Source organism: Hypomesus nipponensis, chromosome 1 (genome assembly GCF_054491055.1).
Source record: "Hypomesus nipponensis isolate SF chromosome 1, ASM5449105v1, whole genome shotgun sequence".
Classification (NCBI taxonomy): domain Eukaryota; kingdom Metazoa; phylum Chordata; class Actinopteri; order Osmeriformes; family Osmeridae; genus Hypomesus; species Hypomesus nipponensis.
Window position 1 is genome coordinate 16,326,962 of NC_140361.1, and position 130,376 is coordinate 16,457,337.

Genomic DNA, 130,376 nt, shown 5'->3' on the forward strand with positions numbered 1-130,376 from the left:
TTTACCCCAGTCAGGGTTTATCTCTAGTTTCCCATGGTGTGTCAGAGGTACTCTCAGAAAATCAAAAACAGATATCTTATGTTTGATCTTTAGTCAGCATTGCTGCCATGCATCATTTGAGAATACATCTCATCAGGGAAAAGCCTAGAGTGTGACAATGTCACACGTCAGTAATATAGGAACGCTGCACGTTTTGTATAAAAATTATTTGATTGACTTACTTATGTACAGTTGAGGCATATTGACAGTGACACATTTTGTCTTTTGCAAAGTTTGCTAGTTCAGTATTTGTGCATAGATTTTTCATGTGTTTCTGTGGAATACTGGAAAACAATAATACAAATTTTAAAGGTTTTAAAAGCTTTTATTGGCAAAAACGTTCAAGATCTGCTGTTGAAATCCAATCAGAATTATAGAATGCTTTCACCTGAATATAACTAGTTCACACTTTCCCATGTGCTGATGACATGACTTTGTGAAATTATGTTAGTCATGTTATGCCATTTTATGCCCAAAAACAGTTAAATATTTTTGTGATATTTTATTTATCTGATCACTCTGCACAATAATTGAAAACAATTTGAATCAACACCACAACAACTGAAGCAGCAAACTTTACCAACACAAATGTATATGTCACTGCCAATACCTTTGCCCAAGACTGTATTTGCCCTTTTGATATTAATAAAAAGACAATTCTATAGTGTGTTTATGTGTGGCACCATGTGTGCAAATTATACAATGACAATCGGGGTGGTCAACTTCTTCTCCAGGGCGTAAAGGGAACCCAGCACAGAACCCAGCACAGAACCCAGCACAGAACCCAGCACAGGCGTGTGCTTCTATCATTAACATTCTTGTGAATATTCTATAACTAATTGCCATTACAAATACAATCGTGACAAAAATATTATTTATCTGAATTATGTTAGAATATTTGTTTGGTATTAGCTAAGCTAGCTTACCTTTCTTGCATATTCTCACTACATGGTGAGGCAGGGGTCATCAACCTTTTTGAAATTGAGAGCTACTTCATAGGTAGGCTACTAAGTCATACGAGGGGCTACCAGTTTGATAAACTCTTCTAAAATAACTAATTTGCTCAGTTTAACTTTAGTTATATATTATTATTAATGATTAATGATACTCATCTGTTAAGACACTGATCATGTTAATGATTTCTCACAATAACTATCAACAAGGACTTAACAAGGTGGGAAACAGATGATATATTCAACACTTTATTTATATTAATCTCCGCAATTGTTTACATTTTCAGCTGATCACTTCTACAATCTGCAAAGCAGTGCGAACGAAAATATTTGCAGCACAAACGATTGAGACTATTTTGACGATGTTTTGCGTTGGGTGTGTAAGTCTATGGTTGGGTGGAGGGCCAACTTCAATCAGGTATTTTACTGCCCATACCACGCTACCCGATGGGTAGTTAGGATGGTAGCTCACATGCACCGCATAGTCATGGCTCCACAAATCGACAAGAGCAAATAAGATTTTTGAATAAAATCTAATAATGACTAAATGTTCCTAGTGGTTGATTATTTAGCCGGGCCTATGCGAAGATGTGTAAGGAAATGCTTTTGAAATGGAATGAGATAAGATTTATCTGATATGTTATGAGGTGCCAGGCACTCAAGCAGAGTCAAAAAGTTAACCTGCGTAAGGAGCCCTGCTGTGGAAAATGTAGTTATCTGACTATGAAAACCGACAATAGGAATTCCCCAAAATTCACAGAATTCAACATTGGAAATTCAGAAAAGGGTCTTTAAAAATGCCAACAGAACCAGAGGTAAACCATTCCACACAACCAGTTGGTTTCAGTAGCAGAGATTTATTTCTACTCTAACACATCCAGGTCATGTCCTTACAACAGAGAACCCTGCTTCTTGTCGCTCTGGGGATCCTGCTAGGCCTGACCCATAAAATGTCAGCCAGACCCATTGTGTTCTTAGAGTTCTTTAGGGATTGGGATCCAGTTAGTGAGGAAGTTCAGGTAAGATAACAGTCTTCCACTGATTTGACATTGTTATGATTTTTGATGTGTTGTTTGAGATGCTGATGTTTAAGATGTGTCTTTGTTTTGGATGGCAGACCTGCCCGGAAAACTGCTCTGCCAGTACGGTAAGTCTACACTCTTTCTCTCCTAAATCCACACACATTTGTCCATCCATTCATTCTGCTCTTCGTTTCCTTCTTTTTCTGCATCCATCCTTATTCATAATTTATTCTGTCCATCCATCTTCCTTTTCATCCTTCTCTTCACTTATCCTTGTTCTATCAGAGGCCAGCACGTGTGTTAGTCTGATAGTACAGTCCTTTGCCAAATGACACCTTCTGTAGTCTGTTCTGCAAAGCCTTGGTTACTAAGTTATCTCTCATCCGTTGTGTACAACATATCTGATCTACTTTTTCTGACTGCAGTCTGAACAGTATTACAGCTTACCATAACATGCAACGACAACTTCCCTTTTTTCTCCATTGCTCTATGCTAGACTGGTTAACTGTAATGATTTGAATCTAATTGTTCAACTTCTATTTCTGACTGGGTCTAGATTAAGATTTCTCATTGAATTACTAGACAACAAACATATGATCTAAGTGCGTCAATGTATGCTGAAACATTGGTTTATTTTCTCCCCCAGGAGGCCAAATGCAGTTGTCTTAAGTTGCCGTGTGGGGTAAGAGAGAAACGGAAATAGATCACAAAGAACATCATATCAAATCAGTTTGGTCATTGTCATAAATAAAGGGTTTTGATGTAACAGGTATCTTGCAAGCTCACACCTGTTTTGTCTTTGCCATTAAACAGGACACTTCCACACCTGAATACTTTATAGAAGGAATGGACATACTGACATCTGTGCTTCCAGAAAACTCCAAAGCAAATGTTTTGCTGGAAACATTCAAGGACTTATGTAAAAATGTAGGTGAAACAAAATGAGACTTGTCTTATCCAGCACTCCATCCATCATCCAATCATCCATTTTCACTATGACCTCCACCACATCATCTACTGTGACATGCTTGATGAAAACTTCATCCTTCTCACCATCTCTCTCCTTCTCTTTCTCTCCCTCCCTCGTCTAAGGAAAAACAATGGGATGTTGAGGTTCAGTGTGAGTCCTCAGTTTCTCCCAAAAAGTTCCTGGAGAAATTAAAAAATGTGGCCCGCGAACTCAACAGCAGACTGGTTGTCTAACTTACTTCTGTGTGTAATGTTATGTTATGTGTAAATCCTGAAAGCATAGCCTATTTATATTGCTTATTATGACTGTAATTTATAATTGACGTATTTCATTAGATTTAAACAAATAAAAAATTGTAAAGAATGGATTCAAAGATATACCTTTGTTTCTTATTTGACGCAGTGGCGCCGTCAGGCTAACAGTGTCAGAATGCTGTTTCTCTAGCATGTCAGTGAACGTCTTGAAAAACGTATGGTGTGATACACACAAAATGTCTATACAAAATGTGTACAAACGCTATATGCGTTGAACGTTTGTGGCTCTATCGAGGTTATTGAATGATATTTTTTTTTTTTTTACATATACAAGGCCTACTTGAGTTTTCCTTTGGTTTACAGTGATCAGGGACATGCATAGGAATTTTGAAGGGCAGTTGCTCTGGTCTGAACAGGACACCCGCCCCCCCCCCCCCCCCCAAAAAATAAATAAATAAAAATAATTGCCTGCCTACTAATGATAATAATTCATGTCATGCATTACTTCCATCATTTATTCTTCTTGTTAAAACAAAATGTTATAAACTAATCATCAGCAGACATGGAGCTTAGTTTTCCTACCAAAAAATTAGCATGTGATAACGGGCTGGTTGTCTGGTAGGCAAGCTAGCCGTCTGATTATTTAGGCTAAACGTGGCAAACTGAGCCTGGATTTATGAAGATTTTAATTGATTTCATGAAACTTGATGATGATTGTTAGTTTGTTATACATTTCTACAACATAAAACTCACCTTTTTGGACCACGTCAAAGCAGTTTTTTATCGACACAGAATAAAACAACTGTGACCGTCTCTTAAGTGCAAGAAAATGCAGGCTCAGGTGGCGGTCGCTAGCCTGACGTTGTCATACTCATAATTCTTGTCAGAATATGAGTCTGAAAACTCTCCGTTGGGCTGTGACTAAGGGGCGTGTTTCAACCGAACTCGTAAAACAAATGCCTCTTCGCTCAATTGGATAGACCTACAACCAATCAGAGCAACGTAATATGTTGTTTGTTGAAAACGAATTCAACCCAAGGGCTCTTTTGTGACGTTGTTGATTACGTTACTGTTGATCATCTGTCCATCATCGTAGAAAGCCCGCCCTGGCAATTTCATTGGTCCGTCCATATCCTGGTTTTATGTAGTTGTTCCCAATATGAGACCCTCCAGACCCAACTTCCCGACCAAATTTTTTTGTGGGCGGGGAGAAGTTGGGCTGGCAGCCAGGCTAGTCGCGTACAGTACCCCAGAGTAAACAGAGGGGGCATACCCCCTCCCCCTTGTGACTTCCACCCTCGTAGCCCATAGGCTTATCGATTGGAAGTGAATAACGCTACTTTATGAAATGTTTCGGGTGGTGATTTTTAAAATCTAGGTCTACATGAAATTCTGCAGCTGTTTAAATTCACTATTAGGCTATTTATTTATTTTCCTCGGAGGGGCACTTTGACTCGAGAAGGGCAAAAGGGGAGTTGCCCGGGCAATCTTAGCCATAGCCTGTGCACGGCCCTGACAGTGATATCCGTTTTTGCGATCGGTGATTATAAGGGATATAAATGTCTTAATTTATTATAGGCTAACAAGTTAATAACCTATAGTCTATTTGATGAACAATATATTTCATTCTAAAACTGGTTGTTCCCATCCTTGATTGTGATTGGCTATATCGCGTTGCCGTTGTAAAATCCAGCATAACCTCACAGATTGTCCTCATAACATTCTTTAACATTCCATATTACTGCGCATCGAATATTTCAAATTGAAAAAGACGGCAAAGATGTCCATCTGGCTGTTGCGTGGCAACGATTTATGTAAGAACTATACTTTGTAGTAGCGGAAGAATGACGGTTTATTATTAAACTGTTTTGTTTCTAATTGTTTTTATTGATGAAACCATATCAAATAGCCTATTTGTAGTAACAGTTTTAGAAAAGCAATAAGAACTAACAACTCCCCTTACCTGTTCTAAAATCTGGGTAAACCACGGCCTCTTGGGGCTTATTGCTTAATTAATTATGTTCAATAAGTTATGGCTCCCTCTAATCGCGTGATGTTAAACAAGTTAACGGAACATTGGCTGTTGTAACACGTCTGTTGAAAATAAGGAATGTGAGAGCATATTTTGTTGCTATTGATTAAAATGAACTGTGTTGAAACAGATTAATTGATTGGCAAAAAATGTTTGAACGTAACCAGGAAGAAAATAGCAGTAGAAGGAAATTGCAAATTAGGTTTTATTTGAAACTATGGAATTCAAATTTAGAAATAGGCTACATTTTCACAAATAAACGGGACAATTCATCTCACGTTTTACGTGACAAAAACGTAAAATGAGAACAGAAAAGAGAATAATCCCGGGAAAACCTAGCCTGGCTGCCAGCCCAAATTCTCCCCGCCCACAAAAAAATTTGGTCGGGAAGTTGGGTCTGGAGGGTCTCGTATTGGGAACAACTACATAAAACCAGGATCTGGGCGGACCAATGAAATTGCCAGGGCGGGCTTTCTACGATGATGGACAGATGATCAACAGTAACGTAATCAACAACGTCACGAAAGAGCCCTTGGGTTGAATTCGTTTTCAACAAACAACATATTACATTGCTCCGATTGGTTGTAGTTCTATCCAATTGAGCGTAGACGCATTTGTTTTACGAGTTCGGTTGAAACACACCCCGTAGTCACAGCCCAACGGAGAGTTTTCAGACTCGTATTCTGCCTAAATTTATGAGTATGACAACGTCAGGCTAGGGAAAACTTGGACGGATGGCAACCTTACTTCTCAGTCTTTTTATTTTCTCCTGTAATCTGCCAGCCGGGGTTCCTGAGCTGGGGCCTGCCACACTCGCTTTCTTTGTTGATGTCCCTCGCTGACGTCAAATAAAGCCTTCTCGAGGTCCTGATAGTTACGCTTTTGAATTTGGTGTTCCACCCCAATATTTTCAGTGGCCCCATTTGGCCACCCCTATGAAAATGTCTGGGGGTGCCACTGATTGAGTAATCAATCTTACCTATGTGCTGGTCTTTCTAAGCAACATTGAATTGGAACACCCTGATCCATTTACAAACTTTTGTAGAAAAGATTACCAAATTTGGATTTTCAGAGTTATAAATGGGACTACATATAACAATGTAGGCTAGCTACGTAAAAAACAGTGCAGTAGCCAGCATGGGGTTACCTTCATGTGTTTTGATTTGAAGAGACAGCAAAATTCCAAATTCAACAATCCAAACTATCAGAGCCATCATCTGACCCACAAACATTTACATTTACACATTTAGCAGACGCTCTTATCCAGAGTCACTTACAGTATACAGGAACGTTCCCCCGAGGCAAGTAGGGTGAAGTGTCTTGCCCAAGACATATTGAAGGTTTGATCCAGATCAAAACCAAGACTGGAATTACGTGATCTAATCCAATTTCAGAATCGTTTATTTTTATTTTGATCAACCCATTTTTAAGATTTGATCCAATCGAATTGTCCAAATCCGATCAGATAACTTTTGAACAACTAGCCCCAAACATTCAATGTGTTGTTCAAAGCATTTTAGTAGGACTGGGATACCTTTGATCCAGATCATTCTGATCCCAGCAGAATGGTGGATTGTCTGAAAAGTTAAGAATGTAACCTTTTATTCTGTATAAAATTATACTGAATTTAGCCTTGTGTGTAGAGAAAGGTCACCCACAAATGAACTAGGAAATGGCCAGGCTTAGGTAAACAGGATGATCCTTATCTCGAGCATGTCCTTCAGTAAAGCTTGGCCACATCAAGACGCACACACGCAGACACGCACGCACTCACACACACACCCGCGCAAGATCTATGCAAAAGAGCCAATGAAAGAAGAGCCATGGGACAGTTGCATGAAACAATGACTGTGGCGAGCGGTTTCCTTTAATGGTTAGCTAGCACAACATGCTAACAGACAAACTTTGTGACCAGAATGTTTTTGTCTCCAGCCGGCCGCAAGCAATAAAGCTTTCTTAAATTCTTCCCCGACTGAATACTTGATAAAGATTAATATTTCTAAAATGGATTCAGGGTGGATTTCCGGAGCAAAATATAATAAAACTTGAAATTGGTCATGCAGTACATATTTATGAATTTATATGAAAAAGTAGAAGTTCAAACTTTTTTCAAACTTCAGCAAACAAAAGCAAGACTTGAAATCCGCTTCCTAAAAGAACAGTTTCAAAAAGGTGGTCTCTCCACAACCGAAGACAAAATCTGAAAGTTCTTCAATTTAGTTAACTACTGGATATTTAGCCTTTATCTGATTTTGAAACACAGTTCAAAATATTCACATTTTAGGTTATTTGTGAAGAATGTATATGTGTTTGTTTTTATATGTTTGTGGGTCAGATGATGGCTCTGACTGACTGGCCTATTGTTATAGTCCTATTTATGACACTGGGAATCCAAATTTTGTGATCTTGAAAAGTTTGCATCTGGGTCAGGGTGATCCAATCCAATGAAAACCAGTGCAAACGTAAGATTGATTACTTGATCCCATATAGCAAAACAAGGGATTTAAAAATCCAGATAATTATTGATTAAACTTTTTTGAACAACTGGGCCCGGGGGTCCATTGGCGGATCTAAGGGGTGGCAAGGGGTGGCAGCTGCCACCCCAATAAAAAATACTGCCATCCCAATTATTATTATTATTATTTTATTGGAGTGACTTCCAAGAGAGAGCTTTACAAAAGTGCATAGGTCTCTGATCATAACAACAAGATAGCCCCAAATATTGCGGGTAGCCAAAACATGAAGCATCCATTGTGAAAAAACAGTCCCAAAGGGAAGAACCATGAGAGCATGTAGTGAAAACAAGTTATAATTAAACAACATGAACATCAATCTTCCCATGGAAAAATATAATTTTTACATTACAGAACATTTCAATAAATAATATTAATGTTACTGTTTAATTTAAACTACAATGTTCTAGCCTAATCATTTACCATAGGGAGTACTGTACCCCCCTACTTTGGGTTTGATTCGCCTCCAGAAGGCCACCCAACAACTTCCTTCTGCCACCCCATTGCCACCCCGAATGAAAATCTCTAGATCCGCCCCTGCGGGGGTCATATTTTCACCCTTTCTAACAAGGTATGAAAACCGGCATAACACCGGGAATAGTGAAGCCAATTACGCGGTTGTCAGTGGCATGGCATGTCCGCTGGGTAGCGCCAGTGCGTTGAATGTAGAAGGAGTCAGAGATGCTCTTGTACCGCCCGCTGTCAGAAACACACGGGAAGTTGCACTGTTTCCTTGCTGCTGCAAACGTTAATCGCGGCATGAAGGACAAGAATAAGTTGGTTGGTTAGCTTGGTGAAGTAGAATGCAACCACCTCCGAGAAAGGTAAGAACACATCATAATCTAAATCTATAGGCTAATCCAATCGAAAGCGAGGTGAACAGCAAAGAGTAGCCAGAGGTTCCGAGGTCCGACTCCTGTCCAATCTTAATGTGGAACTGTAACAATAATCAGATGTAAAATGTCGATTAAAAAAATAATTACGTTGTGTAAGACGAATCATGATGTGAATAAAATAAAAACAACTGCAGTCGATCATGCCTCAATGTGTGTAGTGCTCAACGGAACAGAAGTCAGATTTATGCTAAATGGCAGTGCATTTAAATGTTGAGAGTAATGCAAATATTTTTGTATATATATAAATGTATTTTTGATGATATGTATGGTATTTGTCTGTCTATTTTTGTGTTGTGTGGGTGTACAGGTGAAGGAGACCCAGCAGGCAAAGCTAGTGTTTGCAGAGCAGCTGGGTCGTCTGCACACCAAGCAGCAGCAGGAAGGAGAGCTCCTGGAGGACATAAGGTCTGACTTCTTAGCCTGCCTTCACCCCTTATCTCCCCCTGTCTCCCCTTTGTCAGTACCCCTTTGACAACAGGCTTGGACCCAGACCCCCTTGTGGCCCCCCTAAATGTAGAGTCTAAATAATTGTAAACGTGGTCTTTTGCCCATTGTGAAGAAAACTATGACTACAATGTTTAATGTAACTGGCCTCAACTTGGCCCCCCTAGTGGGAATGGTCTAGAAACTCCCCTTACCCCTGTTCTACCAGTCCCTCAACCCTTACCTGACCCTCTCGCAATTTTACCCTCTGCTTCCCCATCACCCTATACCTCACTCATCTTCACCCACCCTTTCTCATGCTTGCTCCTCCCCAACCCTCCCTGCTCTGTACCAAATCTCCCCACTTCCCTTATCACCATCTAGAAACTTAGAAGAGAGCGGAAGATCAGTACTGAATGTGTGCTAATATATATTTTTTGTTCCCCATAAAGGTCCTTCAGTAAACAACGGGCTGCCATAGAGAAAGAGTATGCTCAGGTGGGAGATCTGTAATGTGTGTGTGTCAACCATAACATCACATCTGCCCCCCCCCCCCCTCCTCGAGTAATGACATAGTGAAAAATGTGTGTTTGTGTCTCCTCTTACTGGGCTATTTGGAGCAGCTCTCTTCCCCGACTCCAGAACCTTTCCTGGAAGCCCTCACTTTACTGTAATGTCTCCTTACGCTTTCCAAAATATTGACCCTCTGGTGACTATTTCAGTTCCTGAGTGGTGTGTTGGTGTCCAGAGGTGAGGAAGTGGAGGGATGATGGAGATGGCTGTCCTTGAAGAGAAAGCCCCCTCCCACACACTTTCACCCAGGAAAAAATAGACCAGAGACAGAGACAGAGATTGGCTGTGGAGATGAGAGATTGTGAGATACTGAAGGAGAGAGACAAACAGAGAGTGCAAGAGAGATTGAGAGAGGAATAATTCATACGGAGAGAGAGGGGGGAAAAGAGGGGAAGAGAGAGGGAAAGACGATGGAATTTAGCAAGCAGGTGATGGGGAGCAAAGACCTTGTGAACCAGGAGCTTCAGGGACTAGAGAGTTTTGTGTGTGTGTGTGGTCAGTTACACAGCTAGCTCTTTGGTACTTTGAAAAGGAAGTAAACAGTAGGCGTGTGTTTGTTTGCGCTTGTGGGTATGTGTTGACACTTAGGTGCTGGTGTTCATGCTGATGGTATGCTGATGATGATGTCTCTACTGCTTTTACTCAAAACAGCTACCAGTCTTCTGCTGGTCTAGCCATAAATATATATGCAAGTTCTTCTGAAAACAAGACTTACCTGCCTTTTTTTGTTGAGGTGTATGTATGTCGAGAGATGAGTGTGTGTTGGTAAAGTGAGTGTGTGGTGAATTGTGTGTAAAGTACATGTTGGTTAAGGTATGTTGTGTGTTCTACAGGTAAGTTCATTGTACTGATGCGTATGTTGAAGTTGGGCTGTTTCTATTGTTGGTAAAGACTATCTGTGTCTTCATTGGAGTTGGCCATGCATGTATATATATTGACGGATATGTTTGAGGTGTGTATTCTGTGTTGTGTGTCTCTTCCAGGCTCTTCAGAGGCTGGCACTGCAGTACCAGAAGAGAGACTGGCAGAGAGGCAAGGGAGACTCACTCAGTTCCGGGTGGGTTAGCAGCAGAGTCCACTGAATCATTTACGTATTACATGTAGACAGTGCTCTCCCATCTCAGAAGGACAATGGCCGGGTTTCCCAGATTCGTTAAGAAGCTCTTAATGCTAAGATCTTCTTAAGAACGTTCTAAGAGCGTTCTAGAGCGCTCTTAGAACGTTCTTAAGACGCTCTTAGCGTTAAGAGTTTCCTTAACGAATCTGGGAAACCCGGCCAATATGTGTGTGTCCCAGGAGTGTGTTCTCAGTGTGGAGGTCACTGGTGGACTCTACAGCTCAGACCGCAGTGTCTCGGCTGACTGCGGCTGAGAGGTACCGCTCCCTGTCAGCCGACGCCTTGAAGAGCGTTCGCAACGCCAAAGAGCCTCGCGCCAAGAGGGTGAGACACCCAGAGACACTGGCACGCACGGACGTATACTGACACGCATAGACAAACACTCACACACTCTCTCTCCCAAAGACACTGGCACACACACAAATACACACAATGGCACACACACTAACCATTATTTTCTCACTTTATTCTGACACGCATTGGGGAAATACTCAAGGGAGTCTGTAGGAATGTAGAGATAAAAGACATTCGTTGAAATGAACTCAAACGCGATTTGCAGAATTGATTCACTGATTACCTTCGTAGGTAAATCTGTTTGACACCCACATAGAGATTCCCTACATCAAACCACAAAGATGCTAACCAGAGATTAACTTTCTTTATTTGGTCTTTCTCTCTCTCTCAGTTGTGCTGTAAATTGTTCTCAATGGAAACACTTTATTTATTTGTCACATGTTTACCACCCATCACTTTCACAAAGACAGACAAGGATTATGTTGTGTCAGGTGCTGCTGTGTGGTGCTGTGTGCTGGGTTAGCACAGACTGCACTGTGATATCACTATGACTACTTGTAAACTGTCAGTCCAAATTAAAACATGAATGGACCATTCGCTGGACCTACCTTATGTCATTTTTGATGTGTAAAATCACATTTTTGAATGAATGTGATTTTATTTGTTTGCTTGTATGTGGGCGGTGTGTGCCTGCATGTACTGTGTGTGGTGGTTATGTGGTTCTGCCTGTGTTGTGTGTATGTTGTACGTGCCTGCATATGTTATGTGTGTATTTTGTGTCCTTGCATATGTCGTGTGTGCGTGTGTGCTTGCGTGTGCTTACATATGCTGTGTGTGTTACGTGTGTTGGGTGTGAGTGTTGCAAGTGTGTTTGTTGTGTGTGTACTTGCATGTGTGTTGAGTGTGTGTTTGTATGTGTGCAGGGTCTGGAACAGCTCCAGAGGGTCCAGGGGGAGGTGGTGGGAGCTCTAAGGGAGCTCCACAAACTGAAGAAGAGCTATTTCCAGTTGAGCCACATCGCTAACACAGCCAGGGAGAAGGCTGCTGATGCCCAGGCCAGGTGGGGAGGCTGCTCTTGGCCTGTTAGCCTGCTAACTGGCGAACCTGTTAACCAGTTAACCACCTCTTATTATAGTCTGCTAAGTACCTTAAATTAACTGTATAGCTAACTATGCCCTAGTAGGGCAGCTGTTCGCCGGGATACATGTTGATGTATGAAACATGTCTGACAGCTATTCATGTTACGTATTGTCTGTGTGTATGACATTCTCCAGGTCTCGGAGGAATGAGCATGGGATCTTCCACTTCAGAACAGGCCTGCAGAAGTTAAGCACCAAGGTAGACTAGAAGGCTAGTAGGCTGGCTTCATACAGGCCAAAGGTAAACTGACCTAGGCTGAAAGTAAGAATAGGCCAGCACTTCTAACACAGCTTCCATCCTCCCTTACACCCCCCTCCCCTCCTTCTCTCTATCCCTACTTCACCATAACCCCACTCCCCCAATTTCCCTCTTCTACCTTTCCTTCCCTCCTTACTTCCTTCCTTCCCTCTGTCCCCCCAGCTGAGTGTCAGACTGGGGGAGTGTGACCAGAAGCTGATGGAGGTACGGAATGAGTACCTTCTCTCTCTGGCAGCCACCAACTCTCATCACCAATACTTCTACACCGCAGAGCTTCCTAGCATCATGCAGGTAACACACACACATACACACACATACATTGAAAAAAAACACAGAACCCTACCTTGACCAGACCTTGTGCACATATACTTGTGTGTATTTCGCTGTGTATATACACATTTGGACAAACTTTTGACTGGTACTGTATATTGGCATGTGTGTGTATGTGTGATGTTTGTGTGTCTTCCAGAGGCTGGATGGGGAGCTGTACGAGCAGTTGAGAGGCCTCTTCAGTCTGCTGTGTTCTACGGAGGTAGAGGCGTGTCTCTCCTCTCAGGCAGCCTTCAGCAGGGTGTGGGAGCACGCCGCCCAGGTATTAGACCCCGGAAATCACCTTGTGATTATTAGTTACTGCGTTATGCAGAGCTTGTACCCAAAAGGATGGTTTAGTGAGATGCAAATGTTTTTTTTAAATAATCGTGCAGTGTAAACATGTTTGACTTTGTGTCTTTCTAGTTTTTCTTGTGTGAACTTAAAACATTCTGGAATAGTCCATATAAGGCCCTCTGTGATCCCCAGACATTCTAGAAAAATCCATGAAAGACCTTGGCTCTGTTCGAAAACTTAAACAGCTGTCTTAATCCTTGATGTCTTACTAGACAGGTGTCTAACGAGACAGCTTTCTTCGGGGTAAGGTATCTTAAAAACCGTTGTTTTCGAACAGCCTAGGATTTACGTCATCGCGCTGCGTGTACTTATGTGCTCGCACTAGTGCGCTTTGTCAGACGGCAGTCAATTGCATTGAGTTTATTGTCATACTAAGTCAAGTTAAGCTGTATTTAAACTTGTGTTAGATATAGACTCAATAGCTCATAACATTTGTGTTTGTATTTCACTCATTTGATAGGATTATGATACAACGCAGCAACTAGCTAGTGTCTGCACTGCGATGCTAGCTACTGTACGTTATCGAAAAGTCGGAGCAAATTTACAAATTAGGAGTGTCATCAGTAAAATAAGTACATTTTCAGCAACTACACTGCCCACTTCCTGATACATTTTTATTCAGATGCTGATTTACGAGTACCGTTTAGCTGAAATATGAATTGTAAAAACTTAGAGCAATGGCGGTCAAAGGATTCTGTTTAACTTGTTGCTCACGGTAACTCCGCGCACAGAGTTATGGGTAATACGTGCCACCATTAAGACAGCAAGGCAGCTCATATGCTCTCTTAAAATATGACCGTTATGTGACGTATTTCAAGGTATCTTATTAGACAGGAAGAGAAGATTTAAGACATTTCGAACAGAGCCCTTCTGTGACCCCCCCAGACATTCTAGAATATTCCATAAAAGGCCCTCTGTGATACATTCTGGAATATTTCAATACAGGCCTTCTGTGATCCCCAGACCTGACATATTCCTCACCTTAGTGCTAGTGAAAACCCGGATAAGTGATGGATGTCAGAGACAGACTGGTGTTTTTGTTTTTTTTACCACATTTGAACTTCAGTGAGTGCTTCTTTTGTCTACCAGGTAAGCAGAGAAAGGAGCCTGCAGCTCTTTCTACAGGAGGCTCCTGCTTTTACCAAGATCACAGACTTCATATTCCAGCTCTCCCCGCATGATAAGGTTAGACAAAACAAATACACCTCATAGCTGTACAGATATGAATATACATAACACACTGTCCTGGCATAAGACCCTGACTGTAACCAAAAATATAAATTCAGCCTGTATTAATGATATCTCCCTCCACATCGAAGGTGTGTGTCCTACAGCAGAGCACCAACCCAGAGGGAAAGAGTTGTCTGGAGAAAGAGGCAAGGAAGTGGTCCTCCAAGGCTGCGAAAGACTACAAGGTCATCACCCAAGGAGAGAAGGTAGGCACAGAGGTCATGGGACGGTCACAGCAAGGTCAACCAGTGAAATGAGTCTTCATAGTTTTGATTTTCAGGGTGTTGTGTGTGTGTTTTAGGCGGTACAGACTCTGGAGCAGCGTGTTAAGTTGCTGTCTGGAGACACAGGGGCCAGTGTGGAGCAGAAGCTTCTGGAAGTCCAAGAAACCGTCCGAAAGGCCAAGGTCAGTTGGAATCAAATATGCAACCCGTGGTTCACCAAACCCGTTTCTCACTGTATTAGATGCATTTATTCTAAAGTGAAGCCTCCTACACCTTCCTCCTCTTCACAAGGACCTGATGATGAACCAGGCTTCAATGGAATGTATGAGTCGGTGTGTGTGTGTGTATGGGGGGGTTTCTTTGAAGAGAAGTCCTGCGCGTGAGAGAAAGAGAGAGCATGGTGGGAGGGATAGGGAAAGAGAGACTCATGCAAATGTTGCTGGCAGGGTGAGTCATAGCTCACCCTCTGCAGCTCAGAACAGTGATATCGTCTCAGTTTTCTGCAGCAACAAAAAAAAAGTCGGTTGAATAACTGATCATCTATTACAATTTTTTTCTAATATATACAGTATATTTGAATAAACATGTATGGCAATTTCAGAAAGCTTTTTAAAGATGGACAGTATTTATCTTAAATTAAATATTTAAAAAAAATGTCCCTAGGTGAGCCGTGTGAAGGCGGAGTCCTGTCTGGCATTGCTGGAGGGAGCGGGGGTGGATGTGGAGCCCTGGCTGACCAGTGCCATGAGCCAGGCAGAGGAGCAGCTGGAGAGAGAGAGGAGGCTGAGTGAGGCTCGCATGTCCAACGGTGACATTTCCAACCTGGTATGTAACCTGTGTGCAAGTCTTCAAATTTGCTGCTAGGGTGGATCTCAATTTTAGCAGAGAGGCCTCTTTCTCCTGTCCTTCACCATAGAAAAGGACACACTGTCATGACAGCCTATGACAGTATGCCCCTCATGTGGAATTGCCTCAGAGCCTCAGAGTTGTCTCTATTCCTACTTCCTCAGGAGGAGGAGTTTGAGTTCACAGACTTTGAGGATTATGATGACAACGGTGACACCTTTGTAGACTCACCATCTGGTTCAGGACCATGTGGATACCCTCTCCCCTGCATTGTCCTCTACAGCTATCAGGTGAAGACAACACCTGCACACATACACCTCCCATTCTGTCTGACCCGCCACCTGACTACCTCTGCAGAGAGGCAGGCATGTGGTGTTGAAGGGATTGAAGTGTAATTGCCTGGTCTCCCATTACATCCTGCAGGCCAGCCAATCCGATGAGCTGTCAATCACCGAAGGGGAGGAGCTTCAGGTGATCGAGGATGGGGATGTGGAGGACTGGCTGAAGGTGAGAGGAAAAGGAGCGCAAACCTGGAGGAGGGGAGGATGGCTGAAGATAGAGAATGATAAGTGGTGGTGGAAAGAGCTGCCCCCGATGTTTGTTTAGCTGTCCCCCCTTCCATCTACAATTTTAAGGAAGGTAATTTTTTTTTTATGGCAGCAACACGTCTCAAAAAGGTTAGGACAAGGCCATGTTCACCACTGTGTAGCATTCCCTCTTCTTTGAAACGACAGTCTGTATATGTCTGGGAACTGAGGAGACCAGTTGCTGGAGTTGGAAAGGAATGTTGTCACTTTTCTGTCTGATACAGAATTCTTGCTACTTAACGGTCCTGGGTCTTCTTTGTCATATTTTGTTTCATGATCCACCAAATGTTTTTTACTGGTGAAAGGTCTGGGCTACAGGCAGGCCAGTTCAGCAACCGGACTCTTCTATTATGAACCCATGCTGTTGTAACAGATGCAGGATGTGGTTTAACATCGTCTTCCTGAAATATACAAGGCCTTCCCTGAAAAAGATGTTGCCTGGATGCAAGCAAATAAAACCTGTATATACCTTTCAGCATTGATGGTGTCTTTCCAGATGTGCAAGCTGACCTTTCTATAGGCACTAATGCACCCCCATACCATCAGAAATTAAGGCTTTTGACCTGAGCGCTGATAACATGCCGGATAGTCCCTCTCCTCTTTAGTCCAGAGGACGCAACATCCATGGTTTCCAAAAAGAATTGTAAATTTCAATTTGTGTGACCACAGAACAGTTTTCCCACTTTGCTTCAGTCCATTTTAAATGAGCTTAGCCCAGAGAAGATGGTAGTGTTTCTGGATCATGTTCACATATGGCTTACACTTACATTTAGTCATTTAGCAGATGCTCTTATCCAGAGCGACTTACAATAAGTACAGGGACATTCTCCCAAAGCAAGTAGGATGAAGTGCCTTGCACAAGGACATATCATCTTTGCACTGCGTAGAATCGAACCGGCAACCTTCTGATTAATAGCCAGAATCCCTAACCGCTCAGGCTTCTTCTTTGCATGATAAAGCTTTAACCTGTATTTGTGGATGGCAGGGCAAACTATGTTCACAGACAATGAGTTCTGGATGTGTTCCTGATCCCATGCAATGATTTCCATTTGTGAATCAGTTTTTATGCAGTGCCTGAAGATCACAGGAATGCAGTATTTATTTTCTCTCTTGTCCCTTACATAGAGATTTCTCAAGATTCTCAGAGTTATTTTAACTCTTGTGTTATCTTTGGGTCATTCTGACCCATTAGTCATTGTGACCCACTGTTGTATTGCAACAACTTTACCGCATACAAAAACAAAGTGAAACATTTTCTTTGAACCTAAATTGCTGTCTCAGCAATTTACCTAGTTAGTTGCAAATATTCCTCCAGTTGTTTTAATTTTAGTAATACTTACTTTTTCCAGCATTTTATTGCCCGTCCCAACTTTTTAGAGACGTGTGGCAGCCATCAAATTCCAAATTACCTTATTTTTTCCTTTAAGTTGTACAGTTCCTAAGTTTAAACATTTGATATGTTTTCAATTATCTATTGTGAATAACAAATGAGTTTGAGATCAATCAAATCATTGCATTCTGTTTATATTTTCATTTTACACAGCGTCCCAACTTTTTGGGAATGTGGTTTGTAGACCAGATCATGTTGTTAATATTGATGCACTCAGATGTTCCATCTCCACTACATCAGCCCTCCTCTCAGTAACTGATGTGGTCTCCCCACTTCCTGTCTCTGTGTAGCATGAACTGTGTTTCCTGTTTTGTCACAGCTAAATATGGTGTTCCATCTCGCACATACTGATTAAGAGACAATAATAAACACATGTTTGCTAATCAACTCACTTCCCCTCCTCCTTGTGCTATGCATGTGTGTGTGTGTGTGTGTGTGTGTGTGTATGTGTGTTCATGTGTAGGTGTGTAACTCGTCTGGACAAGTGGGCTATGTGCCTGAGAGGTACCTGCAGTTCCATTGGTCTCCAGGTGAGGGCGCTGTCGGACACTCATTGGATTGGTCATTTGACAGTTCTGGTTCCTCCTCTGAACACTCCCATAAAGGCCCACAGTACCTCTCACAGACAGCAGGTCAGTACTACCACAACATCTTTGTATTTGCTATTAGAAACTGTAGATGTGTGTGTGTGTGTGTCATATTGGGTGGGTATGTGTTTCCAGGTCTAGTGCGGGCCCTGTATGACTACCAGGCCCAGAGTGGGGAGGAGCTGTCGTTCCCAGAGGGGGCAGTGATCAGGCTGAGGAGGCGTGCCCAGGGCTGGGGCCAGGGGGAGGTGGATGATGGTTTTTTGGAGGGCGAGCTGGATGGACGGGTGGGGGTGTTCCCGTCCCTGGTAGTGGAGATGCTTGGGGAGAGGGAGGAAGAGGAGGAAGAAGGAGAGAAGGAGGAAGTAAGAATTTAGTAAAGTACTTTGCAGGGAAGTCTACTTTTTGATGTCCATATATAATCATAATATATCTTTGTAATCTGTTTTTCTTTCTCTGTTTCATTCCATCTAGAGCTTTTCCACTCCCACTCTTGCGCCCTTTTCTCCCCCCATCCCCATCGCTATCCCCCCAGCCTCGCCCCTGTCCTCCTCCCCTAGCCTCAGCCCCAAACCCAGGTCAGGGTCCTGGTCCGTCCACAGCACGACCCCTAGAGATGTGGAGGAGCATCTTCAGGCCATGCCCTTGGAGTTCCAGAGAGTGGCAGACAGTAGAACAGGTGAGAAGAATCACTCGGAAACCTAACACAGACATGCCACGGTTTGACTATCTGGACTGAAGTTTAAGATTCCATTCCATGACGTCCATCCTCAAATTTTCCTCCATCTCTGTCTCTCCATCTCTCCCGTCCTGTCAGAGAGGGGAGGAGGCAGCAGCCACAGCTCACCAGACCTTTCTGTCCGGAGAATTCGACCGGTTTGTACACAAAACATCCACGCCAAGGAGCTTACATTCTAAAATGTAGTAGACCTCTTTTCAAATTCTGGAATGCTGTGAATCTGTCTGATGTCAGACAGTTGTGTAAGCATTTAATCTGATGTATGTCGCATGCCTATTTGTTTATGTCTTAGACCCGAGCTCCGCCTCCTCCCCCCACCCAGCGACACTTCCCTCTGCCGTGAGAATACGCCTGCCGTCGACCATGTGGAATCGAGGAAGGCTTTCCTGCAATTCAAGCTTTGTATGTGCAAAATACTTTAGAAAGGAGACATTTGCTTGAGGACACCATTGACGCTAACTCTAACCAGCTGCGGTTACAAAACAAACTTTTTTTACTGTCTATGGGCGTTTATCAATCTGAAGAACGCTAAGAACTTACATGAGTTCTTGAGAAGAATGTTCTTGACGAGAATGGAATTAATTCAGAATTCATCAGAATTCATTGTGTTTTTCGGTATTGGAACTATACTTGACCTTGAAACATTACATCAAACATGATTTTTTTATCAGCACAAGAACGGACAAGAAATGCTGATTGATAAACAGCCTATAATTGGCTTACCTGCCCGGTTCCTTAAAAGCTATCTTCCTATACGTTTTGCTCCAACCCTCCTCCAGCATACCCCATTATCTTAATTTGCTGGTTGTAGCGTTTGAACCAGGTTAGTTACAACTTGGGTGATTGAAGCAAACATTTGTAGCTGTCCAGGAAAAATCCTGTAGGCTTATTTATACAACTGTGCGTAGAATTCACATGAAAATGTTGCGTTCGAATGAAACACAAAAAGTGCGTGCGCACAAAATATTCAGATTCATAAAACGGAGCATGCACATTCTGCTCCGGTTTTCCTTTATAAATCACAACTTACTAGAAAATTAAGTGCACGTGTGCAAGCGTCTTGTCCCACCCAAGTAACTCCCATAATTGGCCTATAAATGGTTATTAACATGCACCAAATAAATATAAATAGGGTTGGGGTTAGTAACACTTTTAAGTGTGGTAGGCTAATTGCACTGATTGTTATTGACATTGACGTTATCACATTGACAGTAATGTGCAACAAACACGTGAAAACAGTGGAAACACTAATGGCCCACATACGCCCATAGGTGGTGCTATAAGCCATGCCCAAAGTCTACGTGATTTGCCCTGCGCCCCATTTCTCCAAAATGCCTGAAAATGTATACATGCCTTATTTCTCATGGGGAACAAAAAAAGCCCAAGGACCCATGAGGTCCGCCATGATTTTGCTGTACAGTGAACATTTGTAGGTAAACCTACAAAACTGACCCGTAAATCCATTAATCTTCAGACTTGGTATACATGTGTAGAATGCATGTCACCCTATAGGGTCAAAAGGAATAAGGCTGAAAGAAGTGAAAATGGCTGAAAGAAGTGTTTTTATGTAAATGTACACATTGCTCAATATCTTTGTGTCAATAAATCAAATATAATTTTGACTGATGTTTTTTGAAACCTAATAAGGGTCAAGATGACATCACTCTAAAGTACCATAAATGATTTCACCCTGGTATGTCAAAATATGATTGAATTACAGCAGTTTAAACTATGGCCGAATCTAAAAATGCTTGCCACAGGAAAATATTGCATACTTTTTTACACAGTAACTGACCGCAGTGTTTCCCAACACTGAGAATAGCTCAATGAGCTGAGACAGTATACTGCAAGGTCATAGGTTCAAATACAGCCACATTTGTAAGGATAGGCGCTCTACTTCCAAAATAAAGGTGATTTAGGGTGCGAGTGAAAATGACTATTAACTTAAAGTAGAAAAAAACGCTTTCGGCTTAGGCCAAAACATGTCTGTGAATAAACTGGTCAAAATAAGCAATGAGACAAGGTTGAGGGTGCGTTTTTTTCTACTTTAAGTCAAATACAGCAACAGCTATTGGCATTATTGACATAATTCTGAAGTACAATGCATAATTTCACCTTGATATGTCAAAAGTAGTGCTGTCAAACTATTAAAATATTTAATTGCGATTAATCGCATTAATGGCATAGTTAACTCGCGATTAATCGCAATTAATCTCACATTTTTATCTATTCTAAATGTCCCTTTGAAGTGGAAGAATATGTTTTTGATAAATTTCTCAAGGTTTGAAGCAGCACTGAAAATCAGCAAAGTTTGAAGCAAAGTGTTTTAATGGAAGTCAGAGTGACAAAGATTCCCAATACAAAGTGAGCATGATTCCGGAATCAGACTGGAATGCATCTCCGGACATTCGTCTTATATATTTTCCCAATTATTTTATGAGGTTCTACCAATGGTACAATACATGTTGGTCACAGAATACCTTATGATTGTAGGTGCCTTTTTTTACATAGAAAATTCTCCCAGTTTTGTGCCTACTCTGGCATTGAAGACCAGCTGCTAGGTTCTGGGCATAGGGCCATAACTATGCCTGCTGATAGCTGGGCCTTGTAGTTTTTTATGAAAGAAGAATATACACTTCTCTTGCAGTCAGACCCTAATTATCCAGATTTTCACATTTTGGGCTTAATATCTTCTACATATTAGTGGTAGTACTCATCAGTCAACAGCTTTGTATCTGGCTTTCAGTAATATAGCATATACAAGTAAAGTGATTAAGAGTTTCATTTTCAATCATATAAGTCCATAATCATTACCCATATTCATAATTACAACAGTGTGATGTTTTTCCACAACATTCCACCCTGTGGGACTTACAAAGTCCCATCAAAACTAATACTGGACACACTACTGTAATTATTCAACAGAAACAAAACTGGAGGAACATAAATGCTGATAGAATTACAAAACCTTTCAAAAACACTTTAGCCAACAAAATCATACACTTCCAAAGTATGCATTGTGACAGTAAAACCCTCAAAAATACAGAACATGGTATTATTAATTTCAATGTTACACATAAATGTCATCATGGGCCCTATCTTGCACCCAGTGCAATTGACTTAGTCAACGACGCAAGTGTCATTCCTAGTTTGCACTCGAAGCAAAGCCGACTTTTCCCTCCACAGACGCACGTTGAAATGACTTTGTGCTCCCGTGGGCGGTTCAGCGAAAAAGGAGGCGTGTTCCGGCGCAAACTTTCCCTGGTGCTATTTTGCAGTTTCCAAAAAAACAATTCCGTCACTGACCAGGAAAAACGTGGTCTAAAGTCAATGGCGTATTATTTAGATGCTATTTTAAGGGCACAAGCTTGGCCATAATGTAGCATGTGCAGAACGCACATATCTACACTTTGATTCACAGGCGCAGCAGTTCCCATTTTTGCAAACCATTCATTATTAATATGATATAAAAATAACATAACATATTAAATCGTGTGGTTATAAAAATATTAACACACGAGCGAAATCATTGTCTTTCTCCATAAAGATGTGAAAAAAGGCAAATGTAGCGTTGGCTTACTCAAATTATTAAGGTTAATTGCAGGAATGACGGATCAAACCTGTTTGACCAATTAGTGCCAAGACATACAGGTATATAAGGACACCTGACAAAGTGGGTTGTCCGTCAACAACCAAACAAAAGTCTGAAGACAGCGAAATCACCATCATGTAGGTTCAATAAAACCCTTACTCATCAACTTACCAGTTAAGTTGCGCTTGCTCATAATTTTTTCTATTGCACAGTGAGATGGAGTACGTCTTGGGACAGAGAATTAGACGTGGGAGGGAGAGGGTCTACCGGCCCAGACACACCTGTCTCTCCCTCAGTCAGGAAGAATGTAGGCGTAAGCTACGCCTGACCCGTCAGGCTGTGACAGATGTCTGCCATCTCCTGGCAGATAAGCTGGGGACTGATGCACCCTGTCCTTATACCTTGCCCGTCGCAGTGAAGGTTACATCTGCCCTGCATTTCTATGTGTCTGGGTCGTTCCAGCACCCCTAAGGCATTTCACAATCTGCCTTAAGTCTGGCTATACATGCAGTGACATCGGGTCTAGTCCGGCATGCTGGGGAAAACATCAAATTCCCCGTCACACCTGACAGCTAGGAAAGAGAGAAGCAGACGTTTTGGGCCAAGTATGGGTTCCCTGGTGTCCTTGGTGCTGTAGACTACACCCATGTGCAGCTACGTGCCCAATCAGAAAACACACTGATATACATCAACCGCAAGGGAACCCATTCAATCAACGTGCAAGTAATTTGCGATGCGAATAGTATAATCACCCATGCGTTTGCTAATTACCCTGGCTCGACGACTCGTTCATACTGGCAAACTTTGCCATTCCTGCCATCTTCGAGGGGAATCCCCCATTGGATGGGTGGCTGTTAGGGGACAACGGCTATCCGTTAAAGACATGGCTGATAACACCATTTATCATGCCAGCAACTGTAGATGAAATGCTGTTTAATAGAAAACGCACACAAACACACAGTGTAATGGAACAGACATTTGGCATACTGAAAATGTGCTTCAGGTGTTTGGACAGGTCAGGAGGTACTTTACAGTACAGTCCTCAGAAGGTCGCAGCATTTTTTGTGGCTTGTATTTCTACACAACACTTCCATGAATCATGGATGGGTTGATGGCATAAATGAGGAAATATTAGAGGACTTAAGGAAACGTGAAGTGGAACTGCATGTGCCAATGCCACTTAACTCAAATGCCCCAGCAGCAGCACGGGAGAGGAGAGCTCATTTGACAGAAGAGCTGCATCGTCTAAATTGAGGTAAGCAAAGTCATCTCGGTTTAATGTTTGACTACATTGCAAAAATAACACCATGCATTCATAACCTTGTGATTCAGTGACAGTGAGGCCAAAACATTAGAAAGCGTCTGTGTGATTTCTTTATTCACATTGTCAAAACAAGTCAATAGCAAACTGAACAAAAGAATACAAACGGAAATAAGTTCAAAAAGATTTTAACAGAAACTAATTCTACTTCCGTCCTCTGACAGGCATGCGGCACCTGACACTTCCCAGAGTGGCAATGCGCGATGTTCTCCTGGTGGAGCGGATGGATGGAGTAGGGGGAGGATGAGAAAGGGGCACAACAGGAGGAGGGAGGGGCACAACTGGAGGGGAAAGGGGCACAACTGGAGGAGGGAGGGGCACAACAGGAGGAGGGAGGGGCACAACAGGAGGAGGGAGGGGCACAACAGGGGCAGGTGTTGGATCAGGAAACCCACGCTCTATGGCTGCAGCAATCCTCTCCAAGCTTGCGGCGATGCACCCGAGAGGCTCCAGCAACATCGCCACCCAGTCAAGACGGGCATTCGTACTTTGCCGCATCTCGGACAGCTCCCGCTCCGGCGTGTCAAACCCGGTTTGCTGGAGCTGCAGGAACGGGTGGTCCTCGTGGGTTTCTCCCGTCCCCACACAATTTAATTTTGTTGTCTTTTATGGCCCTGACGAGAACGTCGGGTCTCCTCTGCTGTGAATCGCTCCTGGCGTGCGCCTGGCAAATCCGCCGTCATAATAGCAATCCGCCATGGAACAACTGCTCTTAAAGGGAATGCGAGATGATGCTCTAATTGGTTATCCACACAGTGAGGAATCAGCTTTCCTGTTAAAATATAAAAACTGATTCTTTATTGACACACGCATGCTGCATGCACGGGTTGCATGTCAATCTCATCTGCGGATCTCTTTGGTTATCACATTATAGTTGAGAGCGCATTACTGTTACTCTATTTGGCACGACCACCAGACCCTAGAATGTTCAGCCCCTCTGCTGCTATTGGTGGAGGACAACCAAAAGTCCCTCCTACACAGCCCTGGATCAATCATTGTCCACTGCAGGTAAGTTCCAGTTTAGGTTGTGTGTGTGTATGCAAGTTAACCAGTTGTGGTCTCCTGCCCCTCCCCAGTGCCAGGCATTGGTAGAACTGGTTGCTTCATCACCAGTTGTATCAGTTGTCAACAACTTAGACACTTGGTGGACATACTAAGATTTGTATGCTGTCTACATTTGAACAGATGCTCGAGCACCCTGCACCCATTCCAAACCCCACCACCACCACCACCACCACCGCCACCACCACCACCACCACCACCACCACCACCGCTACCAATTGTTCTCCCTTCGTTAGCAAATGCTTCTCCGTCCCTCTGTCTCCATTTTACTGTCTCTCTTATCCCATCCTCTCTGTCCCCCCTCTTCCTCACATTTCACTTCCTACTTGACAACTCTCCTCTCCCTACTGGGGTGGTATGGTCCAGACTAGTTCCTGTCTGCCATCCTGGCCCAGTTCAGCACAGAGCTGGAGATGCAACCCACCAGACCGCAGGAAGACCAAGGGAACCCAGAGAGACAGGGGAACATGGAGAGCACAGAGAAGAGAGAGAGAGAGCAGAGGCAACGTAGAGACAGAGATGACCTGGTCATCAGGTCCAGTGCTGACAGCACAGCTTCAGAAACAATATGACATCATCACACTACGCCGACATCTGGAGCACTACTCAGTGTGTGGCACAGTGATCAACTATTCTACTTACCTAGTCCCAGTTCTCATAAGGTTATCTGTTATCAATGTTATTTTCTGAAGCATAAATGAGGACATTGAGACAAATGTATATGTATCTTCATGGATATGTTAATTAAATTGTAATATGTGACATTGTTTAAAATATTTCTTCACCTTCAGTTTTATACAGAAGTAAAGTGTCTGTGTGCTATTATTGTGACACACAATAATTAGCCTCTGTGTGGCTGCAGTCCTGATATGGAGATGTCACAAGCCTAAACACAAACAGCTTAGCAATTACGAGGGAAATATTTATTATTACTCAAATTAAATTATGAATAGCTCTGTTATGCATTTCAGAGTGGGAAAAGGCTACGGTGGTTGCTGAAGTGACAGATCCTCTCTGTCTCCAAAGTCAGGTCAGGAAGCAAGCGGCTGCCTCTACTGGTGAGTCTCGCAGCTAAAACAGAACGCCTTGGAAAGAGCTGCAGAGATCCTGCAGAAGAATCCTTTAATGGACTTCTTCTTCTTCTTCTGTTTCTCTACGCTGGAGGACTCAGCAGGATCTGGGCCTGGACAGGCAACACCATCACACAACAGGAGATGATGTCACACATAACCAGCACTGTCCATTTACTTGAAAAGAGTATGAGTGTGTGTGTGCGTGTATGTGTGTGTATGTGTGTAATGGTGGGAGAGCCAACTAAAGTGGGAAAGCCTAAATGAACAAAAATGATCTGACAATATATCATGACAATATATCATGATCTCACTTCCACAGTTGAGGGGAGTAACTGAGGTAGTCTTCTTCTGTCCTTTGGCAGCAGCACTCTGTGTGACCTTGCTGACAGCATTGGTCTTCTTTTTCATCTGGGATGGAAGTGAGACCAAAGACAAACATAATTCCTTAAAATGATTAAGTGTTTTACATTATGTTGACAGGAAATAAATGAGCAAAGTCTAGTTCAGGCATGGCACTCTGGCAGCGCGCGTCATCCGCTCATTAACTACACCTGTTTTAGCCTGCTCAAGCCCATTGAGCTACGTCCGATTAGGCGGCATTCAAAGGCTGCGCAGATACACACACACACACACACACACTCACCCCCGGTTGCTGTATGATCTGTGCTGCAGCCAACCTCCACCCTCCCCTTCTCCCCCTTGTTGTCTGTATGTTCTATCCATCAGGGGGATTATATCTCTATTTGCTCCCTCCCTCATATTCTATGTATGTGTGTTGCTCGCTAATGCTGCTCGCTAAGGTAGGGACTGGGTCTCCTAGATACATACACTGCCAAAGTCAAACCTATTTCCATGTCTATGGTTATCAATAAATGCTCAAATCTAATACGTGAGTGTCTTGACTGAACTACATGAACTGAAACTATCTAATGTGGTGGGATGAGTGTAGCTACAGTATGTGGTAGAGCATTTGGCTGTGGATCAAGATGTCAGAGGTTCAAATCCTCCGTGTGTATGGCTTTGAATAAAGAAATCTGCTAAATAACTACATCTACTGTTTACTACTCATACATAATGTATTCTACAAATGCATACTTTGAACCCTTTCTTGTCCTGGACTGCGTTCAGGTCAGGTCTACCCAGTGCCAGTGTGTGTGGAGTTGTTTTCAGCTTACCAAGGTGAACCATCTTTGGAGGCCGGAGGGTTTGGTCTTTCTCAGATGTTCCAGATTGTCTCCATCTGGGCAGGGGTCCAGAGCCATGGAGCTCCTGGAGATGGAGGAGCTGTTGGAGGTTTGGGAGTGCGAAGAGGAGGATAAATCAAAGTTGGAGGAAGAGGAGGAATGGCAGAACCGGGAGGTGGAGGAGGATAAATCAAAGTTGGAGGAAGAGGAGGAATGGCAGAACCGGGAGGTGGAGGAGGATAAATCAGAGGTAGAGGAAGAGGAGGAATGGCAGAACCGGGAGTCTGAGGCGGATGAGGAGCTATCGTCAAAGAGCTCAGATCCGTCATCTATCCTCACATTTGTTCTGAAGCTGGAGCTTCCATAGGCCTTTTCCAAGCCAGCAGAGTCCTGAGCATTGTCCTTCTCCTCACAACCTGTTTCAAAACGGACGGTAACATCCGACACAGCACACAGGGCACTGGGCCCGGAGGTTGTCCAAACCTCCTTGATCAGAACCTCCCCGGGCTGGATGGAGGGGGTCTCAGAGGGCCTTGGGGGCAACCAGGAAAGCACCTGGACCTGCTTAGAGAAACCTGAAGCTCCATCATCCTTCCCATCTTCCTCGATATTCATTTCCGTGGCAACGTTGATGGCTTTGGTCAGGCAAGCTGACATTTCTTCGTTGTTGGGGACAATGATATCAACCTTCTCCGACTGGCAAACTTCCTGGTTGGTGAAATCTAAACTCGACTCTGGGTTGGGACTTCCTGTTGTCAATTCCTGGTCAGTGGCTTCAGAAGAGGAGCTGCTAAGGAGATCCGCCAGCCTGGCCATGGCCTCAGCATCAAGGCCTAGCACAACAAAACACACTCACACTTTTAAGAATCCTATTATTATTATAGCTATTACCAATACTTTTCTTTAAACAGTGATTGACTTTGATCGCTAACATTAATATTATGGTTATTAACTATACCTACACTGTCATTCAGCAGTACTGTAACACTTACAACTCTAGTTAGACAATGTTACTAGTTGCCCGAACGCCTGAATTCCCTTCGGGATCAATATAGTGATTGAGTAAAAAATGTCTCTACCTTTGTTGACCATGGCCATGGCTTTTTCTGGGTCACTGCAGGTACAGTGAAGGACATCTCCCACCTTAACGGTTAACACCTCAGATATGGCCTCTAGTGCCCCCCTCTGGTCCTGGCTGGCAGAGGAAGATGGCCGCAGCCTGCTCTGTGAGCTGTTTCTACCAACAATCCCTTGGCTGGGGCCCGGCGGAAACTTGATGGACCAGTCCAGAGACGAGTCGCTGCTGTCAATGTCGTCTAAGGATGCATTGCTGTCGGAGTCGGCCCTGTCCTCCTTCCACATCCATTTGAGGTGATCGTTCATCAGGACACGTTCGTCCGGAAGAAAGACGACCAGGCCAAGGAAGTTCTCCATCAGTTGATTGAAGGCCAAGTGGAGGAAGTTGTACGTCAGAGGACTGAAGAGCTCCCAATCCAAGCACTGCTTTGCCTCCAGGCTCTGGACGTTGGGCTGGGAGGGACAGCGGCATGCCGAGGGAAATCGTCCCATCTGTGTCTCCAGGAGCAGATGATATATGTGAATAATCAGCTCCTCGGAGAAGCAGTCGATCCTCGCCTGCAACACCCTCGTACCCGTGCTTTGGGACACCAGCAGGCGGTCCAGGTCGTACTCGGCCTGGTCGAAGGACGAGACGGAGGAGCCATCGTCACTTTCGCAGTCTTCGTCATCAGTGACTGATCTGGAGGCCGAGTGTGCCATCTGCACAATAGTGTCCAGCATTTTTTGAGCAGTGAGGTTAAGGTCGTGGCAACTAGCAACACTGTTTGCCTCACTCCTGGGACTAGGGCTCCTGGTGGCTGACTTAGAGAAGAAAGGAGTGGTCTCCTCCTTCTGCAGGTTCTTTTCCTCCTGCTCCTCCTTCCTGGCAGAGCTGCACTCCTCTTGCTGGGTGTAGAGAGGGAGGCTTTCCTGACACGAGGGTGTGCAAGCCTCCTTCTCCTCCCTTCCCTGGACCGTGTTTCCCAGCAGCTCTCCCTGGCTACTGCTGCTGCTCCTCCTGCTTCTTACAACACCCTGGAGGATGTCAGGTTGGTCTGAGCCCTGAGAAGAGGCCCGGACCTGGGACTGACAAGAGCATGAACTCTCCCTCCTGAGGTCTGGAGAAGCCACAGGGATGAAACATATCTTCTCACTCAACACCCCAGATTGGTCTGCCAAAGAAGATCTGCTGCTCACGGAGACACAGTTGCTGTGGGAGGAAGCGGCAGACAGCTGGTCTTGGCTGAGGTGATGGACCTGGTAAAGGGCCATGGCGGGCAGCACTCCCTCATTGACCACATGGAGAACCCACTCCATCATCTCCTCTAAATGCTTCTCCAGCTCAGCTATGTTCTTGTTCTGAGAGAGAGAGACAGACAGAGAGAGTGAGAGAGAGAAAGAGAGAGAGAGAGAGAGAGAGAGAGAGAGAGAGAGAGAGAGAGAGAGAGAGAGAGGAAAAGAAACAGAGAAAAGGGTGTGGAGAGAGAGGAGAGAAAGGCAACGTAAAAAAAGGGGGAGGAAGTTAAATCGCAGTACAGATACACATAGTTATTGTCAAGCTGAGTAAAAAAGTAATGTGTTAGAAAATAAACATCTTATTTACCTTTCTCAACAGGACCGTTTTGATGAGTCTCCACTGACTGTAACAAGAACAAGAACGCATTTGTCACACTCCCCTCTACAGTACAATGACAACTAATGACATATTGTAACATTGTGTTCATCAGGGCAGTAGCCTAAAGAGGACGTTAACAGGGACACTTACGAATGGAACATAATAGCTTCAAACAGAGGCTGGGGCGTGGGCTCCCGGGTCACTGGGTCATCCAGGGTGGGAGGTGAAGACGGTGGAGACTGAGCTGGAGGTCGGCGTGTAGTCAGAGGTGGAGACGGAGGTGATGTGGGTGGAGATGAAGGTGGAGGTAGAGAGAAGTTTGTTCTCTCCCCACCATCTGGTGTGGACCTGCACTTTAGGGTCTTGGGTTCCTCTGGGCTGAATGGCACAGAGGCTGATGGTCTTATTGGTGGAAGAACGCCTACATGTAGAGGAGAGTCACAGTGTGATTGGTGGATCCCTCTCTTGATAGAAAGTGATCATTCAATCGTGAATGTTGTACTTTTGATACATTCATAAACCAAAACTCACAGTAGCTGGTCTGGGACATGGAAGGCATCTTCACACATGCACCACCAATCACCTGCAGGCAAGACAAACGCTTAACAAGGCATCGTAACAGAGAAGTTATCAGAGTTGTTGGAGACGTGGAGGTAGATTGAGTTGAGGGGAGTCGGTGGTGTCTGTAGTACCCAGTGAGGGGATGAGGGCCTTTTACTCACCATCCTGCCTGGTCCTGCCAGTTTCCGGGCCAGGTGTGAACCTTGTTCAGCAGCTGGCGTACGGCCTCCAGTGCCCACATCAACCCTCCAGGACTCTGCCTGGGGCCCCTTGTTAGCCCCTCCAGTTTGGTCCGATCCTGCAGCCTTCCTGCCAGCCTCGGTCTTGCGGCCAGCCTTAGTGCATTGAGGAGGCAACGACTTTATTAATGGCAAAGGCGGATGTTACATGACCATAACGACATACTTGTATTGTTGCTTCCTCAACTTCCTCTCCCAACCTACTGGTCCATAGAATGAAACTGCTCACAATCAGAAGAAGCTCTGATAAGTCCCACAGGCATAGATTAAACTCTCAAATTGGTCATTCTGTGCCACATGGGTGAGGCATGTTTTTCCAAAGCACTTTTATCAGAATTATATTGTATTGATGTTAATGTTACACTATCTGGTCAAAATCAGATGCCATTCCCTGGCTGTAACCACTGGAAAACTGTTCAACTACACTACACTTCTGATTCTTGATTATCTGCTGCACTTACTTTATGCAAATACCATAATTAATGTGTCATTTTGGATCAAATGAGTGTGCTAAATGAATATAATATCAAATGTGTTGAGGTTCTACAGGCAGCTGTTCTTACCTGGAGGAGGTCATGCTGTTGTGGGGACTTCCTGTCATGGGGCTGCAGGGGAGGAAACTTCAGTCCAAGCTCTGACCAACAAGGTGGCAGGGGCAACCGGGATGCAGTTGTGTCACGGAGACACGCAGGCTGGACACACACACACCATGTAAACACACATGCACACAAACAAAAAAGGTGCGGTAGGTGGAATTGAGGTTACAATTAGCAGTGAAACACGACAAGAGAGAGAGAGGTGCCTTGAACATAACTTTTGTTATCTTTTGATGAAGAAATATAACTTGGAATTAGGAAATATGACTAGGTTAGGTCGTGTCAAACACAACTTTCAGACTCACAATAAGTAATGAAATTATTCTCAATAATCTAGAGAACCACATATTTTCGTGTTTGAATCGTTGTAGCTACTTCAAGATGACCAGCCTTACCTTCTGTTTACTCCTCAATTCTAGTATTTTATGTTTTGAGATGTCATCCATGTTTTTACACTTGGTAAGGATGACAAATGAAGAAATCACTTCTGTAAAATGAAAAGTTTCTTGACTCTTTGCCTACGAAGCATTTTTTTTCATCACTGACATATCTTACTTCTTTGGATGAGTTATAATCATTTGGTAAAGTGCGTCACAATCGCTGTATGCGTCATAATGTCCAGACTGTGCGGGGCCTGTTTTTCAAATAAATTGGTAGGGAAATTGTTAACAGTGTGAGTTGTACAGCGATTCTACGTCCTTTACCGAGAGCTATATAACTACCATACTGTAAGTCGCTCTAAGCGACTGTAAATCGCTCTCGTCTGCTAAATGCTAAATTAATAAATTTAAATGCTACTTTCACGTTAACCACACAGTGGAATCAGCTTTGCTGTTAAAATATATAAAGACTGAAGCGTTATTGACACACGCACGCTACATGCACGGGTGGCATGTCAATCTCATCAGCGGATCGCATTGGTTATCATATTATAATTGAGAGCGCATTATTGTTCCTCTATTTGGCATGACCACCAGACCCTAAAAATGTTCAGCTCCTCTGCTGCGATTGGTGGAGGACAACCAAAAGTCCCTCCCACACAGCCCTGGATCAATCATTGTCCACTGCAGGTAAGTTCCAGTTTAGGTTGAGTGTGTGTGTGTGTGTATGATAACCAGTTGTGGTCTCCTGCCCTTCTCCAGTGCCAGGCATTGGTAGAACTGGTTGCTTCATCACCAGTTTTATCAGTTGTCAACAACTTAGACACTTGGTGGACATACTAAGATTTGTATGCTGTCTACATTTGAACAGATGCTCGAGCACCCTGCACCCATTCCAAACCCCACCACCACCGCCACCACCACCGCCACCGCCACCACCACCACCACCGCTACCAATTGTTCTCCCTTCGTTAGCAAATGCTTCTCCATCCCTCTGTCTCCATTTTACCGTCTCTCTTATCCCATCCTCTCTGTCCCCCCTCTTCCTCACATTTCACTTCCTACTTGACACCCCTCCTCTCCCTACTAGGGTGGTATGGTCCAGACTAGTTCCTGTTTGCCATCCTGGCCCAGTTCAGCACAGAGCTGGAGATGCAACCCACCAGACCACAGGAAGACCAAGGGAACCCAGAGAGACAGGGGAACATGGAGAGCACAGAGAAGAGAGAGAGCAGAGGCAACGTAGAGACAGAGATGACCTGGTCATCAGGTCCAGTGCTGACAGCACAGCTTCAGAAACAATATGACATCATCACACTACGCCGACATCTGGAGCACTACTCAGTGTGTGGCACAGTGATCAGCTATTCTACTTACTAAGTCCCAGTTCTCATAAGGTTATCTGTTATCAATGTTATTTTCTGAAGCATACATGAGGACATTGAGACAAATGTATATGTATCTTCATGGATATGTTAATTAAATTGTAATATGTGACATTGTTTAAAATATTTCTTCACCTTCAGTTTTATACAGAAGTAAAGTGTCTGTGTGCTATTATTGTGACACACAATAATTAGCCTCTGTGTGGCTGCAGTCCTGATATGGAGATGTCACAAGCCTAAACACAAACAGCTTAGCAATTACGAGGGAAATATTTATTATTACTCAAATTAAATTATGAATAGCTCTGTTATGCATTTCAGAGTGGGAAAAGGCTACGGTGGTTGCTGAAGTGACAGATCCTCTCTGTCTCCAAAGTCAGGTCAGGAAGCAAGCGGCTGCCTCTACTGGTGAGTCTCGCAGCTAAAACAGAACGCCTTGGAAAGAGCTGCAGAGATCCTGCAGAAGAATCCTTTAATGGACTTCTTCTTCTTCTTCTGTTTCTCTACGCTGGAGGACTCAGCAGGATCTGGGCCTGGACAGGCAACACCATCACACAACAGGAGATGATGTCACACATAACCAGCACTGTCCATTTACTTGAAAAGAGTATGAGTGTGTGTGTGCGTGTATGTGTGTGTATGTGTGTAATGGTGGGAGAGCCAACTAAAGTGGGAAAGCCTAAATGAACAAAAATGATCTGACAATATATCATGACAATATATCATGATCTCACTTCCACAGTTGAGGGGAGTAACTGAGGTAGTCTTCTTCTGTCCTTTGGCAGCAGCACTCTGTGTGACCTTGCTGACAGCATTGGTCTTCTTTTTCATCTGGGATGGAAGTGAGACCAAAGACAAACATAATTCCTTAAAATGATTAAGTGTTTTACATTTTGTTGACAGGAAATAAATGAGCAAAGTCTAGTTCAGGCATGGCACTCTGGCAGCGCGCGTCATCCGCTCATTAACTACACCTGTGTTAGCCTGCTCAAGCCCATTGAGCTACGTCCGATTAGGCGGCATTCAAAGGCTGCGCAGATACACACACACACACACACACACTCACCCCCGGTTGCTGTATGATCTGTGCTGCAGCCAACCTCCACCCTCCCCTTCTCCCCCTTGTTGTCTGTATGTTCTATCCATCAGGGGGATTATATCTCTATTTGCTCCCTCCCTCATATTCTATGTATGTGTGTTGCTCGCTAATGCTGCTCGCTAAGGTAGGGACTGGGTCTCCTAGATACATACACTGCCAAAGTCAAACCTATTTCCATGTCTATGGTTATCAATAAATGCTCAAATCTAATACGTGAGTGTCTTGACTGAACTACATGAACTGAAACTATCTAATGTGGTGTATGAGTGTAGCTACAGTATGTGGTAGAGCATTTGGCTGTGGATCAAGATGTCAGAGGTTCAAATCCTCCGTGTGTATGGCTTTGAATAAAGAAATCTGCTAAATAACTACATCTACTGTTTACTACTCATACATAATGTATTCTACAAATGCATACTTTGAACCCTTTCTTGTCCTGGACTGCGTTCAGGTCAGGTCTACCCAGTGCCAGTGTGTGTGGAGTTGTTTTCAGCTTACCAAGGTGAACCATCTTTGGAGGCCGGAGGGTTTGGTCTTTCTCAGATGTTCCAGATTGTCTCCATCTGGGCAGGGGTCCAGAGCCATGGAGCTCCTGGAGATGGAGGAGCTGTTGGAGGTTTGGGAGTGCGAAGAGGAGGATAAATCAAAGTTGGAGGAAGAGGAGGAATGGCAGAACCGGGAGGTGGAGGAGGATAAATCAAAGTTGGAGGAAGAGGAGGAATGGCAGAACCGGGAGGTGGAGGAGGATAAATCAGAGGTAGAGGAAGAGGAGGAATGGCAGAACCGGGAGTCTGAGGCGGATGAGGAGCTATCGTCAAAGAGCTCAGATCCGTCATCTATCCTCACATTTGTTCTGAAGCTGGAGCTTCCATAGGCCTTTTCCAAGCCAGCAGAGTCCTGAGCATTGTCCTTCTCCTCACAACCTGTTTCAAAACGGACGGTAACATCCGACACAGCACACAGGGCACTGGGCCCGGAGGTTGTCCAAACCTCCTTGATCAGAACCTCCCCGGGCTGGATGGAGGGGGTCTCAGAGGGCCTTGGGGGCAACCAGGAAAGCACCTGGACCTGCTTAGAGAAACCTGAAGCTCCATCATCCTTCCCATCTTCCTCGATATTCATTTCCGTGGCAACGTTGATGGCTTTGGTCAGGCAAGCTGACATTTCTTCGTTGTTGGGGACAATGATATCAACCTTCTCCGACTGGCAAACTTCCTGGTTGGTGAAATCTAAACTCGACTCTGGGTTGGGACTTCCTGTTGTCAATTCCTGGTCAGTGGCTTCAGAAGAGGAGCTGCTAAGGAGATCCGCCAGCCTGGCCATGGCCTCAGCATCAAGGCCTAGCACAACAAAACACACTCACACTTTTAAGAATCCTATTATTATTATAGCTATTACCAATACTTTTCTTTAAACAGTGATTGACTTTGATCGCTAACATTAATATTATGGTTATTAACTATACCTACACTGTCATTCAGCAGTACTGTAACACTTACAACTCTAGTTAGACAATGTTACTAGTTGCCCGAACGCCTGAATTCCCTTCGGGATCAATATAGTGATTGAGTAAAAAATGTCTCTACCTTTGTTGACCATGGCCATGGCTTTTTCTGGGTCACTGCAGGTACAGTGAAGGACATCTCCCACCTTAACGGTTAACACCTCAGATATGGCCTCTAGTGCCCCCCTCTGGTCCTGGCTGGCAGAGGAAGATGGCCGCAGCCTGCTCTGTGAGCTGTTTCTACCAACAATCCCTTGGCTGGGGCCCGGCGGAAACTTGATGGACCAGTCCAGAGACGAGTCGCTGCTGTCACTGTCGTCTAAGGATGCATTGCTGTCGGAGTCGGCCCTGTCCTCCTTCCACATCCATTTGAGGTGATCGTTCATCAGGACACGTTCGTCCGGAAGAAAGACGACCAGGCCAAGGAAGTTCTCCATCAGTTGATTGAAGGCCAAGTGGAGGAAGTTGTACGTCAGAGGACTGAAGAGCTCCCAATCCAAGCACTGCTTTGCCTCCAGGCTCTGGACGTTGGGCTGGGAGGGACAGCGGCATGCCGAGGGAAATCGTCCCATCTGTGTCTCCAGGAGCAGATGATATATGTGAATAATCAGCTCCTCGGAGAAGCAGTCGATCCTCGCCTGCAACACCCTCGTACCCGTGCTTTGGGACACCAGCAGGCGGTCCAGGTCGTACTCGGCCTGGTCGAAGGACGAGACGGAGGAGCCATCGTCACTTTCGCAGTCTTCGTCATCAGTGACTGATCTGGAGGCCGAGTGTGCCATCTGCACAATAGTGTCCAGCATTTTTTGAGCAGTGAGGTTAAGGTCGTGGCAACTAGCAACACTGTTTGCCTCACTCCTGGGACTAGGGCTCCTGGTGGCTGACTTAGAGAAGAAAGGAGTGGTCTCCTCCTTCTGAAGGTTCTTTTCCTCCTGCTCCTCCTTCCTGGCAGAGCTGCACTCCTCTTGCTGGGTGTAGAGAGGGAGGCTTTCCTGACACGAGGGTGTGCAAGCCTCCTTCTCCTCCCTTCCCTGGACCGTGTTTCCCAGCAGCTCTCCCTGGCTACTGCTGCTGCTCCTCCTGCTTCTTACAACACCCTGGAGGATGTCAGGTTGGTCTGAGCCCTGAGAAGAGGCCCGGACCTGGGACTGACAAGAGCATGGACTCTCCCTCCTGAGGTCTGGAGAAGCCACAGGGATGAAACATATCTTCTCACTCAACACCCCAGATTGGTCTGCCAAAGAAGATCTGCTGCTCACGGAGACACAGTTGCTGTGGGAGGAAGCGGCAGACAGCTGGTCTTGGCTGAGGTGATGGACCTGGTAAAGGGCCATGGCGGGCAGCACTCCCTCATTGACCACATGGAGAACCCACTCCATCATCTCCTCTAAATGCTTCTCCAGCTCAGCTATGTTCTTGTTCTGAGAGAGAGAGACAGACAGAGAGAGTGAGAGAGAGAAGAGAGAGAGAGAGAGAGAGAGAGAGAGAGAGAGAGAGAGAGAGAGAGAGAGAGAGAGAGAGAGAAAAGAAACAGAGAAAAGGGTGTGGAGAGAGAGGAGAGAAAGGCAACGTAAAAAAAGGGGGAGGAAGTTAAATCGCAGTACAGATACACATAGTTATTGTCAAGCTGAGTAAAAAAGTAATGTGTTAGAAAATAAACATCTTATTTACCTTTCTCAACAGGACCGTTTTGATGAGTCTCCACTGACTGTAACAAGAACAAGAACGCATTTGTCACACTCCCCTCTACAGTACAATGACAACTAATGACATATTGTAACATTGTGTTCATCAGGGCAGTAGCCTAAAGAGGACGTTAACAGGGACACTTACGAATGGAACATAATAGCTTCAAACAGAGGCTGGGGCGTGGGCTCCCGGGTCACTGGGTCATCCAGGGTGGGAGGTGAAGACGGTGGAGACTGAGCTGGAGGTCGGCGTGTAGTCAGAGGTGGAGACGGAGGTGATGTGGGTGGAGATGAAGGTGGAGGTAGAGAGAAGTTTGTTCTCTCCCCACCATCTGGTGTGGACCTGCACTTTAGGGTCTTGGGTTCCTCTGGGCTGAATGGCACAGAGGCTGATGGTCTTATTGGTGGAAGAACGCCTACATGTAGAGGAGAGTCACAGTGTGATTGGTGGATCCCTCTCTTGATAGAAAGTGATCATTCAATCGTGAATGTTGTACTTTTGATACATTCATAAACCAAAACTCACAGTAGCTGGTCTGGGACATGGAAGGCATCTTCACACATGCACCACCAATCACCTGCAGGCAAGACAAACGCTTAACAAGGCATCGTAACAGAGAAGTTATCAGAGTTGTTGGAGACGTGGAGGTAGATTGAGTTGAGGGGAGTCGGTGGTGTCTGTAGTACCCAGTGAGGGGATGAGGGCCTTTTACTCACCATCCTGCCTGGTCCTGCCAGTTTCCGGGCCAGGTGTGAACCTTGTTCAGCAGCTGGCGTACGGCCTCCAGTGCCCACATCAACCCTCCAGGACTCTGCCTGGGGCCCCTTGTTAGCCCCTCCAGTTTGGTCCGATCCTGCAGCCTTCCTGCCAGCCTCGGTCTTGCGGCCAGCCTTAGTGCATTGAGGAGGCAACGACTTTATTAATGGCAAAGGCGGATGTTACATGACCATAACGACATACTTGTATTGTTGCTTCCTCAACTTCCTCTCCCAACCTACTGGTCCATAGAATGAAACTGCTCACAATCAGAAGAAGCTCTGATAAGTCCCACAGGCATAGATTAAACTCTCAAATTGGTCATTCTGTGCCACATGGGTGAGGCATGTTTTTCCAAAGCACTTTTATCAGAATTATATTGTATTGATGTTAATGTTACACTATCTGGTCAAAATCAGATGCCATTCCCTGGCTGTAACCACTGGAAAACTGTTCAACTACACTACACTTCTGATTCTTGATTATCTGCTGCACTTACTTTATGCAAATACCATAATTAATGTGTCATTTTGGATCAAATGAGTGTGCTAAATGAATATAATATCAAATGTGTTGAGTTTCTACAGGCAGCTGTTCTTACCTGGAGGAGGTCATGCTGTTGTGGGGACTTCCTGTCATGGGGCTGCAGGGGAGGAAACTTCAGTCCAAGCTCTGACCAACAAGGTGGCAGGGGCAACCGGGATGCAGTTGTGTCACGGAGACACGCAGGCTGGACACACACACACCATGTAAACACACATGCACACAAACAAAAAAGGTGCGGTAGGTGGAATTGAGGTTACAATTAGCAGTGAAACACGACAAGAGAGAGAGAGGTGCCTTGAACATAACTTTTGTTATCTTTTGATGAAGAAATATAACTTGGAATTAGGAAATATGACTAGGTTAGGTCGTGTCAAACACAACTTTCAGACTCACAATAAGTAATGAAATTATTCTCAATAATCTAGAGAACCACATATTTTCGTGTTTGAATCGTTGTAGCTACTTCAAGATGACCAGCCTTACCTTCTGTTTACTCCTCAATTCTAGTATTTTATGTTTTGAGATGTCATCCATGTTTTTACACTTGGTAAGGATGACAAATGAAGAAATCACTTCTGTAAAATGAAAAGTTTCTTGACTCTTTGCCTACGAAGCATTTTCTTTCATCACTGACATATCTTACTTCTTTGGATGAGTTATAATCATTTGGTAAAGTGCGTCACAATCGCTGTATGCGTCATAATGTCCAGACTGTGCGGGGCCTGTTTTTCAAATAAATTGGTAGGGAAATTGTTAACAGTGTGAGTTGTACAGCGATTCTACGTCCTTTACCGAGAGCTATATAACTACCATACTGTAAGTCGCTCTAAGCGACTGTAAATCGCTCTCGTCTGCTAAATGCTAAATTAATAAATTTAAATGCTACTTTCACGTTAACCACACAGTGGAATCAGCTTTGCTGTTAAAATATATAAAGACTGAAGCGTTATTGACACACGCACGCTACATGCACGGGTGGCATGTCAATCTCATCAGCGGATCGCATTGGTTATCATATTATAATTGAGAGCGCATTATTGTTCCTCTATTTGGCATGACCACCAGACCCTAAAATGTTCAGCTCCTCTGCTGCGATTGGTGGAGGACAACCAAAAGTCCCTCCCACACAGCCCTGGATCAATCATTGTCCACTGCAGGTAAGTTCCAGTTTAGGTTGAGTGTGTGTGTGTGTGTATGATAACCAGTTGTGGTCTCCTGCCCTTCTCCAGTGCCAGGCATTGGTAGAACTGGTTGCTTCATCACCAGTTTTATCAGTTGTCAACAACTTAGACACTTGGTGGACATACTAAGATTTGTATGCTGTCTACATTTGAACAGATGCTCGAGCACCCTGCACCCATTCCAAACCCCACCACCACCGCCACCACCACCGCCACCGCCACCACCACCACCACCGCTACCAATTGTTCTCCCTTCGTTAGCAAATGCTTCTCCATCCCTCTGTCTCCATTTTACCGTCTCTCTTATCCCATCCTCTCTGTCCCCCCTCTTCCTCACATTTCACTTCCTACTTGACACCCCTCCTCTTCCTACTAGGGTGGTATGGTCCAGACTAGTTCCTGTTTGCCATCCTGGCCCAGTTCAGCACAGAGCTGGAGATGCAACCCACCAGACCACAGGAAGACCAAGGGAACCCAGAGAGACAGGGGAACGTGGAGAGCACAGAGAAGAGAGAGAGCAGAGGCAACGTAGAGACAGAGATGACCTGGTCATCAGGTCCAGTGCTGACAGCACAGCTTCAGAAACAATATGACATCATCACACTACGCCGACATCTGGAGCACTACTCAGTGTGTGGCACAGTGATCAGCTATTCTACTTACTAAGTCCCAGTTCTCATAAGGTTATCTGTTATCAATGTTATTTTCTGAAGCATACATGAGGACATTGAGACAAATGTATATGTATCTTCATGGATATGTTAATTAAATTGTAATATGTGACATTGTTTAAAATATTTCTTCACCTTCAGTTTTATACAGAAGTAAAGTGTCTGTGTGCTATTATTGTGACACACAATAATTAGCCTCTGTGTGGCTGCAGTCCTGATATGGAGATGTCACAAGCCTAAACACAAACAGCTTAGCAATTACGAGGGAAATATTTATTATTACTCAAATTAAATTATGAATAGCTCTGTTATGCATTTCAGAGTGGGAAAAGGCTACGGTGGTTGCTGAAGTGACAGATCCTCTCTGTCTCCAAAGTCAGGTCAGGAAGCAAGCGGCTGCCTCTACTGGTGAGTCTCGCAGCTAAAACAGAACGCCTTGGAAAGAGCTGCAGAGATCCTGCAGAAGAATCCTTTAATGGACTTCTTCTTCTTCTTCTGTTTCTCTACGCTGGAGGACTCAGCAGGATCTGGGCCTGGACAGGCAACACCATCACACAACAGGAGATGATGTCACACATAACCAGCACTGTCCATTTACTTGAAAAGAGTATGAGTGTGTGTGTGCGTGTATGTGTGTGTATGTGTGTAATGGTGGGAGAGCCAACTAAAGTGGGAAAGCCTAAATGAACAAAAATGATCTGACAATATATCATGACAATATATCATGATCTCACTTCCACAGTTGAGGGGAGTAACTGAGGTAGTCTTCTTCTGTCCTTTGGCAGCAGCACTCTGTGTGACCTTGCTGACAGCATTGGTCTTCTTTTTCATCTGGGATGGAAGTGAGACCAAAGACAAACATAATTCCTTAAAATGATTAAGTGTTTTACATTTTGTTGACAGGAAATAAATGAGCAAAGTCTAGTTCAGGCATGGCACTCTGGCAGCGCGCGTCATCCGCTCATTAACTACACCTGTGTTAGCCTGCTCAAGCCCATTGAGCTACGTCCGATTAGGCGGCATTCAAAGGCTGCGCAGATACACACACACACACACACACACTCACCCCCGGTTGCTGTATGATCTGTGCTGCAGCCAACCTCCACCCTCCCCTTCTCCCCCTTGTTGTCTGTATGTTCTATCCATCAGGGGGATTATATCTCTATTTGCTCCCTCCCTCATATTCTATGTATGTGTGTTGCTCGCTAATGCTGCTCGCTAAGGTAGGGACTGGGTCTCCTAGATACATACACTGCCAAAGTCAAACCTATTTCCATGTCTATGGTTATCAATAAATGCTCAAATCTAATACGTGAGTGTCTTGACTGAACTACATGAACTGAAACTATCTAATGTGGTGGGATGAGTGTAGCTACAGTATGTGGTAGAGCATTTGGCTGTGGATCAAGATGTCAGAGGTTCAAATCCTCCGTGTGTATGGCTTTGAATAAAGAAATCTGCTAAATAACTACATCTACTGTTTACTACTCATACATAATGTATTCTACAAATGCATACTTTGAACCCTTTCTTGTCCTGGACTGCGTTCAGGTCAGGTCTACCCAGTGCCAGTGTGTGTGGAGTTGTTTTCAGCTTACCAAGGTGAACCATCTTTGGAGGCCGGAGGGTTTGGTCTTTCTCAGATGTTCCAGATTGTCTCCATCTGGGCAGGGGTCCAGAACCATGGAGCTCCTGGAGATGGAGGAGCTGTTGGAGGTTTGGGAGTGCGAAGAGGAAGATAAATCAAAGTTGGAGGAAGAGGAGGAATGGCAGAACCGGGAGGTGGAGGAGGATAAATCAAAGTTGGAGGAAGAGGAGGAATAGCAGAACCGGGAGGTGGAGGAGGATAAATCAGAGGTAGAGGAAGAGGAGGAATGGCAGAACCGGGAGTCTGAGGCGGATGAGGAGCTATCGTCAAAGAGCTCAGATCCGTCATCTATCCTCACATTTGTTCTGAAGCTGGAGCTTCCATTGGCCTTTTCCAAGCCAGCAGAGTCCTGAGCATTGTCCTTCTCCTCACAACCTGTTTCAAAACGGACGGTAACATCAGACACAGCACACAGGGCACTGGGCCCGGAGGTTGTCCAAACCTCCTTGATCAGAACCTCCCCGGGCTGGATGGAGGGGGTCTCAGAGGGCCTTGGGGGCAACCAGGAAAGCACCTGGACCTGCTTAGAGAAACCTGAAGCTCCATCATCCTTCCCATCTTCCTCGATATTCATTTCCCTGGCAACGTTGATGGCTTTGGTCAGGCAAGCTGACATTTCTTCGTTGTTGGGGACAATGATATCAACCTTCTCCGACTGGCAAACTTCCTGGTTGGTGAAACCTAAACTCGACTCTGGGTTGGGACTTCCTGTTGTCAATTCCTGGTCAGTGGCTTCAGAAGAGGAGCTGCTAAGGAGATCCGCCAGCCTGGCCATGGCCTCAGCATCAAGGCCTAGCACAACAAAACACACTCACACTTTTAAGAATCCTATTATTATTATTATTATTATAGCTATTACCAATACTTTTCTTTAAACAGTGATTGACTTTGATCGCTAACATTCATATTATGGTTATTAACTATACCTACACTGTCATTCAGCAGTACTGTAACACTTACAACTCTAGTTAGACAATGTTACTAGTTGCCCGAACGCCTGAATTCCCTTCGGGATCAATATAGTGATTGAGTAAAAAATGTCTCTACCTTTGTTGACCATGGCCATGGCTTTTTCTGGGTCACTGCAGGTACAGTGAAGGACATCTCCCACCTTAACGGTTAACACCTCAGATATGGCCTCTAGTGCCCCCCTCTGGTCCTGGCTGGCAGAGGAAGATGGCCGCAGCCTGCTCTGTGAGCTGTTTCTACCAACAATCCCTTGGCTGGGGCCCGGCGGAAACTTGATGGACCAGTCCAGAGACGAGTCGCTGCTGTCACTGTCGTCTAAGGATGCATTGCTGTCGGAGTCGGCCCTGTCCTCCTTCCACATCCATTTGAGGTGATCGTTCATCAGGACACGTTCGTCCGGAAGAAAGATGACCAGGCCAAGGAAGTTCTCCATCAGTTGATTGAAGGCCAAGTGGAGGAAGTTGTACGTCAGAGGACTGAAGAGCTCCCAATCCAAGCACTGCTTTGCCTCCAGGCTCTGGACGTTGGGCTGGGAGGGACAGCGGCATGCCGAGGGAAATCGTCCCATCTGTGTCTCCAGGAGCAGATGATATATGTGAATAATCAGCTCCTCGGAGAAGCAGTCGATCCTCGCCTGCAACACCCTCGTACCCGTGCTTTGGGACACCAGCAGGCGGTCCAGGTCGTACTCGGCCTGGTCGAAGGACGAGACGGAGGAGCCATCGTCACTTTCGCAGTCTTCGTCATCAGTGACTGATCTGGAGGCCGAGTGTGCCATCTGCACAATAGTGTCCAGCATTTTTTGAGCAGTGAGGTTAAGGTCGTGGCAACTAGCAACACTGTTTGCCTCACTCCTGGGACTAGGGCTCCTGGTGGCTGACTTAGAGAAGAAAGGAGTGGTCTCCTCCTTCTGCAGGTTCTTTTCCTCCTGCTCCTCCTTCCTGGCAGAGCTGCACTCCTCTTGCTGGGTGTAGAGAGGGAGGCTTTCCTGACACGAGGGTGTGCAAGCCTCCTTCTCCTCCCTTCCCTGGACCGTGTTTCCCAGCAGCTCTCCCTGGCTACTGCTGCTGCTCCTCCTGCTTCTTACAACACCCTGGAGGATGTCAGGTTGGTCTGAGCCCTGAGAAGAGGCCCAGACCTGGGACTGACAAGAGCATGAACTCTCCCTCCTGAGGTCTGGAGAAGCCACAGGGATGAAACATATCTTCTCACTCAACACCCCAGATTGGTCTGCCAAAGAAGATCTGCTGCTCACGGAGACACAGTTGCTGTGGGAGGAAGCGGCAGACAGCTGGTCTTGGCTGAGGTGATGGACCTGGTAAAGGGCCATGGCGGGCAGCACTCCCTCATTGACCACATGGAGAACCCACTCCATCATCTCCTCTAAATGCTTCTCCAGCTCAGCTATGTTCTTGTTCTGAGAGAGAGAGACAGACAGAGAGAGTGAGAGAGAGAAAGAGAGAGAGAGAGAGAGAGAGAGAGAGAGAGAGAGAGAGAGAGAGAGAGAGAGAGAGAGAGAGAGAGAGAGAGAGGAAAAGAAACAGAGAAAAGGGTGTGGAGAGAGAGGAGAGAAAGACAACGTAAAAAAAGGGGGAGGAAGTTAAATCGCAGTACAGATACACATAGTTATTGTCAAGCTGAGTAAAAAAGTAATGTGTTAGAAAATAAACATCTTATTTACCTTTCTCAACAGGACCGTTTTGATGAGTCTCCACTGACTGTAACAAGAACAAGAACGCATTTGTCACACTCCCCTCTACAGTACAATGACAACTAATGACATATTGTAACATTGTGTTCATCAGGGCAGTAGCCTAAAGAGGACGTTAACAGGGACACTTACGAATGGAACATAATAGCTTCAAACAGAGGCTGGGGCGTGGGCTCCCGGGTCACTGGGTCATCCAGGGTGGGAGGTGAAGACGGTGGAGACTGAGCTGGAGGTCGGCGTGTAGTCAGAGGTGGAGACGGAGGTGATGTGGGTGGAGATGAAGGTGGAGGTAGAGAGAAGTTTGTTCTCTCCCCACCATCTGGTGTGGACCTGCACTTTAGGGTCTTGGGTTCCTCTGGGCTGAATGGCACAGAGGCTGATGGTCTTATTGGTGGAAGAACGCCTACATGTAGAGGAGAGTCACAGTGTGATTGGTGGATCCCTCTCTTGATAGAAAGTGATCATTCAATCGTGAATGTTGTACTTTTGATACATTCATAAACCAAAACTCACAGTAGCTGGTCTGGGACATGGAAGGCATCTTCACACATGCACCACCAATCACCTGCAGGCAAGACAAACGCTTAACAAGGCATCGTAACAGAGAAGTTATCAGAGTTGTTGGAGACGTGGAGGTAGATTGAGTTGAGGGGAGTCGGTGGTGTCTGTAGTACCCAGTGAGGGGATGAGGGCCTTTTACTCACCATCCTGCCTGGTCCTGCCAGTTTCCGGGCCAGGTGTGAACCTTGTTCAGCAGCTGGCGTACGGCCTCCAGTGCCCACATCAACCCTCCAGGACTCTGCCTGGGGCCCCTTGTTAGCCCCTCCAGTTTGGTCCGATCCTGCAGCCTTCCTGCCAGCCTCGGTCTTGCGGCCAGCCTTAGTGCATTGAGGAGGCAACGACTTTATTAATGGCAAAGGCGGATGTTACATGACCATAACGACATACTTGTATTGTTGCTTCCTCAACTTCCTCTCCCAACCTACTGGTCCATAGAGTGAAACTGCTCACAATCAGAAGAAGCTCTGATAAGTCCCACAGGCATAGATTAAACTCTCAAATTGGTCATTCTGTGCCACATGGGTGAGGCATGTTTTTCCAAAGCACTAACACTTTTATCAGAATTATATTGTATTGATGTTAATGTTACACTATCTGGTCAAAATCAGATGCCATTCCCTGGCTGTAACCACTGGAAAACTGTTCAACTACACTACACTTCTGATTCTTGATTATCTGCTGCACTTACTTTATGCAAATACCATAATTAATGTGTCATTTTGGATCAAATGAGTGTGCTAAATGAATATAATATCAAATGTGTTGAGTTTCTACAGGCAGCTGTTCTTACCTGGAGGAGGTCATGCTGTTGTGGGGACTTCCTGTCATGGGGCTGCAGGGGAGGAAACTTCAGTCCAAGCTCTGACCAACAAGGTGGCAGGGGCAACCGGGATGCAGTTGTGTCACGGAGACACGCAGGCTGGACACACACACACCATGTAAACACACATGCACACAAACAAAAAAGGTGCGGTAGGTGGAATTGAGGTTACAATTAGCAGTGAAACACGACAAGAGAGAGAGAGGTGCCTTGAACATAACTTTTGTTATCTTTTGATGAAGAAATATAACTTCGAATTAGGAAATATGACTAGGTTAGGTCGTGTCAAACACAACTTTCAGACTCACAATAAGTAATGAAATTATTCTCAATAATCTAGAGAACCACATATTTTCGTGTTTGAATCGTTGTAGCTACTTCAAGATGACCAGCCTTACCTTCTGTTTACTCCTCAATTCTAGTATTTTATGTTTTGAGATGTCATCCATGTTTTTACACTTGGTAAGGATGACAAATGAAGAAATCACTTCTGTAAAATGAAAAGTTTCTTGACTCTTTGCCTACGAAGCATTTTTTTTCATCACTGACATATCTTACTTCTTTGGATGAGTTATAATCATTTGGTAAAGTGCGTCACAATCGCTGTATGCGTCATAATGTCCAGACTGTGCGGGGCCTGTTTTTCAAATAAATTGGTAGGGAAATTGTTAACAGTGTGAGTTGTACAGCGATTCTACGTCCTTTACCGAGAGCTATATAACTACCATACTGTAAGTCGCTCTAAGCGACTGTAAATCGCTCTCGTCTGCTAAATGCTAAATTAATAAATTTAAATGCTACTTTCACGTTAACCACACAGTGGAATCAGCTTTGCTGTTAAAATATATAAAGACTGAAGCATTATTGACACACGCACGCTACATGCACGGGTGGCATGTCAATCTCATCAGCGGATCGCATTGGTTATCATATTATAATTGAGAGCGCATTATTGTTCCTCTATTTGGCATGACCACCAGACCCTAAAATGTTCAGCTCCTCTGCTGCGATTGGTGGAGGACAACCAAAAGTCCCTCCCACACAGCCCTGGATCAATCATTGTCCATTGCAGGTAAGTTCCAGTTTAGGTTGAGTGTGTGTGTGTGTGTATGATAACCAGTTGTGGTCTCCTGCCCTTCTCCAGTGCCAGGCATTGGTAGAACTGGTTGCTTCATCACCAGTTTTATCAGTTGTCAACAACTTAGACACTTGGTGGACATACTAAGATTTGTATGCTGTCTACATTTGAACAGATGCTCGAGCACCCTGCACCCATTCCAAACCCCACCACCACCGCCACCACCACCGCCACCGCCACCACCACCACCACCGCTACCAATTGTTCTCCCTTCGTTAGCAAATGCTTCTCCATCCCTCTGTCTCCATTTTACCGTCTCTCTTATCCCATCCTCTCTGTCCCCCCTCTTCCTCACATTTCACTTCCTACTTGACACCCCTCCTCTCCCTACTAGGGTGGTATGGTCCAGACTAGTTCCTGTTTGCCATCCTGGCCCAGTTCAGCACAGAGCTGGAGATGCAACCCACCAGACCACAGGAAGACCAAGGGAACCCAGAGAGACAGGGGAACATGGAGAGCACAGAGAAGAGAGAGAGCAGAGGCAACGTAGAGACAGAGATGACCTGGTCATCAGGTCCAGTGCTGACAGCACAGCTTCAGAAACAATATGACATCATCACACTACGCCGACATCTGGAGCACTACTCAGTGTGTGGCACAGTGATCAGCTATTCTACTTACTAAGTCCCAGTTCTCATAAGGTTATCTGTTATCAATGTTATTTTCTGAAGCATACATGAGGACATTGAGACAAATGTATATGTATCTTCATGGATATGTTAATTAAATTGTAATATGTGACATTGTTTAAAATATTTCTTCACCTTCAGTTTTATACAGAAGTAAAGTGTCTGTGTGCTATTATTGTGACACACAATAATTAGCCTCTGTGTGGCTGCAGTCCTGATATGGAGATGTCACAAGCCTAAACACAAACAGCTTAGCAATTACGAGGGAAATATTTATTATTACTCAAATTAAATTATGAATAGCTCTGTTATGCATTTCAGAGTGGGAAAAGGCTACGGTGGTTGCTGAAGTGACAGATCCTCTCTGTCTCCAAAGTCAGGTCAGGAAGCAAGCGGCTGCCTCTACTGGTGAGTCTCGCAGCTAAAACAGAACGCCTTGGAAAGAGCTGCAGAGATCCTGCAGAAGAATCCTTTAATGGACTTCTTCTTCTTCTTCTGTTTCTCTACGCTGGAGGACTCAGCAGGATCTGGGCCTGGACAGGCAACACCATCACACAACAGGAGATGATGTCACACATAACCAGCACTGTCCATTTACTTGAAAAGAGTATGAGTGTGTGTGTGCGTGTATGTGTGTGTGTGTGTGTGTGTGTGTAATGGTGGGAGAGCCAAGTAAAGTGGGAAAGCCTAAATGAACAAAAATGATCTGACAATATATCATGATCTCACTTCCACAGTTGAGGGGAGTAACTGAGGTAGTCTTCTTCTGTCCTTTGGCAGCAGCACTCTGTGTGACCTTGCTGACAGCATTGGTCTTCTTTTTCATCTGGGATGGAAGTGAGACCAAAGACAAACATAATTCCTTAAAATGATTAAGTGTTTTACATTTTGTTGACAGGAAATAAATGAGCAAAGTCTAGTTCAGGCATGGCACTCTGGCAGCGCGCGTCATCAGCTCATTAACTACACCTGTGTTAGCCTGCTCAAGCCCATTGAGCTACGTCCGATTAGGCGGCATTCAAAGGCTGCGCAGATACACACACACACACACACACACACACACACTCACCCCCGGTTGCTGTATGATCTGTGCTGCAGCCAACCTCCACCCTCCCCTTCTCCCCCTTGTTGTCTGTATGTTCTATCCATCAGGGGGATTATATCTCTATTTGCTCCCTCCCTCATATTCTATGTATGTGTGTTGCTCGCTAATGCTGCTCGCTAAGGTAGGGACTGGGTCTCCTAGATACATACACTGCCAAAGTCAAACCTATTTCCATGTCTATGGTTATCAATAAATGCTCAAATCTAATACTTGAGTGTCTTGACTGAACTACATGAACTGTAACTATCTAATGTGGTGGGATGAGTGTAGCTACAGTATGTGGTAGAGCATTTGGCTGTGGATCAAGATGTCAGAGGTTCAAATCCTCCGTGTGTGTGGCTGTGAATAAAGAAATCTGCTAAATAACTATATCTACTGTTTACTACTCATACATAATGTATTCTACAAATGCATACTTTGAACCCTTTCTTGTCCTGGAATGTGTTCAGGTCAGGTCTACCCAGTGCCAGTGTGTGTGGAGTTGTTTTCAGCTTACCAAGGTGAACCATCTTTGGAGGCCGGAGGGTTTGGTCTTTCTTAGATGTTCCAGATATTCCCCATCTGGGCAGGGGTCCAGAGCCATGGAGCTCCTGGAGATGGAGGAGCTGTCGGAGGTTTGGGAGTGCGAAGAGGAGGATAAATCAGAGTTGGAGGAAGAGGAGGAGTGACAAAACCGGGAGGTGGAGGAGGATAAATCAGAGGTAGAGGAAGAGGAGGAATGGCAGAACCGGGAGGTGGAGGCGGATGAGGAGCTATCGTCAGAGAGCTCAGATCCGTCATCTATCCTCACATTTGTTCTGAAGCTGGAGCTTCCATTGGCCTTTTCCAAGCCAGCAGAGTCCTGAGCATTGTCCTTCTCCTCACAACCTGTTTCAAAACGGACGGTAACATCCGACACAGCACACAGGGCACTGGGCCCGGAGGTTGTCCAAACCTCCTTGATCAGAACCTCCCCGGGCTGGATGGAGGGGGTCTCAGAGGGCCTTGGGGGCAACCAGGAAAGCACCTGGACCTGCTTAGAGAAACCTGAAGCTCCATCATCCTTCCCATCTTCCTCGATATTCATTTCCGTGGCAACGTTGATGGCTTTGGTCAGGCAAGCTGACATTTCTTCGTTGTTGGGGACAATGATATCAACCTTCTCCGACTGGCAAACTTCCTGGTTGGTGAAATCTAAACTCGACTCTGGGTTGGGACTTCCTGTTGTCAATTCCTGGTCAGTGGCTTCAGAAGAGGAGCTGCTAAGGAGATCCGCCAGCCTGGCCATGGCCTCAGCATCAAGGCCTAGCACAACAAAACACACTCACACTTTTAAGAATCCTATTATTATTATAGCTATTACCAATACTTTTCTTTAAACAGTGATTGACTTTGATCGCTAACATTAATATTATGGTTATTAACTATACCTACACTGTCATTCAGCAGTACTGTAACACTTACAACTCTAGTTAGACAATGTTACTAGTTGCCCGAACGCCTGAATTCCCTTCGGGATCAATATAGTGATTGAGTAAAAAATGTCTCTACCTTTGTTGACCATGGCCATGGCTTTTTCTGGGTCACTGCAGGTACAGTGAAGGACATCTCCCACCTTAACGGTTAACACCTCAGATATGGCCTCTAGTGCCCCCCTCTGGTCCTGGCTGGCAGAGGAAGATGGCCGCAGCCTGCTCTGTGAGCTGTTTCTACCAACAATCCCTTGGCTGGGGCCCGGCGGAAACTTGATGGACCAGTCCAGAGACGAGTCGCTGCTGTCAATGTCGTCTAAGGATGCATTGCTGTCGGAGTCGGCCCTGTCCTCCTTCCACATCCATTTGAGGTGATCGTTCATCAGGACACGTTCGTCCGGAAGAAAGACGACCAGGCCAAGGAAGTTCTCCATCAGTTGATTGAAGGCCAAGTGGAGGAAGTTGTACGTCAGAGGACTGAAGAGCTCCCAATCCAAGCACTGCTTTGCCTCCAGGCTCTGGACGTTGGGCTGGGAGGGACAGCGGCATGCCGAGGGAAATCGTCCCATCTGTGTCTCCAGGAGCAGATGATATATGTGAATAATCAGCTCCTCGGAGAAGCAGTCGATCCTCGCCTGCAACACCCTCGTACCCGTGCTTTGGGACACCAGCAGGCGGTCCAGGTCGTACTCGGCCTGGTCGAAGGACGAGACGGAGGAGCCATCGTCACTTTCGCAGTCTTCGTCATCAGTGACTGATCTGGAGGCCGAGTGTGCCATCTGCACAATAGTGTCCAGCATTTTTTGAGCAGTGAGGTTAAGGTCGTGGCAACTAGCAACACTGTTTGCCTCACTCCTGGGACTAGGGCTCCTGGTGGCTGACTTAGAGAAGAAAGGAGTGGTCTCCTCCTTCTGCAGGTTCTTTTCCTCCTGCTCCTCCTTCCTGGCAGAGCTGCACTCCTCTTGCTGGGTGTAGAGAGGGAGGCTTTCCTGACACGAGGGTGTGCAAGCCTCCTTCTCCTCCCTTCCCTGGACCGTGTTTCCCAGCAGCTCTCCCTGGCTACTGCTGCTGCTCCTCCTGCTTCTTACAACACCCTGGAGGATGTCAGGTTGGTCTGAGCCCTGAGAAGAGGCCCGGACCTGGGACTGACAAGAGCATGAACTCTCCCTCCTGAGGTCTGGAGAAGCCACAGGGATGAACATATCTTCTCACTCAACACCCCAGATTGGTCTGCCAAAGAAGATCTGCTGCTCACGGAGACACAGTTGCTGTGGGAGGAAGCGGCAGACAGCTGGTCTTGGCTGAGGTGATGGACCTGGTAAAGGGCCATGGCGGGCAGCACTCCCTCATTGACCACATGGAGAACCCACTCCATCATCTCCTCTAAATGCTTCTCCAGCTCAGCTATGTTCTTGTTCTGAGAGAGAGAGACAGACAGAGAGAGTGAGAGAGAGAAGAGAGAGAGAGAGAGAGAGAGAGAGAGAGAGAGAGAGAGAGAGAGAGAGAGAGAGAGAGAGAGAGAGAGAGGAAAAGAAACAGAGAAAAGGGTGTGGAGAGAGAGGAGAGAAAGGCAACGTAAAAAAAGGGGGAGGAAGTTAAATCGCAGTACAGATACACATAGTTATTGTCAAGCTGAGTAAAAAAGTAATGTGTTAGAAAATAAACATCTTATTTACCTTTCTCAACAGGACCGTTTTGATGAGTCTCCACTGACTGTAACAAGAACAAGAACGCATTTGTCACACTCCCCTCTACAGTACAATGACAACTAATGACATATTGTAACATTGTGTTCATCAGGGCAGTAGCCTAAAGAGGACGTTAACAGGGACACTTACGAATGGAACATAATAGCTTCAAACAGAGGCTGGGGCGTGGGCTCCCGGGTCACTGGGTCATCCAGGGTGGGAGGTGAAGACGGTGGAGACTGAGCTGGAGGTCGGCGTGTAGTCAGAGGTGGAGACGGAGGTGATGTGGGTGGAGATGAAGGTGGAGGTAGAGAGAAGTTTGTTCTCTCCCCACCATCTGGTGTGGACCTGCACTTTAGGGTCTTGGGTTCCTCTGGGCTGAATGGCACAGAGGCTGATGGTCTTATTGGTGGAAGAACGCCTACATGTAGAGGAGAGTCACAGTGTGATTGGTGGATCCCTCTCTTGATAGAAAGTGATCATTCAATCGTGAATGTTGTACTTTTGATACATTCATAAACCAAAACTCACAGTAGCTGGTCTGGGACATGGAAGGCATCTTCACACATGCACCACCAATCACCTGCAGGCAAGACAAACGCTTAACAAGGCATCGTAACAGAGAAGTTATCAGAGTTGTTGGAGACGTGGAGGTAGATTGAGTTGAGGGGAGTCGGTGGTGTCTGTAGTACCCAGTGAGGGGATGAGGGCCTTTTACTCACCATCCTGCCTGGTCCTGCCAGTTTCCGGGCCAGGTGTGAACCTTGTTCAGCAGCTGGCGTACGGCCTCCAGTGCCCACATCAACCCTCCAGGACTCTGCCTGGGGCCCCTTGTTAGCCCCTCCAGTTTGGTCCGATCCTGCAGCCTTCCTGCCAGCCTCGGTCTTGCGGCCAGCCTTAGTGCATTGAGGAGGCAACGACTTTATTAATGGCAAAGGCGGATGTTACATGACCATAACGACATACTTGTATTGTTGCTTCCTCAACTTCCTCTCCCAACCTACTGGTCCATAGAGTGAAACTGCTCACAATCAGAAGAAGCTCTGATAAGTCCCACAGGCATAGATTAAACTCTCAAATTGGTCATTCTGTGCCACATGGGTGAGGCATGTTTTTCCAAAGCACTAACACTTTTATCAGAATTATATTGTATTGATGTTAATGTTACACTATCTGGTCAAAATCAGATGCCATTCCCTGGCTGTAACCACTGGAAAACTGTTCAACTACACTACACTTCTGATTCTTGATTATCTGCTGCACTTACTTTATGCAAATACCATAATTAATGTGTCATTTTGGATCAAATGAGTGTGCTAAATGAATATAATATCAAATGTGTTGAGTTTCTACAGGCAGCTGTTCTTACCTGGAGGAGGTCATGCTGTTGTGGGGACTTCCTGTCATGGGGCTGCAGGGGAGGAAACTTCAGTCCAAGCTCTGACCAACAAGGTGGCAGGGGCAACCGGGATGCAGTTGTGTCACGGAGACACGCAGGCTGGACACACACACACCATGTAAACACACATGCACACAAACAAAAAAGGTGCGGTAGGTGGAATTGAGGTTACAATTAGCAGTGAAACACGACAAGAGAGAGAGAGGTGCCTTGAACATAACTTTTGTTATCTTTTGATGAAGAAATATAACTTGGAATTAGGAAATATGACTAGGTTAGGTCGTGTCAAACACAACTTTCAGACTCACAATAAGTAATGAAATTATTCTCAATAATCTAGAGAACCACATATTTTCGTGTTTGAATCGTTGTAGCTACTTCAAGATGACCAGCCTTACCTTCTGTTTACTCCTCAATTCTAGTATTTTATGTTTTGAGATGTCATCCATGTTTTTACACTTGGTAAGGATGACAAATGAAGAAATCACTTCTGTAAAATGAAAAGTTTCTTGACTCTTTGCCTACGAAGCATTTTCTTTCATCACTGACATATCTTACTTCTTTGGATGAGTTATAATCATTTGGTAAAGTGCGTCACAATCGCTGTATGCGTCATAATGTCCAGACTGTGCGGGGCCTGTTTTTCAAATAAATTGGTAGGGAAATTGTTAACAGTGTGAGTTGTACAGCGATTCTACGTCCTTTACCGAGAGCTATATAACTACCATACTGTAAGTCGCTCTAAGCGACTGTAAATCGCTCTCGTCTGCTAAATGCTAAATTAATAAATTTAAATGCTACTTTCACGTTAACCACACAGTGGAATCAGCTTTGCTGTTAAAATATATAAAGACTGAAGCGTTATTGACACACGCACGCTACATGCACGGGTGGCATGTCAATCTCATCAGCGGATCGCATTGGTTATCATATTATAATTGAGAGCGCATTATTGTTCCTCTATTTGGCATGACCACCAGACCCTAAAATGTTCAGCTCCTCTGCTGCGATTGGTGGAGGACAACCAAAAGTCCCTCCCACACAGCCCTGGATCAATCATTGTCCACTGCAGGTAAGTTCCAGTTTAGGTTGAGTGTGTGTGTGTGTGTATGATAACCAGTTGTGGTCTCCTGCCCTTCTCCAGTGCCAGGCATTGGTAGAACTGGTTGCTTCATCACCAGTTTTATCAGTTGTCAACAACTTAGACACTTGGTGGACATACTAAGATTTGTATGCTGTCTACATTTGAACAGATGCTCGAGCACCCTGCACCCATTCCAAACCCCACCACCACCGCCACCACCACCGCCACCGCCACCACCACCACCACCGCTACCAATTGTTCTCCCTTCGTTAGCAAATGCTTCTCCATCCCTCTGTCTCCATTTTACCGTCTCTCTTATCCCATCCTCTCTGTCCCCCCTCTTCCTCACATTTCACTTCCTACTTGACACCCCTCCTCTCCCTACTAGGGTGGTATGGTCCAGACTAGTTCCTGTTTGCCATCCTGGCCCAGTTCAGCACAGAGCTGGAGATGCAACCCACCAGACCACAGGAAGACCAAGGGAACCCAGAGAGACAGGGGAACATGGAGAGCACAGAGAAGAGAGAGAGCAGAGGCAACGTAGAGACAGAGATGACCTGGTCATCAGGTCCAGTGCTGACAGCACAGCTTCAGAAACAATATGACATCATCACACTACGCCGACATCTGGAGCACTACTCAGTGTGTGGCACAGTGATCAGCTATTCTACTTACCTAGTCCCAGTTCTCATAAGGTTATCTGTTATCAATGTTATTTTCTGAAGCATACATGAGGACATTGAGACAAATGTATATGTATCTTCATGGATATGTTAATTAAATTGTAATATGTGACATTGTTTAAAATATTTCTTCACCTTCAGTTTTATACAGAAGTAAAGTGTCTGTGTGCTATTATTGTGACACACAATAATTAGCCTCTGTGTGGCTGCAGTCCTGATATGGAGATGTCACAAGCCTAAACACAAACAGCTTAGCAATTACGAGGGAAATATTTATTATTACTCAAATTAAATTATGAATAGCTCTGTTATGCATTTCAGAGTGGGAAAAGGCTACGGTGGTTGCTGAAGTGACAGATCCTCTCTGTCTCCAAAGTCAGGTCAGGAAGCAAGCGGCTGCCTCTACTGGTGAGTCTCGCAGCTAAAACAGAACGCCTTGGAAAGAGCTGCAGAGATCCTGCAGAAGAATCCTTTAATGGACTTCTTCTTCTTCTTCTGTTTCTCTACGCTGGAGGACTCAGCAGGATCTGGGCCTGGACAGGCAACACCATCACACAACAGGAGATGATGTCACACATAACCAGCACTGTCCATTTACTTGAAAAGAGTATGCGTGTGTGTGTGTGCGTGTATGTGTGTGTATGTGTGTAATGGTGGGAGAGCCAACTAAAGTGGGAAAGCCTAAATGAACAAAAATGATCTGACAATATATCATGACAATATATCATGATCTCACTTCCACAGTTGAGGGGAGTAACTGAGGTAGTCTTCTTCTGTCCTTTGGCAGCAGCACTCTGTGTGACCTTGCTGACAGCATTGGTCTTCTTTTTCATCTGGGATGGAAGTGAGACCAAAGACAAACATAATTCCTTAAAATGATTAAGTGTTTTACATTTTGTTGACAGGAAATAAATGAGCAAAGTCTAGTTCAGGCATGGCACTCTGGCAGCGCGCGTCATCCGCTCATTAACTACACCTGTGTTAGCCTGCTCAAGCCCATTGAGCTACGTCCGATTAGGCGGCATTCAAAGGCTGCGCAGATACACACACACACACACACACACACACACTCACCCCCGGTTGCTGTATGATCTGTGCTGCAGCCAACCTCCACCCTCCCCTTCTCCCCCTTGTTGTCTGTATGTTCTATCCATCAGGGGGATTATATCTCTATTTGCTCCCTCCCTCATATTCTATGTATGTGTGTTGCTCGCTAATGCTGCTCGCTAAGGTAGGGACTGGGTCTCCTAGATACATACACTGCCAAAGTCAAACCTATTTCCATGTCTATGGTTATCAATAAATGCTCAAATCTAATACGTGAGTGTCTTGACTGAACTACATGAACTGAAACTATCTAATGTGGTGGGATGAGTGTAGCTACAGTATGTGGTAGAGCATTTGGCTGTGGATCAAGATGTCAGAGGTTCAAATCCTCCGTGTGTATGGCTTTGAATAAAGAAATCTGCTAAATAACTACATCTACTGTTTACTACTCATACATAATGTATTCTACAAATGCATACTTTGAACCCTTTCTTGTCCTGGACTGCGTTCAGGTCAGGTCTACCCAGTGCCAGTGTGTGTGGAGTTGTTTTCAGCTTACCAAGGTGAACCATCTTTGGAGGCCGGAGGGTTTGGTCTTTCTCAGATGTTCCAGATTGTCTCCATCTGGGCAGGGGTCCAGAGCCATGGAGCTCCTGGAGATGGAGGAGCTGTTGGAGGTTTGGGAGTGCGAAGAGGAGGATAAATCAAAGTTGGAGGAAGAGGAGGAATGGCAGAACCGGGAGGTGGAGGAGGATAAATCAAAGTTGGAGGAAGAGGAGGAATGGCAGAACCGGGAGGTGGAGGAGGATAAATCAGAGGTAGAGGAAGAGGAGGAATGGCAGAACCGGGAGTCTGAGGCGGATGAGGAGCTATCGTCAAAGAGCTCAGATCCGTCATCTATCCTCACATTTGTTCTGAAGCTGGAGCTTCCATAGGCCTTTTCCAAGCCAGCAGAGTCCTGAGCATTGTCCTTCTCCTCACAACCTGTTTCAAAACGGACGGTAACATCCGACACAGCACACAGGGCACTGGGCTCGGAGGTTGTCCAAACCTCCTTGATCAGAACCTCCCCGGGCTGGATGGAGGGGGTCTCAGAGGGCCTTGGGGGCAACCAGGAAAGCACCTGGACCTGCTTAGAGAAACCTGAAGCTCCATCATCCTTCCCATCTTCCTCGATATTCATTTCCGTGGCAACGTTGATGGCTTTGGTCAGGCAAGCTGACATTTCTTCGTTGTTGGGGACAATGATATCAACCTTCTCCGACTGGCAAACTTCCTGGTTGGTGAAATCTAAACTCGACTCTGGGTTGGGACTTCCTGTTGTCAATTCCTGGTCAGTGGCTTCAGAAGAGGAGCTGCTAAGGAGATCCGCCAGCCTGGCCATGGCCTCAGCATCAAGGCCTAGCACAACAAAACACACTCACACTTTTAAGAATCCTATTATTATTATTATTATTATAGCTATTACCAATACTTTTCTTTAAACAGTGATTGACTTTGATCGCTAACATTCATATTATGGTTATTAACTATACCTACACTGTCATTCAGCAGTACTGTAACACTTACAACTCTAGTTAGACAATGTTACTAGTTGCCCGAACGCCTGAATTCCCTTCGGGATCAATATAGTGATTGAGTAAAAAATGTCTCTACCTTTGTTGACCATGGCCATGGCTTTTTCTGGGTCACTGCAGGTACAGTGAAGGACATCTCCCACCTTAACGGTTAACACCTCAGATATGGCCTCTAGTGCCCCCCTCTGGTCCTGGCTGGCAGAGGAAGATGGCCGCAGCCTGCTCTGTGAGCTGTTTCTACCAACAATCCCTTGGCTGGGGCCCGGCGGAAACTTGATGGACCAGTCCAGAGACGAGTCGCTGCTGTCACTGTCGTCTAAGGATGCATTGCTGTCGGAGTCGGCCCTGTCCTCCTTCCACATCCATTTGAGGTGATCGTTCATCAGGACACGTTCGTCCGGAAGAAAGATGACCAGGCCAAGGAAGTTCTCCATCAGTTGATTGAAGGCCAAGTGGAGGAAGTTGTACGTCAGAGGACTGAAGAGCTCCCAATCCAAGCACTGCTTTGCCTCCAGGCTCTGGACGTTGGGCTGGGAGGGACAGCGGCATGCCGAGGGAAATCGTCCCATCTGTGTCTCCAGGAGCAGATGATATATGTGAATAATCAGCTCCTCGGAGAAGCAGTCGATCCTCGCCTGCAACACCCTCGTACCCGTGCTTTGGGACACCAGCAGGCGGTCCAGGTCGTACTCGGCCTGGTCGAAGGACGAGACGGAGGAGCCATCGTCACTTTCGCAGTCTTCGTCATCAGTGACTGATCTGGAGGCCGAGTGTGCCATCTGCACAATAGTGTCCAGCATTTTTTGAGCAGTGAGGTTAAGGTCGTGGCAACTAGCAACACTGTTTGCCTCACTCCTGGGACTAGGGCTCCTGGTGGCTGACTTAGAGAAGAAAGGAGTGGTCTCCTCCTTCTGCAGGTTCTTTTCCTCCTGCTCCTCCTTCCTGGCAGAGCTGCACTCCTCTTGCTGGGTGTAGAGAGGGAGGCTTTCCTGACACGAGGGTGTGCAAGCCTCCTTCTCCTCCCTTCCCTGGACCGTGTTTCCCAGCAGCTCTCCCTGGCTACTGCTGCTGCTCCTCCTGCTTCTTACAACACCCTGGAGGATGTCAGGTTGGTCTGAGCCCTGAGAAGAGGCCCAGACCTGGGACTGACAAGAGCATGAACTCTCCCTCCTGAGGTCTGGAGAAGCCACAGGGATGAAACATATCTTCTCACTCAACACCCCAGATTGGTCTGCCAAAGAAGATCTGCTGCTCACGGAGACACAGTTGCTGTGGGAGGAAGCGGCAGACAGCTGGTCTTGGCTGAGGTGATGGACCTGGTAAAGGGCCATGGCGGGCAGCACTCCCTCATTGACCACATGGAGAACCCACTCCATCATCTCCTCTAAATGCTTCTCCAGCTCAGCTATGTTCTTGTTCTGAGAGAGAGAGAGAGACAGAGAGAGTGAGAGAGAGAGAGAGAGAGAGAGAGAGAGAGAGAGAGAGAGAGAGAGAGAGGAAAAGAAAAAGAGAAAAGGGCGTGGAAAGAGAGGAGAGAAAGGCAACGTAAAAAAAGGGGGAGGAAGTTAAATCGCAGTACAGATACACATAGTTATTGTCAAGCTGAGTAAAAAAGTAATGTGTTAGAAAATAAACATCTTATTTACCTTTCTCAACAGGACCGTTTTGATGAGTCTCCACTGACTGTAACAAGAACAAGAACGCATTTGTCACACTCTCTCTTCAGTACAATGACAACTAATGACATATTGTAACATTGTGTTCATCAGGGCAGTAGCCTAAAGAGGACGTTAACAGGGACACTTACGAATGGAACATAATAGCTTCAAACAGAGGCTGGGGCGTGGGCTCCCGGGTCACTGGGTCATCCAGGGTGGGAGGTGAAGACGGTGGAGACTGAGCTGGAGGTCGGCGTGTAGTCAGAGGTGGAGACGGAGGTGATGTGGGTGGAGATGAAGGTGGAGGTAGAGAGAAGTTTGTTCTCTCCCCACCATCTGGTGTGGACCTGCACTTTAGGGTCTTGGGTTCCTCTGGGCTGAATGGCACAGAGGCTGATGGTCTTATGGGTGGAAGAACGCCTACATGTAGAGGAGAGTCACAGTGTGATTGGTGGATCCCTCTCTTGATAGAAAGTGATCATTCAATCGTGAATGTTGTACTTTTGATACATTCATAAACCAAAACTCACAGTAGCTGGTCTGGGACATGGAAGGCATCTTCACACATGCACCACCAATCACCTGCAGGCAAGACAAACGCTTAACAAGGCATCGTAACAGAGAAGTTATCAGAGTTGTTGGAGACGTGGAGGTAGATTGAGTTGAGGAGAGTCGGTGGTGTCTGTAGTACCCAGTGAGGGGATGAGGGCCTTTTACTCACCATCCTGCCTGGTCCTGCCAGTTTCCGGGCCAGGTGTGAACCTTGTTCAGCAGCTGGCGTACGGCCTCCAGTGCCCACATCAACCCTCCAGGACTCTGCCTGGGGCCCCTTGTTAGCCCCTCCAGTTTGGTCCGATCCTGCAGCCTTCCTGCCAGCCTCGGTCTTGCGGCCGGCCTTAGTGCATTGAGGAGGCAACGACTTTATTAATGGCAAAGGCGGATGTTACATGACCATAACGACATACTTGTATTGTTGCTTCCTCAACTTCCTCTCCCAACCTACTGGTCCATAGAGTGAAACTGCTCACAATCAGAAGAAGCTCTGATAAGTCCCACAGGCATAGATTAAACTCTCAAATTGGTCATTCTGTGCCACATGGGTGAGGTATGTTTTTCCAAAGCACTAACACTTTTATCAGAATTATATTGTATTGATGTTAATGTTACACTATCTGGTCAAAATCAGATGCCATTCCCTGGCTGTAACCACTGGAAAACTGTTCAACTACACTACACTTCTGATTCTTGATTATCTGCTGCACTTACTTTATGCAAATACCATAATTAATGTGTCATTTTGGATCAAATGAGTGTGCTAAATGAATATAATATCAAATGTGTTGAGTTTCTACAGGCAGCTGTTCTTACCTGGAGGAGGTCATGCTGTTGTGGGGACTTCCTGTCATGGAGCTGCAGGGGAGGAAACTTCAGTCCAGGCTCTGACCAACAAGGTGGCAGGGGCAACCGGGATGCAGTTGTGTCACGGAGACACGCAGGCTGGACACACACACACCATGTAAACACACATGCACACAAACAAAAAAGGTGCGGTAGGTGGAATTGAGGTTACAATTAGCAGTGAAACACGACAAGAGAGAGAGAGGTGCCTTGAACATAACTTTTGTTATCTTTTGATGAAGAAATATAACTTGGAATTAGGAAATATTACTAGGTTAGGTCGTGTCAAACACAACTTTCAGACTCACAATAAGTAATGAAATTATTCTCAATAATCTAGAGAACCACATATTTTCGTGTTTGAATCGTTGTAGCTACTTCAAGATGACCAGCCTTACCTTCTGTTTACTCCTCAATTCTAGTATTTTATGTTTTGAGATGTCATCCATGTTTTTACACTTTGTAAGGATGACAAATGAAGAAATCACTTCTGTAAAATGAAAAGTTTCTTGACTCTTTGCCTACGAAGCATTTTCTTTCATCACTGACATATCTTACTTCTTAGGATGAGTTATTATCATTTGGTAAAGTGCGTCACAATATCTGGATGCGTCATAATGTCCAGACGGTAAGGGTGTCTCTCCCTAAGCAATGTGACAGAAAAGTGCGATTGCAAGTTTAAACTAGAGAGGGTACAATTTCTGGGGAAATTGTTGGGTGTGCTTGCTTGCGTTGGTTGTAGGAGTTCGTATTTAAATTACATTTTACAACTGCTATTTCTGTATATTTTATATAAAAATGCATCGCCTACTTATTATTTATAAAGATTACATAGATTTAAATGCGTAATTTTTCAGCTCATTTACAACTCAAAATACTAAGATTGAAGAGTAGAATGAAATAGTTGAAATAGTTGAGGGAATGGTGATCAGCAACCTCATAGTTGATCAGCTTACATTGTACCTTACACTTCACAATTGTGTTTCATATCACTAAGTAAATTAAGTAAATAGTTTTCACCCTGGCCTCATTGCTTTTGACGTTTCGGCAGTTAGCTCAGCTGTCTCCCAGAAGTTAACGAGCTGCTCAACCAATGTTGTGCTAGAAGTAGCCACGCGATATTTCGTGACGTTACTGACGTCAGTCGCGTGACTGTTGCTAACAAGTTAGCCACCGTTAGCTTCACTTTTGCCACAAAAAAAATAATTAAAACCTAAACCGTGCAACAGAACATAAATCCCAATAGATGCAATTGTGACCACGAAGAACCTTTTGACATCAACGTTGTTTATGTAGTCCAAATATTGACTGAACCTTAGGGGCGCGAAAATAAACAAAAGAGGGTTTTCACGTTGTATCATCAGACCGGAAACGCCATATTGGAGGCACTCCGCAATAAAGTATATTTTAGACACACTTCTCGAGCTGTTATTTATAACATTATTAACACGTCTTGTTAGATCACGTTATATCCATTAATAGACGTGCGGTTTGCTAGGTTGAGCATGTAAAACACAGGTCGCATTTCGACACTGATGTGAAATTGAAGGCAGTGTGAATTATGTGGCATTTCGTTTGAATATAAAGTTGACAGTAAGCTAGGTAAGTCTGCATTATGGAAGATTTCGGTTACCAAAATAACTAAGCTTTCTTTGCCTGGCGAGAACAACGACGGAGGTTCATGTTAACAGTTTATTTCATCCGATACAATGCGTTGTAAATCATAGGGCCTACTCATATCACGAAGAAAAAAAGCAACATATGTGATGAATTTCATATTAAATAGCCCTATATTTAGCCATATAGCCTAAAAAACAAGCGAAAGCAGTACTATAGAGTGACAGAATACATCAAGACGTCAAGAAAAGTTGCCTGGCTGGAAACGTGCTCGCTGATATGAACAATGAACGAGCACAAAAGGGAGCATCAGCAAATCGCTGATTTACCTGAGCTGAATGAGAACAAGGAGAAAGGATTTGATAATCTACAGCTGCCTGCCTTTATTGTAGCACGTTTTACAAATGGTTGCATATAGGCTACATGAGGTTGTTTGTAGAGTTAATTTCAGTAGTCTAATTTTAAAGCAGATTTAACCATTTTGTAATGAACGCTATTTGTAGAGTTAATTTCAGTAGCCTAATTTTAAAGTAGATTTAACCATTTTGTAATGAACGCTATTATGCTCATGGCATGACAAACGTAATTATAGCCTAATTTAATTAGTTATAATATCGTGGCATGTTACGGCGTCATTATTGTTGACATGTTATTCTGAGGCAAAGACAAAGATGAATAAATCATGTCTGATAACGTCAATATTGTTATGGTCGTTATATTGTTAGAACTTTAAGTTAGTTAACACCACAACGATGGCATTAACAATAAGCTACTAATAGTAAACAACACTCATCATCATTATAATAGTAACAAAGGTATAGGCTTAATTTAGCTTGCTTTGCAAAGCTAGAACAACCACGGAGACAGATATTCAAGTTTACTGTTTATTTATCCGACACAATACATAAGCAGTTAAACAATAAAATAAACACGAAGCAAAAAGAACAACGTATAGGCCTTGCACGTATTATACTACAGTACTAGTAGGCCTATTGATTTTCGTAAAGTTCACATGTAGGCTATCTGCTTCTTGATCGGACCTGTACCACATTCTGACAGTTTTCTGCAATGCCTTAGCTCCAGCTCATAAGCTCGCGACTGGTTGTCGCAAGTACAGGAGCTAGGAACAAGCTTCTGCGTAAGACCGGACGAGTCGGTGTGGAAATATGGCGCGGTCCATTAGAAGCTCTCGCTTGCCTCACTGCGCCACTGAGCACTTTTCATAGAAATGAATGGGGACGCCATCTTGGAAGCCAGAGGTAGCTGTGTCTAGTTATATTAACTCTATGGGTGGGGGCTTGCTCTGCCCACACTTGGTATTCTAAGCTCTTTGCTCCAAGCCACTAGATGTCACTGCTGTTACCTAATCAAAGACAGGAAGAGTCATGTGAACAACCCATGATCAAATGCGGAAGTTGCATTTTGAGTTCTATGAGGAACCGTCTCATTCCTATTTATTATAGCACACCATAGTAAAGAGAGAACCAGCTAGAGTTATTGATCTTAGCCATGGACGGTTTGGCCAAAACATCGCATAGCAGCACCTCTGGTGCAGCGCCGGATTTCAGAGGGTAAGAAACCCATCAGAAAATGAGATAATCTTTTGACAAACGCGGTTGTTCCAGCTTGCATTTGTATCTTTCCTTTCAGCAAATAGAATTAACATTGAGTTGTTTGTCTGATTTGCTTATATTTGGTTTGTGCAATCATAGTCTATTATTTAGAACATTATAATCACTAATTTTATTTATCTATTTTTTAATGCCTTTTTCTCATGTATTTCCCTTTTACCCCCAGTAATGAGAGTTCCCTGGTTTCTGCCCTCAAAACTCTCCTTTTCTTCACCGTCCTGATGGTCACTGTGCCCATTGGCTTATACTTCGCATCAAAGGCTTATATATTTGAAGGTAGTGAGCCTTCCAGACTTTTGAAAATGCCTTTATAAGTGCAGTGTGCGTATTGCCTGCAATCTAGGGTCAAGTATTTCTTTGTCTAATTTTCAACAATAATAAGTAATTGACTTAGTGTCTGTTCAATACCTCCTAGGTACAATGAAGATGTCCAATTCAGACAGCTACTTCTATGCTGCCATCGTTGCCGTGCTTGCCGTGCACGTAGTCCTGGCTCTGTTTGTGTATGTAGCCTGGAATGAAGGACCACCCAAAAGCAAAGGCAAATATGACTAACCTGGAGTCTGCCACACCCCGACCACCAGACCATATGTGAGAGCAGGGGGCAGTCACACCCGCGCCCCCCCGTCCTCATCACAGCTCCCCAGCCCAAACCTAGGACCATCTGTCCTGGGGGGTCTTTCTCTCTGGGAGTACAGCCTCAGTTGTTTCCCCGGTGTTGACAGGAAGTCCATGCTTCTTGTAGAAAAACGGTTGACCTGTTTTCTATTTAACGGTGACAACTTTGTGTCTCTGTGCTGCTCTCTAGTAAAGGCTGTGTCCTCACGCACACCCTGTAATTGAAAGGTGTAGATTAATACACTGTTTAGCTACAGTGGTGGTTAAATGGGAAACCCCTGTGTTTGTTTTTTGTTTACAACATGTTAATACAGTTGTGATCTGAATATTTTGTCTCTGTAAATGTTATTTATGTGACTTGGTATTCCGTCATGACCCATAAGTCGAGTATTAGAACTGTAGCATTATTAAGATACTCCTGCTGTTTTTTTCTCATAGTGATTCCCTGTGGATATTTGTTTTTCTAGAAAAAACTAAAATGTCTTACTTTACCAAATAATAAAGAGAAACATTTTTGTATTTCAAATGTTGCTTGCTTTTCCTCTCATTCAAATATGACTAAATGTATTCCAGTGAACAGAACTAAAGGGCATTTATCTGAGGTTGGCTGGAACATAATACAAAGAAAATCATTAGTCACCAGAAACATCAAACACTGGACACGATGGGAACAGGATAGGATCAGCTTTACACCGCGTTCCAAATTATTATGCAAATTAATGCTTAGATTTTCCTAAATAGTTCATTCAAATGACAGTCAGTATAATTTCCAAGTCATCAACCGTTTTACCATCAACCGTTTTATTTTGAATTTTACAGAACAAACCTCCCAATGATAATAGTATTTTTTTCAAAAATAGCTCAAAATGCCCTGTTCCAAATTATTATGCACAACAGAGTTTTAAAACATTTCATAGGTTGTAAAGAACTGAAATGGTCATTTGTTGAATTTGCAGCATTAGGAGGTCATATTTACTGAAATCAAAAGCTATTTCAATCAAAAACATCTTAAAGGGGCAAGTTACATGTTAACAAAGGCCACCTTTCTTTGATATCACCTTCACAGTTCTTGCATCCATTGAACTTGTTGGAGTTTTTGGAGAGTTTCCGCTTGAATTTCTTTGCACAATGTCAGAATACCTCCCCAGAGCTGCTGTTTTGATGTGAACTGCCTCCCAACCTCATAGATCTTCTGCTTGAGGACGCTCCAAAAGGTTCTCAATAGGGTTGAGGTCAGGGGAGGATGGTGGCCACACCATGAGTTTCTCTCCTTTTATGCTCATAGCAGCCAATGACACAGAGGTATTCTTTGCAGTATAACATGGTGCATTGTCATGCATGAAGATGATTTTGCTATGGAAGGCACGGTTCTTCTTTTTGTACCATGTGGTTTGTACCCTAACCCTAACCACCAAACTGGTCAGTCAGAAACGATATATACTTTGCCAAGGTAATTTTCACACCTTCAGGGACCCTAAAGGGCCCTTCCAGCTCTCTCCCCATTCCAGCCCAAAACATAACTCCGCCACCTCTTTGCTGACGTCGCAGCCTTGTTGGGACATGGTGGCCATCCACTACTCCATCCAGGGTTGCACAACACTCATCAGTAAACAAGACTGTTTGAAAAGTTTTCATGTATTTCTGGGCCCATTGTAGAGCAGTGAGCCCAGTCTGCTTGTGAGCATTGGTTAGGGGTGGCCAAATAGTAGGTTTATGCACAACTGCAAGCCTCTGGAGGATCCTAGAATGCAAGCAAGGTCAATTTAATTATAGAGCACTTTAATCTCCAAAGTGAACACAAAAGTGATGTACAGTAAAACAATAAATGAATTCATAAAAGCCCTAAATACAAAAACTCACATCTCATACAATACAAATACAAAAACAATAACACACCATACAAAGACCTAATACCATCCATATAACCCCTAGGTTAGTGATTGTTGGCTTACACCTTGAGGTTTGTGGGACTCAAAAGGCACCAGCTGCTTCAAACACCTGTTTGCTGCTTTGTAATGGCATTTTAGCCGCTGCTGTCTTAATCCGATTAATTTGTCTAGCAGAAACCTTCCTCCTTATGCCTTTATCTGCACAAACCCGTTTGTGCTCTGAATCAGCCACAAATCTCAGAAGGGGCAAAATTGGCCCGATTATCCTGTGGTGTGTCCCCAGCATTAGTAAGTAACTACTTTAGTAGTTTTCCTTTAATTGGGCTCACCTGGCAAACTAATTATCACAGGTGACTGAGATTTATTTCAGTCATCCAAAGAGCCCTGAGACACGATACCATACAGGTGTATGATGAAAAAACAAAAACAAAACATGTTTATCACAAAACAATTTGCATAATAATTTTGAACGCGGTGTATATCTGTACCACTGGTGATGTGTGAAGATGTTATACTTTGTGCTACCACCAGAGGGCAGGCCTTCCAAACTGCTGTCACTTGAGTGTCCTCACTGGACTAAACACCTGCTGTGGGCCAGAGACAAAGAAATGGGATAACAAAGTAAGTTGCAGCTCAGTTTTATAAAACAATAAGTGAAATGTTCCAGATTTTCACTTTTAATTCTGTCACAAAATACAATGACACAAGATCAAATGTGGCATCTAAACATTCCTCTCAAACTCAGGGCCTCTTCTGCTCATTTACCTTACCCTTCCTCCGGGGTTCCTCACTTCCTGGTACTGTTGCGTAAAAGGACTGGCATGTGAAATAGAGTCTGGCAGCGATAAACATAACATGTTTATTTCTGTTCAAGCACAGCAGTCATGTTAACAAAGTGACATGTTAACAGACAGTGATGGTCCATACTCCTTTACATGCCTTAACCGTGAACATACAGTACTGACTCAATCAGAGTTCCCTGACACCTGAAAGGGACGTTGCTGTCAAATTGTTATGGAGCACAAGGGTTCTCAGAATGTCTTGTCTGGATTTGTTTTCAAATAGATTGCCATGGCAGATTCCTTCAGATTCCCAGAACATATTTGTGAGACACACAATGTGTGCATGTGGAGCAATAATGGAGTGCATGCAACCAAATAGGTGATCCCAAAAGAGTTCTGGAAGTTATTTCAAACATTTGGGGATATCTGTTTTTTACACATTAAGACAGCAAGGAAAGACAAAAAATAGAAAGAAATACTTCACCTATAATAGCTTTTTAGGCGTGTTTTACCCTTCTGTTGTTAGCTGAGAAATGTATTAATGCATATGTTCTGCATATGTTTTAACAGATGGATCTATTGATGTGTAAATAGGCTAGGAGGTTTAAAATATGTATAAGTAATAATATCTTTAAAAAGTAACAGAAATGTACCACAGAATTGTGTATAATGAAGATAATAAATGTTCAAAACAATATTTTACAGATGTCTTTTGTGTGTAACTCAAAGTGTAAAGTTTGTGTTGATATGGAGTAACAAAGAAAATCTGAGCTTGAAAATCTGTGTTCTCCGACCATGAAGTTCTATCTGATGGAATAAATATCATCATATACCTTAATCAGAAATGTGAATAAATACAAAAAGAGTACATTCCACTTATAATTTCAAAAGTTCAGTTCCAATAAAAATAGAGGAAGATTTAAGATGTCTAAGATCCCAAGACGTCAAACCCAAAGGGATTGTCCTCGCAAAACCCTATTGGCTGCCACAGATAGCATTTTAGCTTACAACATTATAGTGACAGCTGTCACTCCCCTTGGAGACTGAATGAGTCAAAGCTCTACCATTTCCAGTGTGTGTGTGTGTGTGTGTGTGGAGGGGGGGATGCTTGTGGTTTGACACCCCAGAATGCTTAAGAGGCAACACTAGACCCCTCGACAGCAACCCTAGACCATCAGCCTTCTCAGATCTTTAGATCATCTATTCTGGTCTTGTTGTTGCTGTGTTTGGCGTGACGGTTGGACTTGGCCATGCTGGGTGACCCAGGAGCTGACCCCCCCACACTCCCTGCTCCCCCCTTCTTCCCTTTCAGATCCATATCCTCTGGCTTGCTGCTGCTTCTCTCCACCGCCAGGTTATCCTTGTTCTGCTTGTAGGCGGCCTTGCTGTGGTACGGCTGGTAGGCGGAGTCTGTCTCCTCGGACAGGGGGGAGAGGTTGTAGGAGGGCACTGGGGGGTAAGCAGGCTGCACCGTGTGGTGGTGACTGTGGAAGTAGTCGTCGTAGCTGGGCACGAAAGGCACGGCTGTTTCGCTGGGCTCCTTGGTGATAAACTCAGAGGAGACCTGCTTGCGGTGGTACCGGAGGCCCTGTCGACACTTGGTGAAGCCCAGGTGGTACATCTCAATGAGGTTGAGGAACAAGGACAGACTGGCCACTCCTAACATGAAGATGATGAAGATGGTTTTCTCTGTGGGGCGTGAGATGTAGCAGTTCACGGTGTTGGGACAGGGTGAGCGGTCGCAGGTGTAAAGGGGCTTCAGCTGGAAGCCGTAAAGAAAGTACTGCGCCACAATGAAGCCAACCTCGAACAGCGTCTTGAAGATGATGTTGAAGACGTAGGTGCGCAAAAGCTCCCCCTGCAAGCGGACTCTGCCCTTGTCATCCCTGACGAAGGGTTTCCTGCTGCTCTTAACCTCCATGATGAACTGCTGCTTCTCAGTGTTCTGCGCCTGCTCTTTCTCCCTCTGCTTCTGCTTCTCCTCCATCCTCACCAGGTGGAGGATGTGGCCCAGGTAGATCAGACTGGGCGTTGAGACGAAGATGATCTGCAGGACCCAGAAGCGCACGTGCGAGATGGGGAACGTGACATCGTAGCAGACATTCTCGCAACCGGGCTGCTTGGTGTCGCAGGTGAAGCCTGACTGCTCGTCACCCCAGACCTTCTCGGCTGCGGCACTGAGGACCAGGATGCGGAAGATGAAAAGGACGGTCAGCCAGACCTTGCCCACCACCGTGGAGTGCTCCTGGGCCTTCTCCAGCAGCTTTCCCAGCAGGTTCCAGTCACCCATGACTGCAGCGGTAGAAATAGATTACACTTGGGGCTTGAAGACAGGAGGGGAAGGAGAAGAGAAGGAGTACGGGGGGAGAGAATTAAAGATCGAGCTGAGGATTTGAAAGATAATACCTGGGGATAGTATTTAATGCAGAACCTAATAAGTACTGCATGCTGTCTATACAACTGAACTATATTTTACTCACAAAAGCTTTGATTAGACTGGTCTTCGGAGGCAGGTCTTATGTCCGTTGACTGTGTACTTCACTGACTATAAACAACCGAATGTTCCCCGACACCCCTGAGTCAACCTAGCCCTCGTCAGGTAGTGGCCCCTTGCACACAGACTCTGACAGGGTTATTTATACTTTAGGGGGATGTATATTTGGGATGTGCGGACAGGAGCATGGCAGGTTCCGGTCCTTGATAGAAAAGCTAGTGTCCCTCTTGCCAGGAGCTGTGGTAATGTGATCCATGGGAGTGGAATAGAATCCAGTTCTGACACTGTGTAAGTAGGAATTAGAAAAGCGTCAGTTATGACAGGAGCTAAAACTGCTCGAACACATCACCTTTGACAGATATTCCTCCTGACGAGGAATGTCGAGGAGTGTCCTCTTTTGTCGAGACGTGTAAGACTGAAGTTGAGAAATTGAGGTATTATTATTGCACTGTTGAATTGTTTTGGTTTACCATTGATTAAATTAGCTAGCAATTATAATGAAGATGTTATTGATGTACTGTAGTATTCTTTATTGTTCATTGTGCCTGGTAGCTGAGATGTGTTTACTTTGCTAAATGGATAGCAAATACAAATCATTTCTTGACCCAACTACTGAAATCCTATTAGAACAATGCACTTCTGGTCCTTGATCTACTGCTGTACTTTCTACATGCACTGTTTCTTCGTTGCTTTAGATACAAATGTCTGCACAGTGAATGAAAAGTTGATATAAAAAAAAAGCACTTGCTTACCAATGTGTGATGGAGGTCCACAAGTTCATTTGAATACAAACTGCTATATACTCCAGGAATGTGATCTCAGTGCTTCAAATTGGTTTTGTCCATCACAATAGAATGTACAATATATTTATTTGTTTTAATTCTTTACCTTCAACTGCAGCAGTAGTCTCCAGCAACAGAAAGTAATGTTGCGTCAGTCATTTGTGTCTCTATGAAAAAGATTTTTGACAAAGTTCCACAATCTATTCCAACATATTTTACAAGCATAATCACAAAAACCTAACTTCAGAGTAACCAATAGACCAGCATAAACAACATGACAATCCTGAGGACAACAACTACTTAGAGTATCCAACTTACACCAGTTCACTTCCAGACTCCGTCAGTTTCACTATTGGATCAACCTGCCTCCTTGATCCCTACACCGAACAACAACCACAAAAAGCATCAGAAACAACGATTCCACCCACCTTGTCAGCTCACACATTTCCAGCAGCGAAACTCATCAAGACTTTGTGGCTCCATGTGGTCCCCTCCTCCCCTCCCTCCAAGGCCTCAGTCACAGGCCTCTTTAGCTCGCTCTCCGGCCCCCAGCAATGCCCTTGAATGGACAGGAAATCTGGACCTCTGCAGGCCACAACAACTCTGTTCCACACAGCCGGACTGTGTCGTGCAGTGCCTTTTCTATGTGGGTAGGTTTAGGGCTATCCTGAGGTCTTCTCCTGGACTGGTCACTCCTGACCTCCTACTGTTGCTGCTGCGGCTATGAGACGCACTCACGGCCAAGTCCAGCTCCCCTCCCTCCTACCGTTCACTTCACCTACCCTCCGGGGTTAAATTTGGCAACTGGCACACTCTAATGTAAACTGTTAGAGCTGTCTGACTTGCTTGTTACTGAGAGTGACAGGGCAGTTGGCCAGTAAGGTAATCGACCAAGGCGGTCTTGTCACAAGTGTCGCTCCAGAGCTAAATATAGGTGGGGTGGATCTCTCCTATCGCAGAGGGCCCCTCTTAAAGAGTAGCAATTTCTGTCTGGAGTCACCAATGACAGGCTCAGAATACAAAAACTCTGGCAGTAGCTAAATGATTAGGGTTAGAATTATTACAGTGAGACATTAAGCTATAAAAAAAACCCACAAAAGATCAATTATAACATCAAACAAAAAAATAGTACAAAATCTATTGATAGATCGGTCTGCCTGCCTGCTTGTCTGGCTGTCTGTCTAGGAAGATGTGCATATAACTTTTTTGTGTGCATATAGTCTTCTTCTTATCACCCCAAAACATTATAAAGCACAATGCTACACACATTACACAAATGTAGGTTATAACAGAGATATGTAGGTTGTGACAAACAAAGAAGGAGCTCATTAAAGACTGTAAGGGGGTTTCAACAGATACTTAATACTTCTGTCAAAATACTGTAATCACTTTTCTTGCAACAAAATTAGAGGCGTCTTTATAATTATGTTTCTGTAACAGAGCACTGGACAAATATATAACAATTTATTTACATCAATAGAGAACTTCAACAGTCCCTTTTCTTGGCTTATGGCTGCCCAAAATGTATAAGAAATAGCTTAACTGTTGATGTAACCTGTCTATGAGGTCACAGCATCTAATTAGGAGGGTCTTAACAATATGTTTAAGAAGTAGTTTGTCTACACCTTTCAAATCATTCAAATGCAAATTATTATTGATTTTATTTCTTGATATACAACAATTTACATACAGTATATACAAGTCTGTTCCCATTAGGTTTGAACTGGATTGTTTACTTAATATCTACAGAAAAGCTTCTATTTCCCTCAAACAACAAAATGGCACATTAGTCTGTCTTGTAAACTTGCAAATCAGTCCTACAACCATGAGCATTAGGCATCCATGATTACAATGTGAGTGAAAATCAAAGAATGATCGATGACTCAAAGGATCGGAAAGTTGGGATGGTACAGTATAACAAGGTTTAGAAGAGTTAAATACTCTACATATTATTACAATTCTATATATAGTATATACTATAAATACTAAATATTTCCAGGAAGATCATCATTGGAATACCAGTTCTGATAAGTCACTCTGAAAATGACTGTGCATTTAGAATTCTTGTCACATTTATGGTTCGTTAGGTTTTAAATAATTATCAAGTAAATTAAAGTAAATTGAAATAGATAAACAAATGTAAGCAGATAGATACCTAGGTGCAATAAGAAGCCCTCAGTTTACTAATAGGATATGGAGCTTTCACTGCAACTCATTCTTGTGCTTGCTACACAAAAGCAGCCAGTATGGAAATGTTAGAATGAATCCTCTCTCTAATCTTGCCTATTCATAGGTTGGCATCATGTGGATGCCTCTTTAACAAAGCCACCATTTTAAGGTGCTGAAATAGTGCAGAGCCGTGCCCCAGAAGAATGACAAGTTCAAAAGCAGTTCACCAACATTCCTGTTGTGAGAGATCCAGACATCTTTGATCTTGAAGATTTGGATATGAACCACCAGAACTGAGACCCAACTTCCACACAAAAAATTATGCTGCTTTTGAATGAAACTGATGAAATGTTAGCATTTGTTATTCTACACATAGTCTAACCTAGGTGTCAATAGTCCTTGTTGGTATAGCCAGTTGGGATTGAACCCCATTCTCTCAGATGGCAAATGAAAGGATCTGCCATAAGACAACAAGCTACATCGTTTTTTCACAAGAAAGTGGTTCTAAACCAACTCTCAAAAAACATGTTCAAGTGCTTCAAGTTTCCAGGTTGTGCTGACCTCCATATTTTGTAAACTCCACTTAGGTGTAACTCTTCTGCTGTATGAACATCCAACAAGTGATTTAATATTAGTTAAGCAACCCATAAAGTAATGAAGGAATTGATGTACAGTTTTCTTCAAACCAATGACCAAATTAAGTTATACAATGGTTTCCTTGCACAGCACATAATGCTCCTGCAAGTCACTTCGTCAAACAAATGCTGCTTTATCCTATGGACTTGGTTTCAGTTCCACTCCCAACTGGAGACGATTTTGAGACTTTTTGAAGTCCCTTGGAAAAATGTTCCTCCTTATTCCTATCCAGCATTAAAGGTTTATAAGGATCTCTCACTTTCCAAATCCTACACCTGGATCCCATTTTCAGACCTGTTACCTGCAACAGTCAGTAGAATGAATGGATGAATTAATGAATGGACGAATGGATGTAATAACAAATATGTAACTGTAACCATGTTGCCAATGATGTCTTGAATTCTGAGTGGGTTACTGATTGTTAGTTGGAAGCAATGAAAAGGGTATGGAGGGATAGTGTTTCAGAAAGCAGAACACCTCTCACCCTTCTCCACAGGGGTCTTTCTAGTCACATTGAACTTAGCCTTGAGAGAATGGTCTGCTATCAGCTGATTAATCTCATTCTGTTTATAGGATGACAGCTTCTGGGTGATCCAGGCTACTTTACTCTCCTCGTCTGAGCCATGGCAGCATCGCATGCAAGCTCGACCAATCAGATAGGCCACCTCTGCCAGGTTTAGGAGCACGCACACCCCAGACACAGACAGCATGAATACGGTGAATATGGTCTTCTCCGTGGGCCTGGAGACGAAGCAATCCACCGTGTTTGGGCACGGGAACGAGTCACACTTCACCAAGCGCACCATTTTAAAGTCGGGGTAGATCACGTAGAAGATGTAGAGGAAGGTCACCTCAAAGCCGATTCTGAAGATGATGCTGATCATGTAGGTCCACCAGAGAGCTCCGACGATCGGGAACTTCTGGCTCTTGATGTGCTCCAGGTCTTTGGGGCTGCCTCTGCCCGTCCTCCTCAGGATCTTCTTGTCAATGTGACGCCGGTGAGCCACATGCATGGCCACCAGCAGGGCCGGGGTGGACACCAGGATGAGCTGCAGAGCCCAAAGGCGAATGTGCGAGATGGGGAAAAACTGGTCGTAGCAGACACTGTTGCAGCCAGGCTGCTGGGTGTTGCATGTGAACCCAGACTTCTCGTCTCCCCAAACGCTTTCTGCCGCCACCACCAGGACCAGGATGCGAAAGATAAAGATCACGGAGAGCCAAATGCGGCCGATGCCAGTGGAATACCTGTTTACGCCGCTGATCACAGCATAAAAGGACCCCCAGTTCATTTTGGATTCCAGGTCTGGAAGGTTATAAATCAAATGAAACAACAGTCAAGGCTAAAGCTAGCACACATGATGGAAACAATTCCACAGTATTAGAAGAGTATGCATTTACTTTTCATAATTTCAAATGAAGAAACCAGTGTGATTAATAAGTATCAATACAGATGAAATCCTATCAAATCCACAATCCATTATTCTCTCAGCGACAAGTTCAAATAAACAGCAATCACTTTCTAGGTGGTCGTCAAACCTACACATCCTGTATTCCTTAAACACACAACCTCAACTACAATCTCAAAAAGGCAATTCTGTAAACCACAGGTATAATGCAGTAATAACACAGTTATAACACAGCTTCAATGGTTTTAATGCATTTTGTTCTGCCAGTTTACCGGGCTCATCCGGGAGTGCGAGGGGCAGGACCAGGTCCACAAACAAACACCATGAGGTGTAGTCCGGACATGGAGCCAGGTCGATCAGGACCCTACGCGAAACAAGAGCCGCTAAATCGCATGGCCGCGCTTTAAGAGGCCGAAGGATGGCCTATTAAGTACGTCACGGGACATACGGTAGCGAAGCCAATGGCGAAACATTTAGCCGAACCACGTGATTGGTTCGCCAAGTATTAATAGAGTACTCCCAAGTTGACCTGGGATCCAGTCCCAGACAGACAGACAGACTCAGCAACACACAGACTTTCCCAGCAATGGCTCAAGACATGCATCTCATTAGGACCTTTTAGCTATATATTTACTTATATGAAGACCAGTAGCTTGAAGTTCTAGCCTAGATATTGCCTGAATGACAACACAAGTACATCCAGCTACAAGAAGTTATTGTACAGCTGTTTCATCCACAAAACAAGTATGGTCTTTGATATAACTTGTAAGGTAGCCAATCCCTAGGGAGATCACAACTACCGGCTCCCCTTCTCTGCTCCTCGCCAACACAAGTTACCCACAATCATTCACTTTTTAGAATAAGATGCATCATTTCGATTACCTTCAGCTGTGGTGGTACACAAACTGTGTACGAATGTGTAGGAAATAATAACTTATAAAAAGTTTGAATTAAACCAAAGGCCGAAGGCAACTGGGTTTGAGAATACCGTGCGTCGGTAAAATGCTAATCATTCCTCCGCCACTAGCCACTACCCTGCACTGGGGCAGTCATACACGCTTATATAAACAATTTACATACAATGGCCGCCTTTATTGGGCTCCAACAAGACTCTTTAGAATTCACAGATCAAACGCCTCGATTTCCTCCTACCCCGAGCTGAAGAAAGAATCTGTGTGGACACAATAGGTCTCAGCTCTGCACCAAAGATTGTGTTGTATTGTTCTTGGTAGGGCACTGGGCAGGGAAGTGGAGTGTGGTTTTGACGTGGGACAGAGGGCTGGAGAGAAATAAAGAGAGGGATCTAGGGAGAGAGAAGTAGTGAGATGTTTGTGGAATCATTCAACAAATACATTATCTTCTTGGGGATCAAATGTGAATTGTACCAGCTGGACAAAATCATTCAAGACAATCCCATATCCAGTTACACAGCAGACATGTAATCGGGTTTTTTAAATTCTCAAAAACCTAGATGATCTATATTTAAAGAAAAAAGAACATTAGTCTCCCTTGCACAATCAAACATAGTGTTGGAATGTGGCTAGGGGGTGGGTGGTGGAAGTATTGGGGGAAGAGAGGGTCCGGTTCCTGGGTGAGCAGTAGTAAGACAGACCTGACATCCTAAGCCACCCAGGCTCAGTTATGGGAGGGGGGGCATTTTTCACATAGAACATTCTGGACATGACAGACATCATCACAGAAAGAGGGACTTGACCTGTGAGCTTTGTGACCTCATTCGTGCGTCAGCTGCTGTCACAGCTCCTCTCAGTCCACTCCTCTGTAAGAGAACTCCAGTTTATTCAGACTTAAACTCCCCCGTTTGGCTGGGAAGACAAGCGGTTTACAGTATGGTAGGGAAGCAGCTGGGAGAATAGTAGACTTTTCTGTGATGCTAGCGTGTGGTGCAGCTGGAGCAGAGTTCAGCTCTCTGTGGTGATTGTCAGTGTTATCAGATGACCTCCAGTCACTAGCTACTGTACTGAGACTGTGTCTGTGTCCGCACTTGTGGCCTGGCTAGGGGAATACGTGTGGTTATCTCATTGAATGAAGTAGTCACAAGTATTTCATGCTTGGTCTAGTTCCTTTCAGCACTTCAATTAGTCATAAATTACAGATTATTTGCGAAGAACAAAAGTCTTATTGGGTATGATTTTCATTTAGCCTTCAACTTCTTAATGGAGAGTTGCAGATTATTGTCCTTCTAGCAGGTTTTTCCATCTCGGAACAGTGTCGTCCAACTGTAAGATAGGTGGTATTTTTTTTTTTTACATCTTTGAAAGCCAATGTGTTCCAAGGAACTTAACAATTCCTTGACATTTAGATTCTACTGATTGTCTTAGACTACTTCGCTTAGTTTTTGCTTAGACAATAGTTACTATACTTGAAGAGTTAGAAAAATGCTTGCTAGGACCAAATATAGCAAATCAAAACAAAGGATACGTTCCAGTTGCAATTTGTGTCTTTATTACGAAATAAATGTATTTCGATTAATTTGGTCAACATGTGCAAGGTGATTTGCAACTCAATCCTACAAAACACGCCTACTTTTGCATCTAGCTGGATAGATATCGTACAGATATATAAACTAAGAACAAAAGGACATCCTAAACTGAAGACAAACTTAAGTTAAAAAAACTATATATATGCCTGCAGAACAACCGTCTTCAAAAACCATTGATAAATAAAACAATTTTTAATATGTAGCTGTCAAGGAATGAAAATAAATCAAAAGGATATCACAGAGCAGGAAGTTTCCCAGTTATCAATAAATGGATAATTGAGTCCAGGCCAGTGGAAAATCTGATGGGATTTGTCATTTGCGTGAAATAATTTCCAGAGAAGCTATTTCTGGTTTTGAGTATAACAGGAGATGAGGTACTTCCCCCAGGCTGCTTCTCGTTTCCTTGTCTGCTCTTGAGCACTACCTTCAACACACACAAACAGGCACACACACTTTCAGATCACCGTTTTAAATGCATCATTAGCCTGATAGCTGTCACAACTCTGCCCTCTAGAGGACATTAAACCCATTCAAACAAGGGAAAAGTGAATCAGCAAAACTGTAATTAAAGTATATGATTACATGTGTCAGTGTGTGTATGTGATGACACCTACTTCTCTTGATGCCCACGTTCCTCAGCTTATCATGCTTGGCGTGTCCATTCTGAGCCAGTCTCAGAGACAAGGAGGCCCCTCTCCTATAAAAACACATAAGGGGGGCACACATAAACTAGTGTCCCTCTAATTACTAGTCTGGGGAGACATTAACAGGCATCCTTGCATGTCTACATATATAGTGTATGTGTGTTTGAGGGCAGGGTATGACCTCATGGCCCCAATCTTCCCCCTCTCCATGAAGAGCTCCACAAGGACCTTGGCACCGTCCCCATCTCCCTGAATATAAAGCCTGGCGAACAGGGTCCTGTTCTCCACCATGTCCCTGAACCAACCCACCGCCACCTGGGACCAGGCAGAGCCCTCCGCCGGGGACACCTGGAGGAAGTGGGTATAGAGAAGGAAAGAGGGGATGTTGAGGAGCAGAGCGAGAACATGCCAGAACTGTTGATTATCGTCCATATCTTATCCGTCTCCTAACGGCCATTCTGGCTAAGAAAATACTTAGTTCTTTCATCAAACTTTACAGAGAACAGACTGTGACTGATCAGATGGAAATTACATTAAAGTATCCAGGTTGGTTTCACTCTAAATTTTAGCAGACCAGGAAGGACAAGGCTTTGGGTTTTAAGGTACAGTTAAAGGAGACAGTTTGAAGTGTTGTTCAAAGTAAGACTACAAAATAAATCAGTTTGAAAATAAACAAGGACGACAGAACTTTCAAGTGTCAAACTAGCCCAAGCATCTAAATCCATGTTTCATGGAGTTATAAGCATTCGCACCAAGCACTCAAGATGAGACAAATATTTTGCACATGGTTTTACATCAAAGCATGACCACTCAAAGGAGATGGATGGAAAGCCTCTTACTTTGGCCAGAGCAACCTGGACAGCCTGAAGGGGAAGTGCGGTCATATCTGGATGGAGCTCCTTAATGTCCCAGAGGGACAAACAGGAAGAGTCCCCGTAGTCCAGCCTCTTCACTTCCACCTGGATGCTGCTGGAGGTTCTGTCACCGTCTGTTGGGTTGTTCTCTGGGGGGGACAGCCTGTTCTATACCACCTGTAGCCAGTAAATATCTTGTGACATTCTGCCCTCTAGTGGTCGGCCTGAAAGCATACTCACCTCCACACATGCCACAGATCTTGGTGACCTGGGCCCTGCACCACATCTCCTGTGAGGGGAACCAGCTCATCACATAGCTTCCAATATCTGGGATGCTCCGCAGCTCTGCAAATGAACGACTGTCCTTCAGACTGCTGTATGACACAGAAGACAAAGGAAACAGGGAGAGGGGACCAGGATGAAGGAACACCACAAATGAGTAGCAGAAATGTTCTGAAGTGAAAACACTCTGTGGGAATGAGGTATTTTCTGTATGTATTACCTGTTATAGGCACAACGTTTGCCTTGTTATAATATGGAGAGAAATTATTAAATACATTTTTACTAGAAAGCATGTGCTCCATGGCTAGGACAATTAATGTATGTGTGAAAGGATGCACTGTGCATGCCATGAATTCTAATTCTACTGAATTACCATTAGATGGGGATGTTTCCACCAAAACGTGTAGCTCGCTCTCAAAGCTTTCCTATATACATTTTCCAACTTAATTAAAGATATTTATTGTAAAGGCCATCAATAACATATATTGCCTTTTGAGTTAATGTACAATAAAAACATCTTGCTAATGATAATTCCACAAAACATTAACATTTCATCTTTTTATAACTCAACCAAAAAAACAACTGGTCTTCAGTAATGACCGAACAGATGGTCAAATGACATTTGGCAAACAACATTTAATTGTGCATCTTAAAAGACATACACACAAACATAATCTGACCAGACGCTGGACGTCATGTTAGGAAACTTACTCTGTGTGGAGGGCTTGAAGCTGCAGGGAGGCATCTGAATGTTGGATGTAGAAGCACCCAGGGCTGACAATGTGACTAACCACCACCGCCATCTCCTCAAACTTCCGTACCTGAAACTTCGGAATACTCATTTGGCTAGACTTTAGAATGCTGAGGTGATTAAGTTCTGGACCTCTGAAGAGTTTGACGGAAGATGAGACAGAACACTTCTGGAAGCTCTCGAGGTCTCTGCTGACCTCCAGCCTCGGGTTGGCCTCTTCAGTCTGGAGCTGGCTGGGGGTCAGGATAGCGTTGGTGGTCCTCTCCACGTAATCTTCAGTACAGGAGATTTGAAGAGCGCCTTCTTTCTCTAAGGCGCTACTCTGAGAGGTAGCGTGTCTGACGTCAGTGAAGATGTCTCCCACGTCCCAGAGCTCGGTTTTGGTTGCGATCATGCAGGTGTAGGTCAGAGAACCTCCAGACTCCACTCTCTTCACGGTGAAGACTGGATAGTGTGTGTCCACCTCTGGGAACGACTGCTTCCTCAACAGGACTTGTGACGCTGCCACTCCTGGCTCCTCCATCTCAGCCTCTCTGGTCTGGTGCTTCATCCCCCCATCCACAAGGGGCGCTGTGGCAGCGGCTTCAGTTTGGCAGAGACCAGAGGTGTTCTGAAAGTATTCACTCCATTCATAGGTGACCTCCATAACATGCTTGTTCTTGGCATTGGATCGCAGGAAGTGGACAAGTTGGGAGGAAGTCTGCTTCTGGTGCAGCACAAATACGTTGTTCTCCATCCCCTGGCCAATGAGCAGGGAGGGTACTGGTGTGTTGTTAGGGCTACAGATACCTGAATGTTGATAGTTATTTGGCAGTGGTGGGGATGATGATGACTTCGGAATATTGACCTGCGGAGTCGGTGCTGGCTGAAACGCTACACTTGGTTTAACCCCAATCTGCTGTACTTCTGTCGTTTTCTCCAAGCGAACAACGTTCTGTGCTTTGTCATGCTCCCTCACAACCTCACAGGTTAAGACTGGTGCCTCAAAGACTGTGCTGTGCTGGGTGGTAGACACCGTGCAGTGTGTGAATGCATCCTTCGGGAGCAGACTATCAGCCTGGGAGGTAAAGAAGAGCTGGAGCTGGTGGAGGGACAGGGTAGCTCCCAGAAGCTGGACTGCCCCTGTGATAGAACCTGCCATCAGGACATTCTGGAGCATGGGGCCGAACTTCAGTACATCCGGCACCTGGATGGCCCTTTCCCTGGACAGTTCTACCTGGTTGGGAAGTAGGTTTCCCTTTAAAGGGGCTTTAGCGATGCATTGTAGATCTGTTGGTGCAGTTGAAAGGATTAGAAAGCACATGGCTAGCCTTCATTACACATTCAGTTATGCAACAGCTCCAAGTTCACAACCTTCAACTTAAGTCAAAGCAGTAGATTTGTAATATTTTGGGGGGATGTTTATTGAATATACTATAGAAAACAGGATAACTTATTAACAATATCAGAACCATAGCATTCACTTACTATGGACATATGTGAAGTCCTCTGTATTGCTGTATTGTATTTCACGGCTATAACAATCCAAATACATTTGTCTTACCAGATGTGAGGTTTTTCAATGCAGCAGAAAGTTGTTGGATAACATGACATTTGGCACACAGGGCTTTCAGAAGGTTGCAGCAATCCGGTAGATTGGTTGGCTGCTGCTTATTTAGACAATCTTGTACCTCCACAATGGCCTTTGAAAAGAAAACGAGTTTGAGTTGTCCATGCGCCATGTAAGTATATTACAGCTAATGTATTGTAGATAAGTCTACATTGTAAAATGCCATTTATCTGACAAGATTACTAGCTCGTTCTGAATGCAAGGGCATAGTAATAATACGCATAGCTAGCTTCTACACGTTAGTTGAGATAGCTCTTATTATATGCCTTGGCTTGGCATGACAGTAGCTCGCTAACATTTTTGCCATCTTTACCCCTTCTGTAAAATGTTTTATATCTCGATCCAGTGCGTTCCTGGCGTTCTCGAATACTAACAAGTTGTACACGAGGCATCTTTTTGCGATATTGAGTAGGTCAGGAGGTGGTAATTGTTGAAGCATTTGTCCAGGCATGGTCAGGCTTAGTTATAGTGCTTTGACTTGCTGGATTCACCGACGGCACTGAATTGTCGTTTGGTTGGTGGGTTTGTCCCTTTTTTCTGACGTCTTTTTAGAGGGTTCTGCGGCTGAGGTGCGTTTTGGTTTTGTGCACACTGGTAAGTTTGTTTGGAGATTTTTACGAATCTCGATCTAAATGGATCTGTAAAAGGATCCATATAAAGAGAACTGACATTTATATGTTCTGATATACTGGCACTGCGTAGGCCTACGTGAATGATATGGAGGTTTGTCTATCCTGATCGGGCCTACTTGTGTTTGTGAACAAGCTTGTCAAATTAGGGTCAATAATATTTTGCATTCATAGAAATAGTTTTGCATCCGTATAAATAGTTTTACATCCGTATAAATAGTTTTGTATCTGCAAAAAACTATTTATACGGATGCAAAACTATTTCTATGAATGCAAAATAGTATTGACCCTAATTTTACTCCATACAAAATATTTGTATATTTTTTATTTTTAATATATATATTTTTTTCTTTCATATTTTAAATCTAAATGTGTTAATTTATCTTCCTAAAACCCACTAGAGGACACTATTTAAAAGGATATTTTGAAAAAATAATAGAAGTCGCCCCTGCCCGGAAATCATAGATTTTGTATTTAAAGCGAGCGAGAGACTGTCCTATGGTCATTTCTGGTAGAGATAGGTGCATTAAACAATAGGTTTGACTTCATGCTGTCTCCCATTTTGCCGACATTGCCATCGGCATCAGTGAGTCGGAAAGGAGGGCTAACCAGACCCCCCACCCTTCGTCCTTCGGCTTGAAGCAACGGCCCCGGTGGATGTAGGCATAGATATGTCTATGGATGTAGGTGGTATTGCATTTCCGGTCAGGCACCCGGCTCTTCCGGTCGTTTTTATTCCATTAACTCCAGTCAACATTTACAAAACTATCTCCCCCAATAATTTTTGTTCGATTCTTGAACCTGTCTCATACTACTAGCTTTTTATAGAATCATTTTTCCAGATTTTTGCTAAATTTGAAACCAATCCGAAATGGGTAAACTAGCACCCCATTTATTTGCTTAAGTCAAGAAAAGTTGCCTGGAAACGTGCTCGCGGATACGAACAGGGGACGAGCACAAAAGGGAACATCAGCAAGTCACTAATTTACTTGAGCTGAATGAGAACAAGGAGAAAGGACTTGATCATGTATAGTTGCCTGCCTTTATTGTAGCACGTTTTACAAATGGTTGCACACATACATGACGGTTGTTTGTACAGTTTATTTCCGTTATTTGACTTTTGGCTTATATCACATGAATTCATAGATGAAGTAAAATAAGTCAAAACACAACCTTCAACCTTTACTGATCATAAAATTATATATTTAACATTGCGTACAAAGAACCAGTTAAGTAGATATTATCCACATTTCTGGAAATTGAACAATTCACTTTTATGTAAATCTTTAAAGCAAAAGCAGAGGAAATTATTCATGAAAACTGGAGGTAAGCTCAAGAAAAAAAAAAGTATGGTAAACACTGGGAATATACAAAATTTCAGATTTGGAATATGGCAATTAAAAGGGGTAAAGAATTACCAAAAGAGAAAAGGTTTGAACAAGATATAATACTTATAATTTATATTTATGAAAAAGACAGTATTCTCAAACCGATGTCAATAAATTTACCAAATTACAATCTGAGTTGGAAAATTTATATATATAAAATATTAAGTTTGGGTAGTTTTTATCAGGTCTGGAACATGGTGAAAGGAACACTAAATAGTTTCATAGGTTAGATAAAACAAATGCCAGACTTAATAATATATATAAACGTAAGACGCCCGGGAGCGCGGACGAGGGGGCGCCCGGGAGCGTGGGCACCGGGGCGCATGGGAGCGTGGGCACCGGGGCGCATGGGAGCGTGGGCACCGGGGCGCATGGGAGCGTGGGCACCGGGGCGCATGGGAGCGCGGGCACCGGGGCGCATGGGAGCGCGGGCACCGGGGCGCATGGGAGCGCGGGCTCCGGGGCAGGCGGCAGCCAGAATGCCTCGGGCGGAGGAGGAGGCGGCCAGGAGTCCTCAGATGGCCTGGCACTGGGCTCAGGGCAGGAACGAGGCTGGGGCACAGGGCAGGAACGGGGCTGGGGCACAGGGAAGGAACGGGGCTGGGGCACAGGGCAGGAACGGGGCTGGGGCACAGGGCAGGAACGGGGCTGGGGCACAGGGCAGGACCGAGGCTGGGGCACAGGGCAGGAACGAGGCACGGGCACAGGGCAGGACCGAGGCTGGGGCACAGGGCAGGACCGAGGCTGGGGCACAGGGCAGGAACGAGGCACGGGCACAGGGCAGGACCGAGGCTGGGGCACAGGGCAGGACCGAGGCTGGGGCACAGGGCAGGAACGAGGCAGGGGCCCAGGGCAGGACCGAGGCTGGAGGTGGGGTTCCGGCTGGGGCTGGAAGCAGGACTTGGGGTGGGCCTTGAGCTGCAGGCTTCGGGGTCCACCAAAGGCCAGGCGGGTCCCTAGGAAAGGGTTGGGTGAACTCTCTGCTGGGTCCTTTATAGGTCTTAGCATTCTGTCACGACGTGTGGAGGGGTAGGACCCAAACGCAGGAGAGTCAGCAGGCATGGCCAAACAAAGGTTTAATACGAGAAACGGGAAACAGCCAGGGTACACGCAGGGACAAAGGGTAATGCTGAGACAAAGACTGGACACAAAACAGGAATCTAAATACACAGAACAACAAGACACAGGTGAACACAATGAAACTAACGAGACACAGGTGACGACAATGACAGGGAACAACTAGGGCAGGGCAAAACCAAAAACAATAGGGGGGCACGGCTGTGGCCGTGACATCTTGTGGTATAAAACAAGGAGCCCAGTTCTAGTTTCTCTTAGTAATGCAAGTAATGGCACTAGATTTGTTTAATGAGAAATTAAATGTTGCCAGCTAGCTGATAATACAGCCATTTTTTTAAAAGATTGATTTCAGTTTTAAAAAATTATTGACTGTCTTAATGTGTTCTCAAAATTTTCAGGATTAGCGTTAAAAAAAAATTGTGGTGGGCCGTTATCGGCATTAACGTGCTGCGTCAACGTGAGACTCTCATCGCGCGATAACAAAAATATTGTGTTAAGTTGGGTTGGGAGCTGGGTCTATACTACGCAAGCTATGATGACTTTCACCTTGATTTTTAGCTCGGATGTATACCTAGCCGAATTGTACTGTAGGGGGCGAGAACAAGTCTTCGAACCTGTGTATGCCACCATTCTGGTGTCTTGAAATGATTTTGTCAGCAAAGTTGAAGTTAGCTAGCTAACGTTAACTTTATTGTCCAATTCAAGACACCAGAATAGTTTTATACATAACCACACGTGATTCAAATTAGCTACTTTCATCAGAGCCTGTTTAGAGAGAGCCTGTCCTCTCCCTATTAAGCCCCATTGTAATGAATTTGGTTGCAGTTCCACCAGAGTTCCACTGGGGGTGATCGCGAGCGAGTGCATGCTGAATGGGAGTCTATGGAGCTAAACAACTAAATTTGTCTCTTTCTCTTGATTGTCGTTGAGAAATCTCAGATTTGATTGAAGTTTTTGCATGTTCAACATGGATTTTAGGTTGAAAGTTGAATGAATGAGTACTTATGTCATTTCGATTTCTTACAGGATGAGTCGTTGTTGGTTAGTGAAGGACTGACTACAACCAGAGATCCCGCTTGATGGCATCCGAAGCAGAATCAGAATGTCAGAGCATTAGCAACATTAGCAACAACATTAGCAAGCCAAAACTCTTTCTAGCATGTGTATTGACAGGGAGAGCCTAACCTGTCAGCTGTGTTGTCAATACCTCGAGAGAAAAAAGGAAGAGACCAGAGCTTGCTGTAAAGCAATATCTCTGGTCGTACGATGTGTATGATGTCATTGACATTTTAAAAGGCTTTTTAGAACAGAAAAGGCGCCTTTAAAAAAATCTAACCCCCAGCAGTGTGTATTTTTTTTGCCTCCCCTTTCAAATTCAGAATTCAAATTACCAGACCAAAAATTATATCCTGAGAAAGGTGGATTTTGAGTGTAATAGCTCCATAGACCTTAATTCATTCTGCTCTCGCTCGTTAATGCCCTCATATGGAACTAGGGTGGAACTGTAACCAATTCAGAACCCGGAAGTTTCCAGAGAGGCAGAACTCCCCATAGACATAATCAGAGCCTGTTTAAGGAGAGCCTTGTCACTCCTTATTAAGCCCCATTGTACCGAATTTGGCTGCAGTTCCACCAGAGTTCCACTGGGGGTGATCGCGAGCGAGTGCATGTTGAATGGGAGTCTATGGAGCTAAACGGCTAAATTTGTCTCTTTCGCCTGATTGTCGTTGAAAAAATTCCGATTTGATTGTAGTTTGTGCATGTTCAACATGGATTATAGGTCGAAAGTTGAATGAACGAGTACTTATGTCCTTTTCATTTCTTACATGGTGAGTCGTTTCTGCCCATAACACGCTAGCATTCTGCTAATGAATGCTGATTGGTTAGTGAAGGACTGATACGACCAGAGCTCCCGCTTAATGGCATCCGAAGCGGAATCAGAATGTCGGAGCATTAGCAACATTAGCAACAACATTAGCAAGCCAAAACTCTTTCTAGCATGTGTATTGACAGGGAGAGCTTAACCTGTCAGCTGTGTTGTCGATGCCCTGAGAGAAAAAAGTAAGTGACCAGAGCTTGCAGTCAAGCAGTAGCTCTGGTCGTACGATGTGTATGACGTCAATGACATTTTCAAAAGCTTTTTAGAACAGAAAGGCGACTTTAAAACAATCCAACAGCCAGCAGTGTGTATTTTTTTGCCTCCCCTTTCGAATTCAGAATTCAAATTACTAGACAAAAAATTATATCCTGAGAAAAGTGGATTTTGAGGGGTACCGCTCCATAGACCTCCATTCATTCTGCACTTGCTCGTTAGCGCCCTCACATGGAGCTTCAACCAGTTCAGAACCCGGAAGTTTCCCGAGAGTGGCAGTTCTCTCTATATTAGACATTCTCTGACATAATAAAGAGTAGACGCCGCATTGGCTGCTGGGCGTGAGAAAAGCGGCCGCCATCTTGGAAAGGGAAAATTCCTAGTTGCTTAGCATCAGAATAAACAAGATACCAGCACTGTGCAGCATATTCCTGCTCAAATCGATGAACAATCGCAAACAAGAGTTCAAGGGATTACTTTTCACAAGTAAAATTTAACATTACCATACTATTGGTTTTATTTTGTGAAAAGAATAACAATGTCCTGTATCATAGCTACATGTATGACCTTTGCAGCAAAGCAAACCACGTGAAAATCAGTTCGGTATTCAGTTCGGTATAATTAATTAAATGCGCTGACAACTCATGGCCCCAGCCAAACAGATTACGCTGAGTGGAGCAATTGACCTTTCCAAGATGGCGGCCCCACGGCTCGTCAGCGCCAGTAGGCAGTAGCAGTCCATGCGGCGTCTACTCTTTATTATGTCTATGGTTCTCACCATGTAAGACATATCTGCCTACACTCTGATTTGTGTCCAGCTTGTTATGAAACAAGCTACATCACTTCTTCTTTAAGCCGTAACCTAAATTCACTACTGCAGGAAAATATTGATGATCTTGTTCCGGTCCATGGTTATCCAATTTGCTAGCTGTCGCTGTCAGATAAAACGAGGGTCCTATAACTGCGGTCCTGAAACTGCAGTCCTGAAACTGTAGCTCTCCGGCTCTGCAGGTACATGCTACTCCTGCAAGTACATGCCACTCAGCCACTTTTCTACGCTAGACCGGAAGAGCCGGAACTGGAAAGATGGCACGTTCCGGTTTTGCACTGAGAACTTTTCATAGAGATGAATGGGGACGCCATCTTGGAAGACAGAAGTAGCTTTGTCTATTGATATATAAGTCTACGGGGATAACGCACATTTACACACGGCCTTTATTGAACCGTTTTATGATTTACATTTTTGCATTTAGCTTTTATCCAAAGCAAGTAGCCTGTAGAAGTGCAGTAGATAATCAATAACTCAAAGTACTCACATTCTCAATAAGATTGTTTAAAATTATGTTGCATTAATAGCCGTAACCTACACATTTTTCGAAATCATTTAAAAGAGTAACTTAACAGTTTTTTCATGAACATTCATTTTGGGGTTTCCTCAAATTCTCGAAGTGCTATCAAACACAGACATTATGAAAGTCTGGTCCTACCGTAGCAGACTAATATGCATGCAGTTCTCTACTGGCGTCTTCAGGTTATTGTATGAATCCATTCTCCACCTGTACTAGCTTAACTTCTTAGTGTGCTTTACTATGTTTTGACAATTATGTAGATGTGGTGTAAGCAAAGAGGGAGACTGTGGAGGAACGGCAAACACAATGCATCTGACATAAATTCATCTGTTATTTCACACAATAAAAGATCCTCTTTGGCAACACACTTTTTGTATAAACACAACTAATGTTGTAAACACAGTAGACACAAATAGGATGAAGATTATAATTAGTACAAAATTCAGTTCTGGTGTCCCAGACTCATACAAACAAAAAAGGGAAGGATTGTGTAAAAACTCAGTCAGCAGTATAAGGCTTCCATTGTAAGCTGTGATACATTCCGATTTATGAAGGTCTGGAATGTTAACCTTGGCTTTCCTCAAGGTTATCAGCCAGTTTGTATCACAGCAGTTTAAAGCGTTTCCACTAATATATAGAACTTGAAGACGCACAGACAAATTAGCAACCAAAGAATCATCTAATGAAACAAACGCATTATTTCTAACATCAAGCTCTCTTATTGGAGAACATACAATGCTGTCAGGGATCGCAACTAGGTTGTTGTAGGAAATGTTAAGCTGAGTCAGTGCTGTTAAACAAGGTAAAGACCAGTCAGTGTTTGTCATGTTAATTTCACTGATACTAAGTGACTGTAGACTTCTCTGGACACCCTCCAAGGCACCCAAGTGTATCATCAAATCTGCATTCCTTGCCAGTTTGAGAGAAACGAGAGGTGTTTGATCAAAAGTTTTTGGATGGAGAACCTCTATGCCATTGTCTTGCAAGTTAAGATGTCTTAGAGTCCTAATTTGGCTGAAGTTGACGCAGGACAAATCAGGTTGTGGGCTTGGTTTTGTCATGTTGTCTTGTTTTGGTCTTGGTTCACATGGCTTTACGGTGTTCTGTTGTAGGTTCAGAGTCTCTATACGAGGCAGGGACTGTAGAGAGAGGGGGGAGAAGTGTGTGATGTCATTGTTTTGCAAGTCAAAGTACCGCAAGGAGGGAAAGAGAGGTTGGGCAAAGTTTCCCATAGTACGATCTTGCGCAGAGTCATAGCTGACATCAGAAAGACAGTTTGTACTCAAATTCAGTGTTTCCAAAGCTGTCAGATACCTCAGGGTTTGTAGAGGAAAGTACCTGAAGTGATTGTTACTCAAGTCCATATAAACCAATGGCATGTGCCTCCAGTTGGAATATATGTTATCGTTCTCTAAAGTACTGTTCTTCGCACATGTGATCTCTTTGTAAAGAGTGTTGGACTCTGGCACCTGGACCTCTGTGCTCATGGCCCCCAACATGTTGTGTTGCAGGTGAAGGTGTCTAAGACGACTGGTCGTTGGGACAATTGGAAAATAAAGGAGGTTGTTGTGACTCAGATCCAAGATTTCAAGTTTGTACGATTCCTCATCTTCGTGTGTTACAAAGAACTCAATAGAATTTCGGCTCAGGTTCAAGAATTTCACCTGATGGAGTTTGAAGTCACAGATGTGGGCCAAATTGTTTCGGGCCAAGTTCAAACTTTCTAGTTCTCTCAAAGTTTGAAATGTCCCCGGCTCTATATCTGATATGACATTATTTTCAAGGGAAATCGTTCTCAAGCCCTTGGCTCCTGTAAAGGATTTTGACATGAGTTTCATCAAAGTATTTCCTGTGAGATCTAGGTGTTCCAGAGAGGACATGTTGGAAATGTAAAGTCCTACTGCATCACCATCTAAGCTGTTCAGAGACATATCCAGCCTCCTCAATGTTTGGAGGCGCTGTAAGGTTTTGCTGTTTATCTCAATGTTGTTGTTCAGTTCATTACAGGCCAGGTTCAGTTCTATCAGTTCTGGAACATTCTGGAAAACCCGATCATCCATGAGCTCAAGATGGTTATAGCTGAGGTCCAATCTTTTCAGGTCTGGTAGAGCCAGCAGGCCCAGCTGCCGGATCATGTTGTGGGAGAGGTCAAGTCCCCTAAGCCTTGGGTCCAGTCCATCAGGAACTGATGTCAGGTTCTGATGTTGCTGGGACAGCTCCTGGTTTTGAAGTAATACATGTATCATATGCTTAGACATATGCACATATGCTGGTGTGTAAGTGAAATGGTGCTGCAGAAGGCTTGCACTTTCAAACACTACCAAAAGTACATAGGGTTTCTGGAAATCAATACATGACAATGTTACAATATTAAGTTTGTTAATCAGAACAACTACAGTAAAATGTAGACTAAATGTTTCCTATTTTCTGGAGGTCCTACCTGGTAGTGCAGATCTTTCCTTCCAAAGACTGGGTAAAGGAGAGAGTGTGACCAAAAGAGGTAAAAGAGATTGAGAGTGTGTCCCATCATCATTCTGCTTATTTTGCTTGTCTGGGCAGCGCTACATGACTCTACAGCCATATATAGCCGCTCGTCATGAAAAAAAAAAAAAAAAAGTAAGAGGAAAGAAGGGATGTAGACACCAGATACGCTGCTTGTTGACTTTTATTAACCCAATAAACACGTTTGTCACAACACCCTCTGAGAGGAGAGAGCATGTCGAGTTTAGTATACTTGAAGAAAATATTTGCAACCCTATCAAATTGTCAAAAAATCGTTTTTTCTAGATTTCTCCACATCAATTAATTTATTTAATTTATTTTAAGATCTATTCAAATTTTGATGAATGACAAATGCTCCTGCCCTGAGCACAAGCCTTCATATAGCCATCCAAGCATGAAACATTAGATCATAGTTGTCTCTCACTCACCTTATTGTGTGACACTGTTCAATTGTTTTTTGTAGTTGACCAAATTACTCATACATATTTACATATCTGTATAAACATATATGTAAATATATATATTTGACTTTTGTGTATGACAAACACTAAGGTTTTCAGTTTCAGAATGATTTGGCGTGTTTTGTTGTTACCAACCTTTCTCTATTTACAAAGGGAAACAATTCTCAATTGTTTTTAAGCAAACCTTATATTTAACTTACCCCTGTATCAACTTGCTTTAATCTCTCCAAGTAAGGATCCTTTATTATGAGTTTAATTTAGAATTTTAAGCCACATTTCTTTATTCTATGACAGGTATGTCTGATGACACCCATTTTTTATATGCACTGTCAGTACAAATATGTGTTACCTTCACGTGAGGCATATTATATCAGCCAACTGGACAGCACCTCTTCCATGGCAGGTCAATTTATCACTGTTTGTTCCTGCTAGTTAAATTTGGAACTCTTTCCTAAACGGAAACCTTGCTAAAATAGCCAGGAAGAACAAACAAACTTCCGGTGAGGAGGTGGGGGGAAGCCCTGTCGAAGGTATAAACAGACACAGGGTTTAAATAAACTGTGATGACAGAACACAGCAGAACACACAAACAAAGACTGTCATGGGACAAGGACCAGAGTAGTAGTACCTACAGGCTTGAAGGCTACCTGCACCCGAAGTGACAAGAGATTTATTTCTATGTTGCTATTTTCACCACAATACTCCATATACAAAAGAAAATGACAGAGGTTTTAAAATAAGAAAAAAGTTGCAGAAAGCATAATTTGTATGGAACTGCTTGGAAATATTTTACTGATTCCCTGAGTGGTTCTGAAACGTCCATCATCCAGTTTACATTTATCTTTAAGGCTTTTACCAAGACCATATTTTTCCTGCTGTCATTGAATGTCTGTATCGGCTGCCTCCAGGTCTTTTTGGAGGCTGTTACATCCTGCTGATAACCACACTTTCAATCTTCTCTCCAACACTGACAGTGTTGACAATGTTTCAAGCCTCATTGTTTTCCCCAATTTATTGTCATTTTGTTCTTGTCCTCTGCTCCATTTAGTTTTTTTTAATAAACATTTTGCATCCGTTTTTTGTGCATCCCTCTACAGTGTCAGGAATCCCTCGTAAAAGCAACACTGGCTTCAGTGAACTTTCACTGAAAGTTAACTAAATAAGATATCTTCCTCGTCAAATATGGATATCAAGCTAACCTGCAAGCCAGGAGCCAGTATAATTATTATGAAAGTATTTAGCTTGTGGGGTAAACATGTGGAATATTATCCTGTGCGTAAAATAGAGATAAGATCAGGCTTGCAAAAACTGTCATGGCCTGACTGGCCAGTGACAAACCTTGGGCCAAATCTCTTCTGCTCTTCAGTGGAGCTCAGGTCAGCTGCATAATGCCAAAGAAGGTGGAGTCAGCGTCCATGGAGACCTGGGCCTGGGGTCGGTCTGGGATGACCAGCTCAAGCTCATCTCTCTGGTCCAATTTCACTAGACCTGGGTAAGGAGTGAGAAAGGGGCTTTACAGTTGTATTTTACCTGAGGAGGGAGATAGATAGGGGAGGGTATTACAGCTCCAAAACATCTGGGGAGGGAGAGAGATAGGAGGGCCCTTCTGCATCATTATGCCTGTATATGGAGCATTTTTTATTTTCTATAGGGGAGAGGAGGGTGTCAAAAATGTTAATCTATCAAGCATTGCACAGTCGGTGAACAAGTTTAAGAAAGCATTATTGCTTGCGGCCAGCCCACAAGGAGACAATAGCATCACACGCCATTGTGCTACAAGTTTGCCTGCTAGCATGTTGTGCTAGCTACCTATTTAAGCAGCCCCGCTCTTTACAGTCATGGGCTAAGACAAAGGCATGCAAATGTCCCATGGCACTTCTTCATTGGCTCCCTTGCATAGACCTGGCGCGCATGCATGTTTAAATTTGTGCGTGTTTACGACATAAACCCTGATTGAAACACAATAACAGGATCTCCTGATGTCGTAAAAGCTCCTTCACAAAGGTGTCAAGCAGATGGTCTCCAGACATGCGTCTCCATCTTAAGGCCGAAATATGCTTCTGCGTCTCCGTTTACGAATGGGCGGGCGCACGGATACGGACGGATAGACTGCGTTCATGGTTCTCCGTATGCTGTGGGTGCTGAGAACAATTCACCGCCAGAAGTTAGAAGCGCAAAGTTTTTTTGTAAGACGTCGTAGAGTGTTTATTTACCTACGTTACCGAGAAGTCGGAGCAAATTTACAAATTAGCCGTTTAATCAATAAAATATGCACATTTTCAGCAACTACACTGCCCATTTCCCCTCACTTTTTTATTCAGATGCTGATTTACATGTACTGTTTAGCTGAAATATGAATTGTAAGAACTTACAGCAATGGCGGACAAAGGATTCTGTTCGTCCTGTTTATCACGGCAACCCCGCCCCTGATGCAAGCAGTTCTTAATACTGACCAATCACAGCCAAGGGGGTCTCCATAGCTCTCCGAAATTACGACGGATAGTTGTAAATATAATTGTATAATTCAGGAGGTGCATGTCAAGCTCTCCGAGGGCTGACAGAGAGCTCGTAGAGGGCGTTCTATGGAGACGAGGGCGTTCCCATGTCTCCGTTTTTTCGAAAAACGCAGAAGCATATATCGGCCTTTAGTCCTTGTCACACAGCATCTCCTTAAAACAAACAAACCCCCAACATCTTCTAGTCTTAAGAAAATGCTCACCTTTCCCAGGGTGATAAGAAAGCCTAGAGTTTAGTTTGGGGGGCTTTGTTATCTGCTGACAAAGAATGCTGAGCATCTGTATTATTCAGTAGAAAACATCACATTCTTAATTTCTTTGACAAGGGTAGCATTCTGACACAATTATAAACTTCCATGCAAGGTTAGCCTGCAAAAGAAGTTGCTGTTTAGTGTTTTATAATGGCCATATTTGTTAGAGAGTTGCCTTGCTTAGTACTTCGAAACTCCCAACCATTGTCCTCTTACTGTATTTCCAGTGTGTCTCCTGCAAATTTAAATAATTTACAATGAACTGATACTTCAAGGCACTTAAAGTTAAACATTTAATTCAACCACTGCAAGAAACCAATGGATTAGTCTCCTAAGATGCAATTGTTAGACAAATCAAATGCACCTTCATAATTGTCAAATACCTTCATTTATTCTGCAGAACTTACTTATATATTACCTCTCATGGTCTCTGCAAAACATTTATTTCTGAGCATTTTGCATTTTGAGAAATTGATAATTGGGGCATGTTGTGTTTGAGAACTTGTCGTAACATAGCACATACAACATTTGTCGTTGTTGAAATGTTTCTGTTGCAACCATATTATGAGGGATTTATGCAGTATTGTTGAATAGATGGTTCTATTGTAAGAACCATCTATTTCCATATAGCCATTTCATGCCAACCTGTCACCGGGTCTAACATTTACAGTATATGAGGCACAATGTGGTAAGGGCACCCACACATGGCTTCATGCATAACCCCCACAAGAGATAGTGGACATTCTGTAACTTAACTTGTCTAATCTTCCATCATGATTGACAGCCAATTCAAGTACCAGTGTACTTTGAAGTCAAAATGTGTATCCGCTACACAAATTGCGTACAGGTTGGCAGGTCTGCTTATTGATAGCACGGCAGGGACGGACTGGGAGTAAAAATAGGCCCTGGACTTTGATCCGGACCGGCCTACCAGAATTGGTCCCGTATACGCCACCACAGCGAGCGCCCTGCTAATGCATGCAAATTCTGTGCCTGATGTGATGGACTTCTGATTTGAGCGAAAACTAGTTTTTGGAGCTTGAAACAAACAAACATAGCCGTTTGTCCAATTGGTAAAACGTTGTCTAGTGAAGGTAATTACGTTTACGTTTCTTAGCCCGGTTTTCCATCTTTATATTGTTTCAAATTAGCTTTCGATCTGTCAGTGTCACTGTTGTGTGTAAGGTGCCAGTATGGTACTCCGACTCCGTTACGGATGGGCGGGCCGCCGGATAGGACGGATTAATTAGCATTTCTGTTGCCTTTATGGTTCTCCGAAGGCTGGGGGTGCTGAAAACAATTCACCGCCAGAACAGTAGGTGGAGAGCGGTTTTTTGTCGAAAACACGTTGCTTTGTTGCGTCTTTGTAAGTTAGAAATTGTCGTTGTTTATCTCCCACCTCTCATCACACGTGTGACACTCTTACCAGCTGTCACTAGTCAGACGATGAGTGCAGCAGGTGCAGTCACATAATATTATATTAAAGACAAACTCAAGGCCCGCCGCGTCATTTTATGTGGCCCGCGGAAGATTAATGGGCTAATGAAATAAGTCTACGCTGCTTTACAGCGTGCATTGACCATAAACGACATCTCTCACCATGCATTTCAATTGTGTTACGGCTAAGTGACGACATCCCGCCTCTAGAAAGCAGTGTATGCACATCAGTGTTAAACGCAAAGTTTAACTGGGTGAAGGCGAGTATGGTTTGAATGACAGCACTCCAATGCAGCCGGTTCTGCGAACGTACCCCATGTGCATTTTCAGCCAAGGTCCTCGGGCATTCAACCAAAGTTGGTATCGCTCTCGAACTTGGTTAGAGTACTCAGCCAAGCTAGCATGTTTCTGCTTCCCTTATCGACAATTTGGAGCCAGCAATGATGAAGACATCACCTTCATTAGACAAGGTTTTACCTAGGCTATTGGAAAACGGCAATGTTTATTTTACATAAAGCTCAAAAAGCTATTCTGCGTTCAGATGAAGGGCAAAACAAGTTTTGCTCTTGCGCTATGCGCGCTTGCATTTTGTCACCAAACACTGAGAAAAATTTGCAAATGTATCCTCCAAGAAAAACAGCAGATTGTCCAAGAATTAAAAGGCGGACTTAAATTGCAGCATAATATGCCCTATGTTCACAAAAGCTACAACAAAAACACCATGTTTTTACATCGTTACTGACGTTACAACGTAGTTACAACAGGCCCTTTGACGGCAACCATGCTGATGTGGCCCTCGGTGAAAATGGGTTTGACACCCCTGCGATATAGACAAGGCTCTGGTTTTGTGAATTCATTTCTCCACCAAGTGTATAATCCAATGTGAAAAATGATAAACAAAAAGACTGATATAATTGGAAACAAAAAGATCCATAAAACTGTATGTAGGCTACAGTCAAAACTACAATGTACTACTCTAGGTCACTAAACTGTGGCAGTCAGTGCATAGACAACAAACTCACGTTTCTGAATTCGCTAGAGTAGAGCATAAACTAGCTCACAATAAAATTTCTCTCCAAGAAGTTCTCATCACAGACGTCTTTCAAAAAGACGACCTTAGAGAAAATGCCTTTCTGTCGAAGTCGGAAATGATGTCGTTTGGAAATGATGTCGTAGCGGACCAATCACGGCCAAGGGGTATCCGTCGCGTACAGCACGGCACGACGGATCGACAGGAATTTAAACGGTGCACGGGAAAGGTCTCTGTCGGCCCCGCAGACGACGGAGAGGGCGTTTCAGGGCGTTCCAACTATGCGTAGGCCCTTCCCATGTGTCAGGAATCGTATAGTACGGAGTAGCATATAACGGCCTTAAGCGGCACTGAGGGCGGCATACGTAAATTTTGAATTTTCCACCGGAGCTTTAACAAGCTGGCTAACGTTGCTTTCTCTCCTGCTGTGTTCAATGACTCAATTCATCAAGCTGTAGCTAACGTTAGCTAAGTCTATATCAACAGAGCTCCTGGGTAACTTAACTTAGATATACCAGAAAATATAAAAATGATTGGAACCATCATTCACCAAATTCAGTCAGGTAAATCGCCGAAGCCAGGAGTGCTTTCAGCTTCTGATGGTGGTCCCCCCTAACCTGGTCCTAACCAGACCCTTGTACATTTCATTTGTACAGAGGGTCTGGGATCGCTCCATTGACAAACGTTAACTTCCTTGAAGGTGGGTCCTCTGTTGAAGTTTAAAACTATTGGACCTGCCCAGAGCCACTCTGATTTGCCATAACCAATCGCAAGCGTTCGCCTTAACCAACTCCTTCACCACTACTGTAACGAAGCAAGCTGCCGTAGCTGGAAAATCTAACTTTTACAGAACCCCGTGGGGAGGAGGGCCAGGGTTTATATTTATAAACCTGTTAAATACGCTAATGTTAATACACACACTGGCGTTTTTGACATAGCTACGCTATCTAGCTCTCTAGCTCCTAAATTTACATCTGATTGTACAGTACAGTAGCCAAAGCTAGCTCCGTTACGTAACGTTTCCTACACTGTAGTTTGTTTAACATTTCATAAAATTAACGAACAAGTTATCAACTCAACCAGTGAGCATGTGGGGCTACTAAACTTAGGCTACCAGCTACGTGTAGGGCGCTCCAAACTTATTGTCAGATGCACAGAACAACACAGGGTCAGACCGAGCATAGGTTACACATATGATAAGCTAACATAAAAGGTCTTTCTCCTCACACAGCATGGGAAAGAGCCGGTGCTCAATGATGAACGATCATATTGGTGGACCACCAAACACCCAGGTTATGCAAGTCTTTGATCAGATCAATTATGTCTTTTGGCATTGTCTGCAGTTACGACAAGTACCTAGCTAGCTACGAGTACATCACCACTCTGTGTTGTTCAACTTGTGAGTGTTAACAATATTTGCATCTTTACATCGGACAAAAACACATATTCTGCATCATATGGGACAACTGCGGTCCTGCGGGTACATAATAACGTATTGGTTCGAAAGCATACGCTATAGGATGAACAGGGGTGGGTATGATGGGTCGACTTCAATTTTTAATGCAGTTTGACAGGTTGAAATTGAGAGCAACCATTCTCGTGATGTCAGATGTGTACGTCATTTAAACATGGCGGCGCCCAGTTCTTTTTGAGTACATAATTTACACACAAGAAATGTCAATTATTTATAGAATATGGCATATGGTATGTTATATATTTTTTTAATTCATTAAATGTATATACTATTATAATATCACTGTGTCTAATCGCAGTTCAGTTCCACTTTAACCTACGGATATTCGGCAGCGTTGCCAAAACCACAGAATAGTTTTGCTCTCATCTTTCTCCGCCGCCATTACTGAACTACTCAAACTAGTGCACAACATTAACGTCATCGTTCTCAGCCACTCCCTCTGTTCGCTGATTGGACCTACAAAAAATGTGTTTCTGGAAACCGACTTCAGAGCCGAGCTCCCAGACCTAGTACAGAAGCAAAATCCAAATTGAGCTGAAGTACATAGGAGGGCAGAGCCAGGCTAGGTCCCCCCCCCTATCTTGGTTTCAAATATCAAACCTCGACTTTGCCTGCCGGCTTTGTTCCAGCCTCAGTTTGATATTTCCCGGCATGACCTCACTCTCGGTTAGTAAGTAGTTATTAATTATAATACGGATAGATGAAATCAAGCATTCTGATTGGTTGAGAGTGAGACATGGGGTATGCGCGTCGGGCCTAACAACACCCTTGAACACATACTTTATTGACGATAAAGTACTGACTCTCGTACCTTATTGCTTAAATAGCATTCACAAAAAAAGTGTTTTTACTGTTGTTTTGTTATAAAAATGTGCTATAAGCCGCATCGAAATATAAGCTTCACCACCACAAGAAACATGTAAAATCGGGGTACAAACCGCGGCTTTATTTCCAAAAAATATGGTAACTCATTGAAATGTATATTGATATGTGGAAGGTTCTACCTGTCCATACACCATGTAGAAGCCGTTCTGTTGGATCAGGATCTTATTTCCCTCAGAAGATATGGCTGCCCCCTGCTGCACAGCAACAGTCCACGGAATTACAGTTACATTCCCTATGGTGAGAACATGGCTTTAACATCAGAGAAGTGGTGAGAAAACATGTTCTTGATTTCAACACAAGAACATGGCAAGAGAACACGATTTTGACATCCGCTAAACAGCTGATAAAAAAAATAAATAAGAATATAATTCGTTATTCACGTAACAAATATATATATAATTTTTTACTTACCTCTCACAAAAGGCTGTTTTGCAGCATTGGCTGACAGCTGCATAAATGAGTGCGCTGATAGGGTAAAAAAAGTTGATCTGTATCTACTTTATAACACTTCTGACACATTGTTTGTCTTAAACCTAGTCTTGGGCAGTGTCATGTATCCACGTTACCAGAAACCCCCTACCCACATCTGCAGCCCTGCTGCACTTCTTCCCGTTTTGTTCTTCGAACACTTGCCCTCGTTTGCTGTCAGAAAAAAAGTTGCCTGAAAACATGCTGAGTTACACAGAGGATTAAATAACTAATTGACCTTCATAAAGTGAGTCCAGTTGAGATAAGGGTCTACTTTATGTCCTGACTCCTTGATCTGCAAATTAGCAGTACAGTAGGGACATACCAAAAAGACAAACAGAATTATCAATGAAAGTGTGGTCGTACTGTTTAGTTTTGCCAGAAATTCTAGGAAACAAGCCCTTTACCGATGCCAGCGTTCTCATCCACATACCTGCCCTCGAGCGACTATCCCAGCTAATATTCCATTATTCAGTTCCTCCGGTTTTGAGAAGGCTGGTTTTGGCTTCCCTGAAAGTGACACTAAGTCGGGGGCTCTTTTCAGCCTCTTGAAATTCTCATCTAAAACAGCTACTCTGTACACCAGGAGGAAGCTGATACCTGATGTGAAGGCTGTAACCAGTAATAAAGTATTGTATTGCATTCTATGGCTGTCCTGAGGGCCAGAAGGTGTCTTCGGTTAACTGGAAGGGTAATGTCGCACTTCGGTTAACCCGGAAACTGCAATGTTCTTTTTTTAGACCGAAAATGGGGAACTGTCTTTGCAAGTACCAAACACCACACACAGACTGAAACACCGTCACACACACATTTCTCTCACTGTGAAGATTGAACTCATTTTAGATTGTCTGTGGATTGTGGTTGAACTTGCACTGTACTGCAAACTCACCCACATAAGTGCTCCCAGTTGCTTTGCAAGACAAAATACTGTAAGAGTCAAAACAATGGGCTTCATTCAAGAAACATTATTTGTTCTTGTTAGTGCCTGAGCCAACTGAATCCCACATCAAAGCTGAAGTGGTAACCTTATAATCAAAACCACAGTTTGCAAAAACACCAACACTGAGACAGAAAACTGATTTTATTCCATCAATCACACATTTACAAAAAGTATATCCCATTTTATATACACATATGTACAGTAAAATATAAACACAAACCGTATTACTAACTGTGGATTCATTCCTACGGTAACTGAAAACAGGCATTGTAACGAAACATATCTTACATATGTTAACTCTGCTGGGGTGCCTTAGTGCAAATTGCGCGCAAATACAATGTAGGTACAGTATCATATTTGTCCGTGCTGTGTTCTTCCTGGTTACATCCATTCGTTTAACTCTGAGGCAAGATGTCCAGCGATTATTTAGGACATTAGACTATGGCAAAAGGATACTTCTCCTTATGTAGGTTTGTTTTTAATCATAATTTGTAGTGAGATATGGCTTGGTTAGGCTTCTTTTCATACCACCTTTAACTGACACAATCACTAAACAGTTAATGTAAAGGCAAGCCAACTGGTAGACACCGATGGTATTTGAACATAGCTTAAAAGCATCACCGCTAACTCAACGTCATCCTACATCAGATCACTTCACCTCTGATCCCATCAGATACCAGACAGAGGCCGACGACAAGAACCGATCATGGTGGTCGGATCTTCCAGGGAAGAGTTCAGACTGTGTCTGTGGAGGACACGGTCCTCAGCCACGCGTGGAGAGGTGCGGTGGGACCTAGTGGCGGCCTGTGGGGGGAGCGTCCCCTAGCCTGACGCTGCCCAGGAAGGTAGTGTGGTTGGTCATGCTGACAAGCGTGTCCTCGTACACCATGCGTACGGAGATCCTCTGGCCGGCACGCAGCACGCTCACGCCTGCCGTGTAGCACGTATTGAACTTCCTCTGGCCTGTCTCGATGCTGCAGGTGCAGCGCAGGAACGGGGCGGTGTCCACCATGACCTCGTAGCTGGCAATGTCTGTGAAGTTGAGGTAGTACACCTGGGGGAGAGGGAAGGAGGAATGAGGATGTCAAGTAAAGACAATTAAAAGACAAGGGATACACAGAGGAAAAGGTTTAAGAGAAAAGATGAGTGGCCATTACTATGGTTCCACGTGGTTGGTGTTTTCTTAGAGATATATACTGAGCTGGAGAGGAAGAGATGGGGTCCAGCGCTCTACAAAGTCTAGTCACGGTTGTTTACAACTTGGCCTTGTATGACATGTTTTTGTGTGTCAAGGCGTTGGACTTGGGTCAACAATTTCAGTTCATGATTATCCAATGGTATTATGACAATGCAAATGGCAGGTCGTTTCAGGATTGGTTTTCCCTCAGAACCTTCCCACACAATTTTACCGTTACAGAATTTGCAGATAACTTTTTGTTCTGTTAAACAGAGCCATCTAGAGCTGTGGTACAGTAACAAACACATTTCACTGTATAAAGGACTTTCAATAATTAATCATATTTAATACTCCTTAAAATGCAAAACATATCTAGGTGAAGACTGTCTCCAGCACCTGTAGTCTTTTTAGTCATTCTCTTTTGAACTGATACTACAGTTTGCTTTACAACGTGACCAGAATCTGCTCCTAATACTCTGGTATGATATGGAATACTAGCTAGTAGGGTTCAAAAGTCTGACACCACATTGAACCAAAGAGGAACTGAAGTATGAAAAGCCAAGCATTCTATCATCCCAAGAAGCTCTTTGGAACATTGACAGATCGTGCTGGGATAAAATGGGTCATTGGATTTTGCACAAGCTTGTGGAGTCCATGCCAGCTCAAGTGCACACTGTCATTCAAGCAAAACAGGAGGACAAAATACAAATGTATTCAAAAATTCAGTTTATTGCTCAAATTGTTAAGCTAACAGTATCGTTTGGAATGGGAAAATTATGCAGTGTTAAGTGGTCTCAGTCTTTTGGACCCTACTGTGTAAATACACCATAGATAGTTAGATTAGATGGGATTAGATAGTTTGATGGGTATAGATCAAAAGACGGAAACAGAGAGATGGCTTTGTAGAAGAGTTAGGTCAGGGACCGTACTCACTTCTACCTGACTATAGATGAAGTAGACTCCATCCAGCAGAACCTCCAGCTGCCCGGAGCGAGAGTGCATCTTGAAAACTCGGTGGTGGATTGACACCATCTTCCAGTTCCTCAGCACCCCCTCAGAAAGATCTGCACCAGGAGAGGGGGTAGGATATAGGGAGAGTGTGTGTGTGTGTGTGTGTGTGTGTGTGTGAGAGTGAAGGAGTGATGGGGGAGAGAAAGTGAGAGGCAAGCCTACTGAAGTAAGGAATTATCTGGAAAAGGAGTGGCAGATAAGAGGGAGAGACGACACATGAAGGCAGAGGGAACAAAAAGACAGTTGACAGCACAGTGGTAAGTGCACAGTGGTAAAGAAGCACTTCCTACCTTCCCTGACTTGTATGGTGGTCTCTTGTCCTTGGAGGTGTACAACTGCTGGCTGAGAGAGGCACAGAGACAAAGACAAGAGCTGAAGTAACCCCTGGGCAGTGTTACATGTACAAAATCTACATTACTACAATACAGCTTCCTATGTTCTGTGTTGTAATGTCTGGGATGTATTTGTTCAGTGCTGCTATGCAATGTACCTGGAACTCCTTGGTTTTGGCTTTCTCTGCCACCCCTGTAAGAGACACATCAGTCATCAAACACAAAAACATTGGCAGAGAATGAAGGGGAGACCACACACCTGAGACACTACAATATGTCAAACATCCTCACACCATAACCGACATCATACCTGACAATCACCATGTTACACATTCTCATATTGCCCAAACCCGGGGTGAAAGCTCGCCCTTCTGTGGGTCTCACTCGTCTGCCGTTTTCTGCTCGCACTCTTCTGGCTGACTGTCTGCATGTACTCGCAGTTTGACAACTGGGGGGTCTAGCCCCAGACTACAAAGGGGTCCAGCCCCAGACTAAAGAGGGGTCCAGCCCCAGACTACAAAGGGGTCCAGCCCCAGACTAAAGAGGGGTCCAGCCCCAGACTACAAAGAGGTCCAGCCCCAGACTACAGAGGGTTCCAGACCCAGAGTACTGGGGGGTACTGGGGGACCAGATCCAGAGTCCTGAGGGTACAGTCTGGCATACCTGCGGGTCCTTGCAGTCCAGGGGGACCCTGGAGCCCAGGGGGGCCGGGCGGTCCGGAGGGGCCAACAGCATTGCTGCCTGGGATGCCAGGGATGCCAGGTATCCCTGGAGGGCCCTGGGGGCCGGGGGGGCCAGGGAGACCAGGGGGGCCCTGGGCACCTGGAGACCTCTTTCTTCCTGCAAAGGAAACACAGTAGGACACAGTCAAAAGATCTGTTCAATTTATTGATCTCGGCTCAATCTATGTGGAAGGAAATGAGACCAGACTACACGTTCTGCCATGGTGCATTCAATCCTTCTTCCTTGCTGTAAATACTGATTAACATCGAAGATAAGAGAAGTGCCATTTGTAATCCAAGTATTATCAATCAGCATGACTCAGATTCTATCTTCAACTTATCATATTACTCCAAGTGGTATAATCAGAGCAAGGACATACAGGGTGGTGAAGAACTAAAGCTGACAGACATTCTCAATTAGTGGTACCTTTTTTCCTTTCTTTTCTCCTGCCATTGGGCTCTGAAAAAGAAGGAAAAACAGACTGATTAGGAATGAAAAATAGGTTTTAGCCCGGGCATACTGAACACAAGCTAAAATAACAAATCCTAATGCCTTGGAGAGTCCAGTGGAGGTACGTGTGTGTGTGTGTCAGTCAGTCTGCGGTATCTTCCAGTGTAGTAATTTGTAAGTGTGGTTTGGGTCTTCACAGAATGAGAGCCTTAAGCATTCACAGGCAGTGGAACTGGAGAAGATCATTAGAGAGATACTCTATCCTGCCAAGACCCTCTCTTCGGAATTAAACCCAGATGGGGAATGCAGATGAAAGTGTGTGTGTGTATTAAATAGTGTTTTTTGTGTGTGTGCATGAACATTGGTAAGGCATCACCATCAATGCTTGAAAGATGCATGCATTTTCATGGGCTGTGTGCGTGCATGTGTGCAGTGGAAGAATTCCTGTCAAACAGCCGTTTCTCTTAGGCCATGTTTACTATGTCATTAGAACTACAAAGGCCATTTAACCTTCACCCCCCACAGTGACATTCCACTATCAGACATATGGCCGGCGCGTCTACCCTGCCTAAATCCCTGAAATGCATCTCCTAACAAGCAGCGGACCAGCAGTATGAGGAATCGGGTGTGCCCCCCCGCAGCACACACACACGCATATCTTAGGCCGACATTACAAAGTCTTTGTGTAGTGCAACAGACCTGGGAGTCATTAGTGTTTAGAGGCTCAAGATTTTTACAGATGTGTTTTCTTTTTTTGGGAGGGGGGGGGGCTAAGGTTTACCCCCAAAATCTTAATTTAAGCACAATCACTGCACTGCTCTCTCAAGTGTTCAATGTCACGCCACAGCTTCCAGAACGTCATCAGGATGCACTTGCTGCACACACACAGTACTTCAAAGGCACAACGCCAGGGTTTTTTTGTTGCCTACTTCGCATTCTAAACAAAAAATAATAATTCCTACATATTGACCAGATGGCTGAGCTTGCGATCGCTATGAATGAAATACCTTAAGGTCTCACAGCTGACATCTGGATGTCTCTCTCTCTCTCTCTCTCTCTCTCTCTCTCTCTTAATGAACACCCTTTTGGAATGGTTGGTGAAAGCCCAACCAAGGTCATCCCAGAAAGCAGTGCAGCTCAGGAACCTCTGGACCAGAACACAGCACTCTGACGACTCCTGAATTATTCACCGGGAGAGGGGGGAGTCAACACCAGCCTCTCTGTCTGGCTCAAATCCTCCATTTTCCTTGTTTGCCATCCAAGTCCTAATCAGTCCCATTCTCTTCGGTCCCTACCCCTATAAACGGCTGTGTTTTGTGGAGCTGCTGCTCTTAAATACGCATTTAAAAAAATAAAATACATTTGATCCCACAAATGTGAGAAACCATCAACAGGCTGTTTGCAAAACACTACATTTAAGTACCATAAATCCACCGTAAACCTGATGTTAGCATCTGTGACATCCCTTTGAATTAGCCAGCGAGTTCAAGGAACTCAATGCCCTGGCAGAAACTGCAGGAGATTCAAATCACGTCTTTTGTTAGCTACTAAGCGCATGCAGATGGATGGATTAGGCTCATCGATATACGTTGCCTGTAATAACTCTGTTATCCATCAATAGCATGAGCACAAACAGAGTCATGCTCCATCTGGGTGGAATAGGACCACACGTGGGTAAAGATAGCTGGGTGAGCTAAAGGGCTGTACCTGACTCAGGCGTTTTTTTGGGACTCCGTTTGGTCCTGTGGGTGAAGCTCGTTCCCGTCTCCGAGATATGATAGTGGTCACCGGGGCGCTGTAGGAAGGGCTCCTGCTGAGGAACAATAGAACAGAAACGTTGCTAGCGAGATGTACGATACAAACTGTACATTTAGCTATTGTAGGTTTTGTTCTACAGTACAATGGACCAGTCAGAAGGTGGTGGTGTGTGTGTCTGTGTGTGGGGGGGGGGGGGGCAGGTTAATGAAAGTCTTCGCTGAAATTACTACAAAAATTAAGATATGGAATGATAACGAAACATGACAGTGTAACCTGTCGGCCTGTGTCAATGAGTCAAATCAGGACCAACTGGATGAATCATTACCCAAAGCTCTACACGTCTTCATCTTCCCTGTGTGCGTGTGAGAGGGCTGCGCGTCTGTAAATCATCCTGTAACCCTAGTCCCCGCCGTCTGTGTCCCTGGCAGAGGAGACGGTCACCTGGGGACAGGTGCTCGGAGCCTCACCTTGCGCACACAAAGGGCCGACACGAAGGGTGTCTGACATGAGAGCGCTCCCTATTCAAAAGACACCTGGTTTTAGCGCCATTCAAAAACGGCATGAATGAGAGGATAAATGGCTTCAACAACAAGACAGGCCGGCCAGCCGCATCATCTATGAGGGTGACTGAGGGGACAAACGGCATGCCTGCTCATGTGACCTGACCTACATGCGCCCTGCGATCTTTCTGGGTTTTCGTAACCTGGAGGCTGATGAACCAATCGGAACACTTCAAAACCCCGCTGACAGCATTCCAGAAGCGGATCACCCTTGGATTTGGGGTTCTGGCTTATAAACCCCAGTTCCATGTTCCAGATTGTTGCATCTATCTTGGAAACGAGAAAGAGAGAATAAAGAAAAAGAGAGCGTGTGTGACAGGGAGACAAACTCTGCCATTACACAACAAGACCACCCAAAAGCTCTTCTTTTTTGTTGAGTCTGACAGTGTGAAGAGAACGTTCTCAGGCAACACTTTGGTGTTGGGGTGAGTAATGATCAGGGGAGCAGACCGGAGGGGGACTATGGATGGACCCAAATAGACGGACTCTTATTGGGCATCTGCTTTGCGTTAGTCTGCCTGGGGTCTCCCAAACAATGACACGTGCACAGGCAGACCCTTGGCATGGTCAGCCAGTGTGATATTACAAACCATACATCATAGGTAAATATAAGTCTAGTGTATTTGGAGGATTTCAACCTGCCACCCCCACCATCCACACACACACACACAGTCCATAACGGAACTGTCATGGCCGGAATAAGAACGTTTTTAGACAGACAGGCGGAAAAGATGTGGTTCTGTGTGGAGAGATGGACAGGATGGAATCAGAACCACTGTGAAAACCGTTTTTTAGGTGGACCAGCCCCAGCTCTGGTTCAGATCCTCGCTCTACCTCAACTCAGATGTGGCGCCCCGCCGGCGAGGGATGAGTTGGATCATGTCGAACACCCTTCGGCCATGTTGGGCCAAGCTGACAACAGTGAGTCGACATCACTGACCGGCCGCCAGCCAGCCAGGGATGACCTCACAAGACCAGGAATGCCTGGCCGATGGCAAAGACTGTATGCTTGAACGGTTCGCCGCTACACAGGCCTCCAGATGTCAAAGCGAGCACAGACGGCTGTTCATTTGGTCTGCAGGTGCCTCCAATCAACATCACGGCTCCAGCTGTTGGCTTGTGTGTGTGTGTGTGTGTGTGTGTAGAAAGGGGAAGGTCGTCCCTCAAAGGATTTTGGGTGCACAGTCAAACATGTGGCTTTACATTTTCCTCTGTTCTGACAGCCAAACATGATCCGAAAAGCCAATTTCAGAGCCTAAGATTAAGCACGGCACAGATGAAAAAGAATATAGGAAAAAACACAAATCTGCTAGGCCTCAGCTGCAACCTAACTGCGGAGCTTTATAGTTCAACAACACATTACAAACACTAGCAAGTTAAAAGTTTAGCTGGGGGGTTTTTCCTACGTGATTTAGGCCTAACAGCCCCTGTGCCCTGAATGCCCTCCAAGGGCATGCCGAGTTACAGTAAATCTTCACAGAGACACCGCAGTATGCAAGTGCCAAATACCAACGACAGTTTTTTCAACGACCGGAGAATAAAGAAGAGAAAAAAAAGAAAACAATTAATTAGGCAGCCTTTAAATCTTCAAAGCCAAACGTGTCTCGAAGCTAACAAGTGTGGCTGACAGGGCCCGCATGCCACATGCTGCCGTTCCCCCAGCTATGTCAACTGCGGTGAGCGTAATCACGGTTGTTTAACCCAGGCATCTGGAGAGGGCCAGCGTAGCAGGATGCCTGTATCTACAGCTGGGTCTTTCAGGACCATGGCCCTCCTTCACCTCACAGAGTCTTAGAACCATCTGGACTAGGTGGCAGGCTCTCTCGCGCTCTGAGAATATCTCACCACAAACACACACCTCTTGTGTGTGAGGTGGTTGTGTAGGGGAAGTAGGCTGTGGCACGTTAACATAGCAAGTCCCCTCTGCCAGAGGCAGAACAAACCTTGAGACCGGGGAAGAGGAGTTGTAGGTGGAACTGAATCGCAGCAACAGAAAAAGGTCATTAGGTCAATGTGAGACTATAGGAGATAGAAAACTGGAAATCTGTGTTGGGATGAGGAAGGTCTCTCATAGAATCCTAGGCAAGACTGAATCTGTAATCAGGCCTTTTCCCTGAAGTGCCCCATAAACACAAAAACAATACACAAAAAAAGGTTAAGCAGGTAGGCTAACATTTGATCAGCGCCAGTCTGTGTGACAGAGTGAGAATAAACAATCCATCAGCCCAGGGGAAGAGAACCCCCCCCCCCCCAACTATTCTAATAAAGCCACCTCAGCCCTCCGGCGTTACACCTGCTGGTGATCTATCCCTACACCTGTTCTCCCACCAATTCCATACACATATCCCTTACTTTGCATCTTTCTTTATTGCCTTTGGTGTATATTTTTTTATTAATCTTTAATCATATTTTTTTTTTTTTTTTTTTACGACTGTAAACCTGCTATTTATCTTGGGGATCAATAAAGTACCTTCCTACCTACCTACTCTCCTTCACACACACACACACACACACACACTTCTGCTCTCTCCATTCCACTTCCTTTGTACCCTAACCAGTAGGTTGTAACAGTACAGTAAACCTACTGTAGGCTACATTCTTCTCTTCGCCATCACCATCAGCTGCCCCGCTTTCTGAGCCTTCTACGTTCTAGCTCTAGTACTCAAACTGTCTCATTTACTTACCCCAACCACGCTCAAGAGACAATCATAAGGGTACAGTCATTACAGCTGCGAGTAGCAAAAAAAAACTTTATTTTACACGTCTGCCTGGTTGCTATGGTCGATTTCAGATCAATGTTTACCTCTGGACCCTCTGCGCCGTCGCCGGTGTGAGCTTGTTGACCGTGAGACAACACTGGGCTAGCCACTTCTGTTCCATCTAGTTTCAACGCAGCGTCCCGCTTCTGGAGAGAAATCTCCCGTTTCACTTCAAATCGGAGATCTAGGTAACAGATGAGGGTGATCCCGTGCAAGGAAAGCGAGAGCACGAAGAACGCCAGGAACAGCGCGCCGTTGCCTCTGCTGTTGCGATTGCATTTCTGGTTACACGTGCATGAAGGTGGTTGGGGCAATACTTTGTCCGGGAAATCGTCTTTCAAACCATCACATGCCATTGTCACAAAGAAAGCCAGATGGTTACATTTATCTCGGCATAATCAGGTCGTATGTCGTGTCGGTTCTACGTCTAATCATTACCCAGATCAGTCCAACTGTATGGACGAGATACAGATGGAAGACGGTGAGAACTGTGTGCATCCGTAGTAACAATAAAAAGTCCGGGTCCGAAGAAACGCCTCTGTCTATTGTGATTGGTTCCCACTTAAATCGTGACTCCCCCACGAAGGCCTCCACTCCCCCACCTGTTGAGTTGGGGAAGGACAGTAGAGCTTTCCTCGTTTCGTATATCACACTCGTCTACACCTTTTTCCTTTAAAATAAAAGTAAGAAATAAAATAAAAATACTATACTAAATAGTATTTAATGGTAAAGCAGGCAAATTAGAGCACACACAGAAGTTATTTTATTCGAGTTTTACAACTTGTCCGCTTCACGACTGGGAAGCCACAATTACATTGTAAATATAGTAATATTTTTTTTATTTGTTTCGTTTACAATAACTTGATTGTGTACATAATTGCATGAGACACGGTTGTGACACGTTATAACCAAGTTATTTGTGCAGGTAGTTGAGGATCAGCTTTAAGTCCTTAGTTGAATTTCCTATTTTTGTGCATCGTATCGTGTATATTACTGTAATATTAATGCCTTGTTGGTGGTCTGCTGTTTCAAATCGTAATTGAGTTCTAGTGCTCGGGTGTTTTAGCGACATCTGTTGGGCAAATTTCATTATTATATTCGTGCAATAATTACAAAATTACTCAATATTAAAAAACCTTCCACAATAATTTACCAAATGCACACCAAGTCTTTGCTCATTTACAACACGAAGGCACATCTGGGGGCAGGAATCACTTGACAAAGATATATAAATCTTGGTGTGATTTGCCTGGGTGAATAAACAGGTGCGAATCTAGGCTCCCACTTTTTTTTTTTTTTTTTCCACCTAAATGAAACCTATTATTTTTCCTGTGGTCCAGCAAAATTAGGGGGGGGGGGGGGGCTGAAAGAAAAATAAAACAATATTCGTTTTTTTATATGGGCTGATGAATCTTTGGGGGGGGGGGGGGGGGCTGAAAGAAAAATAAAACAATATTCGTTTTTTTATATGGGCTGATGAATCTTGGGGGGGGGGGGGGGCTCCAGCCCCCTCCAGCCAAAATAGGGCTAGATACGCCCATGTGAATAAAGATTCAAGAAAAAGTAGTTTCACCACATTGAGTTTGACATCTTTCCCTTTCTGTTCAAAGTAAACCTTGACTCTTTCCTCTCAGATGCAGGTCTTTGATCAGTGAGGCAGGGATCCAGAGGAAGCTGTTCTAAGGCCGTGTCCCTCCCCAGGACAAGAGTGATGAAGCCAGGCTAGTCAGGACCTGAGACCCTGCCTGCCTGGATCTCTTTCTCAGGCAGATTGTTTTGACAGCTTCCATAGCCTTTTGTTTAATCTCTATTATTCAGCTGGTTTGTTTAGGATATCAGAGAGATAGCTTTCTAGACTCCCATATAACAGTGAGATAATTAAACTACTCACTAACTGACAAGCTCTCAAGATCTGACAAGATCTAAGAGTTCTGAACTGACATTGAGTCATTACAGCTTTATTTGATATTTTCTGCCCTTGGGCAGTATATCTCAGCATTGATGTTGTCCTTGACTACCTGCTTCTGAGCATTTCATGATGTCTCTGTTTCTCTTTCTCTCCCCCCTCTTCTTCTATCCTCTATCTTTCTTTCTGTACCCAGCAATTTTTCTGTCCTCTGTTTATCTTTCTCTCCGCCACTTCCATCCTCTGTCCCCGAGCAGCTGCAGATGTTATTCTTCCCTGTAGCCACCAGAAGGCAGTATTGGCATGCCAAAAACAAACACTTCATCGGACAACCTTTCAATGGAAAGAAAAATGCAAGATAGATACAAAGAGTCAGTGTAGTTGCCCAACTGTGAACCAATTTTGGTCTCTTTAATCTCTACGCATGCTTAGATTCTTGTATTTTTGGGGGCAGAATTCTCTATAATTTGATGACACGCTACACTGCAGGTTTGGAGCTCTGAGTGAAGTCACAGGCTAGGCTATAATCTCACCAAGAACACTGCTTCTTGACGATCTCTATAGTTAGAATGTGAAAGAGTCAAACCCAAGGAAGTCACACATAGAAAGTAAGTCACCCTCTTGAGGCCTATGTGGCCAAGGGCTCAACCTAAGCGTGTTAGTCACACTCTTCATCCAAGCAGCAAACACAATGACTTGGAAGCAGACAGATTATAATGGAGGCATGGAATAGTCAGCCACACATCTCCTCTCTCACTTCTCATACATTTTGCATTATGTTTATGTGCTGCATTCCGTGCTTTTGTTTTGTTTTCTTCAGTTGGGTGCTGTAAATGATCAAAGTTGGCCCCCTGGCTGTCTGCTCTATCGAGTCCTGTTTGATCGGTTGAGGATTTGCTTTTGTTTATGTTTGCGAGAGAAGAGGTCAGATAGCTTTGAGCCAACGACCCGAATGAACAAATCTATAGTGAGTCAGCTAGTTTTCTTCAACTGTTACTGTCTCGCAGTTAGACCCCAGCATTCGTCAGATAGTTAAAGCTCAAACATTGTGGTGATGATGGTTGGGGATAAACAAAGACCAGAGGTGTCATATCTATCAGGTTCTGCCCTAGGCTTTACTGTAGCGGTCATGAATAGCGGGTGAGTAGAGTCCAAACATCCTGGTCCACCCTGGTTCTGCAAATGCCTTCATCCCAAACCAATAATGTCACCTGCTTTGAGCCCTGCAGGTTATCTACATGCTTACACAGGGAGCTTGGTTTAAAGTGGCATCCTTGTCTTGTTCTCTGTTGGGATCTCTGAAGAGACTATCTGTGGGAATCGAGACAATGTGATGTGTCCTTATGTAAAGAACTGGAGCAAGGTGACTGTCCTATACTCTTGTCTGTCATATTCTGTGAAAGTAGTCCTGGAGGCTGTGGCACCAGTTAGCAGAGCTCTGCTGTATACTGTGTTCTGATCTCCCACAGACTTCTTGTGTAAATGAAAGCACGTCCTCTCCCCTGACTATGATGAATTCAATGCTACTGTGTGGGTCTGTCTTAAGAGTTCTTATCGAGATTGAAGTGCTTCCTCCTCCCCCGCTCTCTCTTTTCATCTCTTTCCTTCTCTTTGTCCTTCTCTTTCTCTCTCATCCTCCATCTCCTTTTCCCTTTCCCTCTCTTTTCTCACTGTGTTAAGAGCAATGCTCTTTGGGGTACCAAACACTCTGGTTGATCTTAATTGGTTTTTACGTCCTCACAGAATTGGTTCTATTTGCAGACTTTTTACAGCCCAAATTTTCTTTCTCTCCTTCTTCCGCCTCACAAAGGCCCACCAATAGCATGCCTGGGTCTGATAATGAAGCGAGCCAGCTATCTGAAGGTTGTGATGCTGCTCACTGGTGGGAAGGGGTTGGTTACTGAGTGAGTTTGTTGTTGTTGAGAGTTCATCATGGTAGCTAACTCCTCTAGCTACTGTCTTTCCTCTCCTCTAACTGCTGCCTAATCTCTCTCTGGGAAAGTTCTGAGGTTTGCCGTCTCAACAGACTCTACCGGGGAATACCTTGCATCTTCCTGATAGTAGAGTTGTGTTAACAACAAGACATGCTCTTGATCTCATCTGTGTTCTGTGTTTAAGGGGTGTCATTATTATAGTATTTTATTACGTTTATTAGAAGATTGTGTCTGTCTGTGTGTGTCTGTGTATTTGTGTGTGTGTGTTCTACCCAGCAGCTTGGCAGTAGTCCACTGTGGACTGGCCTGCCTGTTACAGCACTGCCCCATCAGCTCAGACATGGCTCTGTAATTGTATTTATTAATGAACCGACACATCTGACACACACACGCACACACAAACACACGCTGTAAAACTGGGGCCTCCAGAGAGAAGAACACCAGTGCTGGTGTGTCAACTCTATCATGTAGAAATTAAAACAATCCATACCTGTGTTCATTAAAAGATTATAACTACGAGTTACAGAGGGGTAACTCTACCAAAGGCTGTTGTATTGCATGTGTGTATGTGTGTGTAATGCCCCATCATTCACCAAATGTGCTGATCTGGTGCACAACATCTCCTGGTCTCTATCTCTCTCTCTTTCACACACACACACACACACACACACACACACACACACACACACACACACACACACACACACACACACACACACATTTTCAAACAAACATCATTGTCTTAACCACCAGTAGGATACGTTTATGGGACCACAGAGGAACCAGTGAGATGACACCAGCTACTTGTGTGTCTGTGTGTTCTCCCAGCAGTGATTTAATGCGTGGAGAAGCAGCAGGATTTTATGAGTCATAATATGAACCAGCCTACTGCTTTACGACTCCACTCTTCGCAGGATGCCTTGCTGTAGCAAGATACTTTCCCCACAGATCACTTTCTGGACACTTACACCTGGGAAGTTGAATGTTCTTTCTTTCCCGGTCCCAGTTGATATTGTCAGGAGTGGCACAAAATGCAGTAGTAGGTTGTTTGACAAAGCGTCAAAAAAACATTTTCTCTTGATGAGATCGCATGCAAGGATTTGTAATCCTCACCAATATGGGATATGTACCTTGGTCAGATGTCCTTGATAATGGGAAATGTTTATGTGATTTTAGTCAGTATTAGAATGCCCCCTCTCACCCTGGTTAAAAACGGCAGGGGATGAGAAGGACTTGTTAGCACCACAGGGTGACACTTGACTCGCACCTGGAAAAGTGAATTAGTTAGCTACTGAAGTAAGTGTGTGTGTGTGTTCAGGTATGTGTGTGTAGGCTGTAGAGTGCTGTGCATATTTAATGAGGTTTTTAATGAACTGGTGTCCTCCTGCAGCAGATTGCTGTGTCAGGGTATAGTCTGCGTTTTAAGTGCCTCTGAATTAGTGATGATATTTGGAAGGATAATGAGATAGGGAAAAGGAGAGAAGAGAGGGATGACACAGTGAGGAGGAGGAAAGGAGGAGGAGAGGCCATCAGCAGAAAAGTCTTGAGAGAAAGTGGCAGCAGGGAGTCTTGGTGTAGACAGAGACAGAGAGAGAGACAGAGAGAGAGAGAGAGAGAGAGAGAGAGAGAGAGAGAGAGAGAGGGGGGAGATAAAGAGGGTAGAAATGTGACCATGTGGAGAGCATGTGTGATAGTGATGCTTTTTGAAGGTTTAGGGGCCACTGGAGGGTCAATGCATGTATAGTGTTTGAAAGTTTTAATGGCTTTTTAAAGTGGATGGGGGTGGTCTGTCATTAAAAAAGAGGTGGGTCTGTAGTTTTTCAAAGAGATGTGTCAGAAACAATCCCAAATCAAAGGCACTGGTTTTGGGATGTCATTATGGGAGGTAAATAAAGGTAGTGCTGTGACAGCCCTGGGTGGCTATTATGGACTATGGAGGTGTGCCTCGTGTTGTCAGTGAGAGCTGCAGTGCTGCGGTAGACAGATGCTCTGTTCAGTCAGGCGGAATTGAGGCAGAGGAGGTCTCTAGACTTGACAGGGTCGAGGAAGGAGAAATATGGAGACAACACACACACACAGCGTTCCTTACTTTCATATTGTGATAGTGTCCCTTCTTGGCATTTTAAAAGTAAAAATTCAGTCATTCAGAGCCAGAAGCCAGACGTTTCTGGATTTCTACACTTCAGTAGCTACCTCAACAAGATGAAAATAAAAGCAGCGGTGGTTTCTCCGTTGAGTCTCTGAGTGTGATAAAGATCTGTGTTGTGAGGGACCTGCCTGACAGTACCCTCTCAATGGTGCATTAAAGCCCAGCTGTGTGTGGGGGGGAGTATCTTAAGGTGTGTGTGTTTGCGGTTAAACGTCCATGTCGATCTTTATTACCTGGCCATGAATCATGAGCCTTCATTACAGCCTGCTCATTGTGATCTGAAGGTTAAGCAAACCAATTAGACAGACAACCACACACACATACGCTGCAACAACCACCTAACCCCCATGTCTGGCATTTTAAACAGGGCCGCCTTGTGGCATGGGCGTAGGGGGCGAGAGAAGGTAAGCAGAGGGAGAGCGAAGGGAAGACAGTCAGAAAGACTGAAGAAGATCAGCAGAGAGAGTGAGGGGGTGTCAGAAACAGAGGGATACGGAGCGAGAGAAAGCGAGAGAGAAGGAGAAAAAGAGAGGGAGGAAGAGAGAGAAAAGAACAGAGAGACTCAAATAGAGAGTGTCCCCATTAAAATAAATGACACTGTCATGGTTGAGAGAGCCCTGTTCTAGCTGGTGGAAGCTCCTGTGCCTAACGCTCTCTGGCTGTCAGCTGCAGGAATCAGTAGTTTGAACATTCCCTACTTTCCTTTCCCTTCTATGACTGACTCTCTCCTTCCCTTCTTCACTTTCATTCCATCCCTCTGCTTCCTCTTTTCCTACTCCCTTCACTCCTCCCTCCCTCTTATTCCTTGTAACTCTGGATCTCTCCTCCACTAGACTACAGTTTGCCACTGACTGTGAACAGCTGTGTGAGACAAAAGTAATATTTTGTGTGTGTGCTGTACCTTTGACTGTGTAAGGTGACAGTTCCGGGTTGCCAGATCTCAGAGCTTTAGACACAGTCATCCCTCCCCATGTTCTTTCATTACAACTTTGTGTAAATGGCCTGTCTTCTTAACTCGCTTGTGTGTGTCTAAAATCTAATAAGCGTGCTAGAAGACCAATGACAAGCTCTTCTGGGAGGTTTGTGGAGACTAACATCCTTATGTCTTCTCTAGTTCCTGGTAGAAAAAGACTTAAAAGCCTGTCAGGCAGCCGATATAGTTGATAGAGTCCTGTTAGGTAGCAGAGCGAGAGAGATGTTAGGTATGAGAGAGAGAGAATTGATAAGAGGCATGTTAGGTAGGACAAAGAGAGAGTTGATAGAAGTATGTTAGGTAGGAGAGAGAAAGATTTGATGAGAGGCATGTTAGGTAGAACAAAGAGTAAGATGATAGAAGTATGTTAGGTAGAAGAAAGAATTGATGAGAGGCATGTTATGTAGGACAGAGAGAGAGTTGATAGAAGTATGTTAGGTAGGAGAGGGAGAGATGCCTGTTAGGTTACAGAGAGAGATGCTTGATGGGCTTTTGGATCAGATCAATGATCTCTAAAGGTCCATACCTGAGTTTGTAAGTACCCGAGGGAGGGTGCTTAAACTGGCTTCTTGTATTTTGAGCGTACTCATACAGTAGAACTCCACAAAAGCCTGTGAGACTATAGAGAAAATGTAAGGGTCTCTCCTTGTGGAGGTACATGTGAATAATGTTTTGTGGGGAACGATAGAAGGAGGGAATAAAAGAGATAACTGCCAGTGACTTTTAAAAAGGGGAGAGAGGAAAAAAGAGAAAAAGAGAGAGAGAAGGGAGAGTGGAGGGAGGATGAGAGAGCTGACGTTGGCTGGCTCTCTAAATTGTCATATTAGCATTTCACAGAGAATAGCAGAGGAATCAGCTGCAGCGCGAGGACAAAAAAAGGGTTGCATCAGCACTCTCTGCCTGGCTGTCTGTCTTTCTGCCTGTCCCTGTCTGCTTGGTCATTAGTCAGTCAGTCAGTCGTTCGGAAAGCTCTAGAAACCGCATAAGAACAATCACAATCTCCTTCTAGTCTCCTGCCTGCCTTGCCCTGCACTGTTCCACATCAGTGTATATCTGTACATGTATATGTACACTTCTGTGTTTGATGTGTGTTTATACATTTGGGTTTTTTTTCTAAGTCCTGTGTCCTCCTGGTTGGGTGAAGTCAAGTCAGTTTGTTATCCAGCCCATCCCCCCGGGCACGGGGCTGGGCCTCTGCATTCCTAGCCAGACCAGCTCCAACACCACTGCTGCCCCTACTGCAGAGTTAAACCCCTCACTGCCTCTCTTTCTCTTTCACGCTCTCTTTCTCTTTATATATATATCCAATTAGTAGTCTGCAGTGATTTTATGTCACCTATTGGTATGGCCTAAGCTCATTTTGAACCTCGACGGAAAGGTTCCATGAAACGTTCCAGGTTTTCCAAAGGGAAAACCAAACAAGGCAAATATGGTTAAGTCAAGCCAATACCATGCAGTGGAAGAGCACCATCACTCTCTCATGCAAGCTCTCTCTCTCTCTCTCTCTCTCTCTCTCTCTCTCTCTCTCTCTCTCTCTCTCTCTCTCTCTCTCTCTCTCTCTCTCTCTCTGTCTCTCTCTGTCTCTCTCTGCCACACACGCTCTCTCTCTAGGCAGAATGGCTATTTCTCCCTCTCAAGTCTGATGGAAACGGTTCTCTTTTTGTGAACCCTTTTCAGAGGCCCTTTTCGTTGGCAGAGCTAGTTACCTGGCCCACTCAGCAAATTCCATACAGCCCATACTCCACACTGGCAGCCCTGTTTGGCACCAGGCCCAAGCCTGTCTTGCCTGGCCTGGCCTTCAACACCTTCAAATGGGCCACAATCTGAATCCCACCTGCAGGTGTCAGCAGCACCTTTGTGGTTGTGGGTTCTATTGAAACTGGTTCTGACTGGTTCATTGTGCCATGGGTTCTATTAAAGCTGGTTCCGACTGGTTCATTGTGCTGTGTTACGTCACTCTGTGTTGTGTCCTGGACTGCTCCAGGGCTGGGGAAAGCCATTTGTGTGTCACAGCCATTTGAAATTAGTGAAGAGTGTTGCTTGAGTGTTCGTGTTTGATAAGATTTTGTCCCAGCTGACCTTTTTATCTCTGTACCCCTTCTTTCTCTCTCTCTTTCTCTCCCACCCTTTCTCTTTCTCACACACAGACATACACTTCTTTAACAGGAATGTTTGATCTCTGTAACCCTGTTTGCTTCCCTGTGGAAACTCAACCTCTATCCAAACTACCAATTTTGCTGTCTTGTCCCTCTGCAGAGAAACTCAAATTCAAATGATCAAAAAGTTTAAGTTCTCATTCCACTGGTTCTGTGTGATTCAAACGTGAAGTGTATGTCAAGTTTGGTTTGACCCGGTTTCTAGACCCTGTAACTTAGCTGACCTAGGCTGACCTGGTCTGACTTGGGCCAGCAATCACTCACTGTCCTGATAATTCTCTTATCAGTCTCATTAATTTACCTCTCTGACCTCACCTCCCCTCCACGGCCCACTTGTCTCACCCTCTGCCACCCTGTCTAACCTGCTGTCTCACACACACACACACACACACACACACATGCACGCACACACACAGCAGAGCTTCCTGTGACGTGGGTCCAGATGTGAAGTGATGTGCTTTCTTAGTGTCAGTTTGTCTTCTCATTGCTCATCTGTCTGCAGTGTCTCGTTGCAGATGGTGCTGGAAACACATACATACACACACACATTCCCATCACGCCCCTGAGCCTCCTCAAACCCACCAGCCGGCTATACAGGCCGCCGTCTTTCACTTTGAATCCATGAATGACTGAAATTAAGTCGTTTCTGAGCATCGTTCTCCACACGTAGGAGCATCTCCTATCTCACAGTCTATCAGAGGACATGTGGACGGGTGGAAGCTCCTTCGTACCCCCGGCACACCAGGGGGGCGCTATCAAGCCTCATTTGACTTGTTTTCTCAGCACAAGCAGCTCATTACAATCAGCTGGGCTGAGTCAGAGACAGGGCTCCCAGAGAGCAAGTGCAGCCCTGCAGTTTAACCACACACATGCGCACATCCACACACACATACGTTACAACGTGTCGGCATGCACGCTCACACACACACATGGACACACACACATTGACACACACACACTGACACAACCCCTTTGCTCACAGCACTAAAAAGACACTGACGATGATTGCATGATTTATGCATGAGATTCATGTGGCAACTTAAAACCGCTCCCTCAGAAACGGAAATTAGTGTTTTTATCTTCTGAACTCAAGTAGTTTGTTTAAGATGATTTATATGGCGCAGTGCTCTTAAAGCTTAAATATGCTGGGAAGTGGATAACTGTTGACTGTATGAGCAAATACTGTTTGTTTTCGTTTGAACAAGTTGTTTTATAATTGTTAATACAATACAAGATCATATCTTGCAAACTGTCATATGCTTTTCTTGCTATTCAGTTACTGTGTCTCAGCTTGACTTGTGGTCACAAGCTACGTGAGTGCCACAAGTGCTACGTGAGTCACGAGTGTTCACCTAGCAGTTTAATGGGTAACACTTCAGTTGTTTTGTTACAGCAGCATCAGTATAGAAATAGATTAAGAATAACAAGATAAACATTGTAATAACAAATTTAAGCAGAATTGCGGATCTACATGACACTATAGTATCAAATAAGATATGTACAAAATATTTATATATACAAAAGCAGTACAAATAAGTATTACGAACAGTTTGCGCAAAAATGGAAGTGGACATATTTTATGTATATAAAACAGTATGTACAAACAGTAGTGCAATAGTGTGTTCCCTTATCACACAGTGGTGAGCTGATGTACAGTGTTATGGTGAAAGTTAAGAATGATTTTCTAAAAAGTTCTTTATGACAGCAGAGCTGAATGAGTCTAAAACTAGGAGATGCTGCAACAAGCTGGACAACGATCAGCAATTTGCTGATGTTCCCTTTTGTGCTCGTCCCCTTCGGATCCGCAAGCACGTTTACAGGCAACTTTTCTGGCAACTGGGAGTCAGATGGCTAAGTGGTTAGGGAATCGGGCTAGTAATCAAAAGGTTACCAGTTCGATTCCCGGCTGTGCTAAATGATGTTGTGTCCTTGAGCAAGGCACTTCACCCTACTTGCCTCGGGGGGAATGTCCCTGGGAATGTCCCTGTACTTACTGTAAGTCGCTCTGGATAGGAGCGTCTGCTAAAATTCTACCTGTGCTAGATTCAGGAGACGTTAGCATTGCTAATAGGCTAACTGTTAATGTAGCGACAAAATCTTACTTACAGCTTGCGTTTGTGATGAGCATACGGTTGGAACAGCACCACTTTTCAGCAACAGCGGCTTAGCAAATCCTTCTTTAAATTGTCCAAGGTTTTCATTCAAAACTGTCTTTGGTGAAATGGTTAGAGCAAATGAATAAATGAGTGTCGAACTTCACAGGGATCTTCTCACAGACAAACGGCAGCCATGCCCGCCGAGTGTTTGGTTCCGTGTGAAGACTATGACTGTCAGCATTCCCTGTCCAGCCTGGAACACTGCATTTACGACCGTGGTCCATTTTCAATATCCTTAGAAAAACTTGGAAAACCTTCTTCTTTCAATTCCTGTGGAAGTAGGCTACACAGAGCAGCGTGCAGATAAACTAGTGTCTGAGATCTACGCGACCTCCATTTATGTTCCTAGGCCAGAACACCGGTGGGCTTGTCTGTAGGTAAATGTTGGGGCGTGACAAAGAGACAAAAAAGGTGGAGCCCCGTTGGGACGTCACAGCGAATTTTTTTAACCTATTGTTTCACAGCATTAGTTACAAATTGTGAGATTTGCATAGGAAAGAGGCATCAATGGACTTTGAGGTTCACTGTACGTCTATTTTACACACCAAACTGTCTTTTTTTTTTTACAATGACAAGGTTAAATCGATTTTGCAATCAATCGCCCCTTTAAGCACACTTCTGATAACTTCTGATTCAGAAAAAGCTTCAAGTAAACCTTCATCGATTTGCCTACATAGGTTACCATGAGAAACATCTGAACCAGTATCTGAAATCTGTCCACCATGGAGCCTAAACTCTTTGCGTGGAAGCAGACTTGCAAAATCTCTAATACTCAATACCTGATTTCTTAAACTGGATGATGGACTAGCCCCATTCAATGGAGGGCCAACAGTTCTGCTGGTCTGACCTGCAGCAGCGAGACTTCTTGGTGGTGTGCCAATGTCTGTCTTGTCCAAGAGAGTAGTCATGTGGTAGTGGAGATCGTTGGGCTGAGGTGATGACAAAGCGACGTTTCCTTCTGGGGTGTTGGAAGGAAAGGTGTTGGAATGAACCAGTGCTGGAGCAGGAACAGTGGTCTGGTCTTCTCTCTGGATGTGAACAGAACCCTCGCCTCCAGGACCCGTTGCAGCTGTAGATCTGTAGGTCAGCAATCAAGTCATCTAAGACAGTGGTTCTCAAACTGTGGTACGCGGAGGAATATCAGAAATATTTTAATACCTTAACTATGATATCATTGAAATGTGATTTTAAAAAGTTCTGCCTTCCCTATAATATTTTTGTTTCGAAAAAAAATAAATGTTGGCTCGCGGTACTACCTGACGGTTCTTGGGTAGTGGCGCATGCAAACATCCACGATAGTTGCTATGCAAACTGTGTAGCTCAATAGGGCAGGGCTTCAGACTGCGACCAAATGGTTGCATTTTACGACCAATTTTGAGACAGTGCAAGCATTGTTTACAAGCACTCACGCATGTTTGACCTACAAATTTGGAATGTATTGGGTGTGCACAACGTCGGCACACGGTAGCAACAACGCATAGATAAGACGTCCTTGTAGGGCCTACAGCGATATCAGCGAGCCCTCAGCATTAGTAGCTTACCGTAGCTCAAAGTCGAGGAAAGTTTAGGCTACTTTTCGCTAGGTTCCTACGAACATGTCTTACGTGATCTGCCAAACTAGTGGGTTTCCCTTCGTTCTTTTGGTGAGCAGTCTCACAAGCCCTTCTCATGGAGCCGAGCAGCTAAATACTTATTTAGCATTAGCGTTGTTAGCTACTGTATCCCTGCCTGTATTTGCGTTGTTGTGCTGTTATAATCATTTAACTTGTCAATGCTGGCTGTGATACTGCCGTCATCGATAGCTTGGGTGATGGCTTGTAGCTGGCTTGTGTTCAAACTAGAAAGTTGACTCTGGATTTTAACAATTAGCGCTCGCCATGGTGCCATAGTTGCCATGATGTCTTGATGGTGTTGGATACTCTCTGGATGACACATGTAGTAGGAGTCTTCCCTAAAGTTCTGGACACATCAATGATACAGGTGCACTCTTTACCAGGCAGATGCTTCGTTTAGATCCCGGACGAGCCCCCAATTATTACCGGCGCCAGCCCTAGGGGAAGCTGGGCGGTAAGTTTCATGTCTACAGATGTTTCACAATATATTAAATATATTGTGCACACAATACATCTGAGGTAGTAGACGTTCCTGCCTCTATCCCCCCCAACTCTGTCTAAGATCTTGAACCTGACTTTGCATTGCTCAGATGTTCATGAGACCCCAGACGAAGATGCACTGACAGCCACTGCTCGCAAATACTCACACCAGTCTAGACGCAGCAATGTGTGGAGGATGTTGAGTGTCTCCATAAATACTTTTTTGTGTCTATATTACCAGCTCATTCTCACAAAAATCAATAATCAATAAAATTATAAAGGACAATAAATAAATAAAAACATATTTGGTAACAGTAAAATCATATCCAAATCGACAAAAAATGATAATAGACCATAAAATAAACCATAAAGTGCAAATACAAATACACATACATATAATAAAGTAATTAACATGAATCCATGAGTTTACGTTTGACCAGATGTGTTGCTTACATTAATTATTAATTTAATTATTAATTCATTAATTACACTATTTTACATACTCTTCACATTTCTTCATTTCTCCTACACTTCGATACATCCACACACATACACACACAAGCGGTCGGCAACATTAGAGAACAAATGCCTCCGAATGGCGGCAAAACTGTCTCAGTAAACTTTGTGAACAGTCTGCATGGCGGCTGCCTTAAACTTGAATTTGAGGAACATTTACGATCAAAAAATATAAACGTGCATGTTACTAACATGTTACTAAGCACTTGAGCAAGTTTGCCTGCTTGATAAGGCTTTAAATACGTTTTTACGATCTACTTGATACTGAACATGGCAGGCTCGTAATACAAACCAGGCTACATGAAGCAGTACAACCAAAAATACATTTTACGCCGAAACGGAACTTTCTGAATTATTTTACATTTTGTTAAAAACCGTAACAATTCTGACAAGTTTGGACAAACTTGACGAAGGAGACGTTAGTCTAGCCACAGCTCATTTAATTCTGAGGCTGCGCCTGCGCTTTGTCCCTCTCGTCCCCACAGTAGCTCTTAGAGCACCTTCTACTGGTTTGGATGTCACCCCAAATAGGAAAATACACAAAAGGTGGGTGTCTGTTTCTTCATGAAACTATAGATGTAGCGTTTTTCAACCTACTACATCTACATTGGTGAACTTTCATTTCAGTTTTTGCAGTTTATTTTTTTAAATCTCTGCATAGTAACTAATTTCATTTTACACAACTACCCTTTGTGCCTTTTGCGCCTAATTGGTCATAGGGACCAGCCAACTAACTCAATGAATCCCCCAAGTCAGTCTGAACAACTTCTGGATAAAAGAATATCCCCAATTATTTTCATTTTGCCCGAAGCGTTAGACAGGTGTGGTCTGTGGTTAATAAATCTCAGACCAGCTCTCTATAGACTGCTCTGGGAATCCAGGCTGTGACCCCTGCAGGTTGATACCAGCAATAGAGCATCTTTATCAGGATGATGTGACTTACTGAACACAGGCTATCACACAACCCCAAACACACATGCCTGCACTCTCACACTCACACACACAGTGGCCCTAACCCTCAGGTCAATACCGTGGAGCTTATTTCTCAGAACTGTGTTACATGTGTGTTACTGTGTTACAAGGAGATGCCTTTTTCTGGACTCATCTCATGGCTCCTTGGGCCTCTGATCCACCACTCACACACACAGAGGTCCAACCCAGGGTTTACACCCTTTTCCACTTCGCCTCCCCAGTTTGCTTTACAGCCTTGCCCTGGCAATAACAACTACTCAGATCCCCAGAGCAAGCCAAAGTTGTACTTGACTGTGTGACTGTGTGTGTGTACGTGTGTGAGTGTGGTTGTGTTCTTGTATCCTCTTGTATCCTATTCTGGTTTTCTATTATTGGCCATTCCTCAAAGGCTACTTTTGAATATTTACACAAAATACACAACACAATTCTTTTTCACAGCACAGTGTCTGTTTAAAAGTGCTTCTGATTTCTTGTTGTGTGCCAAATGTTTGCTGCATGTGTCCATCCAGCAGCTCTTTGTGGTGGTCAGCCATACAACTTTAGAGAACGGCGGTTAGGCCTGTCGTGATGCTCCCCTTAGGAGTGCATCATGGGAGTTGGACAGGAAGTTCAGTTGTATTTATGTTCTTTATCAGCTTCTTTCCTGTAGAGCTGTTTTGGCAGCCCCTTTGTCATTGGTCAGCCAGACACTCGTCTGGGACAGTTGTTGATTTGCATGAATGCTCAAATGTTAATCACACCTTAATGACACCTCTGGAAAGGTGGTCTCAACAGTTGAAGAGGAAGCTGGACCGAGGAAGACTCTGAAATCATTAAAAGTTATGTTCTTGTATATATAGTTCTAAACAGCTTTTAATGTCATGTTTGATATGATTTTGTTTCTTATTTTTTGTATTACATTCTACTAATTATTTTAATGCTGTAACATGTACATTTACAGGGTTTACAGAGTTTGTGATTGCAGCAGACCAGCATGCCTTAACATATTCCATTGTCTTGCACATTTTGAAAACAGTTGGAATTGGCGACGCAGATGACCGTACTGTAGTCAGACTGCAGAAATTGAATGTGGGAAGAACATACTTGTAATATTTATATATTTTGTTTTCCTCAAACACGTTTTTTTCATTCAACTTCATGATTATCATGAAGATTACATCCAGCAGTGTTATTTGCGCTTGTACTGAGTGACTTGTTCCATAAACACCTTGTACAATCCAACGCAAATTTTACATTGAAATTCAGCGCTTCCTCACCATCAAATTGTCCACTACGGGAGTTCAGGAGGGGGAGATTCCCCGACTACATGGAATACAGGATAACATCACATATCCTACCTTTAAATAACTGCAGAACATAGTGTATAACTAAATATATTTATTTAATACTGTGCAAATATCCTCATATGTCAAAATCAATACAGTCGTCAAGCTCCCGTGCAATCGCTACAGTCTACGTCCTCGTTATCAGTCCAGACTTTAATAGATTACTGTTCATAACAAAACGCTTTTGTTTTCAAATTGTATCTCGACTTGCAGTGTCACTGCCACAGTTGACGCCACTCGCACAGTTTTTTTAAATTGGTGATCTACCTGCCACCACATTTTTTGAGTTTTCGGGCGCCACCAATAGGCTAACAGTGTCTGAGAAGTTGTCATGCGCTATGATTCACCGTAAAGAACAATCGTATGCCAGGGTCATGATGAGATACTAGTTTGCCATTCATGAGGTGCTTTGCATTGACTATTTATGGTTAAAAATGGGCGTGTTTAGGGCGGGGTACAATGCTGATTCACGTACGCACACTTGTGGGTAATCTGTGATTTATAAAGGGAACATTGCGTACAGGTGTGCGTACGCACGGTTTTATAAATCTGAATTTCTGTGTGCGTACGCCATTTTAGGCTTTTGGGCGTACGTACACTTTTAGTAAGAATCCTACGCACAGTTTTATAAATGAGACCCCTGGTGCGTTAGGCGGCTAGTTTTCATTGTGAATACCTTTGTTAATCATGGCTCTGAAGGTGTGTTTTGCATTTTATGATGATTCCATTTTCATTGTATTGATTATCTTACTATTTAGATAATAAACTATTATTGTGCATTTTTAAGGTTCTTGTTCTCCTTGAACGTATATATCACACTACGGCGGTGAAAACCTTGATCTAGTTGGGTTGATGCGGCTATACTGATTATAGACATACACTTGAAGTGGGTTTTAACTTAATGCCTCTGAGTCACTTACAGTGGATCTCAACGCTCCGAAGGAAATACTGGAGCCTCTGAGTGATCGGTTTACATACTGTGTTGATGGTTGAATCCATATTATAGTAGAGATAAACAACTAATTAGTGAGTATGCATACTTTAAGGTCGGTTTCATGTCAGTAACTGTTTAGTGCTCAAGGTTACAGGTAACGCACTTCTGCACATTTCCAAAATTGTAGTCAGATATTAACGAGTCAATTATCTCCCTGAACATCTAAACAGAATTGTATTTCACAAGCCGGGGACAAACACAAAGCGTCTCCGGCCTTACAATTCCCACCTACATCTCACTCTCCTGCAGAGGGTCATGGCACTCAACAACAATGGGAATGCCAAATGGTCAAACTAGTGTGAGGTCTTTAAAAAGTGCATTCTCTTTATTTTTCTCACTCTCTCCACCTCTCTATCTCACTCTTGCTCGGATCTGAAAAATCAGACACAGGAGACACTTGCTGAACAGGCTGTCAGGAGGCACTGGCTGCCTGGCGACTGTATGCGGTTGATGTAGCAGCTGTAGTAGGCCGGTTGATGTAGACCCCCCCTGTACTGAGGAGCTATCCCAGGGAGTCAGCCTCCAGATGGGCCATGTTTGAGGCTGCTCATCCCTGGAGTCCTAGAATCCAGGCCCGTCTGGGACTGAAAGGCTCTTCTGAATACTAAGGACAGCAGAGGAGTCGTTAGCTGTGTGACACTCAGCAGGTCTACAGTGATTCATGTTAGTTAATATTATAAACCCTGTCATGGAGCGATGCAGTAGACCAGAGCAGGCCGCCTCTCTGCCTCTACGTACCCCCCCCCCCTCCCCACAGCAGAAAGAGAGAGAGGCTCTCTTTCTGTTCCGTCTCCCTAAGATCATCTCCCCTTTACTTCACTCTGCACCGGATAGTTGAAGCAGATTGGTAGATACTCTCTCCATCCGTCTCTCCTCCTCTCTCTTTCTCTCTCCTACTCAACCTTTCTCGCTTCAAGGCTCCAGGTAGCCGTAGGTATTCTCTCAACCCCTCTGCTGCCAAATAATTCAGGAGATGGGCGGGTGTGTGGTTGTTTGTGTGTGTGTGATGGATTGCTTTAATAAAGCAAGTTGCAGTCCCCCCAAATAAATGAGCGTATGCAGGATTTATTAGCAACATCTGCATTGAGCTGGAGTAAACAGAACTAGACCAGGAAACTGCAATAATCAACACCCCCCCATCTACACTCTCTCTCTCTCTCTCTCTCTCTCTCTCACTCTCTTTTTCTCCATCTCTCCCTACCTGGTCCTGTAATTCCAGGCCACACTTTTATTCAGTTTTGCCTTCCTTCCTTCCCTTTTTCTCCAGCTAGACCTAAATGCACCCTTTGCCGGCAGCTCTCTCGCTGGATACATGCATACACACCTCATTCCTTTTGATGCGTGTCCACAGCACAGGCCTTTAGGAGATTGAGCTCACTCTCTCTCCAGTCTACCGTGGGTGTGAGTGTGTGAGAGCGGGCTGCTTGGTGGAGGTGATTTAGCCCTGGTGCCACCTGGCAGAGTCACTGAGGCTGGCAGAGGGGAAGGAGGTTGTTGCGGCGATAACATAGGCCTGTTTGCTGCTGATTGGACTAATTAATGGGCTTGCTGATTATCCTTCTCTGGCTCAGAGAGTAGGAGGAGGAGATGGGTAAGAGAGGAGGAAGGGAGGGGAGGAGAGAGGATGAAAAGAAAAGAGAGGGAGCAAGGAAGAGGACAGGGAAAGGGAACAGATGGAGAAAAGTGTGAGTTGGGAAGAAAAAAGAAGGAAGGAAGAGAGATTTGAAAAGGGAGTAGGGTGGAGATTGCAGAGGGCAGCAGGACGAAGGGATGATCGGAAAGAGGGAGCTCAGGTAGAGAACAGAGCTCAGAACAAACAGAGAGAAAGAGAGACCAAGTAGGGAGCAAAAAAAGAAAGCAAGGATGCCAAGCCTCCCTATCCCTCCATCATCCCGGCATGGTGAGTCTCTGACACTGGCTGTGGATTCAGTATTTACTGGAAGATTAGAACCATCTATCTCTTAGAGATGAGAAATGGTTGACTGTAATCTGGGCAGATGGGATCTAAACCTCACAATTTTTATTGTTATCATTCAGAAACTCAATGAATGTTCTGGTATATAATGGTCAAATAGTTGAAATCCCAGTTTTCCCTTACATACAAGAAGCTCCCTGTTTAAGGAAATCATGAAACACTTTTTATTTCTCTACAGTTTATTTAAGACGCTTACCCCTCATTCGTCTATTGTGTCTTGTTAGGGTTTGCTTGCTCTATGGCGTTATATTACAATGATTAAGGGTTCTCCTGTGCCAGAGTTGTTATTCCACTAGACTTATTTGTTTACCAACAACATAGCCGTCTGACAACACAGTTGGTCATCACAAAAACATTTGGCAGTGAAAGTGTCTTCCTCTCCTCTCTGTACTCCTACTCTGATTACAGAACTGATTAGACAAGGCTTTCATGGAGCTCTCTGGCCCCCGTCTCTCTGTCGCAGCTCACGCACAGGGGTACACCCAGATGCAGACTCAGACACAGGAGGTAGCTTCCAAGAACAATAGGGTTTATTTAAGGCAGAGAGTAGTCGGGGACAGGCAGGTGGTCGGTACACAGGCTGGTGGTGAAGGCAGTCCGGTAATAGGTAGAGTAGTTGTGGACAGGCAGGTGGTCGGTGCACAGGCTGGCGGTGAAGGTACAATTCGGTATCAGGTAGAGTATCGGTATCAGGTAGATTCAGCGTTTGGCTGAATGCAGGTACTCTAGGTTTTTGAGGTCTGTCCATACAAGAAACGGTTGTTCGGCCCCCTCCAACCAGTGCATCCATTCCTCTAGGGCCACTTTGAATGCCAGCAGCTCTTTGTTCCTGATATCGTAGTTCCTCTCCGAAGGGCTGAGACGACGTGACAGGAAAGCACAAGGGTGCAACTTCTGGTCCCGTGGAGAGCGTTGGGAGAGAATGGCCCCAACCCCTACATCTGAGGTGTCTACCTCCACAACAAACTGCCGAGACGGATCAGCTTGAGTCAAGATAGGGGCCGAGGTAAAATGCTGCTTCAGCCCAACAAAAGCACAATAGCACAGGGAGTTCAGGCAAAGCAGACCTTGGTGGAGGTCAGAGCCGTGAGGGTGGCAGTAACAGAGCTGTATCCACGGATGAATTTGTGGTAGAAGTTAGCGAACCCCAGGAAACGTTGCAGCTCGACCCTGGATGTTGGTGGCGGCCAATCCACCACCGCACAGACTTTCTTGGGGTCCATCCGAATGTTGCCTGCCTCAATGATGTAACCCAGAAAGGTGATGGTGCAATGATGGAATTCACACGTCTCGTCTCGGCCTTCACAAACAGTTGATTTTTAAGGTGGTGCTGGAGAACCTGGCGGACATGGGAAACATGGTTGCAAACAGTAGGAAAAAATCAGGAAATCGTTCAAATAGACAAAAACGAAGCGGTTCAACATGTCCCGGGCACATCATTCACCAAAGCCTGAAACACCGCAGGGGCATTTGTGAGACTAAACGGCATGACCAGGTATTCATAGTGACCGCTGGCCATGTTGAACGCAGTCTTCCACTTGTCCCCTTCCTTAATGCGCACCAGGTGGTAGGCATTGCGCAGATCCAGTTTGGTGAAGACAACAGCCCCCTGGAGGAGCTCGAATGCAGAGGAGACCAGAGGGAGTGGATATCGATTCTTCACCGTAATATTGTTCAGGCCCCTGTAGGACTGTTTTGGCAGCCCCTTTGTCACTGGTCACCCAGACACTTGTCTGGGACAGTCGTTGATTTGCATGAATGCTAAAATGACAATCACATCTTAATGACACACCTCTGGAAAGGTGGTCTCAACAGTTGAAGATGTAGGCGGTTTTCTGTTAACAAACAACTCCGGTGCGTTAGGCGCCTAGTCTTCATTGTGAATACCTTTGTTAACCATTGCTCTGAAGGTATGTTTTGTATTTGATGATATTTCATTATCATTGTATTGATTATCTTACTATTGCCCCTCCTTGAGTCACCACCTTACCGCGGTGGAGGGGTTTGCGTGTCCTAGTGATCCTGGAAGCTATGTTGTCGGGGGATTTATGCCCCTGGTAGGGTCACCCAAGGCAAACAGGTTCCAGGTGAAAGACCAGACAAAGCGTGGCTCAAAAAAACCAACAAAAAAAACATTAATGGTTCTCAGTTGCCCCTGCCCGGAAGCGGGTCACCGAAGCCCCCCCCTGGAGCCAGGCCCGGGGGTGGGGCTCGATGGCGAGCGCCTGGTGGCTGGGCCTTTTCCCATGGGGCCTGGTCGGGCACAGCCCGAAGAGACAACGTGGGACCCTGTTCCAGTGGGCTCACCATCCGCAGGAGGGGTCATGGGGGTCGGGTGCAGTGTGAGACGGGCGGCGGCCGAAGGCGGGGGCCTTGGCGGTCCGATCCTCGGCTGCAGAAGCTAGCTTTAGGGACGTGGAATGTCACCTCGCTGGTGGGAAAGGAGCCTGAGCTGGTGCGCG

The 130,376-nt window shown here is 44.4% G+C and overlaps 13 protein-coding genes and 6 long non-coding RNA genes across 29 annotated transcripts; 2 read left to right on the plus strand and 17 right to left on the minus strand.

The window, feature by feature from the left end:
* Positions 1–8,484: 8,484 nt before the first annotated feature.
* Positions 8,485–20,357, plus strand: LOC146302826 (F-BAR and double SH3 domains protein 1-like). The gene is made up of 20 exons (XM_084697300.1): positions 8,485–8,607; positions 8,987–9,084; positions 9,555–9,600; positions 10,659–10,732; positions 10,972–11,116; positions 12,010–12,146; positions 12,361–12,424; positions 12,647–12,775; positions 12,954–13,076; positions 14,240–14,335; positions 14,470–14,586; positions 14,682–14,786; positions 15,268–15,429; positions 15,615–15,740; positions 15,874–15,957; positions 17,891–18,059; positions 18,150–18,379; positions 18,489–18,693; positions 18,832–18,890; positions 19,046–20,357. The coding sequence occupies exons 1-20, from the start codon at positions 8,587–8,589 to the stop codon at positions 19,094–19,096; spliced, it is 2,241 nt and encodes a 746-aa protein (XP_084553426.1). The 5' UTR covers positions 8,485–8,586; the 3' UTR covers positions 19,097–20,357.
* Positions 20,358–25,549: 5,192 nt separating this feature from the next.
* Positions 25,550–30,053, minus strand: LOC146302827 (uncharacterized). Of its 2 annotated transcripts, XM_084699187.1 has the most exons (6): positions 29,810–30,053; positions 29,648–29,684; positions 28,065–29,403; positions 26,977–27,818; positions 26,113–26,209; positions 25,550–25,911 (listed from the first exon to the last, which is right to left on the minus strand). In XM_084699187.1, exons 1-6 carry the CDS (start codon positions 29,818–29,820, stop codon positions 25,781–25,783), a joined length of 2,457 nt encoding a protein of 818 aa, XP_084555313.1. In that variant the 5' UTR covers positions 29,821–30,053; the 3' UTR covers positions 25,550–25,780. The 2 variants fall into 2 exon arrangements, with proteins under 2 accessions (XP_084555313.1, XP_084555312.1); XM_084699186.1 differs by having other exon boundaries at positions 25,778–26,209.
* Positions 30,054–30,439: 386 nt separating this feature from the next.
* LOC146302828 (uncharacterized) lies at positions 30,440–32,008 on the minus strand. Its single transcript, XR_014729938.1, has 3 exons — positions 31,451–32,008; positions 31,023–31,151; positions 30,440–30,555 (listed from the first exon to the last, which is right to left on the minus strand). It is a non-coding gene; the product is annotated as an uncharacterized LOC146302828 (long non-coding RNA).
* Positions 32,009–32,991: 983 nt separating this feature from the next.
* LOC146302829 (uncharacterized) lies at positions 32,992–37,496 on the minus strand. Of its 2 annotated transcripts, XM_084699190.1 has the most exons (6): positions 37,257–37,496; positions 37,095–37,131; positions 35,506–36,844; positions 34,418–35,259; positions 33,555–33,651; positions 32,992–33,353 (listed from the first exon to the last, which is right to left on the minus strand). In XM_084699190.1, exons 1-6 carry the CDS (start codon positions 37,265–37,267, stop codon positions 33,223–33,225), a joined length of 2,457 nt encoding a protein of 818 aa, XP_084555316.1. In that variant the 5' UTR covers positions 37,268–37,496; the 3' UTR covers positions 32,992–33,222. The 2 variants fall into 2 exon arrangements, with proteins under 2 accessions (XP_084555316.1, XP_084555315.1); XM_084699189.1 differs by having other exon boundaries at positions 33,220–33,651.
* Positions 37,497–37,886: 390 nt separating this feature from the next.
* On the minus strand, positions 37,887–39,037 carry LOC146302830 (uncharacterized). Its single transcript, XR_014754969.1, has 3 exons — positions 38,898–39,037; positions 38,470–38,598; positions 37,887–38,002 (listed from the first exon to the last, which is right to left on the minus strand). It is a non-coding gene; the product is annotated as an uncharacterized LOC146302830 (long non-coding RNA).
* Positions 39,038–40,504: 1,467 nt separating this feature from the next.
* LOC146302831 (uncharacterized) lies at positions 40,505–45,135 on the minus strand. The gene is made up of 7 exons (XM_084698467.1): positions 45,108–45,135; positions 44,727–44,997; positions 44,565–44,601; positions 42,962–44,300; positions 41,865–42,706; positions 41,001–41,097; positions 40,505–40,799 (listed from the first exon to the last, which is right to left on the minus strand). The coding sequence occupies exons 1-7, from the start codon at positions 45,133–45,135 to the stop codon at positions 40,669–40,671; spliced, it is 2,745 nt and encodes a 914-aa protein (XP_084554593.1). The 3' UTR covers positions 40,505–40,668.
* Positions 45,136–45,356: 221 nt separating this feature from the next.
* LOC146302832 (uncharacterized) lies at positions 45,357–46,672 on the minus strand. Its single transcript, XR_014754480.1, has 3 exons — positions 46,374–46,672; positions 45,946–46,074; positions 45,357–45,472 (listed from the first exon to the last, which is right to left on the minus strand). It is a non-coding gene; the product is annotated as an uncharacterized LOC146302832 (long non-coding RNA).
* A 1,241-nt stretch (positions 46,673–47,913) lies between these two features.
* On the minus strand, positions 47,914–51,500 carry LOC146302833 (uncharacterized). Its single transcript, XM_084698476.1, has 4 exons — positions 50,378–51,500; positions 49,344–50,131; positions 48,472–48,568; positions 47,914–48,275 (listed from the first exon to the last, which is right to left on the minus strand). Exons 1-4 carry the CDS (start codon positions 51,498–51,500, stop codon positions 48,145–48,147), a joined length of 2,139 nt encoding a protein of 712 aa, XP_084554602.1. The 3' UTR covers positions 47,914–48,144.
* Positions 51,501–51,556: 56 nt separating this feature from the next.
* On the minus strand, positions 51,557–52,376 carry LOC146302834 (uncharacterized). Its single transcript, XR_014753315.1, has 3 exons — positions 52,137–52,376; positions 51,975–52,011; positions 51,557–51,715 (listed from the first exon to the last, which is right to left on the minus strand). It is a non-coding gene; the product is annotated as an uncharacterized LOC146302834 (long non-coding RNA).
* Positions 52,377–52,766: 390 nt separating this feature from the next.
* LOC146302835 (uncharacterized) lies at positions 52,767–53,923 on the minus strand. The gene is made up of 3 exons (XR_014755148.1): positions 53,784–53,923; positions 53,356–53,484; positions 52,767–52,882 (listed from the first exon to the last, which is right to left on the minus strand). It is a non-coding gene; the product is annotated as an uncharacterized LOC146302835 (long non-coding RNA).
* A 1,361-nt stretch (positions 53,924–55,284) lies between these two features.
* LOC146302836 (uncharacterized) lies at positions 55,285–59,992 on the minus strand. Its single transcript, XM_084698488.1, has 7 exons — positions 59,965–59,992; positions 59,584–59,854; positions 59,423–59,459; positions 57,856–59,194; positions 56,759–57,600; positions 55,889–55,985; positions 55,285–55,685 (listed from the first exon to the last, which is right to left on the minus strand). The coding sequence occupies exons 1-7, from the start codon at positions 59,990–59,992 to the stop codon at positions 55,555–55,557; spliced, it is 2,745 nt and encodes a 914-aa protein (XP_084554614.1). The 3' UTR covers positions 55,285–55,554.
* A 181-nt stretch (positions 59,993–60,173) lies between these two features.
* Positions 60,174–62,426, minus strand: LOC146302837 (uncharacterized). The gene is made up of 3 exons (XR_014754458.1): positions 61,231–62,426; positions 60,803–60,931; positions 60,174–60,329 (listed from the first exon to the last, which is right to left on the minus strand). It is a non-coding gene; the product is annotated as an uncharacterized LOC146302837 (long non-coding RNA).
* Positions 62,427–63,794: 1,368 nt separating this feature from the next.
* LOC146302838 (vacuolar ATPase assembly integral membrane protein vma21-like) lies at positions 63,795–65,224 on the plus strand. Its single transcript, XM_084697304.1, has 3 exons — positions 63,795–64,020; positions 64,247–64,356; positions 64,496–65,224. Exons 1-3 carry the CDS (start codon positions 63,959–63,961, stop codon positions 64,633–64,635), a joined length of 312 nt encoding a protein of 103 aa, XP_084553430.1. The 5' UTR covers positions 63,795–63,958; the 3' UTR covers positions 64,636–65,224.
* A 1,236-nt stretch (positions 65,225–66,460) lies between these two features.
* LOC146302839 (gap junction Cx32.2 protein-like) lies at positions 66,461–71,428 on the minus strand. 4 transcript variants are annotated; one of them, XR_014754443.1, is made up of 5 exons: positions 71,074–71,428; positions 70,752–70,812; positions 69,850–70,147; positions 67,353–69,692; positions 66,461–67,171 (listed from the first exon to the last, which is right to left on the minus strand). XR_014754443.1 is itself a non-coding variant. In XM_084697301.1 (4 exons), exon 4 carries the CDS (start codon positions 69,657–69,659, stop codon positions 68,553–68,555), a length of 1,107 nt encoding a protein of 368 aa, XP_084553427.1. In that variant the 5' UTR covers positions 69,660–69,692; positions 69,850–70,147; positions 70,752–70,812; positions 71,074–71,428; the 3' UTR covers positions 66,461–68,552. The 4 variants fall into 4 exon arrangements, 2 of the variants coding, with proteins under 2 accessions (XP_084553427.1, XP_084553429.1); XR_014754437.1 differs by having other exon boundaries at positions 66,461–67,174; XM_084697301.1 differs by having other exon boundaries at positions 66,461–69,692.
* Positions 71,429–72,304: 876 nt separating this feature from the next.
* On the minus strand, positions 72,305–75,875 carry gjb1b (gap junction protein beta 1b). Of its 2 annotated transcripts, none has more exons than XM_084697310.1 (2): positions 75,739–75,875; positions 72,305–74,753 (listed from the first exon to the last, which is right to left on the minus strand). In XM_084697310.1, exon 2 carries the CDS (start codon positions 74,737–74,739, stop codon positions 73,912–73,914), a length of 828 nt encoding a protein of 275 aa, XP_084553436.1. In that variant the 5' UTR covers positions 74,740–74,753; positions 75,739–75,875; the 3' UTR covers positions 72,305–73,911. The 2 variants fall into 2 exon arrangements, with proteins under 2 accessions (XP_084553436.1, XP_084553434.1); XM_084697308.1 differs by lacking the exon at positions 75,739–75,875 and adding an exon at positions 75,129–75,212.
* Positions 75,876–77,296: 1,421 nt separating this feature from the next.
* LOC146302841 (uncharacterized) lies at positions 77,297–82,186 on the minus strand. Of its 3 annotated transcripts, none has more exons than XM_084697306.1 (8): positions 81,793–82,186; positions 81,431–81,569; positions 79,848–81,156; positions 79,095–79,228; positions 78,840–79,003; positions 78,182–78,348; positions 77,967–78,053; positions 77,297–77,776 (listed from the first exon to the last, which is right to left on the minus strand). In XM_084697306.1, exons 1-8 carry the CDS (start codon positions 81,886–81,888, stop codon positions 77,698–77,700), a joined length of 2,175 nt encoding a protein of 724 aa, XP_084553432.1. In that variant the 5' UTR covers positions 81,889–82,186; the 3' UTR covers positions 77,297–77,697. The 3 variants fall into 3 exon arrangements, with proteins under 3 accessions (XP_084553432.1, XP_084553433.1, XP_084553431.1); XM_084697307.1 differs by having other exon boundaries at positions 81,871–82,185; XM_084697305.1 differs by having other exon boundaries at positions 81,810–82,184.
* A 5,684-nt stretch (positions 82,187–87,870) lies between these two features.
* LOC146302842 (transforming growth factor beta activator LRRC32-like) lies at positions 87,871–90,596 on the minus strand. Its single transcript, XM_084697311.1, has 2 exons — positions 90,472–90,596; positions 87,871–90,250 (listed from the first exon to the last, which is right to left on the minus strand). The coding sequence occupies exons 1-2, from the start codon at positions 90,562–90,564 to the stop codon at positions 88,367–88,369; spliced, it is 1,977 nt and encodes a 658-aa protein (XP_084553437.1). The 5' UTR covers positions 90,565–90,596; the 3' UTR covers positions 87,871–88,366.
* Positions 90,597–90,678: 82 nt separating this feature from the next.
* LOC146302843 (tumor necrosis factor ligand superfamily member 13B-like) lies at positions 90,679–99,746 on the minus strand. Its single transcript, XM_084698500.1, has 4 exons — positions 98,999–99,746; positions 98,707–98,819; positions 93,093–93,135; positions 90,679–92,482 (listed from the first exon to the last, which is right to left on the minus strand). Exons 1-4 carry the CDS (start codon positions 99,039–99,041, stop codon positions 92,367–92,369), a joined length of 315 nt encoding a protein of 104 aa, XP_084554626.1. The 5' UTR covers positions 99,042–99,746; the 3' UTR covers positions 90,679–92,366.
* A 372-nt stretch (positions 99,747–100,118) lies between these two features.
* On the minus strand, positions 100,119–109,299 carry LOC146302844 (ectodysplasin-A-like). Of its 3 annotated transcripts, none has more exons than XM_084697313.1 (8): positions 108,810–109,299; positions 105,396–105,498; positions 103,665–103,697; positions 103,179–103,355; positions 102,674–102,708; positions 102,474–102,525; positions 102,106–102,236; positions 100,119–101,049 (listed from the first exon to the last, which is right to left on the minus strand). In XM_084697313.1, exons 1-8 carry the CDS (start codon positions 109,119–109,121, stop codon positions 100,789–100,791), a joined length of 1,104 nt encoding a protein of 367 aa, XP_084553439.1. In that variant the 5' UTR covers positions 109,122–109,299; the 3' UTR covers positions 100,119–100,788. The 3 variants fall into 3 exon arrangements, with proteins under 3 accessions (XP_084553439.1, XP_084553440.1, XP_084553438.1); XM_084697314.1 differs by having other exon boundaries at positions 102,112–102,236; positions 105,396–105,501; XM_084697312.1 differs by having other exon boundaries at positions 105,396–105,501.
* Positions 109,300–130,376: the final 21,077 nt, after the last annotated feature.

What these genes read in the sequence shown, in the direction of transcription:
- LOC146302826 (XM_084697300.1), top strand. Translation starts at nt 8,587, where the DNA reads ATGCAACCACCTCCGAGAAAG. An exon ending in AGTGGCAGACAGTAGAACAG is followed by an intron (nt 18,694 to 18,831) that starts GTGAGAAGAATC and finishes CCGTCCTGTCAG; the next exon opens with AGAGGGGAGGAGGCAGCAGC. An exon ending in CTGTCCGGAGAATTCGACCG is followed by an intron (nt 18,891 to 19,045) that starts GTTTGTACACAA and finishes TTTATGTCTTAG; the next exon opens with ACCCGAGCTCCGCCTCCTCC.
- LOC146302827 (XM_084699186.1), bottom strand. An exon ending in AAACGGTCCTGTTGAGAAAG is followed by an intron (nt 29,404 to 29,647) that starts GTAAATAAGATG and finishes TCTCTCTCTCAG; the next exon opens with AACAAGAACATAGCTGAGCT. An exon ending in CATGGCCATGGTCAACAAAG is followed by an intron (nt 27,819 to 28,064) that starts GTAGAGACATTT and finishes TTGTTGTGCTAG; the next exon opens with GCCTTGATGCTGAGGCCATG.
- LOC146302829 (XM_084699189.1), bottom strand. An exon ending in AAACGGTCCTGTTGAGAAAG is followed by an intron (nt 36,845 to 37,094) that starts GTAAATAAGATG and finishes TCTCTCTCTCAG; the next exon opens with AACAAGAACATAGCTGAGCT. An exon ending in TCCAAAGATGGTTCACCTTG is followed by an intron (nt 33,652 to 34,417) that starts GTAAGCTGAAAA and finishes CTTCCATCCCAG; the next exon opens with ATGAAAAAGAAGACCAATGC.
- LOC146302831 (XM_084698467.1), bottom strand. Translation starts at nt 45,135, where the DNA reads ATGCCTTCCATGTCCCAGACCAGCTACT. An exon ending in GAAGCTATTATGTTCCATTC is followed by an intron (nt 44,602 to 44,726) that starts GTAAGTGTCCCT and finishes TTCTTGTTACAG; the next exon opens with TCAGTGGAGACTCATCAAAA. An exon ending in TCCAAAGATGGTTCACCTTG is followed by an intron (nt 41,098 to 41,864) that starts GTAAGCTGAAAA and finishes CTTCCATCCCAG; the next exon opens with ATGAAAAAGAAGACCAATGC.
- LOC146302833 (XM_084698476.1), bottom strand. Translation starts at nt 51,500, where the DNA reads ATGTTCATCCCTGTGGCTTCTCCAGACCTCAGGAGGGAGAGTTCATGC. An exon ending in CATGGCCATGGTCAACAAAG is followed by an intron (nt 50,132 to 50,377) that starts GTAGAGACATTT and finishes TTGTTGTGCTAG; the next exon opens with GCCTTGATGCTGAGGCCATG. An exon ending in TCCAAAGATGGTTCACCTTG is followed by an intron (nt 48,569 to 49,343) that starts GTAAGCTGAAAA and finishes CTTCCATCCCAG; the next exon opens with ATGAAAAAGAAGACCAATGC.
- LOC146302836 (XM_084698488.1), bottom strand. Translation starts at nt 59,992, where the DNA reads ATGCCTTCCATGTCCCAGACCAGCTACT. An exon ending in CATGTCCCAGACCAGCTACT is followed by an intron (nt 59,855 to 59,964) that starts GTGAGTTTTGGT and finishes CTCTACATGTAG; the next exon opens with GCGTTCTTCCACCCATAAGA. An exon ending in CATGGCCATGGTCAACAAAG is followed by an intron (nt 57,601 to 57,855) that starts GTAGAGACATTT and finishes TTGTTGTGCTAG; the next exon opens with GCCTTGATGCTGAGGCCATG.
- LOC146302838 (XM_084697304.1), top strand. Translation starts at nt 63,959, where the DNA reads ATGGACGGTTTGGCCAAAACATCGCATAGCAGCACCTCTGGTGCAGCG. An exon ending in GCAGCGCCGGATTTCAGAGG is followed by an intron (nt 64,021 to 64,246) that starts GTAAGAAACCCA and finishes TTTTACCCCCAG; the next exon opens with TAATGAGAGTTCCCTGGTTT. An exon ending in AAAGGCTTATATATTTGAAG is followed by an intron (nt 64,357 to 64,495) that starts GTAGTGAGCCTT and finishes AATACCTCCTAG; the next exon opens with GTACAATGAAGATGTCCAAT.
- LOC146302839 (XM_084697301.1), bottom strand. Translation starts at nt 69,659, where the DNA reads ATGGGTGACTGGAACCTGCTGGGAAAGCTGCTGGAGAAGGCCCAGGAG.
- gjb1b (XM_084697310.1), bottom strand. Translation starts at nt 74,739, where the DNA reads ATGAACTGGGGGTCCTTTTATGCTGTGATCAGCGGCGTAAACAGGTAT.
- LOC146302841 (XM_084697305.1), bottom strand. Translation starts at nt 81,947, where the DNA reads ATGCCTGGACAAATGCTTCAACAATTACCACCTCCTGACCTACTCAAT. An exon ending in TAAAACATTTTACAGAAGGG is followed by an intron (nt 81,570 to 81,809) that starts GTAAAGATGGCA and finishes TTCTTTTCAAAG; the next exon opens with GCCATTGTGGAGGTACAAGA. An exon ending in ATTGAAAAACCTCACATCTG is followed by an intron (nt 81,157 to 81,430) that starts GTAAGACAAATG and finishes CTGCACCAACAG; the next exon opens with ATCTACAATGCATCGCTAAA.
- LOC146302842 (XM_084697311.1), bottom strand. Translation starts at nt 90,564, where the DNA reads ATGATGATGGGACACACTCTCAATCTCTTTTACCTCTTTTGGTCACAC. An exon ending in GGAAAGATCTGCACTACCAG is followed by an intron (nt 90,251 to 90,471) that starts GTAGGACCTCCA and finishes CTTCAAAACCAG; the next exon opens with GAGCTGTCCCAGCAACATCA.
- LOC146302843 (XM_084698500.1), bottom strand. Translation starts at nt 99,041, where the DNA reads ATGCAGCTGTCAGCCAATGCTGCAAAACAGCCTTTTGTGAGAG. An exon ending in TCTACATGGTGTATGGACAG is followed by an intron (nt 93,136 to 98,706) that starts GTAGAACCTTCC and finishes AATTGTTCTCAG; the next exon opens with CACCCACAGCATACGGAGAA. An exon ending in TGAACGCAGTCTATCCGTCC is followed by an intron (nt 92,483 to 93,092) that starts GTATCCGTGCGC and finishes CTCCTTACCCAG; the next exon opens with GTCTAGTGAAATTGGACCAG.
- LOC146302844 (XM_084697312.1), bottom strand. Translation starts at nt 109,121, where the DNA reads ATGGCATGTGATGGTTTGAAAGACGATTTCCCGGACAAAGTATTGCCC. An exon ending in CACCATACAAGTCAGGGAAG is followed by an intron (nt 102,237 to 102,473) that starts GTAGGAAGTGCT and finishes CTCCTGGTGCAG; the next exon opens with ATCTTTCTGAGGGGGTGCTG. An exon ending in TCATCTATAGTCAGGTAGAA is followed by an intron (nt 101,050 to 102,105) that starts GTGAGTACGGTC and finishes CCTCTCCCCCAG; the next exon opens with GTGTACTACCTCAACTTCAC.